We start from the raw sequence: 137,571 nt of genomic DNA on the forward strand, positions 1-137,571 counted from the left end.
GCTGATTTGGCGTGTAGGTCATTTTGAACCAGTCTGTGGGTCCACTTTTGGATATTGTCTCCAGCTCACCTGAGTGGTGTGGTCGTGTAAATATAAGATGGGGTCTCATCCAGGGATGGAACCGTGTCAGAGAAAGGAGACAGCAGCAAGTAAGGGACTTCAAAGTATAAGACAGTGACTCTCTAAAGTGGATGAGGGAGAAGGACACCCTGACAGTTCTATTTTTAAAGTCAGCAATCCCAAGGACTGGAACTCCTGGTTAAAGGAAATGTGGGTAAATGGAAAGATACTTCCAAGTTGCCCTTCAAAATGATGGTGCCAAGCGTTACTGGAGAGAAACACGTAGTTACTTTCCCTCACCCCGAGCTCACGTGGCACATTACTTAACTCTCGCACCTTTGCCGTCTGACCTGATGCTAAAGTGGTTCAGAGATGCATCTATCTCCTCATATGCAAGGGGCCTGGGGATAGCCTCGCATGCCTAAAAGCCATTTGTGTCTTTCAGGGAGTTTTGTGAATGTTCCAGACACCCAATCCCCAAGTTACTTGCCTCCCCCACTTCCCCCCCCCCCGCACCACCCACACTGCCAAAATGGACTGTCCCTCCCACCACCTCTGCCTCCAGGGATTCTAACCTGACCACAGGGTTCTTCCCAGCACCTAAGATGGCCATCTGGGTCGCAGCCTCCCCTCTGTGCACGCTTCCTGGGCCCCCACCACGGCAGGGCGTGGAGGCCTGACCGGCCCCGCCCCAGCAAAGCCCACTGTGTCTGTCAACAGATGGAGGCATGGTTTGCTGTATCGGTCTAGTAATACGAAATTCTAGAGCAGGCATGGTAACCGGAAGGACGGATGTCAGTGGCTCCCTAGGCAATGGGCAGAGACTAGGTCTTCGGCGAAGGGGCACTAGCGAACCTTCTGAGTAATCGGAACGTTTTGGATCTTTATTGTGATGATAGCCCGCCCAGTGGGGGCACATTTTATCAAAAGTCATGGACTTGTACACTGAAAGTGCCTGTTGATGTACGCAGATTATACCTCAATAGAGTAGATATCGAAGACAAAAGCAAACACTGCTCTCCAATGTAGGCTAATTTATACAGCAAATGAGGGATATGCATTCTCTGCAGTCAGCTTCCTCCCTGCTCTAGGCAGCAGGGTCTTTGATGCTTCCCCCTCACTTTTATGATTGCTCCTCTGTACGGTATTATTTTTCTTCTGCCTTCTCCATTTGTACCCTTAACACTTTTCAGCAGGGAGATCAGTGCTCTCACAAAGCCCTTTCACTACCGAGTGGCTAGTCGTCCTACAAATGTAATAAAATTTTGAGGCATAAATAAATAAACAAGTAACCCACTGTCTCTGCCCTCAAGAATCTCATAGTCTGAATTTAAAATTGTGGAAGAAAGAGAAAGAAAAGAAAAGAGAAAAGAAAAGAATGCCTATAGTCACAGCAGCAGACCATGACACATGGGAACATGGAACAGAAAAAAAGGAAGTGAAAGCGATACAGAACAAAGACTTTTCTCTGAGGTCTCAGAATTGCAATTCAGTGAGTACAGACTCCAGAATAACCAAAAACGTGTCCCACTTTTGTGGGGAAAGCAAGAGGTTTTTGTAAGAAAGAAGAGGCTAATTACATGGTTTAGAAAAAGAAAAGAAGTGGGGGCGGGGAAATCTGTTAATTTGGGGTGAACTGGTCGAGCCACTTGGATGACTATCTAACTGATTATTTTGTTGGTGCTATCAAATGAAGCTATTCCTGCTATACATTCGTTAAGGATTCTGTCTTTATAAAGTCAGTGCTGTCACCAAACCCAAGTTCATCTGTCTGAGGGGCAGCAAAGCCAATCACTGAGACATGTTATATGTAGCAAGGAAAGAGTGTATTGGAGAGGCAGCCAAATGAGGACAGGACAGCAAGCCTCAAATGTGCCTCCCCCAAAAGGGAGAGTCAGGGATATTTAAAGGCAAACTAGAAGGAGGAGCCAAGATGGCAGAACAGCATGGAAGCTTTTTGTGTGTCTCACGTCCATGAAATACAGCCAGATCAACACTAAACCATCTTGCACACCTAGAAAGCTGATTTGAGGATTAACGCAACAATCTGCATGACCTGAACCACAGAACTCAGCAGGTACGCAGCGCAGAGAGGTGAACTAGGAGAGAGAGAAGCCACAGAGGGCAGGGAGCTGATTTTGTGTGAGGAGAGGATGGAGATGGGGGTGGGGGGGTATGGGAAAAGCCCCCCCCCCCGCTAAGCAGCTGGAGAGAAAGTAGAAAAGTGGAAACAGCTATAGGGACTGAACTAAAAAGGGACAAAGGAGAAAGGAGAGGGTTTAAATTCCATCAAGACTCTATAAACAGGGGACCACAGAGTCTGAGGCCCCACTGCTCCGTACCTGGAGGTGCTCTGGTGAGAAGGGCGAATCCCCAGGAGCAGAGTGGAGTCCGGGGTCTTGAGGCCACACAGGGAGAGGTGGTTTTCCGGCTGGGAGGACAGCTGGTAGAGGCTGTGTGGGTCCCCCAAAGGCAAAGGCTCCAATGGACCCGGGAGAGCAACCACATTCGCTGGTGCTGGAACGAGGTCATTGGGGGGTGAAGCCTGGTGCCAGATTCATGTTGTAATTTACCATAATCTCAGAAACACTGCTGCTGCAAGATCGCATGAACTTTTTCTGGGGTGGGCTGGCACCCGGCCACAGTATCGGGGCACCGGCAGCAGCCCGGTCTCGCAAACGTTCCTGGGTGAGGCCGGCAACCGGCCATTGCTTGGTGAGACCCTCCTGCAGAGGGGCAGAACGAGTCAAAGCCGCAGTCCCTCAGAAATAAGGGGTCGGAAAACAGCCGCATCTGAAACAAAACTCAGGAGGGAGGTGCTGCCTGAGGCTTGGTCACAGACTGTGTAAAACCGGGGAGTGGGCAGAAGCCAAAGACAAAGGACCTGTGTGCAATTGCTAATCAGGGAGAACAGAGTTCAGATACTAAAGACTGGGTTGCTGGGCGACGCCATTAACACCGCTCCCACGCATGCGCACACGCACCTACAAGTGGCACAACAATCCATCCCAGTAAGCTGAGCAGCGCCATCTAGTGGAGAACGGAGCTGTTACACTAAGCCCCGGCCAACTGGGCCAACGTCGCTCTTTAGGAACACATGTCTCTCTGCCTGCTTAGTTTATGGACTATAAAGTGCTTCATACCTTGACTTCTAAGGGGAAAACAAAGTGATTTCAATCGTATTTCAGTCTGTTCGCTGGTCCATCTGTTCAATTTTCTTTTTTTCCCTTTTTTTCGTTTCTTTTCTTTTCCTTGAATACAGAAAGAGAAAAAAAATATCTTTATTTTCAATTTTTATTAAAAATGTTTTTCTTTATATTTTTACTATATTTTTTACTTTTGTGTAAATTTTTTTACATCGTATTTTACTTCCATCATTTCATTTTATTCTAATTCAGTGTATTCATTTTTTTCAAATTTTCAAACGATTTCCTTATTTTTTTCTTTCTCCTTTTTTCTCTAATCTATCAGGCCCCTTTCAACCCCCAGACCAAAACAAACCTAGGATCTAGCATCATTTATTTGATTTTTTGTGTTTGTTGTTTTTAATGTCTTAATTTTAATTTTTTTATAATTTTAATTTTTTTATAATTTTTTACCTCATTAATTCCTTTTCTTCCTGCAAAATGATGAAATGAAGGAATTCACCACAAAAAGAGCAGGAAGAAACGATAGCCAGGGACTTAACTAACACAGATACAAGCAAGATGTCTGAACCAGAATTTAGAATCACAATAATAAGAATACTAGCTGGAGTTTAAAATAGATTATAATCCCTATCTGCAGAGATAAAAGACGTAAAAAGTAGACAAAATGGAATTTAAAAATGCTATAACTGAGCTGCAATCTCGATGGATGCCATGGTAGCAAGGATGGATGAGGCAGAACAGAGAATCAGCGATATAGAGGACAAACTTATGGAGAATAATGAAGCAGAAAAAAAAAGAGGGAGATTAAGGCAAAAGAGCACGATTTAAGAATTAGAGAAATCAGTGACTCATTAAAAAGGAACAACATCAGAATCATATGGGTCCCAGAAGAGGAAGAGGGAGAAAAAAGGGTAGAAGGGTTATGTAAGCAAATCATAGCAGAAAACTTTCCTAACCTGGGGAAAGACACAGACATCAAAATCTAGGAAGACCAGAGGACTCCCATTAGATGCAACAAAAACGGACCACCAACAAGACATACCATAGTCAAATTCAAAAATACTCAAGGAAGGAAAGAATCATGAAAGCAGCAAGGGAAAAAACAGTCCTTAAACTACAAGGGAAGACAGATCAGGTTTGCAGCAGACCTATCCACAGACACTTGGCACGCCAGAAAGGAGTGGCAGGATATATTCAATGTGCTGAATCAGAAAAATATGGAGCCAAGAATTCTTTATCCAGCGAGGTTGTCATTCAAAATAGGAGAGATAAAAAGTTTCCCAGACAAACAAAAATTAAAGGAGTTTGTGACCACTAAACCAGCCTTGCAAGAAATTTTGAGGGGGACTCTCTGAGGGAAGAAAAGATGGAAAAAATAAATAAATAAAGACCAAAAGCAACAAACATTAGAAAGGACCAGAGAACATCACCAGAATTCCAACTCTACAAGCAACATAATGATAATACATTCATATCTTTCAGTACTCACTCTAAACATCGATGGACTAAATGCTCCAACCAAAAGACATAGGATAACAGAATGGATAAGAAAACAAGATCCATCCATACGCTGTTTACAAGAGACCCACTTTAGACCTAAAGCACCTTCAGATTGAAAGTAAGGTGATGGAGAACCACCTATCATGCTAACGGTCAACAAAAGAAAGCTGGAGTAGCCATACTTGTATCAGACAATCTAGACTTTAAAATAAAGACTGTAACAAGAGATGAAGAAGGGCATTATATCATAATTAAGGGGTCTATCCACCAAGAGGACCTAACAATTATGAACACTTATGTTCCAATGTTGTGGCACCCAAATACATAAATCAATTAATCACAAACATAAAGAAACTCATTGATAATAATACTATAATAGTAGGGGACTTTAACACCCCACTTACAGCAATGGACAGATCATATAATCAGAAAATCAACAAGGAAACAATGGCTTTGAATGACACACTGGACCAGATGGACTTAACAGATATATTCAGAACATTTCATCCTAAAGCAGCAGAATATACATTCTTCTCCAGTGCACATGGAATGTTCTCCAGAATAGACCACATACCAGGACACAAATCATCCCTCAACAAGTACAAAAAGATTGAGATCATACAGTGCATATTTTCAGACCACAATGCTGTGAAACTCGAAATCAATCACAAGAAAAATTTTGGAAAGGTAACAAATACTTGGAGACTAAAGAACATCCTACTAAAGAATGAATGGGCTAACCAAGAAGTTAAAAAGGAAATTAAAAAGTTCATGGAAGCCAATGAAAATGATAACACCACAACCCAAAACTTCTGGGATGCAGGAAAGGTGGTCATAAGAGGAAAGTGTATAGCAATCCAGGCCTTACTAAAGAAGGAAGAAAGATCTCAGATACACAACCTAACCTTACGCTTTGAAGAGCTGGAAAAAGAATAGCAAATAAAATCTAAAACCAGCAGAAGACAGGAAATAATAAAGATTAGAGCAGAAATTAATGCTATCGAAACCAAAACAAACAAACAAACAAACAAACAAACAAACAAAAAAACAGTAGAACAGATCAATGAAACCAGAAACTGGTTCTTTGAAAGAAGTCATAAAATTGATAAGCCACTAGCCAGTTGGACAAAAAAGAAAAAGGAAAGGACCCAAATAAATAAAATCAATAATGAAAAAGGAGAGATCACAACCAACCAGCAGAAATAAAAACAATAAGAGAATATTGTGAGCAATTATACACCAATAAAATGGGCAATCTGGAAGGAATGGACAAATTTCTAGAAACATATACACTACCAAGACTGAAACAGGAATAAACAGAAAATTTGAACAGACCCATAACCAGTAAAGAAATCGAATTAGTAATCAAAAATCTCCCAAAAAACAAGAGTTTCCAAGGGAATTCCACCAAACATTTAAGGAAGACTTAACACCTATTCTCTTGAAGCTGTTCCAAAAAATAGAAATGGAAGGAAAACTTCCAAACTCTTTCTATGAAGCCAGCATTACCTTGATTCCAAAACCAGAGACCCCACTAAAAAGGAGAACTAGAGACCAATTTCCCTGATCAACATTCATGCAAAAATCCTCAACAAGATATTAGCCAATTGGATCCAACAATACATTAAAAAAATTATCCACCACGACCAAGTGGGATTTTTACCTGGGATGCAGGGCTGGTTCCATATCCGCAAAACAATCAGTGTGATTCACCACATCCATAAAAGAAAGGACAAGAACCATATGATCCTCTCAATAGATGCAGAGAAATCATTTGACAAAATACAGCATCCTTTCTTGATAAAAAAAAAAAAAAACCTCAAGAAAGTAGGGATAGAAGGATCATAATTTGAGATCATAAAAGCCATAAACAAAAGACCCAATGCTAATATCATTCTCAATGGGGAAAAATTGAGAGTTTTTCCCCTAAGGTCAGAAACACAACAGGGATGTCCACTCGTGAGAGTGTTATTCAACTGTTATTCAACCTAATATTGGAAGTCCTAGCCTCAGCAATCAGACAACACAAATAAATAAAAGGCATCCAAGTCAGCCAGGAGGACATCAAACTTTCACTCTTCGCAGATGACATGATACTCTATATGGAAAACCCAAAAGATTCCACCAAAAAACTGCTAGAACAGATTCATGAATTCAGCAAAGTTGCAGGATATAAAATCAATGCACAGAAATCAGTTGCATTCCTATACATCAACAATGAAGCAACAGAAAGAGAAATCAAGGAATCGATCTCATTTACAATTGCACCAAAGTCCATAAAACACCTAGGAATAAATCTAACTGAAGAGGTGGAAAATGTATACAATGAAAACTATAGAAAGCTTATGCAAGAAATTGAAGAAGACACAAAAAAGTGGAAAAAGATTCTATGCTCCAGGATAGGAAGAACAAATATTGTTAAAATGTTGATACTACCCAAAGCAATCTACATATTCAATGCAATCCCTATCAAAATAACACCAGCATTCTTCACAAAGCTAGAACAAACAATCCTACAATTTGTATGAAACCAGAAAAGACCCCGAATAGCCAAAGCAATCTTGAAAAAGAAAACCAAAGCAGGAGGCATCATAATCCCAACTTCAGGCTGTACTACAAAGTTGTAATCATCAAGACAGTATGGTACTGGCACAAAAACAGACACCCAGATCAATGGAACAGAAGAGAGAACCCAGAAATGGACTCAGAAACGTATGGCCAACTAATCTTTGACAAAGCAGGAAAGAATATCCAATAGAATAAAGACAATCTCTTCAGCAAGTGGTGCTGGGAAAACTGGACAGCAACACGCAGGAGAATGAACCTAGACCACTTTTTTACACCATACACAAAAATAAACTCAAAATGGAAGAAAGACCTAAATGTAAGTCAGGAAGCCATCCAAATGCTAGAGAAGAAAGCAGGCAACAACCTTTTTGATCTTGGCCGCAGCAACTTCTTACTCAACACATCTCTGGAGGCAAGAGAAACAAAAGCAAAAATGAACTATTGGGACCTCATCAAAATAAAATCTTCTGCACAGCTAAGGAAACAATCAGCAAAACTAAAAGGCAACTGATGGGATGGGAGAAGATATTTGCAAATGGCATATAAATAAGGGTTAGTATCCAAAATCTATAAAGAACTTATCAAACTCAACACCCAAAAAACAAATAATCCAGGAAAGAAATGGGCAAAAGACATGAATAGACACTTCTCCAAAGAAGACATCCTGATGGCCCACTCACACATGGAAAAATGCTCCACATCACTCATCATCAGGGAAACACAAATCAAAACCACAATGAGATACCACCTCACACCTGTCAGAATGGCTAACATTAACAACTCAGGCAACAACAGGTGTTGGCGAGGATGCAGAGAAAGAGGATCTCTTCTGCACTGCTGGTGGAATGCAAACTGGTGCAGCCACTCTGGAAAACAGTGTGGAGGTTCCTCAAAAAATTAAAAATAGAACTACCCTACGACCCAGCAATTGCACTGCTAGGTATTTATCCAAGGGATACAGGTGTGCTGTTTCGAAGGGGCACATGCACCCCAGTGTTTATAGCAGCACTATCAACAACAGCCAAAGTATGGAAAGAGCCCAAATGGATAATGGAGTATTGCTCAGCAATCAAAAAGAATGAAATCTTGCCATTTGCAACTACGTGGATGGAACTAGAGAGTGTTACGCTAAGCGAAATTAGTTAGAGAAATACAGATATCATATGACTTCACTCACATGAGGCCTTTAAGACACAGAACATATGAACACAAGGGAAGGGAAGCAAAAATAATATAAAAACAGGGAGGGGGATAAAACATAAGAGACCCTTAAATATGGAGAACAAACAGAGGGTTGCTGGAGGGGTTGTGGGAAGGGTGATGGGCTTAATAGGTAAGGGGCACTAAGGAATCTACCCCTGAAATCATTGTTGCACTATAAGCTAACTAACTTGGATGTAAATTAAATTAAAAAAAAAGTATATTTAATACTCTTGTTTTCATGGAACCAAAGTATAATCAACACAAATATTCAGCCTTTATGATAAAGTGCATGCCTTTGTTTAGATTTGCATTATGTGTGAGTAACATAGGCTATGTTCAATAATCCATCATAACAAGAAAATCTGTAGGAATAGAGACCTGACTACATGATTCTTCTACTACATGTTTTAAAAGACTGGAGTTCCCGTCCCCTGTGCTGGTGCATTGCCCAGTGTACCACTGTTCCTGTGGTCTGCAGCCCACTGCTTCCTGCCCTAACCCCTCCTGCCCAACCCCCAACGTTTACTGAAGGGCCGTGTGGCGGTGAGACAGGGCACGCCTGCTGGCACTGAGCCCTTAGCCTGCTGTCCTGCCACACAGCCCCTACAATGGAAGCTTTGTACCGGGGAGGGGCGGTCAGCACCGCCACTTAGCCCGAGCCAGGAGAAGAAACTGCAACCATAGAGATCCCCGACGCACAACCCAGGCGCCTGGACTCCCCCACCCAGGCCTCCCTGAGGTCCCAAACCTAAATCCGCTGTCTTGGGGACCACTGCACAGATGCGTTCCTGCCGGCTCCCCCAGCCCTCACCCCACTTAGGGGACTCCCCCATGACCGGGCCCTCAGCCATGGACACCGGTTTTCCAAAGCTCACACTGAGAAGGGGTCATCCCGCAGCTCCAGCTGACCCTGCGATGCCAGACCTCTCACCTGTCTACACCCTTCAGACCCCGGGGCAGAAAGCAGCCAAAGCAGACGCTTCTGGTAGTACCGGGCACCACGGCCAATGGCAAGTGACAGCCGGTCGTTACTAGACAGGATCTTGTCTCTCCATAACGAAGCGACCAGTCATGCGCCCCCGAAGGTGAAAGCAATCTGGACCAGTGGCTGCTTGCGTGGGTGGACTGTGGGCAAATTGCAAAGTATAGAAGTCATTGTCCAGTACGGTAGCTACTGTAGCACTTGAAACGGGGCTAATTTGAATTTAAATATGCTGTGAGTGTCATAGCCAGATTTTGAGACTTCGTATGATAAAAAGAATATACAATATATCATTAATAATTTTATATTAATAACATGTTGAAATAATATTTTGAAGTAGTGAAGTAAATAAAATATACCATGAAAATGCATTTTACTCCTTTAATGTTTCGATGTAGCTTCTGGAAAGTGTGAATTTACACAGGTGGCTGATATTACATTTTTATTTAACAGACATCGCTGTCCTAGGAAAACGATGATGTGAAAAATGCATACATTGTTTGGAAAACCCTGCCCTCCCTAATTTATAAATGTACATGGAGACAGACACAGGAGGAGAGCAAGGAGATTTGAAAGGAATAATGAACAATGGAGGGGGAAAAAAAAGAAGGTGGAAAGATGTTTGACTTACTCATATTTCAATATCGTGTCAATCATTCCCTGTCTCTTCCCTCCATGATTCTGTTTTCACCATAGGATAGAAGACATTTGTGGAATAGACACCACCAAAGAGGCCGAATACTGGATTTTGACTGAGCACTGGGTTTGAAATAGAAAGCAATGGCCTCTCCCAAATGGCTCATTCCAAGGAGAAATTTGGAGAGTTCTAACCCTTTGAGTCAAATATTGTTCAGTGCTGGTCGCCACAAAGGTGGGTCTGTGAGGCCCCTCTGAACAAGAATCCACACCTTCTTGGGAGAAACTGTTCGGTGGCTAAAGTTGTCCCAGCATTTCTTACATTCACCAACTTGGAGGTGCAGACTATTTTGCCTCTCACAAAAGAAAAATAACATGAATCTAGTCCATGTTACAAGTAAGTGGTTGTTGTGCCTGTGTAGTTGTTTTTTATTTAAAAAATTTTTTTAACTTTTTTTTTTTAATTTTTTTTTCAACATTTATTTATTTTTGGGACAGAGAGAGACAGAGCATGAACGGGGGAGGGGCAGAGAGAGAGGGAGACACAGAATCGGAAACGGGCTCCAGGCTCTGAGCCGTCAGCTCAGAGCCTGACGCGGGGCTCGAACTCCCGGACCGCGAGATCGTGACCTGGCTGAAGTCGGACGCTTACCCGACTGCGCCACCCAGGCTCCCCTTTTTTTTTTAAATTTTTTTTTCAACGTTTATTTATTTTTGGGACAGAGAGAGACAGAGCATGAACGGGGGAGGGGCAGAGTAACGTTTATTTATTTTTGAGACAGAGAGAGACAGAGCATGAATGGGGGGAGGGTCAGAGAGAGAGGGAGACACAGCATCAGAAGCAGGCTCCAGGCTCCGAGCTGTCAGCACAGAGCCCGACCCGGGGCTCGAACTCGTGAACCACGAGATCATGACCTGAGCTGAAGCCAGACACTTAACCGACTGAGCCACCCAGGCGCCCCTGTGCCTGTGTAGTTGTATAAAGACTCTTTTATAGGAGACATGGAAAGGGGCTGGGGAAGTTTATTTTATTCAGGGAGTCTTTTTCATCCATAGCTGTCATTATTTATTTTTTACATTCAAACTGTCCAAGATGTAGCCAGTGGGATCCCCTTCAGGCTGCCTTGTCCTTTTGACAGGTCCCCCTAGTTCTCTGAGCGTGTCCTACTTTCCAACATGTTCCAGGATCATCTAGAACATCGCTTGCCCCCAGCCTTCCATTTCCCCCAGGTTCCCTGGTATCTTTCGGTGGGGGAAGGGTATGCTTCCTGCTCCCAGGATGCCATTGCTTTTAGGAACTTTTGAGGAACTAGTTAGGGCACTAGGTGTGCGTGTGTGCCTGTAAAATCATAGGTTTATACTAATCCTCCAATTTAAATCAAACACCAGCAGGTTCCTCTCTATTTTTCCCCATTCCCGGTTTGTATTCCCTTTCTCCCATGGGGACAGCCCTGGTTACCCCACAACATTAGGAAATGTATGCATTTCCTCAATCCTATAACCTCCCAAAATAGTTTCAGTGCTCCCATGCCTGTTGTAACATCAAAAACAAAACTGTCAAGCAAAGTTGAAGATTTCCTTATTGATCTTTTGGTTCTTAGAGTACATCCCACTAGGGAAGAGTATATATTCGAAGTGTTGTTTTTGAAAGCCACTTGAATTATTTATTTATTATTTATCATTTTATTATTTATTTTTAACGTGCTCAGTTGTGGTATCAATTTGCTGCACAGGTTTGTGTTCTCCTGTTTGTATTTGATTTTTGTATTTTGTTTTTTATGCAACTTTATATTTAGCTTTATTTCCAACTTGGTAAAATGTTGACACTGTTAGAAAGTCAAAATTATATTTTTGAAAGTGTACCCGGAGAAATTGCCTTCCAATCCCTATCCTGTCCATACTATTCATCTAACCCTGAGAGGAAAGCATTTTCATTAATTTCTTGTTTATTCCTCTTGGGTTTCTTTTTGAAAGAAGAAACAAATACATATGCATCTATATCTATATATTCTTACTCTCCTTCTTTCTTCAAAATGCACATACACTTTGTAAACTGCTTTTTTCACTTAGCAGTATATCCTTGAAATCACTCCATAGCAGTTAAGCAGATGGCTTTCATTAGTTTTCACAGATGCATGTTTTGCAATTTGTTTTAGATGTAGCGTATTTTATTCAACAAGGCTTCTCAGCATGGACGTTTAGGCTGTTTCAATATTTTGCTGTTGCAAACAATACAGCCATCAACAAGCTTATGTGCACTGGTTTTGTGTTTTGTTGGGGGAGGCTGGTTATCCTTTGAGGTGTAGTTTCAAGCTTTCTCCTAGAAGTGCAGTTGCTGGGTCAAAAGGTCAATGCATTTGTGGTTTTGTTAGATAGATAGTGTCAAATTTCCCCCCACGGCTGCTACACTGTATCCATACCCCACACTTACAGAGGGTGTAGTTGAGGTCTGGGAATTTTTGCCAATCTGAGAGGTGAGAAGTGAGATTTTATATAGTTTTTCTTTTGCATTTGTATAATAAGTGAATTAAAAATCTTTAGTGTATCATATGATCCATTTTCATTCACTGTTCTTTTTTTCTGTCAATTTTAAGAGCTCTTTTCCATTAAGTAGATTAACCTTTTGGAACGACATGTTGTAAATATTCTTTCAATTTTATTTGTATATTGGCTTAGCTTATGGTGCTTTCTGCCCATGCAAGAGTTTTTTTTTTTTTCTTAGCACTTACGCATTAACCTATCAGTCTGTTCTTTTATTGAATCAGAATTTTTGGAGCGTAGTTATGAAAGCCTTTTCCACGCACAGGTGACAATGGAATTACCCAGATTGTTTCTTCCAGTTCTTAAATGGTCTCAGTGTCTCCATTTATATCTCTGGTCAATATGCAGTGTATTCTTGCGTAAGGAGCAAGACACAGACCCGACTTCACTGGGGTCTGTGAGCAGGGGCTGCTCACACCCACCCTGAGGGGGAAGAAATCACGTTTCCCACCGAACCACTGGAAACACAGTCTTCACTTTGCCCCCTCCCTTGCTCCCACGTCTGCAGTGACTCCCTACTGTCTGCAGAGACATGTTATTTGGGGCCTCACTGTGAGCTGACGTGGAACCCCTAGGACCCTGCTGAGCCAGGCCACGCACTGTCGCACATACTTAAAGCACTCCTGCCTTCTATCCACTGTCCCTGTCTTCCAGAATTCCACTTGCCCAGACCTCTCTTCATGATCCTCAGAGATCAGTTTCCTCCTTCTCTGCCTCCTTCCTGCTCCAGCAGCCGGGATTTAACTCATTTCCTCCTCTAAATCCTCCTGGAATAAGTTTCTATAAACAGAGTTTAATTTGGTCCTTAGACCCTAGATGAATTTTCTTTCCTGGGTCACGGACTGAGCTACATTCCCCCGGATCCCCTCCGGCTGATGTCCCAGTAAAGTCTCGGCTTCCTGAGTCAAACTTCAGGGCTGGTGGCTGCACGGTTCTAACCACCAGTCAGTGCTCAGTTCAGGGCTGGGGTGGGAGGAGTATCTAGGTGGAAAGAAGGTTCCAAGACATAGATGCGGCCAGGGAGGGAAGGAACCTTCTGGAGAGGTGGTCAGGACTAGCCACTTAGTCCTGTGGCAGCGGTGAAATGTGAGGAATCCAAGGATTCACCCCCTGTGAGAGTGAGGAGTGAGGAGGAAAAGCCCAAGGACCAGAAGGGAGAGTGAGGAAGGCATTGCCCGCACTTCTCCTTCCCTGGAAATCTATCTGTTGGTTCGACACCCTCCCTGGAGCCTCCGACATGAAATCTGAATCTGGCACCTATATTCAGAGGGCAGGGAGAGGCTGACGGAAAAGGCAGGCCACTCCAGATCGGTAGGTGGCAATTGTAATCACAGCAAAGGGAACTTACATACGAGGCTTGTCTTGGGCAGCAGAAAGATGAAGCATCCCTGCCCCCACCCTCCAGCTATTAAAAGGTTTGCAGAGAGGCGCTAACTGGGCTCAGTCACATACATAAAGCGTGCAGGCGTTTTCAACACCACGTCACCATCTCAAGACTCTGTCCTTGATCACATTCCCTAACATCACCCCTCCCTTCACTCCTGAAATTCCATTTCTGCAACCTCAGCGCACACACCGTCTCCCCCAGGAGGCCACCCCCTAAGCTGTATGGTTGGCACTCTGTCGCCCTACCGTGACCCAGTGTAACACATTGCTCTTGTCCCTGCGGTCTTCCCCGCTGCTAGTGGGCGGTGGCTGGTGGCGTGCTTCATGCGATGAGCCGTGACGCCATTAGGCGGGTTGCCTGACTCCATTAGGACAGTGTCTTTTTCAAGTTTGAATTGCCATGCCTCTCATGCACATGGAAGGTCATTTTGTGGACCCTGAAGAATTTTCTAAGTGTGTGGGAGGGCCTGGGAGGCTGAGAACTGCTCCAATAGGCTGGGAGGCCAGGCAGAGAGACCCTGGTCCAATCGATCATCCTAGAATGTTGAGGGTTCCTTATACATTCCAATACCAGCCCTTGGTTGGCTATATGGTTGGCAAATATTTCCCCCCATCTGTATTTTGTCAGCCCCTCCTCCTTTAAGGGTGTTACACAGAGCACAAGCTCTTAATTTTGCGGAATTCTAATTTATCCAATTCTTTCTAGGGACCACGCTTTTGGTGTCAATCTAAAATCTCTTTGCCTAGCCTTAGATCATAAATTCTTCCGGAATTCCCCCCGCCAAAGCGTGTTCTAGTTTTATGTTTTACATGGAAGTATGAGTTCATGTTTGTATGAGCTGTGAAGTGTGGCTGTTTAGGTTAAGAAATGTTTGTGTGCTGGCTTCCGTGTTTTGCCTGGGGATGTCCAATTGCCCCGCTCCTCTTTGATGGAGAGGCCACATCTTTCCTCCCTTCAATGGCTTTTGCACATCTGCCAAAAATCAGTTGAGCTTGGGCATATTTGTTTGAGTCTCTGTTCCATCCCATTGATCAACATGTCTCTCCACCTGCCAACATCACCCAGCCTCTGTCAGCTCTGTAACAAGTGTTAAATTAGGGGCAACTTTATTCTTGGTTTTCCAAATTTCTGTAGTCCTAGTTTCTTTGCCTATTTGTAGAAATATTTTTAAGGTAAATGTGTACATTTTGTAACACCAAAGACATTTCTACAACTTGTTTTTTTTTTTTTTTCATTTGACTGTTCATCATGAACATTTACTTAAGTCTTAAAAACCCCACAAATTTATAGTATTGCATTTATGGATATGCTGGAATTTATTTAACCCCTCCCCTCTTAATGAGTGGCTATTGTTTTCCTCGTTTTTTTGTTTTAATATAAGTAATGCTAAAATCAATATTCTTATCACACATGTATTTGCGCAAATGTCCCCATACCTGTTTTCAGAATCCACATTCTTTTTTTTTTTTTTTTTTTTTTTAATTTTTATTTTTGGGACAGAGAGAGACAGAGCATGAACGGGGGAGGGGCAGAGAGAGAGGGAGACACAGAATCGGAAACAGGCTCCAGGCTCCGAGCCATCAGCCCCGAGCCCGACGCGGGGCTCGAACTCCCGGACCGCGAGATCGTGACCTGGCTGAAGTCGGACGCTTAACCGACTGCGCCACCCAGGCGCCCCTCAGAATCCACATTCTTAAAAGATGGGGCCACATGGAGGCAGGGCTAGACTTCTGAGGAGGGGCCACCCCCTGGCCATGGAGATACCTCTGGGGCGGGCAGGCAGAGCACTATTCTGAGCTGGGACCCAGACCTCCGGAAGAAGGTCTTGCTGAAAAGTAGAACAATCAACTTTCTAGAAGACATAGGAGCGTGTCTTCTTTATGTTGTGGTATTTATGAATTTGGTATAAGAAGTGCTTTCTTAAATGGGACCCCTAAAACGCAATAGCCATAAAAGAAAAGTTTGTTAGGGATGCCTGGCTGGCTCAGTCAGTAGAGCATCTGGCTCTTGATCTCAGGGTTGTGAGTTCCAGCCCCACGTTGGGTATAGATTTACTTAAAAACAAAACAAAACAAAACAAGTAAAGAATCTTTAAAAAAAATAAAAATAAAAGATTGTTAAATCGGACTTCATTAAGATTAAGAACTTTGAGTAAAAAACAACAGCCAAGGGGTGTGTGGGTGGCTCAATCAGTTAAGGGCCCAACTCGTGATTTCAGCTCAGGTCATGATCCCAGGGTCGTGGGATTGAGCCCCAAGTTGAGCTCTCTGCTGAGCGTGGAGCCTGCTTAAGTTTCTCTCCCTCTCTCTCTCTCTCTCTCTCTCTCTCTCTGTCACCCCCTCCCCTGCTCACACACACTCTCTCTTTAAAAAAAAAAAAAAGACAGGGGCGCCTGGGTGGCGCAGTCGGTTAAGCGTCCGGCTTCAGCCAGGTCACGATCTCGCGGTCCGGGAGTTCGAGCCCCGCATCGGGCTCTGGGCTGATGGCTCAGAGCCTGGAGCCTGTTTCCGGTTCTGTGTCTCCCTCTCTCTCTGCCCCTCCCCCGTTCATGCTCTGTCTCTCTCTGTCCCAAAAATAAATAAACGTTGAAAAAAAAAAAAAAAAGACTAAGTCAAAAATTTACAAGACTAGCAAAACAAGTGTTGCTGATGGGAGTGTAAATTAGTTCAACAACTTTGGAAGATCTCTTGGCAGTATCTATAAATCTAAACATACATAACACACCTCCTATGACACAGCCTGACAGTGGTTATTGCTAATGCCCACCGAAAGATGCAGAAGTAGGCAAAAGCTAGAAAAGTCAGACACAAAGCAATTTTACATCAATCATAGAGGAGATACGCATATTTTGATATATTTGAACAACAGTAGTGCATAGCAATGAGGAAATCAACTATCGCTACATGAAATAATATGGATGAAGTTCACAGACATGACCTTGAGTGAACAAGCTAGAATAAGAAAAGTGCCTAATGTGTGTTTTCATCACTGTTCTAGCTTTCATTGCTCCTGTTTGTTTCCTAACTTTGCTTTCACCAATACTCCAGCACAATAGCAAATAACATGGATGGAAACAGACATTGTTGCCCCTTAGCTAATTTTAAAGGACATACTTCTGCTTTGTAATTTCCCGGTTTAAAGGAAAACACCCTCTTACATATGGGTCAATCTATTCCTACTTATTCTGGAGTCTTAAAATTTTAAAGATGTATTTATAACTATCTCAAATTATATTTGAGATGACAGTTTTATTTTTGCACGTTAAATGCTGATAAATAGATGTCCAATTGTTGCCAGCAGTTGGATGAAGAAGCCATGTTCCTGGTGGCATTGTCATTGTAACTACTTCAGGCACATTTGATCGCTTATCTTCCAAACATCATTCTCTCTGAACACAGTATTTTTTTTTTGAGTACAGAATTTAGTAAATAGTGCCATATTAAGGAAAAAGAATAAGTTTAAAATTGGAAATCTCAGTAAGGTATTCATTCTGTATTCTTTTTTTAATGTTTATTTATTTATTTGAGAGAGAGAGAGAGAAAGTGGGAGAGGGGCATAGAGAGAGGGAGAGAGGATCCCAAGCAGGCTCCCACCTGCCAGCGCAGAGCTGGACACGGGGCTCCATCCCAGGAAGCATGAGATCATGACCTGAGCCTAAATCAAAATTCGGACGTTTAACCGATTGAGCGACCTGGGCACCCCTCATTCTGTATTCTTATTTATACTATTCAATCTGACTTCACTGGATCTTTCATGAAATCAGTTTTGAGTGGATTATGTTTCCACACAAATGCGCAAGAACGAAAGAGGAAAGAGTACCTGACGTTTCCTATCCCCAGACCTAGTGACTGGTCTTTTGCTGCCCTCTGCTGGTTCCAGTTGGAAGCCCTTGTTTAGATACATTCCAAGAAAACAGCTCTATGGTAGAATTTTTATAGAAGTTTACCTACACACAAAACCAACAAAAATAAAATAAATAAAAAATGAAATCCTTGATGTATATACACTTAGTCAAATATTTAAAAAGGCAAAAGTACTCTGATCCCAAAGAATATTTCAAATCTACATTATTTGGCTCTTGGTGCCATTTGAACTTAATCAAAACTCTGCAACATTTTACCCAGAACGTGAGATTCTCAGTTAATAGTAGAGGTCAATAGCGACTCCTTTCGTGGGAGTGGTTTCCCCAGGCCATTTGCTGAACAGACTGTCTCAGCTGCAAATCCTAATAGACTAACTTTTCTCAAAGACAGGAAGAAAAAAAAAAAAAGCCATGTGTGACACATCTAAACATAAGTCAAGCTGACAAAGTCTTAATATTCCAAATGCTTTTTATGTGATCTTATTCATGTAGGCACCAAGATTTTCACCACTGGAACCAGAGAACTTCCACCTGGTTCAAGCAAACACACACACACAGGGGGACATGCACAAGAGCACACACACATACACACACACTCACAAGATGATACAGAAGCTCCTCATAGGTAACCCAGGTAGCCCAAACTCTCTCAGGACTCACACATGGCCCAAACAGAGTTTCTTGTTTTCACCTGAACAATCAAGGTGACCTTGACTCTGTGTTCCCCACTGTCTCTCAGCAAGTCAGGACTTGCTTTCATGCATTCTTTACTCGTCTGTCCCCTGACTGCTTGTCTGTCCCGTGCCTCTGTCTGCCTGCCTCTATGTCTGCTGATGAGCTGTCTATCTTGTTCTCTATCTACCTTCCTCTCTTTACGTCTGTCTGTCAACCTGTTGCTCAATTAGTTTCTCTATTTGCCGTTCTGTCTGCCTGAATTTTTGTCTGCATATCTGTCACTGTGTCATTCTAGCTCTGTGCATGTCTGTCTGCCTTTCTGTCTTTCTGATAACTTTCTCTGACTGTCTTTATATTCATCTGGCCATCTCTTTGCCTGTCTGCCAATCTTTCTGTCAGTTATCTATTTGACCATCTTTCTACCTGTCTGAATGCCTATATAATATCCGTTTGTCTGCCTTTCTGTTGATCTATCTATATTATAAATCTACTTGTCTCTCGAACAGCCTTTCTGTTTGTCTGTCTCTTTGGGTTTTTATGTATCTTTCTATATGTATATTTGTCTATCCTTCTACCGGTCTATCTGTATAACTACTTACCTCTAGAGATATGTGTACATCTATTTGCATGTCTACCCTTGTGTCTGTATGCCTTTCTATCTCTTAATTAGTGATCTACTTCTCTATCCAGCTCTCTGTCTATCCATTTGTTCATCTATCTGTCTATATGCCTGTCTGCTGCTCTTTCTGTATATTTGACTGTCCATTTTCCATCAGTCTGTTTCTCTTTCTCTCTCTCTACCTGTCTGTAGACAGATAGTGTCTTTCAGTCTGTCTCACTCTCTGTCTATCCATGTGTCTTTCTATAAATATTTGTCTGTATGCCTGTCAATCTTTCAATCTATCTCTCTTTTTTTTAATTTTTTTAATGTTTTTATTTATTTTTGAGACAGGGAGAGACAGAGCACGAGCAGGGGAGGGGCAGAGAGAGAGGGAGACACAGAATCCCAAGCAGGCCCCAGGCTCCGAGCTGTCAGCACAGAGCCCGACGCGGGGCTCGAACTCACAGACCGCGAGATCATGACCCGAGCCGAAGCCAGACGCCCAACCGACTGAGCCACCCAGGCGCCCCAATCTATCTCTTTTTATATATTTGTCCACATGTTGTCCATCTGTCTCTCAAGCTATCTTTTTACCTATCCATTTGTCAGTCTATCTGCCTATCTTTCTATCTCCCTGTTCATCTGTCCATCCATCCATCCATCCATCCACTTGCCTGTCTATTTTTCACCTCCTTTCTGTTTTTCCTTCTATATTTCTGATTGTATCTTTATCTGCCCATCTACCAATCTATCTCCCAGTCTGTTTCTCTGACCCTCTTCCTGTAAATCTATCTACCTCTGTCTACCTACCTAGCTGTATGACTCCCAGTCTGTCTTTCCATCTGTCCATCTGAATCTTTGTCTGTATGTCCCCTTATGTTTCTATTTGTCAGTCTGCCTCTCTATCCATATATCTATATGTCTGGTTATCTCCCTCTGTCCAGATAGATAGGCAGATAGTAGACATCTGTCATCTTGAATGGCTGTGCATCAGTCTCTTTCTATTTTCTACCTCTGTCTGTCTGAGTCTTATGTGCATATGTGTGTCTGTATGTCTACCGATTTCTCTGTCTCTGTAGTTGTCTGTCTACATGTATCTCTCTATTCGTGTTCCTGTCGTTCTATGTATTGTCCATCTGTGTCTGTCTGTTAACGTGTCCGTCTTTCTGACTGCATCTATTTGTCCACCTATCAGGCTATGTCTTTCAGGCCATCTGTCACACTCTCTATCTTGTCTCTGTGTCTGTTTTTATTATTTTTTATTTTTTTAATGTTTATTTGTTTTTGAAAGAGAGTGATAGAGTGTGAGCAGAGGAGGGGCAGAGAGGGAGACACGGAATCCGAAGCAGGCTCCGGGCCCTGAGCTGTCAGCACAGAGCCTGACGCGGGGCTCGAACTCACGGACCGCGAGATCATGACCTGAGCCGAAGTCGGCCGCTCAACCGACTGAGCCCCCCAGGCGCCCCTCTGTCTGTTCTGTCTCTCTGACTATATTTTTTCTCAGTATATCTCTGTGTATACATACATATAAAATTTGACTGTCGGCCTTTTTGTCTCTGAATATCTGTCTGTCTTCTGTAGATATGTGTACCTATCTCTCCAAACGTCTTTTGGTTTATCAGCTTAACATTGTGTCTGTGAGGAGCTATGTCTCGTGATGTATTTGCTTGAGATGCCACGTTTACTGGTGCCAGTGTGTGTATGAGACAGAGAGACAGAGTTGGGTCACCGGTGTGAGTGTGGCGAACTGTGTTCACTGACATGCGTGTGGCACTGCGTTCAGTGATGCGTGTGAGAGACTCAAGCGTGTGAGATGCCGTGTGCAGAGGTACGTGTGTCAGCACCTCACCTGGGTGCATGTGGCCTGTAGGTGACGACACCTTAAAAAGTCTTCCTTTTGAAACCTCAAGCCTGTGGGGGCCTCTGGGCTCTTTGATCCAACAACCCCATCTGTAGACGGACCACCGAGGCTGGGCCAAGCCCTGAGCGCAGGTGATGTGAATCGCCTCTCCCTTTATGCTCGTGTCCCGGTCTCTTGAGGGTGAGAGGGTGGGGGTGTCCGCGCGCCCCAGCGGACGATGTGGCAGGAGGAGATGGCGTCATTCTGATGCCTCATCTGCACAGCAGAAGCCCCAGTCATCCTCGGTGCCTCCCTCCCTCCCTCCCACCACGTCCTGCTGCATCACCTGTGTCTCCACCATCTCGCGACCGTTCGGTTCCATCCACACGCCAGTGAGTCCCCGGTCTTGACCTTCAGCCTGATCTCTTCTCCAAAACCCAGCACATTGATGTCTCTGCACACGGGTTTTGTTGGCAACTGCTTCTTCTTCCCCTTTATTTTGTTCAATAAAGTATAACTGACCTACATTTATCCTTCGTTGTGTGGAGTCCTGCGAGTCTTGACAAATTGCACCTAGCTGTGTGACCGTCATTACAGTCGGGATATACAGCATTTTTCATAGCCCTCCCTCCCATCCCTTGGTAACCCTGCCTCCCTGACCGACCCCCACCCCACCCCCCACCCCCCACCCAGGCCCTGTTGACCACGGATGTGTTCTCCATCCATATCATTTGGGATCTTCCAGAATGTCACATAAATAGGAGACTCCTGAGTCTGGCTTCTGTCACTCGGCCTCATGCCTTTGGGACGCATCCTGTCACACCATGCATCAACATCCGTTCCTTCTCCCTGCTCAGGGGGATTCCGTTGTGGGGACAGGCCACAGTCTGCTCACCCACTTACAGGTGAGAGACACCTGGGTCTCTTCCTGGTGTTGGCGATTACAAATAAATCTGTTACAAACATCCGCTTACAGGTTTTTGTGTGAAAATGAGTTTTCATTTCTCTTGAGCAGCATACAGAAGGGGAATGGCTGGATCGTCCACCGAGTGTATGTTTAATTTCGTAAGAAACTGCCAGACTGCCTTCCAAAGTGGCTGTGTCGTTTGGTGGCATCTTAAAATGCCCAGAGATGCCATCCCTCTGGGTGAAGCTCGCTCCTCCCCACCCACCTGGCGGCCCACATCAAAATCAATAGGGCCAGCCAGATGCCTCAGTGGCCCCATGAGCCCCCCTCAGCCCAGCGGCCATGCAGACTCCTAAACGCGGCCCCGGCTCCTCCTCTCTTCCCAGACAGCACACTGGCCTCACTGCCCACTTCCTGCACGGCAGCTGGTGTGATCTTCTTAAGACGCCAACCATCTCACAGGCTTTCTTGCTCCCACCGTGGACACCTTGGACCCGGTCAGCAGACCCCATCCCCAGCCCATCCGTCCTCTTGTCCAAGCTCTGTCCCTGGCTCTATCTACTCCAGCCACCCTTGCCTTCCTTCTGCTCCCCCAGCCCATGGAGCACCAGCCCAAGGTTGCCCCCACCTTGGGTGCACATCCCCAGATCATGGCGATGAGAGACAGTGCCCATACTTACACGGCCTCTTTGTGTGTTGCTATTTCTTATTCATTTAATCCCCATGCTTCTTCGTGATTATCAGCCCCATTGTACAGAGGTGAGAACTGAGGCACAAAGAAACTAGCTCACTGGGCTGGGGGCACAGAATCAGGGAGAGGCGAAGATAGGTTCACAGCCAGGGTGTTGGAGTTGAGAGCACGTTCACACTCTCCCGGTGGTTTCAGGGCCACTGTGAAGGTCACCTTTCCAAGGGTCCTTCCGACTGCCCTTTTCCTCTGCCAACCAATTAGTTTGAGCATCATTGGCATTTATCACATCCTAGGCCAGGCATGGAAGGAGTACCCATCTACTGAATGAATGAAAGTCACACTTCACTGTCTCCACCGCTGAGCGGGTCCTGGGGAGACGTCACAGCCGCCTGAACTTTCCTAGTGCTCCCCCTTTGGGGCCACCTTGCTGGGCGGACGGAGGGATGCTCTGTCTCTGAAGTAGCAGAAGGCTCAAGAAATGACCCCAGCCCAGTCCACCCTCTATGATCGGAACCCCAGGACCTGGGGCCTCATGGTCACTTGGGGGGGTTCCTCGTCTCAGAACTGGGACCCAGGGGCTCCTCCCTGGGAGGAGCTGGGGCTCACGACTCCCCACCCCAAACAAGGCTGTTTAGCAGAGTTCACTAACGCACCTTCTATCACCTGCCCTTCTGGCCCCAGCAGCGGAGCCCCGCTGTTCTTCCGAGGGGACAGGGCGAGTGGGGCCTGATTCTGAGGGGCTGGGGTGGGGGTGGGGGTCCTTGTTTGTGCTGAGCCATTCCTGGGAGGGCCAGAGCCCGTGTCAAGCAGCCTGTTGGTGTCTCTGAGCAGTGAGGGTGTTGAATGTCATGTGCCCCTCGGCTGACACCCGCCTCAGTGAGGGGCTCACCGCCCACCACGTCCCTCCCAACTCGCCCTCTGACCGCCAGCTCACCTTCCTTCACCCTCAGGCGGCACAGCCCACCCCACCCGTCAGCCCCCTGGCCTCTGTCTGCCTGTCCCTTGCAGGCTCTGCCTCCAGGATGACTGCTGTCAGCGGTGGCCGGCTGAGAGGGCAGCACAGTGCAACCTTGGGTATAAGTCACCTCCGACCTTCAGCTGTGAAACCCACTCTCTGCTGGGCAGGCCGTATGGACACAGGACCTCCCCTTGTCAGGCCCTTCCTCTCGATCCAGGCACTGCCTGTCCTCTGAGCCCAAACCCAGCCCCCTGCTCCAACAGGAACCACCTGTTCCCATAGGCGACCACTGCCCCGATGTCTACCACCACAGATTAATGTCTATTCTAGAATTTCATGTGGATGGACCTCACCACCGTGTGCCCTCTTGTGTCTGGATCCTTTCATTCAACATTGTGTCTGTGAGGTTTGGCCGCGTTGTTCCCCGCAGCGGGAGGCTATCTTCTCCGTGGCCACGTAACTAATATTCACACACGCTTATATGCGTGTGTGCTCAGTGTGTGCGTGTAGCTGTGTGTATGTTGGGGGTGTGTGCATGTGTCGGTGTGTGGGTGTTTGTGTGTGTGTCTGTGTGTTGGCATTGAGGCTGCACCACCTTTCAAACATTTTCTAGCTAGTCAGTGAGTTCACAAAACAACTTATAAAAGCTGATTACAAAAGCAGCCCCCATCTCTGCCCCCCATCCCTGCCGTCCCATGCCACATGTTCCACGTGTGCTGTGGGTCCCCCACCCCTGCTACATTGAATCCAGGGCAGTTCCTCTCTGGAGCCCTGAGGCAGCGAGGACAGGAAAAAGGCCTCAGAGATTGCATGTTTGTATAGGCTGTGAACGGCACCCCTGGGTTTGTGTAATACACCATCTGGGCAACTGCACCGCTCCAGAGCCCGGCCTGCAGCCCTGCCGTGGTCCAACGCTGTGGTCTCAGAGTTCCAGCTCAACCTCTATCCCAAGCCTCAGCTGGGAACCGCCAGGGTGCCTGGTGGCTCAGTTGGTTAAGTGTCCGACTTTGGCAACCTCGCGGTTCGTGAGTTCGAGCCCCGCGTCGGGCTCTGTGCTGACAGCTCAGAGCCTGAAGCCTGCTTGGGAGTCTGTGTCTCCCTCTCTCTCTGCCCCTCCCCCACTTGTGTTGTCTCTGTCTCTCCCAAAATAAATAAACTTTAAAAAATAATAATAATAGGGGCACCTGGGTGGCTCAGCCAGTTAAGGATCCCACTTGGCTCAGGTCATGATCTCACAGTTCATGGGTCCGAGCCCCGCGTCGGGCTCTGTGCTGACAGCTGGGAGCCCGGAGCCTGTTTCGAATTCTGTGTGTGTGTGTGTGTCTCTCTCTCTCTCTGCCCCTCCCCCGCTCACTCTCTGTCTTTCTCTCAAAAATAAATAAACATTTTTTTAAAATGGTCCCAGGCCTCAGCAATGACCCCAGCATTGATCCAGGAAGGGAAGAAGATCTCTAGCACCTGGGCCCACAGAGCTGGCCCAGCACTCAGGGCCATGAGAAAGCACCGTTCCTGGTAGGTCAGATTGAAGATGGGGAAACTGAGGCCCAGAGAGGAGCTACAGCTGGCAGAGTCGGGGAGGCTGGAACCAGGCACAGGTTTGTTCAGCTAAACTCTCTGCCAGGACACCATCCCTGCCAGTGCCTCAGTGGATTCATGGGGGTCAGAGAGCCCAGATCCCCCAGTCCCAAAGCCAGGGGGCCCCAAAGACTTGCCCAGGTCAAGAAGAGAGCAAGAAAGCCCCAGTGGGCCAGAGAGGGGCTAGTGGCCGTCATCTGAGAAGCAACGATGGCGGCCTGGACCAGCGGCAGTGGCATGGAGAAATCCAGTCAGGCTCCAAACGAATTTTAGAGATTAAAAGGGTCAGCATGTTGCGCCAGAGGGGGGGCGTGAGGAGAGAAAAGGGGCATCAGAAATCCGGCTTGAGCCACAAGACAGGCTGCTGGCCCATTCCTCTGCTCCTTGAGCCTCACTTTCCTCATCCATAGAACTCTTTCGAGGCGCTGTGTAAGCATCCATTGGAATTACTCATGCCTGACTTCTCCCTGTGTATGTGCCAAGCTCGGGCTAATAAATGTATTCTCTTGTTATCTGTCTTTTGTCCATCTAATTCGCAGGGCACCAGGTGGAGAACCTAAGAGGAGAGAAGGAAGAATGTTCTCTCTCCTACACCAGAGAGGGGCTGCGCGGCCTGGCACCTCCGTGGGGGATGCCAGGTCACCCGGAATTTGATGAGAGCCTCGGCTAGAGGGTTAAGTCATACCTCTGGGGCTCCGTCCTGCCTGGCGTTACAGGACATGTCCCTGGACAAGCAGCAGCAGCTCTGCAAGTGAAGCCCCCACCGCAGCATAGCCTCCTCGGGGAGCTTGTCGGAAATGCACGTTTCGGGGGCGCCTGGCTGGCTCAGTCGGTTAAGCTTCCGACTTCGGCTCCGGTCAGGATCTCACGGTTCATGGGTTCGAGCCCCGCGTCGGGCTCTGGGCGGACAGCTCGGAGCCTGGAGCCTGCTTCGGATTCCGTGTCTCCCTCGCTCTCTGCCCCTCCCCTCCCCGTGCTCTCTCTCTCTCTCTGTCTTTCAAAAATAAGTAAATGTTTAAAGAAGAAGAAGAAGAAATAAAAAAGAAATACACGCTTCAGGCCTGACTCCAGACCTGCTGAGTCTCAAAGTGAGGCCCAGCCATGGGAGTTGGAAGACGCTCTCTGGGTGTTTCTGACGCAGCCCGCAGCCTGCTTCTGTATGGCCTTCCAGCTAAGAAGCGTTGTTGCATTTCTTTTTTTTTTTTTTTTTAATTTTTTTTTTCAACGCTTATTTATTTTTGGGACAGAGAGAGACAGAGCATGAACGGGGGAGGGGCAGAGAGAGAGGGAGACAGAATCGGAAACAGGCTCCAGGCTCTGAGCCATCAGCCCAGAGCCCGACGCGGGGCTCGAACTCCCGGACCGCGAGATCGTGACCTGGCTGAAGTCGGACGCTTAACCGACTGCGCCACCCAGGCGCCCCTAAGAAGCGTTGTTGCATTTCTTAACGATGGGGGGAGGAATCAAAAGAAGAGTTTTTCATGTAATGTGAAAATTACATGAAATTCAAATTTCAGTGTCCATAAATGAGGTTTCATTGGAACACGGCCCCTATAACAACTAACGGACTTGATTGGAACCCATTAGTGGATATACTGTCCACGGCTGCTTTTGTATGACAACAGCTGGCAGCTTCCACAGAGGCCTCACGACTGCAAAGTCTAAAATATTTACCATCAGGTCCTTTGCAGACAAAGTTTGCCTGCCCTGCCTCCCAGCAGCAAGCCAGTCCCCTAGCCACTGAAACCACAGGGGCCTGAGCCCGGACCCACAGCCCTTCAAGGGCCCCCATTTAAAGGGACACACATGGGGCGCCTGGGTGGCTCAGTCGGTTGAGCGTCCGACTTCGGCTCAGGTCACGATCTCGCCATTCACGAGTTTGAGCCCCGCATCGGGCTCTGTGCTGACAGCTCGGAGCCTGGAACCTGCTTCGGATGCTGTGTCTCCCTCTCTCTCTGCCCCTCCCCCGCTCAATGCTCTGTCTCTCTCAAAAATCAATAAACGTTAAAAAAATTTATAAAATGAAGGACACATGCATCTGGGTGCGAAGACTATATCTCCACGTTGTTTCACCACTAACACAAATTAAGTATTCTCATCCTTTTATAATGGAGGCGACCGTGGGGGTCATGACCCCGCCCCTCAGTTTTGTGGGACCCCCTGGCAGCGAGGCTGTGCTCCTCACTGGGGAGATGACAGCAGCGGAGCCACCGCCGGGGGGCGCTCGCCCATCGGTGGTTAGCGAGGAAACACAGCCGCTAGCATGCCACAAGTTAATTCGTTCCCGTTTTGATGACGGCATTCCGGTGAAATGGGTCTCCTATGCAACCCTGTGTGTTTTACGTGGTACATTTCAAATTTTTATTTTATCAAATTCGACTCCCCAGCACAGGAAACCGTCAAAGCCTCTGGGCAGCGGCTCCCTACGACCCGAGGCTGGAGATTTGCTCGTGCGCGGAGAATGCCAACAGGCAGCTCCACTGGCCTTTTTCTTCGGTGGCTCTTCCACAGCTTGAGAGCAGCCAGATGGAGCACCTACTCAACTGACTGAGCACCTAGCGGGTGCCGGGTCTTGCGTCTCTGGGCGCTGGGCACAGTCGTGAAGCAGGTGGAACAGGGCTTCCCCGGCCCTGCAGAGGCTGACCTTCCGGGAGGTCGAGGCCGTGAGGCTGTGGCACAGGCCTGAGAGGCCGAGTGCCGGGAATGGGGACCCTTCACGGTCTTCCCTGCCCCTCCCCCAACGGAGTCGGTTCCTTCTGCTTCTCCTTGTGCTCTCTCCCCACTCAGGGCCTGGGAACTCCTCCTCACATACTCGGCAAAGCCTGACTCATCCCTCAGATCTCAGAGGAAGTGTCACTTCCTTGGGGGACCCACCCTGGTCCCTCTCCAGGCCTCCCTTTGCTTTTCTTCCCACGGCACCTTGCGTCCGTCCCATTACCGCTCAGGCATCACTCCGTATTGTTACTGCTTGGGGCGGTAGGCTCCGTCCAAGCTGGGGCGATGGGAAGAGGTGGAGATTGTAGGCTGGTGAGACCTGCGGACCCCTTTCGGGGTGGGAGGCCCAAGGGACCCGCCCCCCCTCCACTCAACCATCCATTAGGCAAACTCACACGAGGCACATACTGTGCCGTGCACCGGAGACCCGGCAGTGAATGAAAGAGAGGACAATCCCTGCCTTCATGGAGCTCTCTGACACTGGGTCAGGGAAGGCCTAGACGGGAAGGAGGAGGTAGATCTGAGGGGAAAGTGTTCCGGACAGAGGGAGTGTCATGTGCAAAGGTCCTGGGGTGAAGATGAAAATATAGTGTTCTCAAAACAGTAGAAGGAGGCGGGTGCCTGGAGCAGAGGGGCACAGGGAAAGGGGGAGATGAGCTGGCTGAAGTCAGGGCAAGGTGGAATGGGGCTTCAGGGGCGGAGAAGTAGTTGGAATTCTATTTTCAGTGTAGCAGGAAGCCAGGGAGGGCTGCAGGAAGTGGGGTTACAAGGCCTGATTCTGTCACTCTGGTGCTGGATGGCTGGTGGGCCGTAGTGGGATAGGGTATGTCCTCTGAAGCCCCCACTATCCCCGAGGGGCAAATAGACAGCAATGATCTCGACCATCCACACTGAAGGGAAACCCACTTGTGAGTCCTTCCTGAGCCAGTGGGGCCCTTCACTGCAGGAGACAGATGATTGGAAGGATAAACGGAGTCCAGGGCAGGCCCCCTGGCTGGGACGTCAGCCCTCCACCGGCCGAGAATCTAACCCCAGCACGGGCCACTGGTAGACAGAGGAAAGGTCCTGGGTGGTCTGGTGCCTGGGAGGGTAGTGGCGTCTGGGTGAAATGAAGGCCGCAGGAGGGCTTGGGGACCCAAGGCCTGGATCAGATCCCAGCTCAGATAACCTCCCTTGAAAGTCCCTTAATGTCCCTGGACTGATTACCTCTAAAGCAGGTAAACCCGGCACCTTAGAGGCCTCAAACTTCAAGTTCGTGAGCGCTCACTAAACACTCATCACCCCACCACCCACGCCGTTCTACCTTTTAAAAAGCAGATTCTGAGTTGGGCTCATCTCATCCTTGGGAGGCAGGTAAGTGCAGGGGAGCCTGTGGTCTCAGCCACACACAGACCTGGTGTTGCTGCAACCTCGAGCCTCGGGCTCCTTCCACGTGCACCGGCCCCACCTCGTGGGCTTGTATATGCAGCATGTGTGCAAGGCATCTGCTAATTAAAGGTCCTCTTTCTCCTTCTCGTTCTTTCTGACAAGTGTGAGAGCTAGCAACGATTATGGACACCCCTTCTTTAGAGACCAGGAGGCCGAGGCCACAGGAGAAAAGGAATTCAATATAGGTCACCAAGCAAAGGAGTGGCCTGGGGTCTGCCCGAGAGTCACAGCCAGGACAGGGGGTATCTCAAGGCTCCTGAGCTTCAGTGCTACGAAGTTTGAACAATAAATATTTATCAAACGCTGACTGGGGCCCCATACCCGTCTGTGGGAACTAGCACTCAGGGGGCTGGGGGAGGCCATCGCTCCCTGGCCTCAACTGGCTTAGATTCAGGTACTGCGGTGCCAAGGAGGGCTCCAGGGTTAGGAGAGGATGAGCTCCAACCCCGCCCCCAGATTTAGCCGTAACCACCCTCAGCTCTCCCTGTCTCCAGGTTCAACCCCAGGGAACAACAACCTCCAAGAAGCCTTCATGACCTGCCCCCAACACCTCCCAACCTCCGGTCCTTCATCAGTGCATATATCACCACTACCCAGGCTTCCTACCTTGTGGTCTGGAATCATCATCTGAATCCTACAGAATGAAGGTCCCCTGGGGTCCTTCACTGATGCAGAGGGGTTCTCCGGCCACGGAACTAGTTTGGGCAAAGGAAAGAATTCTCTCCCTGTGGGCCCTCTGCTAGAAAGCCACTGAAATCCCAGAGACTGAGCCCTCCTACAGATAAAATTCTCCCTTCCCCAGAATGGGACTTGCTGGCCTTCCTGCTCCCCCTTCTGGCCGCACTTGTCTCTTCCCTCTGTCCTGCATCGGCCCAGCCTCCCTAGGGGGGACACCACTCCAGGTCCTCCCCGTCACCTCACGGCGCCAGGCTGCAGTAGGGGTTCCTCTCCCCTACGGTGGTGAGAACCGGGGCTGCTGTCCAGCCAGGGCTCCTCCGCACCCGAGTCCCAGGAAAGAGCTACTGTTTCCCTGCAGTCGGCACACGCGTGCGTGTGGACGCGCTCCTCAAATCTCTGCAGAAGGAGCGCAAAGCGGGGAGGTGTGGGCCCAGGGAGGACAAAGCGGTGGCCCAAGGTCACGTGGCTGGGGAAGTGTGACAACCGGTCCGAGTGGGTGGTGTGCCCCCGGGGGTCTGTGTGGGACAGGGTGTGCGGTCACAGGAGAATGAGGGTCTATGTGCCAGTTGGAAGAGCCCGCTGGGGCCTGCGAGCAGGTTGTGTTCTGTCCTCTCTCCCAGAGCTCCTACCGTGACCCACCCACCCCCGCCCCCACGGCCCCTGGGGAGCCCCGTCGCCCCAGGACACAGGGGGCTGAGGGAGCATCGGAATGCCAGGCAGGGATTTTCAAACACATATCTCCACACGGTGGCACTCAAAGAGATCAAAATGCATTTAATGTGGTCTAGTCTCGTGGCCTATGTCTTTAGATACTGCTATGTATTGAAAATAACATGAAAATTCTCCAGTTTCACCATTTAAAATAGATTTGACATTCTATGACCTCACGCAGGGCAGACACCCCTGTGCAGGGGCCTCCTTCCCATCAGGCCCCCGCTCCCGCCCCCCCGGCCCCCACCGGGACCCTCAGCAGGCGGGGACGGGGCGGCACAGCACCAGCAGGGCACGGGGGGGCGGCCAGCATGTTCCTAGCAGCACGCACGAGCGTGCACAGACACACCATTTCCACTGACATCCGTGTGCACACACCCCTGGGACCTGCACATGCTCACACGTGCCCATACACGCTGCCCCCAGCAGGCAGGCGCCAGCCCTGCTCACAGAGCCTGGCCCAGCTGCCACGCAAATGCTCCACACGTGCATACGTGTTCACTGGGACAAATGCACACATGCATAGGCCATCCTTGGATGCCATGTACTCACGCACACACGAAGACACTGCCTCGGAGCCTCCGGCACGCACATTCCACACATTCCCCTCCGGACACGATCAGGGCAGGGGGTCAGCAGGACTACTGCGTTCAGCTGTGTGCCCACGTCCGGAGCCGGCATCCGTCCTGGGCGGCGCGTCCCCTGCCTTCCAGCCTGGCTAACAGTTAAACCAATGCCCATGTATGGAACGCACACCCACAACCACGCCTACGGGTAAACGCACACACGAGTCTCTGCGTGTATCTGCGTACGCACGCGTACACATCCCGCATGGATGCCATCAGCCCGGATTCACACACGTGTGGAGATCGCCGTGCGCACACACCTGTACGGCGCTCCCATGACGGGGTGAATCCGCACACCCGGGCACTCAGGCAAAGCTGTGACTGCACACATCTGCTTGAACAGAGATGAGATGGGATGATTGTCCACGTCAGTTCCCACACTCGGGGCTCGCACACTCACGCTCCTGAGCACACTGCCAGCACGGCCCCTTTCCCACACAAGCGGCTCGGTGTCTCAGGCGGGAGGGCGTCAGAGGCCACATTCTGGGCCAACTGCAACCCCCACACCTCCTAGTTCAGGCCGTCAAGAAACCCCTTGGAGATCTCAGTGCCGGGGAAGGCAAGGGAGGGACCGGATTGGTACGCACACCTGCACGGCACACAGACCACACACACGGGCACAAACGCTCCCCACTCACCTGTGCTCAGCACACACACCACGCACGGCATGTGGCACACTCAGAGGACTGACGTGCTCGCCACACGCCACACACACGTGCACAAACATGGGTGCGCACGCACGCGCGCACGCGCACACGCACACACACACACGCGGCACACACTCCCAGGGACCACGTAATCCTTGCTCTGCACACACACGGCTCCTCCCATCCACCCTCCCGTTTCAAGTGCACTAAAGAGGGAGACTATTTTGGTCTTTAGCACAAGCAATAAATAAATAAATAAATACAGGGGAGGAAAAAAAAAAGAGGGCAGAAGAGTTTGAAAACGCAGCATCTGCCTTTGGCAAGAGATGAAAGGCAGATCAGGGCTGCTCTCCCGCAGGGTCTGGGGCTGAACCATCCGGTGTGGGCCCAGGAGGGGGACAGGCCTGAGAGGAGGCGCACCAAGCCGAGGTGGCTGGGGCCTGGGGGGAACCCAGAGTCCCTCGCCCCTGCTCCGGAGGGTGGGAGCGGAAGCCGGACACACCCGGCCCTGGAAAGATCTCCAGCTGCTGGGCACAGCAGAATGCAGGCTCCTATGCCAGCCCCAAGTGACCAGGACCACCTCGTCCCTCCCTGGCTCCCTGACAACATGGGCGGGGGTGGGCAGGTAAGCCCTCCCACATCAACTCCACCCTCGAGCCCCAGGGCTCAAATGGAGAAAGCCAGCTCTGGAAGCCAGGCCCTGGGCTGAGAAGGAGCTGAGGTCCCTCCAGCAGATCCTGAGAGGAAAGAGCTGCCTCCGAGGCCTGAATCATCCCAGCCAGAAATGAGGGTGGGGCCTGAGGCTAGGGCAGGATGCTGGGAGTCAGGCACACCTGAGGGCACGGGCCCAGGGTGTCTATGGGTGGGAACTGACAGCTCGTGCACAGACCCTCCATGGCCTCTGACTGCAGGCCAGGTCTCCGGCTTCCCTGGGGGCTGGAGAAGGAGAGAAAAGGCAAGGGCCCCCAGCCCAGGCACCCCCCCCCCCGGCCTCTCCCTGCCTCCCAGGACCCACCCACTCACTGGGTGACCTTGCACCCTACCTGTTTCCCCACTTGGGCCAGAGTCCTTGGTGCCTGGCTGTCTTGGGGGACGTGGATTGGAGTGGCCTAGACAGGCAGGCTGGGGAGACACACATGGGCTTTCTAATTAAGGACTTCCTTCCAGGCCTGGTTATTTGGGAGGACAACATTCTCAGCTGTCCTGGAAAGGGCCCCAGCTCCATCTCTGCCATCTGTGTCCTCCACCAAGAGCAAGCCCACACTGGGCAGCTCCTGGTCCAGGGGCCTGCTCTGGGCCAACAGAGCCCAGTGCCCCAAACCCCTTCCTGACGAGGGTGCCTGGTTGCATGTGCCACCCCCAGTCGTCTCTGCTGACGATGCCACACCTTTTCTAAGATGATTCCTCTGCCGTTCAGCAGCAGAGTACAGCCCGTGCTGCCCCAGGCGTGCAGAGAGCACCAGGACGGCCCAGCCTCTGCAGACAGGCTGGTGGGGACTTCACGGTGGAGTCAGGGGCGGCTGGGAGGAGAGGCGAGTCCGATAAGAACAGAAACAACCGGAGCTGGCCCACCCGGGTCTCTAAGGCACGACTCACTGGGGTCCCGTGGGAACGGGGCTGATCTGCTTCCTTGTAGTCTGGGAACCCGGCCCCCCTTCCCACGGGGCCATCTCCTCCAACGTTTTCCAAGTATCCCTCACTGTGGAAGGGGTGGGGGCTACTGGGCAGAAAAGGAGAGAAAAGTAAAACGGGAAAATCTGGCGGGTGGGGGGAGAGCGGGCCCTCCACGGCAGGCAGATCCCATATCCAGCCCTGAGACGCACCTCTAAGGTACAAAAGTCAAACTCAAAAAGCTCAGACTGGTTTTTTCCCAGCCCCTACCCCCACCTCTACCGGAAAGCTTTTATTACGATCATTCACATGGTCTTGGTTTTCTATCGCAAACGTCATCTACCGCGCCCGTGAGCACGAAGAACCACGGGTGAGCACCGCGCTCGCCCTTGCGGATGCGCCGCCCGGCACACACCCGCCTTCGCAGAGGAGAGGCCCGTTCGGCCTCAGGGAACCTCGTGGAGCCTCCATCTGACTGCTTCCATCTCAGCAGACTAGTGGGATTCTAACTGTCCTTTCTTATAACCCCCACAAAGTAAAGTGTTTTCAATCACGTGTTATTATTTTTTTTTTTTTGTAAACAGTCTTACTCAAGCTAAGGTTGAGAAAGCCAAAACTGGTGTTTCTCCCCAAGTTAAAAACCAGCGAGGCGCACTGCAGCCTGCCAGCCTTCGCCCACAGAGGCTGGGTGGCTGTGGAGCCGTTTCCAGGCAGGCTGCAGTTCTAGCCTCAGGCAGAAGCCCCCGGCTCCTGGCCCGGACCCCGAGAGGCCACCTCCCTGTCCCTGCACCTGCTCTGGCCCCTGAGGCCAGGGGCAGCCCACTGGCCGCCCACTCTCCCGCCAACCTTGCCAGGCCACTGTGAAGAAACATAAAACATCTAAAACGCTACTGAGTCTGCAACCGGGGCACCTGGCCCGTTCTGCTCAAACCCGGGGCCCTTGCGGGACGCCGGGCCTCTCCCTGGCGGGGCGGATGCTGCACGTTGGCCGATGGCGGCTCAGATCTCTGACTCCCGTCTGTAGGGCCGCTGCTCGAGGCCGCCGCCGCCGCCGCCGCCGCCGCCGCCACCGGCCTGGGGTCTATCAAAGTCATGCCGGGCCTGGGGGCTGCGGCCATCCTGGTCTCCATCTGCCTCGTCCTCCTCATCACGGCTCAGAAAGGCCAGCTCGTTCTCGTAACAGAAGGAGTTGGCACTGGGAAGCAGGAATTTGTTCTCCACCAGGTCCTTGGCGCTGCAGCGGGGTGTGGAGGGCACCTCGTAGGTCTTGTGGAAGTGGGAGTAGTCGATCTTGTACTGGTTCTTCTCCTCAAAGAGGACAGGCTCAAAGCGGTGGCCCCACAGGATCTCGTTGGCCAGGTAGGAGCTGCGGGCCTGCGTGGTCATGGCCGTGGCCTCCACCATGCCCTCCAGGATGACCACGATCTCGAAGTCATCCGTCTCCAGGTCCTGCCGGCTGATGCCAAACAGCGGGCTGGCCTCGTCGATCTCATGCAGGATGGTGATGGGTGACACGAGGAAGATGCGGTCGAGGCCCTTGTCAAAGCCGACATCGATGTCGATCTGGTCCAGCGGGATGTACTCGCCCTCCTCGGTGACCCTCGGCTTGATGAGCTGGGCCCGCACGTGGGCCTCCACGATGTGGCTCTTACGCAGGTTGCCCACGCGCCACATGAGGCAGAGCTTGCCGTCGCGCAGGGCCACCACGGCGTTGTGACTGAACAGCAGCGTCTGTGCCCGCTTCTTGGGCCGAGCCATCTTGGCCATGATGGCGCCGATCATGAAGGAGTCGATGATGCAGCCCACGATGGACTGCGCCACCACCATGAAGACGGCCACGGGGCACTCCTCCGTCACACAGCGCAGCCCGTAGCCGATGGTGGTCTGCGTCTCGATGGAGAAGAGGAAGGCCGCCATGAAGCCGTGGACCTGCATCACGCAGGGCGTGCGGCCGCGGCCCTCTGCCGGCTCCAGGTCGCCGTGGGCCACGGCGATGACCCAGAAGATGACACCGAACAGCAGCCAGGAGGCGAGGAAGGCCAGCGAGAAGATGAGCAGCATGTAGCGCCAGCGGATGTCCACGCACGTGGTGAACATGTCGGCCAGGTAGCGCTGCGACTTCTCATCCATGTTGGCGAACTCAATGTTGCACTGGCCGTTCTTCTTGACGAAGCGGTTTCGGCACCTGCGCCGCGTGTGCACCTTGCCGTTGCCGAAGCCGTTGGCGCCCGACATGGTGACCAGGTGCAGCCCGTCCTCCTCTGATGACACGATACTGTAGGGGTTGGCCCTGCCGGCCGAGGTCATCCCGGGGGTGGGGGGGCCCTGGCGCGCCCCCAGGCCGGCTCCGGGTGGGGCGTCTCCTGTAATGGAGAAGACGGCATGGCTGGCGGAGCAGGCCACTCCGGCCCGTGCTTCCGCCCCCACCCAGCCCTCGGACGTGGCGGGCGGACATTTCGCCCTAACTCACCCATCACCGGACTCTCCATTTCCCCTCCTAAGCCGGCTCCTCATCCTCCCTCTCGGCTTGGAAAAGTGACACTCCATCCTCCCAGTAGCTCCGGTCAAAAACCTTGGATTCGTCCTCAACTCCTCTTGGTCCCACCCCCAAGGCTCTGACTTCAAAATCTATTTGGGATCCTGCCTCTTCTCCCGCCTCCGCGGCCCGAGTCCCCATCATCACCCACCCGGACCAGTATGGCGGCCACCTCGCCAACCCCGATGCTCCTGCCCCGACCCCAGTCCAGAGGCAGCCGCGGTGGGGGCGCCTGTCCGTCCTCCGCTCAAAGCCAGAGTCCCTGCTGGCACTTGCAAGGCCTGCGTGAGCGGAGCCCGGGACCCCTCGGAACCCACCTCCCGCCTCCGCCTCGCTCACTCGGCTACAGCCCACCGCCTCCACGTTGTTCCTCAAGCCTGTCCTGGACGTTCCTCCCAGACATCCTCCTGACACCTCACCTCCTTCGGTCCTTGGCTTCAATGCCACAGGAGCATCTCCAGAGGTCTTCCTGCACCCTCGGGAGACCGCACCACCTCACCCAGGTCCTCACTGTAACCCCAAAGCACCGACCGGTGACCTGATAATGGTGGTAATAACAGCAATGACATGCACGGGGTTGGCTTGGCTGCCGTTCCCACTACGAGATCCCTGGCCACCAGAACACGGGGGGTGTGCTGTTTCGTTCGCTGCTGTCTCATGCCCAGGGTCTGGGACACAGCCTGGCCCCGAGGACACCCTCCTGACGCTCACGGGCTCTGCCCCAGGGCACCCACTCCCAATACCCCTTCTCCACGTCCTCTGAGTCCCCAGCAGTAGCTAGGAGGGGGTCCACGAGTTCAGTGCCCAGAGAGGTCCCTGACTGACCCCGGCCCAGGGGCCTTCCCTATCCCTGCCTTTCTCAGCTCCAAGTGACAGCACATAGGGAGCGCTCAGAAGCATCACTGTCCTGGGCCCACGCAGGGGAGCACGTGGTTGACTTGCCACAGACACGCACACATACACTCAAGCACACCAACAAGTCTCAGGGCGTGCCCCGCTGCACAGCACCCGTGGCCGGACAAACACTGCTCTCATGGCCGGTAGCACGCGTTCAGCCCCCAGACACACAGGCTGGCGGCCGCCCCTCCCCCAGTGCCCCGTTGGCTCCGGGCTGGCCTGTTGGTGCCAGGCTGAGGCATCTGCGGGCCGGAGGCCACGGTGCCGCCCGGCCCTGCGGGCACTGAGGCCATCTGGCCATTAGCATCGGGGCTGCAAGTGCTCAGGCCCCCAGCCTGGCTCAGCGGGGCTGGGCTGGAAGGAGGGGGAGAACCCTGGCCGGCCGGCCTGGCCGAGGCACTGAGGAGTCAGGTGTATTCCTCTCCACTCACCCCTGATCCCCTCCTCTGGTCACGCTAGAAGGTCAGTGCTAGACAAGGCTGGGAGCCCTCGAATGCCCAGAAGACAATGAGGCCCCAGATAAGAAGGCCCCCACGGTAGCCGGGCCAGAAGCAGAGGCAGGTGGCTGGGCACCCCCCAGAGACCGGGAAACAGGAAGTGACACAGCCAGGGGGAGGCGACACTGGCATTCAGCCCGGGTCTGTGTGACCAGGGGCAGCCAGAGCCTCCGGGGGAGCGTGACATCTGACCTCTGCTTCAAACCCCTGGGAGACAGGTGTGGGAGAAGCTCACATGACCACCCAGGCTGCAAACCCGTCCCAGGGTGTGTCTCAGCTGCCAGGTGCTTCTGGATCCCCGGGGCTGTGGCACATGTGTGACACTCTCGTTTCTCATTGCCTCAAACTGCAGAGAAAGCAGGCCAGACTCATCAGCATTTGCTGGTCTTAGGTCATCCTCTCAGAGACCCAAGAAGGTGGCCACTAGCATTACTTCTCCTCTGACTGGAGATTCAGAGAGGCTAAGCGACTTCTCCACAGCCACACAGCCGCAAGGCAGGAGAGGTGAAATTCAAACCACTCTGTCTAATGCAAGGTCTCATGCCATGGGGGACTCTAGGCTCCACGGGGGCCTCTTCTCGCACTTCCCTCCTCCCCCCGCAGCTTCTCCAGCTGACCACCTCACCATGGGTCTGAGGAGCTGAGGCCTGAGGCTGTAATGGTGGATGCTGCTTCTGCCCAGCCCAGGAGGCAGGGAGCCGGCGATTGTGGGGACCCCGGAGACTGCGCCGAGAAGATGGCTCAGCCCCGGGTTCCCGGACCCTCCAGGCAGAGGTGGCCAGGCTCGGGGTACTTAGATGCCGGCGGGAGGCCACCGGATCGCAGGGGGCAGGTTTATGTGGCCTGGAGGCCTGGAGGGATGTCCAGCGGGTCATGGCTGCTCCAACTGGGGCTCTGAGCGGCTCGAGGCCTGCAAGGGACAGAATCGGAAGAATCAAAGGCCGGAGAGCCCAGCCTGGCGCGCTGCTCCCACCAGCCAGGCAGCCTCGCACCTGGCCAGCAGCACCCAGACAGGGAAGGCTGCTGCAGTGACTCCTGGTGTCTGTGCCCGGGCTGGGCACTTGGGACCCACCCAGTGTGTCACACAGGCTGGGGAACCCCTCTTCTGTTGGTGTTCCTCCTAAAACCACACAGAGAAAATCAACAAGGTCACGTTCGCACCCTGCTCCCCTGTTTCTCAGGTAGAAACTGAGACTATGAGCAAAGTCACCCAGAAAGTAAGGATCAGAGATAGAGTCAGAGCTTCAGGCATCAGTCCGGTCCTCAGCTTCCCATGGCCACCCTCTGCTGGGTGTATATGCCTGCCAGTACATGCACGTGTGTGTGTGTGTGTGTGTGTGTGTGTGTGTGTGTATGTGATTCTAGGGGGGTGGGGAGCCCCTCTCAGGCTCTTGGTGAATACAGCACCGCAAAGAAAGACCCAGAAGAGGACCCATGAGTAGAAAACCCAGCACCACAAACTTGCCAAACGTCCCAAGGACACTCCACGCAGACAAACACAGGTGTGGCAAGAAGGTTACGCAGCTCTGTGGTCTTTAAAGACTTGATTTAAGAAATGTGGGACAATATCCTCAACCAAGGATACGCAGGCCTGTTTGGCTCTTGCTCAATGGATGCATATAGTTAGATCAGATAAGAAATGGAATTAGATTTGTTTTGCTGGAAGAGGCCTTAGCAAGTAAAGAGGCCGGCTCCCCATTTCCCAGATTCAAGAGCTAAGGCTGAGACTCGTCCCAGGTCACAAAGCCACTCGTGGGTTTGGAAGAGACAGTAAAGACAACAGTTGGGACCGCTGTGGGCAGATGCCCAGGTTGGCCAGTGGGGATCCCAGGCATTGCCTGGAGGGGAGCAGGAGAGAGGCAAGGGCTGTGCTACCTGAGCGAGCCAAGGTGACTTCAACGCCGCAGGCAGGGAGCGAGGCAAGTCCAGCAGGCAGAGAAGGAGCAGTGGGCAGCACAGACCCAGACACCTCTGAGAGACGGGGAAGCTGTCCCAGCCCCGTTGTCTCTTGAGCCCACTTCCTTGCCGGGCACAGCGTCTGCAGACTCAAGACTCCTGGCCCCCAGTGTGTTCAGAAGGCGACAGGGCCCGGGCTGGGAGCTTTTAGAGAGGCAGCTACCACATGACCCAAAGGTGGGGCCCAAAAGTCACCGGGAGGTGCCTCCGGATGCAGCAGGACACCCCATGCCCAGTCCCCTGAGGCTCTGGGCACCTCAGGTTTCGGTGACATCCGGGAGGGGAAGAGGACAGGGCCTGGGCCCACATTCTCAGATATTGAGAAAGCGCTAACTAACTACAACAGCCAGTGGAGGGAGCCCGGAGTGGGAGGGGCTCAAGGTCCTGCCTCTCGGGCTTTCAGCTGGCCAGAGCACCTTCCGAGGTGGGAGCACACTGATCAATGCATCCTGAGTGCTCACTATATGCCAGGGCGGGTTCTAAGAGCTCAAATTATCTCACTTAATCCCTCCACAACGTTATAACTATTATCCCCATTTTCCAGATGAAGAAACGGAAGCTCAGAAAGACTAAATCACTCGCCCAGGGTCACACTGCCTTTAAGCAGCAAGTTCCCAGTCTACAGGGTTAGGAGAGAAGCCAACACCCCATCCTACCAGGCCCTGAGGCCAGACTCCAGGCATGACACTGAATTCCTGTCTCAGTTCTCAAGGCCTTTGTCACGCCGTGCGCTGAGAAGACATACAAATCCCAAATCTTGGCACCAAAAGCAGAGGTAAGCCCCGTACCAGCACCCCTGACCCATGGCCACTTAGCCCTTGCTTGGACCATCTAGGGATGGGGCACTCATTACCTCGTGACCAAAGCCTACAATTAAGAAATCCTTGGAGATCACTTGGTTCAGGGAAAGCCAGTGTGTGGCCTACACGCAGCTGGCACCCCCTCCTCTACCCCATACCCATGGCAGACATCACTAATCCATCAGAGAACTATTTCTCACGTGTCCTGGCACAGCCCCAGAATCTTTCTCAATCTAGTAACTATCCATCAGGCTTAGAAAGAGGGTTTGAATGGGGCGCCTGGGTGGCTCAGTCGGTTGAGCGTCCGACTTTGGCTCAGGTCATGATCTCATGGTTCGTGAGTTCGAGCCCCGTGTCAGGCTCTGTGCTGACAGCTCGGAGCCTGGACCCTGCTTCAGATTCTGTGTCTCCCTCTCTCTCTGCCCCTCCTCCACTCATGCTCTCTATCAAAAGATGAATAAATGTTAAAAAAAAATAAAGAGGGTTTGAAGAATCCAGTCTCTGATTTGTAGGCTCCAAGAGGGGCTCCCCTGCTCAGTCACACAGGAAGTGAGAGGCAGGGCCGGGCCTGGAGGGTGCACCCCAGCCAGGCAGAGCACCTCAGCAGCGAAACGCACCCAGGGCTGGGAGTGCACAGGCAGGGGGCGGGGCACTGCTGGCAGGGGGTCGGGGGCACCGTGGAGCAAGAGGGAGAACATGCTGGCACACTCAGGGGCCAGGGAGGAGGCCGAGGTCACCTTGGAGGGGGCCAAGAATTTGCATGGAGGGGAGATGGAGGGTTGGGGGCACCCTTTCCATTCTCACAACGGGGAAGAAGAAGACAGTGTCCTTTGACCTTTCCAGGCCAAACTCCCCTCCCCTCCGCCAAAGCACAGACAGCCGTTGCCCCCAGTGCACACCATGGCCTGCAAACATTCAGGGTCAACACAGTGCAGGTGTTCTGTGGCAAGCCCATGCCAGGCCCAAGGAGAGAAACAGTGATGACACCCCAGTACGATGCTGGAGATGACTGGTGCCCTGTCCATCCCCTAGGCCTCACCACTGCAGGGCCCACCTGCTCAATTTCCAATCGCTAATGCTAGTCTTTTTGCCCGAGCTCTCTCTGGCCACAGGCACGCGCTCTGCTCACGCATCGGGCAGGCTAGGGAACTAATGCCCCCAGGGCAGCCTTCCTTGAGGGGCAGCTCCCTGCCCCTCACAAGCCTCCTCTGGTGCCAGCTCTCTGCTGCCTTCTCAGACCCGAGCCTCCCCTCCTGGATGCTCCACAGGACCATGTGGCCAACTACGGCTCCCCCTCTTCTCCCAAAGCTCCTCCCTCCTCCTGTGCCCTTCCCCCCTCCTCCCCCTCCTCCTTGCTTTTCTCGCCCATCCTCCCCTCCCCCACATCCACTCCTCCCCCTCCTCTTGTCCCTCCTCACCCTCCTCTTCATCCTCATCCTCTTCCTCTTTACTTCCTTCTCCCTCCTTCCCTCCCCCTCCTCCTGACCCTCCTGACCCTCACCCTCTCCCCCTTCCTCCTTACCTCCTCCTCACCATCCCCCTCCTCCTGTCCCTCCTCATAGGGTCATTTGGTAACCTGACCACTTCCCCAATTGCCTGGCCTCCTCTCTCTCCTTCAGCCCCTATATCCACTGCCTCACCAGGTCCTGTGTAGTTTTCCCTCCTGAATTCTCAAAGTTGTCCACCATTTCCTCACCCACATCTTCCTTCCGGTCCAGGCCACTCCTGTTTGGACACACCAACAAGCATCTAATGGCTTGTGCTGTGGCAACCTTCCCCCCCATGTGGTCGGACCCCCAGATCACAGCTAAAGTGAATGTTTAAAATCCTCCCATCTGTCAGGGATCAGCTAAAGGCCCCCACTTCCGGGGAGCACTTTTGGATTCTCTGGCCCCGGGCTTCTCCTCTTGTGGCCAGAAGCTACCTTCTTCGTTGTGTGAGTTGCCCTTCCCCAGGCCCCATCTCTGACCAACCTCAGAGGTCCAGAGAGGATGGTGCAGGCCTGGCACAGAGGGGACACCCAGGAAACGCCCACTGACCAAACAAAAGGATGAGGGGATATGCAGCAGGTAGCAGACGGATGAGGAACTGGATGGATCAATTAATGAGGTGACAGATACACGCACAGGTGGGTAGTCGAGCACAAGCATCAATAAATGGGACGGATGGACGGATGGACAGACGGACGGACGGATGGGTGGTAACCAGAAAGATGGATGGGTTAGGTGGATAGGAAATGATTCAGTGGGTTGGGTGGATGGATTAGTGGGTCGATGAAGAGACGGATGGATGGATGGATGGATGGATGGATGGATGGATTTGTGGGCAGGCAGATAAACAGATAGATGAATGACTAGATGGATGAATGGGTGGATGGAAAAACAGATGGGATTTTGGGTGCATGGATGAATGGCTGGGATGGTGGGTGAATGATTGGGAAATGGGTGAATATATGGATGGAAAGATGGCTGGATGGGCTGGGTAGGTGAGTGGATAGGTAGATGGAAAGAAAGCAAATGGGTGGAAGGATGTGTGGAGCTGGTGGATGGATAATGGGTTAATGAGAGGTCAAACAAGTGGTTGCATAGGGGAGTAAACAGATAAACAGACGAGTATTTGGTTGAGTGGATGACTAGATGGATAGATGCACATTGCTGACCTTAATCTTACCTCTTGAATCCTATCTTCTAAGTAACGGTGCTGAGGGGGCAAGTGGCTGTCTTCAAGTCTGTGTTAGCAGCAGTTGCCATTTCCCAGGCACCAGCTGGAGAGGAATCAGTTGCTAGAAGACCCTAAAGTTAATAGGACAAAGCCAAGTTACTGTCGGTGGTTCTGCTCTCCTCACAAGTGCTCAAAAGTCTGAAATTTCTACATGAACCCACATTGCTGCTGCTTCTCTTGGGGCCCCACAGGAGGTGGAAGAGGCCTCCAGCCCACACCTCTGTTACCTCACACCTTCGCAGAATGTGAGTCTATCTATCAAACCTTTCGGAACCAAATAAGGGCAGAACACAATGGGTCCCCAGAGAAAATAACAACTGATAATTATAGAGGGCCTACCACATGCCAGACACTGTGGTAGGTGCTTTACAGAGATCAGCTCATGTAATCCTCACAACTACCCCACAAGGTTGAAACCATTGCTGTTCTCATTCCAGAGATGTAGCTAATGTGGTAATTTTCCTAAGTTCACGGAGGAACTCAGATCCCTAACCTATGCTCCTAGCCACCACCTACAGAGCCTTCCCAGTGCCAACCACAGGATTCAAGTGTAGATGGGTAGAAGGACGGATGGAGGGATGGATGGATGGATGGATGATGAATAAATGGATGAATTATGGATATGTAGGTGGGTGTGTGAGTGGATGGATGGATAGATGGATGGATTATGGATGGGTAGATGGGTATGTGAATGGATGGATGGATGGATGGATGGATAGCTGTATGTATGGATGGATGGATGGATAGATGGATGGATAAATGGATGGATTATGGATGGGTAGATGGATATGTGGATGAATGGATGGATGGATGGATGGATGGTGGATGAATGGGTGGGTGGATTATGGGTGGGTGAGTGGGTGTATGGATGGGTGAGTAGGTAGATTATGAAGGGGTGGATGGGTGTATGGGTGGATTATGGATGGATGGATAATTAGATGAATGGCTAGTTAGATGGAGGGATAGTTGGATTGATGGATGAATGGGTGGGTGGGTGGGTAATGGATAGATGGATGAATGGGTGGGTGGGTGGGTGATGGATAGATGGATGAATGGGTGGGGAGATGAGCAGGTGAATGAATGCCTGGATGGATGAAGTGGTTGGGTGAGTGGGATAGATGAACAGACAGATGAGTGGATGGGTGGATAAATGGCTACATGGATGGGTACGCATCAGTAACTTGTCAGAGACTTGTATTAGGCATACACATATCCTACGTGGTCCCAGCATTCCATAAGCCTCAATTTTCTCACTGTCAAAGGAGGCCTCTGCTTTTCTTTCCGGCACACCGTGTGGATCGGGGGAGAGTGTGGCGGGAAGGGGCTCTGTGAATTTCCAGAGGCAAACTGACTTGAGAGGCCCTTCTCACCTTTCCCCACCTCCCAGCCACTGAGCCCGTGGAGCCCCACCCTTTCGCGGCTGAGGCTGGCTGCAATCCACTGTCACACTGGCTTTTCTGGCTGGGATTAAGGGAACTGTGGGTGAGTCACCCCCACATCATAAGCCTCCTGGGGCAGGTGACAGCAGTGGGTTTAGAGGCTCACAGGCCTGGGTTCAAGTCGCAGCTCTGCCCATCACAAGCTGTGTGACCTTGGGTGACTCACTTCCCCCTTCTGGGCCTCTGCTCACTCCATAAGGGAATGTCTTGCTCGTCCCTCTTCACCTTCCAGGCTTTCACCTCAAGACTTCCAGTCCTCAGCACCCTGCTTTCTTGTCCCTCATCATTCCCTGAGCAGCTGCCATGGGTCTACAGGGTGCCTCCCTTAGCCCTTACACTCTCAAAACTGATGGGGAAATTGGGACTCAGGGAGAGTCCATCACAGACCGTATCACACAGCTGGGAGACTCCATGGCAAGGACTTGTGTCCAAGTCCCTGATCTTATGTCCTTCCCCTTGAAGGGGCCTACACTTTGTCTGGCCCTGAGTGTTCAGCTCTTGGCTTCAGTTATTCCAAACTTCACAGCCCCACCTTGAGGGAGAGATAGTTCTCCCAGCTGGACAGACTGGGAAATTGGGGCTGGGAGAGGCTAAGTCACTTGCTCCGGGGTCACCTGGAGCTGGAACTCTGAAAGAGGAGGTGTCACAGGGCAATGGGAGCCAAAGTTTAGGGAGAAGGGTGCGAGACAGCCTGCCCCTCCCCGCTTCCTGTTGGTCACTTGGCCTGCCCCAGGCTCTCTCAACCTTGTTCCTGGTGCCCTAGTTCCTGGAAGGGGCTTTCTTCAGACCCACAAACCCAGACACATTTTTTCTCACAAATGGGCAAAATTAGCTCCATTCTACGGGTAACTGAGGCTCAGAGCAGAGAAGTGACTCGCCCAAGGTCAGAAAGCCACTGAATGAGAGGCAGCTTGGAGACAAGAACCCAGGTCTCTGGACACCCTGTCCAGTGGTCCCCCTGCCACCCTGTGGTGGCCACAGCAGCCCATGATGTGAACTCAAAACTTCTGAAGTCCTCCAAATGCTTCTACGGGTCACGGTCACAGTCCTAGCTGGGACAGGCTGGGTGGGGGGGCATGGCTTGCACATAACCCTGGAGTGGCCCGAGCCCACACAGGCCAGACCGGCCCTCAGTCTCCCAGCAAGTGAAGGCAGCACCTGGATGGACACTGAGGCTTCCCTACTCCTCTCCGTCAGTGCCAACCTGTCAGCCAACACTGGGCTGACATCGCCAGGGACGTGGGGCAAGGCACTTCCCCTTCCTGAGGCCCAGCTTCCTCCTCCACAAAATGGGCTGATGACGCCTGCCCAGCGGATGTGCCTTGCAATTCAGTGTGGTGAGGGAGGTATGCTCTGGGCACAGGGCCTGGGACAGCAGGGCTCTGGGAGGAGGCAGCTGTCACCAACGTGCACAACAGTCCTCCCGGGCGGGGTGCGGCCGAGGGGGCCGGTGATCCCCGATTCCCTAATTCAAGCCTGGCTGACCCCAGCTCATGAAGGGCCCTTTCTGGGCCTCAGCCTCCTCATTTGCAAAACAGGTACACCCCGCCTATCTCAGGAGACTGTCGAGGGAGTAAACTGAGGCCCTGTCCCGGTGCAGACCCACGACAAGTGCCAAGTCCCTTCCGTGTTCTCCGAGAGCGGGTTTCCGGCTCTGACCGGCACCGGCAGCTGACAGCAGAAGTGGGGACTCCCCACAGGACTGAAAGGTGGCATATGTATCCCTGACCCTCCCACACAGCCCCGCGTGATCCTCTCCGAGTGCATCCCAACAGGCAACAAAGCAGGAGAGCCATGACCTTGCACAGACAGAATCCTGGCTGCCTCCTTCCCCTGTGCCTGGACGGTGCTGGCTGGCACGCAACCCTCAGGCCCCTCGTGTTCCACAGCCCATGACAGGGGCTGGACACATCGATCCCAGGGACAGGCTGCGCCAAGTGGCCAGGAGAAGCGGACATCTGCCTTCTGAGCCCCAAGGTGAAGCCAGGGCAGGAGGTTCTGGCCCCCAGGATGGACGGCGGGTCATGCCAGACACTAAGGAATGTTTCTGAGGGTATTTTTATCTTGAGAACATCCTTCTACGGGGGGGCGGGGCCAGGAGGGAGACAGGGTGTCCTTGGCCCCAGGCCCCTGGGAGCAGCAGAGGACAGAGGCCCCTGGGAACCCTCCACTAGAGTGGCCATTACAGACACTGTGCCGTCCCCAAGCTTCACTGAGTCCCAGGAGCAGATGACACCTAGAGGGTCTTGGGGGTTTCAGGGGCTTGCTGCTCTGCTCCGACTCACTGTGCGACCTGGGGCAGGTCTCTGTCCCTCTCTGGGCCTCCCTCTTGCAGTCAACCTTTCCTGAGGGCCTGCTCCTGCCGGGCTCAGCTGGGCACCAGTGACTTGGATGGGCCAGCAAATAAATGCCTGTCTGCATGGGGCACCCTGCCAAGCAAGGGAGATAGTGAGTTTACCAGCAATCACAACAAGGCTGGATCAGAGCCACGGTCAGAGCCCTCGGAGCCCAGGGGAGATGTCTAACCCGGTCAGGGTGCAGGGGGACTTCCTGGAGGGAGCAGCAGGAGGAAGCCCAGCCCAAGACTGACCGCAGTGCAGTGAGGGGCGCTGACAGCCTCACGAATCAGGGTCCCCACCTGGCTCTGCTCCTCACACACCGAGCCTTGGGCAAGGCTCTCCCCACCTCGGAGCCTCCCTGTTCCTATCCCAGGGGCTGGCCCTTCCAAGCCCAACATTCCAGAATCCTAAGGGATCTGGGGCCGAGGAGGGTGTAGAGCGACAGGCGGGGACATACTTTATCACTCTAATAACAGAGAAGTGCCTGCATGCACAGGTGCTGGGGCCAAGGCATTACATTAACAGATGGAGAAACCAAGAACCTGAGAGGCGCCAGATAACATATTAAGGAGGTTGGACTTGATCCTAAGGGCTATGAGACGTCAGAAGGAAATCTGAAAGTACGAGCTCTGGGGCAATATGACCTGGGTTCAAGTCCCATCTCTGTCCCTTCCTCTGTGTCCTTAGGCAAGTCATATCATCTCTCTGAGCCCCTCTTCTCATCTGTAAAATGGGATTAATAATGGTATCTATCTCGTGGGGTTTCAGCAAGTTAATACATGGAGGTTGCCTAGCTGGAAATTTCCTGGTCCCCCACCCGTTCCCATCATCATATATCTGAGGCCCTGATTCACTCTAGAAGAGGGGCATAGGCCCCTGGAGGGCCTGGACTGGACCTGACTCCAAGTAGGAAGGAATGAACAGATGGGAAGAGTGGGAAGGAACTCCAGCAAGAGGAATACAGTGAGCAAAGGCACCATGGCCTCTATATTTCTTACAGCTGTAATGCTTCAAGCTTCAACTTAATTGGAGTCTCAGACATTTCCTAAGCATCCAGCATGTGCACAGGAGAGCAAAGACCTGAAATAAAGTTACAAGAACCAACCTGGGACAAGGAGGACCGTGAAAGAAAAGATAGGAAAATTTACCAACATAAAAATATTTACGATGTTGTTGATCACAGTCCATCATAAGCAAAAAAGGTAAATGAAAATGTTATAGAAAGGACTGGAATGCTTAAATATATAAAGAGTTCTTATGAATCAACAACAGAAAAAGACAGAGTAGAAATGAACCCAGTGCTAGAGCTGGGCTCCCCACTGAGTATCATGTGATCCCCAGCAAGTGATGACTCAGGAATGTGCACACCTCAGAGCCCAGCATGAGATGGCCCCTGACAGTGGAATGCCTTGCTCTGCCTTCCAGAACTCAATGCATTCTTCAGGCTCAAAGGATGCCTCCTCCATAAAGCCTTCCAAGATTTCCCTGGGTCCCCTGTTACTCCTTGCTGAGTCCCCACAACATGTCGCGGGCCCCTTGAACTGAGTGCCTGGCTTCAGCTGAGTGCCTGGCATTGCATCAGAGAATGTTCCAGGTGGAATAGCACGAGCATTTTTGACAGAGGAATAAATAAGGCAGAGAAAGGATCATGGCCATGTCCAAGGTTACCAGACTGCGAGCTGAGTCTATCACCCAGGTATCCTGCCTCCGGTCCCTCTGTGCTCCAGCCACCTCCTCCCTAGTGAGTCCTCCAGACCTGCCTTGCCCCCATCGGGGAAAAGGCCCCCTCTTGGAAGCTGCATTTCTTCGTATCAGGCTGGGCCCAATGTGGGGCCTGTCTGGGACAAGGCAGGGCAGGATCGGGGCCTGAACCCCTGGCCTCAGTCCCCCAATGACCCCGATGCTCTGCAGGGGGAAACACAGGGATGGTTGTTTCCTTAGCTTCCCTTTTTTTTGTCCTCATTTGGCAAATTTGTTTTTATTTGGAGAACAGAAAATGCACTGGGAGAGCCTGCCAGACCTCTCTGAGGGGCCCGGGGTTCCTTCTGGCATGGACAGGAGGCTGAGCTCTAAGATCAGGAGTCCAGGAAAATAGAGGGGGCTTTCTAGAAGGCTCATCACTCCACCCCAGGACTCCTCTTTACAGTTCAGGTCTGGGGGCACCGCCAAGGGCTTGGGCCTTCACCTCCTCACCAGAATCACACTTAATACTCACTAACTCACTCAACAGGTATCTACTGAGAGTACAACGTACAGATACAGTGCTTGGGGCCAACATTCAAGTGGAGCAAGACGGACAATGAACATGTTAGAGGGGAAAAAAAAGAAGCAATTCCAGAGGCAACGTGGGCACTGTTCCAGAGGTCTTTCAGAAAACTTGAGACCTACGGGAGAAAATGTGGGAACAGTGTTCCTGGAAGTAGGAACAGCAGGAACGAAGACCCTGAGGCCAGAAGGTTGCTCCATGTGTTTAAGGAACTGGAGGGAGGGCAGCAGGGCTGGAGCTGCGTACACCAGGGAGAGGAGGGGAGGTGAGAGGGGACAGAAACAGCTCAGAGAGAGGACTTGGCTGGGGACACACCGCCAGCTGGGTAGATGGGAGCACCTGAGCTGCTTCTTGCTCACCTGCCAGTGGCAGTAATGACCCAGGTCCCAAAAATGGTGCTCCGAGGAAATGCTTCCCACCGCCTTGCCTTGCCACATGCCGGACCCTCTGCCCAAGGCCCTTTCTTCCTCTTTCTCCCTCAAACTCTTATGCATCCTTCCAAGCCCCTACCGCTTGTGCTTCACTCTGTCTTTGAGCAGACCGTGCTGGGTGGCACTTACCTATCCCTCCAAGTTTTCCCTACCAGGCCAGGGGCCCCCTAAGGCCAGGGCCTGGGTCTGACTGCCCTGAGCACGGTCCAGGTTCTAGAAGAGGCTAAGGAGGGCAATGGAGACTAAGCCTCAGAAGGCCCCTCATGATTCTGCCACTATGACCCAGGAGTACCCTCGAGGCATGCACTGCAAAGCAGCGGGCATGGCTGCCGTCCATCCCAAGACCACTTCAGTCTCAACTTGCCACGGGACCTTGCTCTCTCTGGGCCTCAGTCTCCCCATCTGTCAAACGAGAAGCTCTTCTGGGTTTGTTCATGTTGCCTCAGGGAGAAGGCTGTGGCCCGGGGAACGGGAGTCTCCCACCCCCTTCCCCTATTAACGGCTCACAGCAGAGCAGCCCTGCAGGGTGCAGGGGCAAGGCTGTCATCATCAGAGTCCCCTCTGAGCTCTGGGCAAGCCCACGGAGCAGGAAATGTCAGCTTTCTGCCAGGTCAGTGGGGGGGGGTGGGGGGGGGGGTCCAGGCCGAGCCTCAGGGTGTTGGAGGGTCCTCCCACCCCTAATAAGACCCTGCTGGGAAACATCCCAGTGCCTGCCTACCCAGAACAGCCATGTAGGTGGCACTGAGGGTGCAGCTAAACTTTTCTCCCTGCCATGGCCTGTGTTGGTCCCCAAACCCTCACGAGGGCTGCTCAAGGACACCAAAGCGAGGGAGCCTGAGTGAGGGGAGAGGGGTGCAGGGAGGTCCGGAGGACCACGTGGGGCAGAGGCAGGGCTGTGTGGTCCCTGCCACTCAGTAGCATGTTCCAGGGGGTCCTACCCTGGGGCCCCAAAATGGAATCCAGGGCTCTCTGAACTTGATGGGGAAAACACCCGAACTTCGCCTTTTCTCTCTGTAAAAGGTACCATCCCTCTGCGACAAATGGAGGCAGCAGAGCCCAGCAGCCTGGCGCTCAGTGCGGCTGGTCCCGGGGCCTGTTGTAGGTGCTGCCAGCAAAGGCATTCTGAAGCAACAGCGTGCTAATTACCGTATCACACATTCTAAAATAACGTTTTGATAAACAGTTCACGTTTCTGGTTTCCTTTGTGGTCCTATGTGGGTTCTCTCACGCGTTCAAGAACATTATCCTGAGCAAGTGCACATCAAAGGCAACCACGGCCAGGCAGGTCGGGACTGGGGCATCATCGTGAAATGGTGGAGTCACCTGGGCCGTCTCGTTCGTTCATTCGTTCATTCATTCATTCACGCGTTCACTCATCCATCCGTCCGTCCATCCCACAAGCATGTCTTCATCGAGCACCAACTCCATCTCTGGAATTGGTGTAGTGGGAACAGGGTGAAAAGCCCGTGCCCCTTGGTGTTTCTAACAGGTAGGGGAAGAGACAGACACTTCAGAAGGAAGTGAATGAATGGAGAAGACTCACGCTGCACCGGAGGCTGTACGACCACGGGGGGAGGCGCGGTCCGGCTGCCTGGAGGGAAGCCAGGGCTTGCAAGAGGACACAGGGCTCAAGCAGGGAGGGCAAACGCACAGGCCAAAGGCAAGGAGTTGCTCTCTGAAGGAAGAAGGTTGGCAAGAGGGAGGCGGGCAAGATGAGGTCTGAGCGGGCATGGGCGGGTGCTCGGCCTGTGACCCACCTGTGATGCCCCCTGGCCTGGTCCCAAAGTCACTCGGGAGCCCTTCTGGGGCCCAGGCCAGGAACATGAGCCTGAGGAATTCTCTGGAACACAGGGATGAGTATTGACAGCATCGTCTTCCAGGCATTGCTTCGTCTAGTCCTCGGTGAGGTACAGGATCTTCTTGGCCCAATGTCACAATGAGCTGAAGCTCAGGGTGGGAAGGGACCCACAGCCAGAGGGCAGTGATGCTGTGACCTCACAGCTGTCTCACCCCGACTCCCCCCACCGCACACGCTTCTCCAACCCCAGCAAACCAGAGCTGCGCACCAACCGTGCACCAGGCACACCCAACACCGTGACATATGCTGCTTCAGTTCACAGCATCGTTCCTCTTGATAAAGGCCAGAGATGGGCTCAGAGAGGGTGAGCACCTTGCCCAGAGCCACACAGCTGGTCCACAGCAGAGGGGATGGGAATCCAAGACTTCCAGGGCCATGGGAAGAGAGACCCTGGACAGGACTACGCCAGCCTGGCCCTAATGTCTCCAGGAGAACCCAGTCTCTCCAGATGTCTCAGGACCACCTCCTGCAGTGAGCCTCCCTGTGCGCTGCTGTCTGCCTCTTCCTGAAAGCTAACTGATGCTGGGGCAGGACAGCGCGGGGAGGGGGGGGAGGGGGAGGGGGGGCGGGGGCGGGGGCACTGCTGACAGCCCAAGGCTGGCGGGGCAAGGGCCTGGGGGTGTGACCAGCAGGTCTCTGCCCCAAGAGCAGGTGGGGCAGCCACTGAGAACCCCAGGAAAAGCTTTCTCATGCCTGAAGCTTTCATTTAGCACCTCTTCTATATTCCTCTGAACAACCCTACGAGACGCTGCCTGATGTCCTCCCCCAAGAGGAAGAAACAGGCTCAGAGAGGGAATCGAGCACCTCAAAGCTACAAGCCAGTCAGTGCGCAGAGGGCCGTCTCCTCCTCAGGCGAGGCCTGGAGGCCTGGAGAGTTCGTGTGTGTTAGTGGCTGGGGTGAATGGCCAGAGCTCAGAGGACAAATGAGGCTGCTTCCTGACCCCATTCTCACACCAGCATCTGCCGGCAGGAGGAAGATGTTAGGGGCCCGGGGATTCTTCCCACACTTGGTCCCAGCCCTTGCCTGCTCCAGCTTGCCCTGCCTCCGCCTTTAAGACACAATTACAGGATTAACCCTTGCCTCAATTTCCACATCGGTTACGCGGGCCAATTATATTGCCTGCCTGGTACTGCTGTTTAGGGAATTAGTGGAGTTAGTTTATGCAAAGTGCCCAGATCAGGGGCCAGCACACAATAGGTGCTCATGTGTGGGCACATCCTTGCATGGACCTACAGCCTGAGGTATGGGTGCATGTTTTTCTAGGAGTGTCAGGGAAGTGTAGACACTTGGCCCCACTTTGCATTTCCCCAGAAAAGACCTTGAGTGAAGGATGCGGGAGCAGGAAGTTTATTTGGGAGGTGATCCTGGGAGCGGGAAACAGAAACAGGGGAAGGACGGCAGCAAGTCACTGCCAAGGGCACGTAGGCTCCGGCCCGCTGGTGCCCAGAACTCGAGCCTCGGTTATCCCCCCAAGGGGCAAGGGGCGAGTGGTGCTGGGGGAGGCGGGGGTTGCGGGGGGCCTGACGTCCACTCCACTGATGGGTACAGGGCCCTGGGTGGGGGTGGGCGTGGGGGCGGTGCGGGAAGGACATGTTCATCCCCCCCCCCCCCCCCCCGCCGGCCACACGTGCAGGCAGCTCCGGTGACCAGAGGAGGCGCTTGTGCAGAGAGTTAGGGTGTGGTCAGAAGCGAAGTGGGAGGTATGAAGCGGGCAGCCCCGAGAGCTGGTGTCTCACACTCGGGGGTACACGTACGGCTGGGGCTATGTGCGCTCCTGCTCTTCGGCAGGAACACATGGGTGCCTGTGCAATCTGCGGTGTGTGCACACAGACACAGACCTGTGCCTTCACGAGGACAGATCTGTGCCTACATTTGTGCTGGGGCTGGACACCATGGGGTGGGTCTCTACGTGTCTGCCCTTGCACACATGTAGGTATACGTTTAAGCTTTACAAGGCGCGGCACACACATGCATGTGTGCTCAGCCTGGGTGCATGTGCATGCACTGTAGTCCCTCGCCCAACCCTGGCAGCGGCCACAGGATGGCAGAGATGGTCTGGTCACCTTGGCAACGGGGCAGGAGCTGGCTAAGCTGGGACAGCCTTGGTTCAAAGGGAAAAAAAAAAAAAAAACCAAACCACTGAACACAAAGAGGCTGGGAAAAGAAAAGGAGGTGGAGGGCCCGGATGGGGCGAGGCTCAGCCCCCAGCCCCCAGCTTCTGCTCACAGATCTCCTACCCCCACTGGATCTGAGGCCCAGTCCCTGCCCTGGCTGCCGGCTGCCAGGAGCCAAGACACGGGTCCAAGGACCCATATCAGGCCCAGTTTTCTGAGCATCCCCTGTGTAAGATCCCTTTAGAGTCCTGGGAGCTCACCTAGGAGGAAAGCAAGAAGGGACGAGGTGGGTGCCACAGACCCCGACTGCCAAACACCCCGGGAGAGCCCTCTCCCAGATTCGCTGCACCCCAGAAGAGGGCGCCCCAGACACGAGGCACTTTGCAAACCAGGGGACCCTGGGCCGAGCCCACACAGAAGTCACCCTCTCTGGACAATTAACGCACAAATTGCGTGCACCGCCCCACAGCCGGGCCATTAGCCCAGATCCTGCGATGATTTATTCACGAGCTCCTATCTCCTTCTCATCCCCACGGCCAGCTCATCGGCCTCACTGCCTAGGCCGGGAGGGACGACCCACAGACGCTTTCCTGGCCTCGCTCGAAAACATTGCATGCTATTTATATTTCATCAGACGAGTGCACGGGATGAAACCGCTGGTGATCTGCTCCCGCAGGCAGCCGGGAGCTGAAAGCCCCACATGGGTGGCCTCTGGGAAGGGAACTCTGGCTCTCAGACAGGAGAAGTCCAGATTTCTCTCACTCTTTCACGGTGGGCCCATGCTGAGAGCCTGTGGCACAGGACCTCGGCTCACATTGACAGGGGCTTTACCTTGACTGCCTCACTGTGTCCTGACAAGGCCCCACCGGAAAGATTCTGCCATTATCCTCATTTAACAGATGAAGAACGAAGGTTCGGAGAGATGAAGTCACTAACCTGAACCACACTGCCTGTAAGAGGCAGAGCTGGGAAGTAAACCGCAGGCAGCCCCAGAGCCTGTACCTTTACATCCCAGCATCTGGCCTCCCGGAGCCCCAGGGCAGCGCTACGAGGTCGTAGGTATCCTGTCTTACAGATAAGGACACCAAGGCTCAGAGAAGTACAATGACTTGCTCAGGGTCACACAGCCAGGAATGGAAGCCAGGCAGGTGACCTTGACTGATAATGTGCTCTAATCCTTGCCCCGGGAGACGCCACTGATGTGCCCAGGGAGCAGCCCCAGGAGAAGGAGAATGGCTCGGGGCAGCCAGTCTCCACTGCTACCTGAAGCCACAGCCATGCAGGGTCCCCTCACCTGCCAGGGGGTGGCCCTACCTCAGTGCTCAGCCCCGCCTCCCAGAAGCCAAGTGGAGGCGCAGGGTGGGTGGCTCTGGTATAGCTCCAGCTGTCAACACAATGACAAGCGTGAAGGGCACTCAAATCACAGCGCTACCCTCTTGTCATCGCCCTCACAGAGAAGGGACCCTCACACAGTCGGACGGGTCAGGCCTCACCAACATCGGGCTGGGGAGCTCTGGATAACCCAGAGCTCCCATAACCCCTGGATTTTCCTGAGACCCCTGGGAGCGGAGTTGGCTAGAATCCCAAATCCTGCCAGACAGACTGCCCCCTCTTTGAGCCTCAGTGTCCTCATCTATAAGATGGGAACTGACAGTGCCTCCGAGGGCTGGGGTGGACATGTGAGAACTTGGTAGCCAGCATGAGGCCGGTATGCAGTGGTCACCCAGCAAGTGGCCACTGTGCATTCACGTTATTTGCAAAGCCCGAGGTACCGCACCTGCTTGAATACAGACTGCACGAGCTTTGCAGTGGGCCAGCTCTGGGTTCAAATTCTGACTCTGTGACTCCCTGGTTGTGTACCTCGGGCACCTGGCTTCCCCACTCTGAGCCTCCGTTTCCCTGCCTGTCAGCTGAGGATGTCACTCCTTCCCTATGAGACTGTGGGAACAAACTACATCCAGGCGTGTACAGCACTGATCTCCGACCTCAGCAAGCACTTGAGAGCCAACCAGCCCCTCACTCGCATTTCAACGCCAAGGTCAGGGTGGCAGGCACCTCTGAGCAACCCCCGGCCAGTATCTGCCTTCTAGAGACCCTGAGAGGTCGCCATGCCAGGCCTGGCAGGGACCCAGGGACGAGAGGACTGTGGCCCAGCTGGGGAGCAGAAGGTGTCGCAGACTGGCTGCAGGGGCTCAGGGCCCAGAGAAGGGCAGGCTGTACCTGGACCACACAACGGGACAGGGTGGGGGACTGGGGGGACCCAGCCAGGAGAGCCCCTCTCCCCGACTCACCCTGCCTAAGCCAAAACCAAAACACCCTTCTCCTCTCCCTGAACCAGTCCACAATCCTTGCCTGAGCACCAACCGTGTTCAAGCACTCTGGGCCTCGGTTTCCCCATCTGTAACATAGGGGTGAGACGACGTGATCGCTGTGATGATGAATGAGTTCATAAAAAAAGAACCGTGCCTGGCATAGAGAAATATTATTAACACGTCAACATGATCAGCAGCAGGTGCATTTGTGTGCCAGGCCCCGGGGATACGGAGGGAAGAGGCCCGCGGATCCCAGCGCCGACCACACTGTGTGTTCGTGGTCTCTGTCCAGGCCTGCCAGCTCCGGGACTCCTCAAGCACTTTCAGGCACCCCTTTTCTATGACCCCAGCAGGGCCAGGAAAGAGTTTTTGGAAAGAAAATGAATTGACAGTTTATCTGACAGTTTATCTCTGGCCACACTCAACTCCCAGCAGGCCGTACCCCTACATGCCTTGGCCCAGGCTGTCCCCCTAACCCGCAGGGTGTCCACCTCCTGGCTGACCTCTGGCTTCTTCTTCAGGCTCCCAGGCTGGGTTTGGAGCCGCCCCTAACCCTCTGCAGCCCCCTGGGTTTTTCTCTGTCACAGCCCTGACCACACCAGGCACCCCTACCACCCCTGCCTCAAGCCGACCTTCTGGTCACCCAGCACGGGGCCGGGCACAGTACAAGGGCTCCGTGTCTGCGTTCAGAACAACAATCTACAATTTAAGCTTTTATGTTTACTAAGCATGCACTATATACCACACCTTGTCCCCAAGGACAAAGATTTCCTTGTTTAAGCTATACAAGAGTCCTACGAGGTAGATATTGTAATTTTACAGGGGAGAAACTGAGGCTTGGGGAGGTGGCCTGAGAACACTGGAGACTTCATGTGAGTCACAGCCCAGATCTGGACTCCTCTCTCTGCTCCAGCCCGTGGGGCGGCAAGAGAGGCCCGCACTGGTGACCATTAGCGCCCTCAGTGCCCCAGCCCCAGCTTGAAGAAGGATCCTTCTGCCAAAGAAGGGCCCTCAGTGTGGGGGCAGGACAGAAGGGGCACAAGGGCTGGCTTCACACTTGGGGGGCTGAACTGTGCATTCCAGGCCTCTGGGGCCTCATCTGTAAAGTGGGGACACTGAGACAAGCCTGGCGCCTGACACAGACCGGGCACTCGGCAATCAGTTGTTGAAGAAAAGTCTGGAGGGGCCCTCATAGCCTGGGATCCCCTGGCCTCCCTCTGCATAGGCCTCTGCCTAGTGGTGGCCACAGCTCAGTCCAGACAGGGGCCCCAGGCCCCCAGAAGGACATTAGAGGCCCCCAACACCAGATCGATGGCCTGCAGAGAGTGCTGGCCCTGTGAGCAAGAAAGCAAAAACACCCGAGGCCTTGCACAAGGGCAAGATGCTGCACGGGCTCTGTGTGCACAGGGAAGGGCAGCAGGGGGCGGGGCCAGCCCCGGGAACAGCCAGTGACATAAGGACAGACTGTGTGGGACCCTGAAGCTGGGCTTCGGAGGGCTGCTCCGTCAGCCAGAGCCAGACCCCTGGACCTGGGCTCAGAGGAGCACCTGGGGGCCCAGAAAATCCCTCAAACCTCTCTGCGCCTCACGTCCTCCTTTGTAACTGGGGATACCAAGAGGACAGCATTTCCACGGTTATCTTGTGAAAGTACCCATAAAACTCTGAAGCAGCAGAAGCCTCCAGTAAACATCCTTTCCAGAGACCCAGGAGCCTGCACTTTCCCTCCAGCTGTGGGTGGAGGGCAGGTGACAGGTGAGCCAGAGAACCTGGGAACTGGGGAGACACGGGCACCGGGGTGCAGGGAACGGGGTGTTAGAGTGATGTCAAGGGACACAATAATGACTTACAAATCCAGCCCCGGCCTAGAAGCAGCCTCAGCCCCTCCCCAGAGAGAGGTGGGCTGGGCAAGAGGGGCAGAAGGTACCGAGGGTCAGGGAAAGGGGAGGCGGGGGGACCAACCCATGTATACTCCCCACGCCCACCCGCGCCGCCCTCCCCACCTGTGCCGTCGGGCCACATCCACTTCACTGGCCAGGACACACACATCTCTCCCACCCGCTCACAGAACTCAGGCGCACGCCCTCTCCACGGTCAGGGCCCCTGCACGACCACCACACACACGGAGCCACGCACCCCCATCTCCAATGGCTTTCCACCTGTCTCTACAGTCCACGTCCGTCTACACTGTCCCCAAACGGGACTCATCACCACGGGCCTGGCGCTGTGAACACGGCTGGTTCACACTGACCCCATGTGCCTGGACTCCTGGGTTGTGAGGACGGGAAACAGAGAGGAGGGCAGGGGACCGTGAAACCCTCCACTCGCAACAGTACCAGCATCCCCAGGCCAAGGGGAGCCAGGTGGCTTGGACGCCCTCCAAATCCAGCCGCCAGGCACAGCCCCGGTGGGGGGCTCCTGCCGGATCCTCGGTGCTGACAGGCTGATGAGGGGGTGGGGGATCAGCTGGGTCTGTGCCTCCGCCTCAAGCAGCTGCAGTCTCGGGGGAGGGAGGGGTAGAGGGGGGTCCTATCAGGAGGTGGCATCTGTCCCCTTCCTGCCTTTCCATCCCCACTGTAGCAGGCAGGGCCCCCCTTCCCTGAGGAGCCCTGCCTGCCAGGCTGGGCACTGCTGAGCACACTCGTCCGTGACCCCCAAGCAGGCACAGGTTGAGAGCCCACTGTGTGCCGAACTTGTGGGAACTCCTAGACACAGAGCCCTGCTAGGACCTCTAGTGGGTAGCTTATTATTCCCACTTTACACATGGGGAAACTGAGGGTCAACAAAGCTCTGTGGCATGCCTGGACCGCTTCCTGTAGAAGTTGCTGCAGCTCAGGAAGAAAGACAGGATAGGAAGCCGCTTCAGAAAGCCCACCCCACCCCCATGCAGGCCACACACTGGGCACCCTCCACTGATTGTCTTGCTTCACCGTAAGGACGGTCCTTGGAGGTGGACAGCTGGATGCCTGCATCCACCGTTCCGATGAGGAGTCCAGGCCACAGCGGCGGAGCCAGGAAGCAGTCCTGCCGGAAGGCCAAGCCGTGGCTCAGTTCCCCCAACCCGCTGGCCACCTGAAGCCCTGCTGGGAGTCGTGGGAGGTCGCCTGCCGCCCGGGGAGGGGGCAGAGGATCAGGGGAAGGTAAGAGCTCGCAGGGGAGATGCTGCTGGGCAGGGAGGGGGCTGAGCCTGGAAGTGGAGGGCAGGCCTGGATGAGAGATGAGACCGAGAGCTGGCTGAGGACACGGCTGAGGCCCGGGGTTGGCGGGGAGGAGAGGGCACCCCAGTGAGCGCACCTCAAGGCGCTGGGGCGGATGTCGAGCCACGCAGACCTTCCCAGGGGGAGCCAGGGCCCTGGGCCCAGACGGTGCTGACAGTGAGCCAGACGAACTCTGGAGGTGACCAAGGGGGACCCAGGTGACCTGGACCTGAGCAGTTTGTACTGCCACCATAGGTACAAAGATCAGGGGCAAAGGCCAAGAGGAGAAATTGGGGAAAGCGACTGGGGACACACGCAGTGAGGAGTTCTGTAGTTACAGGGAGCAGAGAAATGAGCAGAAGCCAAAGGGGAGGGGGCGGTCAAGAGAGCGTGCTTTCAGTGGCGGAAGATAATATATCCTCAGAAGCTTAAACACAGGGTTGCCATATGACCCAGCAGTTCGCTCCTAAGTATGGACCCAAGAGAACTGAAAACCAGTGTTCACACATGACCACGTACATGACTGTTCCCAGCAGCACGACTCACACCAGCCAAAGGCGGAAACTGCCCCGACACCCGTCAACTGCCCAAGGATGACCAAAATGTGGTACGTTCACCCATGGACTATCATTCGGCCCTAAAAACCATCAAGTACTGAGCCACACTGAAGTCTGGACGAGCCTCAGAAACACTCTGCCAAGCGAAAGCAGCCAGACACAAAAGGCCACAAGTTGGATGATTCCACGTATATGAATGTCCAGAATCGGCAAATACACAGACGCAGAAAGCAGTGGCTGCCAGGGGATGGGGGCATGGAGAGTGCGGGTTGGAGGGTGGGGGGTGATTATTTAATGCGCACAGGGTTTTGTCCTGCGATGAAAACGTTTTGGAACAGGATGAGAGGTACATTTGCACACCCTTGTGAATGTATTAGATGCCACCGAATGGCTCGCTCTCAATGGTTAATTTTATGTCATGTGAATTTCGCCTCAAAAAATATTTTTTTTGAGGAGTCACATGAAAGGGATTTGAACCCAACTAAAGCCTGACAGATGCAAGGCTAACTCCTCACACCCACTCAGCGGGGCCACGGCCACGGCCCAGAGAGTGGGAAAGAAACGCTTGCTGTTGCAAGAAAGAAGGAAACAATAGCAGAGCACTGCATGGCCTCCGGGCCACCTGCAAGGCCCCCTCCTTACTCACACTGCTCCAGCCATGATGTCTGTTCTCCACACCAGTCCCTGACCCCGACGGGGGAACACCACCTACCTTTGGCCTCTCCCCGGGCCCGCTTCCCTCCGATATGCTCCTGGCTCCTCCCTGACTCCATGAAGGTCTCCGATCAGATGTCCCCTTCCCTCCCGTGTATTCTACGGTCACTTATTCAGAAATCTATGCTCAGTTGCCCCTTGACATGTGAGGGCAGGGGGTTGGCATCCAAGACTACTCGTTTTCCAAGACTATTTTGTAGAGGTGTTCTAGGTTCACACCAAAATTGAGGGGAAGGTACAGAGATTTCTCATATACCCCCTGAGTCTACACATGCACAGCCTCCCCCACTGTCAACATCACTCACTAAAGTGGTACATTTGTTACAATTGGTGAACTTAAACTGACACATCATAATCACCCAAAGTCCACAGTTTACCTTAAGGCTAACCTCTGGCGTTGTACTTTCTATGGTTTTGGACAAATGTGTAATGACTTGTATCCATCATTATGGCATCATACAGAATAGTCTCACTGTCTAAAAATCCTCTGTGCTCTACCTATTCATCTCCCCTTCTCCACGCCCGGCAACCACTGACCTTTTTATTGTATCCATGGTTTTGCCTTTTCCAGAATGTTACATAGTTGGAATCCTACAGCATATAGCTTTTCCAGACTGGCCTCTTTCACTTAGTAAATCTGCACTTAAAGTCCTCCGTGTCTTTTCACGGCTTGATCTCTCTCTCTCTCTCTCTCTTTTTTTTTTTTTTTTTTTTTTTTGCTGAATAAGGTTCCATTGTCTGGATGCACCATTTATCCATTCACCTATTGAAGAACATCTTGGTTGCTTCCAAGTTTGGGCAATTGTGACTAAAGCTGCTATAAACATCTGCGTGCAGTTTCTGTGTGGATGTAAGTTCTCGACTTTGTTAGGTAAATACCAAGAAGTATGACTCCTGGATCATACGGTAATAGGATGTTCAGTTTTTAAGAACCAAACGTCTTCCAAAGAGGCTGCACCATTTTGCATTCCCACCAGCAATTACAGTTCCTCTTGCTCTGTGTCCTCGCCTACACTTGGTGTCAACAGTATCCTGGATTCGGGCCATTCTAATAGGTGTGCAGTGGCATCTCGTTGTTTTAATTTGCATTTCCCCGATGACATATAACGTGGAGTGTCTTTTCCTATGTTGCCTGCCATCCGTGTATCTTCTTTGCTGACACGTCCATTCAGGTCTTTGACCCATTTTCCAATTAGGTTGCTTGCTTCCTATTGTTGAGTTGTAAGACTTCTTTGTATATTTTGGATAACAGCCTTTTATCAAATGTGTCTTTTGCAAATGTTTTCCCCAAGCCCATGGCTTGTCTTCTAATTGTCTTAATACTGCCTTTCCCAGAGCAGAAGTTCTTAATTTTAATGAAGTCCGGCTTGTCAATCATTTCATTCACGGATCGTGTCTTTGGTGTGGCTAAAAAGGCATCACCAGATCCAAGGCCATCTAGGTTTTCTTCTATGTTATCTGCCAGGAGTTTAATACTTCTGCATTTTACATTTAGATCTATGATCCAATATGAGTTAACTTTTATGAAGGATGCAACGTCTATGTCTAGGTTTTTTTTTTTTTCTTATGAATGTCCAGCTCTTCCAGCCCCTTTTGTTGAAAAGACTATCTTTGCTCCATTGTCAGAGCTGGTTGACAATACTTATAGGGGTCCATTTCTGGGTTCTCCACTCTGTTCCTTTGATCCATTTGTCTATTCCTGTGTCAATACCACACTGTCTTGATACCTGTAGCTTTACAGCAAGTCTTGAAGTCACGTGGTGTCAGTCCTCTGACTTTGTTCTTCTTCAATAGTATGTTGGGCTCATCTGAGTCTTGCCTCTCCATATGACTTTAATCAGTTTGTTGATATTCATAAATTAACTCATATTTTGATCGGAATTCCATTGAGTCTATAGATCAGACAGGGAAGAACTAACATCTCGGCAATATTGAGTCTTCCTATCCATAAACATGGAATATCTCTCCATTTATTTAGTCCTTCTTTGATTTCCTTCATCAGAGTGTTGGAGTTTCCCTCTTAAAGATCTTGCATATATCTTGTTAGACTTGAACCTAAGCACTTCATTCCAGGGAGTGCTAACATCAACGGTATTGTTTTTAATCTCAAATTCCACTTGTTCGTTGCTGGTATATAAGAAAGCAATTGACTTTTGTATATTAACCTTGTATCCTGCAACATTGCTAAATTGCTTATTTGCTCCAGGGCTTATTTGTTTTTTGTCAATTCTTTCAGACGTTCCTACATAGACAATCATGTCATCTGTGAACAAAGACACTTTTATCTTTCTTCCCAGTTTGTATGTCTTTTATTTCCTTTTCTCGCCTAATTGCATTAGCAAGGACTTCCAGTATAATGCTAAGAAGGAGTGGTGAGAGGGGACATCCTTGCCTTGTACCTGATCTAAGTGGGAAAGCTTAAAGTCTCCCGTCATTAAATATGATGTTAGCTATAGGGTTTTTTGTAGATAGTCTTTATCAAGGCAGGAAAGTTCCCCTCTAGTCCTAGTTTGCTGGGAGTTTTGACAATGAATGGGTGTTGTCAGGGCTTTGTTTTGTTCCCTGGAGAGTCCTGGTACTTGCAGAAAGTGCTGGCCTACGGTGAACCCTTAATGCCCACCTTTGGAAGAAACAGGTGCAGAGTGTAGAGAAGTGTCTAGCAGAGAGAGGGAGACTCACCACAGTGATGATCTTGGGTAGGTGCAAGGGATGGGGGCCCAGTGGGCAAGGCAGGAGATCATTCCATCCGCAGGAAAGAGAAGAAGGCACGCTGAGGGGCACAGGTGCCAGGACATGAGTGGCTGTGGTGGGAGCAAGTAGAAGTTCTCTTCTTTGATTTTCTCAGTGAAAGAGGAGGCCACACTGTCAGCTAAGGGTCCAGGACCTTGAAGTGAAGGGCAGGGCCCCAGAACTGAGGGAAAAGGTTCCGGAACAGGCAGGAAGGAGACAGGCCTGGGATCAGCAGTGTAAGCCGAGAAGCAGCACCTGGAGTGAGGTGGGGCTAACTGGCCACCCCAGGCAACAGACTCAGGGGTTCGTGTCCCTTACGTCTTTCTCCCTGGTGTCTAGGAGGGTCAGGGTGTGCCCAAGAGGCAGGTGGCAAGAAACCTCTCTGCCCCAGGCCCTGCCCAGGGCCCCAGGGATGGCCTCTCTGAAGGAGAGTCTGAAGGACTCTCTAAGGTCTCCACTGGCTGGAAACTCACCCTGGGAGGCACTGGTGTAGAGACACCTCCTTAGGGTGCCTTCTCTGCTCTGCCATCCCCCCGTCCTCTGCAGAAACTTCTCCTCAGGCCATGGGTTAATTTAAGTCCATAATTAAAGGAATCAGTGAGTGAAGGAAGAAGTGATCAACGGCTCCTCTGTCTGCACAGGCACCAGAGCGGCTGCCATCACATCCCAGGGCATCAAATAACATTCGTGGCCAGGTCTATAGGCAGCGTGCTGTGCCCCCACCCCATATCCACAGACCCACAGAACTCAGCTGTGGGTGGGGTTGGGGCTCTAGGGACGTGGGACCAATAAACAGACGTGAGAAATGGATGAAGGGGAGGAACCCCGACCCTGAGAGCTTTAGCAAGACCTCGACCTAAATCTTTCCCCTGCATGAGCCTCCCAACACACAGTAGGTGCTCAAGCGATGACCTTTCTGCTCTAGTCCTGTGGGGGTAAGAATGAGGGAGATTGGACGGACGCCGTGTTCGGTGGCCGAGGTCTCAGGGGACAGAGGACAGCAGGTCATTCAATGTGGGCATCAGCTCTGCCGGTCCCTCCCTCTTGGGGCTTCAATTTCTCCCCCTGCAAAATGGACAGAACTCTGGGAGACCTCCATCGTCTAGAGCTCTGTAATAGTGCTAACACTTGGCACACACGATCGCAGTTTAAACGGGGTGTAGACTTAGCCCCATTTCTCAGAGTAAGGGAGTGAGGCTCAGAGAGGTGAAGCTGCTTGCCTCAAGACACACAGCTAGCAGAGGGCGACAGCCCCATTGGAATCCAGGCCAACCTGGCTCCTGCCCAACATCGCATTTCCCGGATCCTTGGCCAGGGCATCTCTGCCCCCTCGGGGGCTTTCGTGCCTTTGGATAGAAACTGAGGCCCGCTCATAGGGCCTGTCAATCTGGGTTCAAACGCTGTTTTGGCCACCTGTGTCCCTCAGTGGCTCCTCTCTCAAGCCCTACGCCCCGCCTGGCCAGGACGTTTTGAGAATTAAATGAGATAATGTTCGGGAAAGCACTGAGCACAGCACCTGGCACCAGAAGACACTGGGTAAACAGTCATTTTCATTATTATTTTTGGGTGCCAAGTCTCAGCGAAACGTCACGTCACTTCCTGAGAAATAAAGGCACCCAGTACCACCACGGGCTGCTGATTTCACCACCAGGGCATGCATTTTGCTAAAGCCCCCAAAACGTCCTGACGGCCACCGGAAGCCAAGGGAGGGGCTGAGGACACCCAGGCTCTCCTGGCCACGTGGCATCAGGCCAGGGCATCGCAGCGGCTCATCCGTGGTGGCCCGAAGCGGGGGCGACGGCGGGAATAAAACCCAGCCCCCTCCCTCTGGCAACTTCGAGCTCTCAGGGAAACCCAGACCCCTGAGGAGCCCACCCCTCGGGCTCCGGGCGCAGACTGGGCTGTTGAGAGACACGATGGGCTGCGCGCGGCCTCTCTGAGACTCCGTTTGGGCATCCGCAAGACGAGGCAGCCGCTTCCTGTCCCTGGCGTTAGTCACGAAGACCCACTGCGATGAGAAAGGGCAGGGGCATGCCACCTGACTCCCAGTGACCTGAGCCTGGGGGAAGGATGAAGGTCAGGAAAACAAGGTCCTTGCAGGAGCTGGCTGCGGCCAGAAAAGCTATGGGAAGGTGTCTGGATGTAAAGAGCTGCCCCACCTGACTCCAGAACAAGCAACGGAAGTGCAAGGGCCACCGTCACAGCCAGGACTGGCAGGGGCTGGGTGGCCAGCGACACTGGCGGCCGTGGGTGCGAGGGCGCAGGCTCGCTCGGCTCTGCCGAGAGGTGAGGACGCCGGGATGACCCGGAGGAGGGCACGGCAGTGACGGCTCTCGACGTCACAGAGGCACAGGCCCTCTGACCCCACAGGGCCATTTCTGGAACGTTTGGCTTGGGCAACCCAGGCATGGGGACCTAAGTCCGGGCAGGAACAGCCCAGGGGTGGGCGGAGACACAGAAGCGTAGCAGGATGAGGCGGGCTGACTAAATGGAAACTCAGCCTCGCATGGGAAACGCCAGCTAGACTTTAAAACCATTTCACTGGTTGGTATACTAACAAGAGGTGTCACACACACCCCATCCCAGGGCTACGTGTTTCATCTGACTGCTCCCAACAGCCTAATGGACAAAGGACCCTAATAGCTCCATTTTGCCAATGAGAAAACTGAGACACAGAACAGCTGAATAATTTGTCCAAGGACACACAACTGGCACAGTAGCAAAGATCAGGCATGTAACCCCAATGCTGTATGTCTCCAAAATACATCGCTAAAATAGAATACGTTTCTTTTTTTTTTTTTTTTTTTTCAACGTTTTATTTATTTTTGGGACAGAGAGAGACAGAGCATGAACGGGGGAGGGGCAGAGAGAGAGGGAGACACAGAATCGGAAACAGGCTCCAGGCTCCGAGCCATCAGCCCAGAGCCCGACGCGGGGCTCGAACTCACGGACCGCGAGATCGTGACCTGGCTGAAGTCGGACGCTTAACCGACTGCGCCACCCAGGCGCCCCTAGAATACGTTTCTTAAAAAAGAAAGGACAGCGTATCCAGGTTGACCATGTGTAGTGGGTTGAATGAAAGCCCCCCCCCCCCGCAAAAGATATGTCCACCCAGAACCTGTGAAAGTGACATTATTTAGATAAAAGGTATTTGCAAATAAAATTAACCCAAGGATCTGGAGATGAGATCATTCTAGATTAGGATGGGCCCTCCATCCAATGACAATTGTCTTTAGAAGAGAAGAAAAGAGAAGACCAGACAGGACACGACAAGACACAGACAGAAGAAGGCTGGGTGAAGAAACGGGCAGAGATTGGAGGGATGTGTCTATACGGCAAGGAACACCAAGTTTTGGTGTCAGCTACAGAAGCTGGGAGAGAGGCATGGAATGATTCTCCCTCAGAGCCTCAGCAGGAAGCAAGTCTGCCGACCTCTTGATTTCAGACTTCTGGCCCCCAGAATTGGGATATGATAAATCTGTGTCGTTCTAAGCCACTCTGTTTGTGGTAATTTGTTATGGCAGCCACGGGAAACTAATACAGGGTGCGGTTTGCTCCCCACTGTCCCTGCGTCTGTTTTCCTTTCTGGGACCTGGCTGATTGTCCCCCCTGGACTGCTGCCTCCGTGCTCCTTCCACCACCCGGACACAGTTTCAAGTGTATGTGTTCATTCAACCCATTTTCCCTAGTGTTCCCATTTCACAGATGAAGAAACTGATACCACTGGCTCGGATCGCTGGTCCAGAGGACCCCTGGAGCCTGCCCAACCACGGCTGGTCCTGCGACCACCAGGAAGGTAGCTGGGTCGGGACAGGGCCCAAAGCCTGGTCACCTGGCCCTGGAGCTTCAGAACTAGGGCATCTGCTGCAGGATGAGGGCCAGGCCCCAGGGGTGCCTGTGAGGCTGCGGCTGGCAGGGTCCACAGAGGAAAGGAGGAAGGCAGCCAGGGGCTCCTCATTATGCAGCCCCCAGGGAGGGGCTGGACCATTCTGTAGCTGCCCCAAGGTCTGCTGGGGGCACCCCTTCCAGTGGTCCTGAAGGCTCCCCAGGGCCCAGGAGGGGGCCTGGCCGCCCCAGCCAGGCAGGTGCTGCCGACAGCTTGAAGCTCAGCAGGCCAAGAATATGGGCACGGTTGAGCCTCCGGCCCGAATGGCAGAGGGCGGGGGAGCAGAGAGAGAGAGGAAACTGCCCTGCCCTGCCCTGCCCTGCCTTGACCGCAGAGCCAAAGCCAAGAGGGATGAAAAAGTGGGTGCCCAGATGTGGGCCTGGTGTCCACACCCATTTCGTAAATGGGGAAACTGAGACTGGGGGTCCAGGAGCAGTGGGGGTGACTCACACCCCTCTCGGACTTAGGCTAGCAGATCCTCTCCACCAGGGGCCCTCAGTGGACCGAGGCGGGCAGTGTCTTTCAGATTCAGGCTCAAACCAGGTTATGGGAATGATGGGCTCGCCAAGCAGGTGGTAGACATCTGAGATGGAGAAGCTCAGAGATGAATCAGGGGTGACCGGTTCCCCAGAGGCCCTTCCCCCCACCGTAGCTCTGAAGACCATGAAGAAGTAAACGATGGCAGTGAGCACCTTCCCCGTGGTGCATGAGCTGTGGGTCACTAAAGCCCAGAGGGGGTGGGATCTGCCCCGGGGCAGGGAGTTCGCAGTGGCATGGGGACCGAAGGGGGCTGGGCTGGGGGCTCCGAGGATCGGAAGATTGAAAAGTGCAAGTTCCCAGGCTCTACCCCAGACCCTCCGAACCAGAATCTCTGGGGATGGAGCATGCTCCCAGAGAGGTCTGAGGAAGGAGGTACCCCGTCCAGGATTCGGCACCTCTCCCACGGCTAAGATGCGCCAATTCTGCAACTCTGTAATCTCGGTCTCAAAGAGGTTACAACTTCCCAACTCAAAGAATCCATGACCCGTACGCTTGGGTGGCTCTGGATATTCAAAGACTCCACAGCTAAGACTCTATGATCTGGACTCTGTGACTCAGCCCTCAAGCCAATGCCCATCAAAGGAGAAAGGATGAAGTCCCTGGGTCTGGAGCCCTGGGGCATCAGCAGGGACAGTGCGTATGGAATGATCCCACGGGGGAAAAAAAAAACAGAAAGCAAGAAAGGAAGAAAGGGGAAAGGGAACTATAGATGTTGGCATGTTTATATAACTACATTCACATGTTTGCGTAAGCACTCAGACAATCCAGAAAGTTCTCTAATAATGGTCACCTCAAGAACATAAAGCTTTGGGCTGGGGTGAGGCGGAAGACAGAGTCTGAGAAGGAGAGATTCACTTTCTGTCCCTACACTTGTTTAATACTTTACCATGAGCATGTAACACTCTAATAATTAAAAACGATAATGATTCATGGGGAAAAAAAGGCATGACAAAGTCTATGCTTCCTTATGTGTTTGTTCGCTTGTTTCTTTTATCCTCTTCCACCCACCAAGACATCAGCCGCGATCCCAAGGCACAGGGCACAGCTCACCGTCCTCGCTCAAGAGCTAATCGTGGAAAGCATGAATGGCGCCAAAATCCTGACATCCCCAGAGCCTGCACACTAATACTTGACCGGAGAGACCTCTCCGAGAAGGGAAGGGAGGGGCCTGGGAGAAAAGAGATGCCAGGGGCTGGTCCTGAGGATGGGGTGGCACCGGGATTCCCAGGTCCTGTCACACCCTGCTTCCATGAGGCCACAGTCAAGGCCGCTAGGAAACCCCACTTTTGAGCTCCCTACCTGCCCCCAGATCCCCACGCCCTGCATCCACCTCTGCCCTCCACGTGACCCAGACAGGCCTCACACTCTCTGGGCCTTACCAAGCTCTAGTCCCCTGAAGGAATGGGGCGTGAAGGGATGGGGCCAGCTCCCCCCGGCCATCCCCAGTCCTCCTCAGGCCCCCACAGGCCCGAGTGGAAGCCTGGCCTGGCCTTGGCCCGGAACCAAGAGCCCAGAGGCATAGGGTCGGGGGCAGGAGGCAGGCGGCTGCTACCACCCAGAACGCCAGCTGCTGGCAGTGATTTATTTTTGCTTTAAGTGCTGGAGAATTGCAGGGCTGCAGCCGCCAGCTCAGGGGGCTCAGGCTGCAGCTGGAAGGAGAGGGAGGTGGGCAGGAGGTGGGGGCCGCACAGCCCCTCCCTGACCTCTCTTGCCCTCAGCCTCTCAGAGTCTCCATCACACACACACACACACACACGCTCACGCTCACACACACACACACACACGCACACACACACACACACAGAGCTCAGGACCTCCCTATCTCCACAGGCTCCCTCCTCCCCGCCCCAGCTCTCCTAAGTAAGTCTCAGAACAGCTGCAAGGAGGCTCTAGGGGGCAGAGTCTCCACCACGACCCCCCACCTTGCTTCTGAGACATTTCACCACCTCTGGCTGGGGCTGTCCCTCTCTGGCCCACTCCCACCTTGGGATGTCATATTCACCCTTCCCCCAGGACACCCACTCACAGGTCAGAGGCTAATGACACTCACAGGCAATCTGGAGATAGCTCTGGTTTTCATTATGACCTGATCCCTTTTCTGCCCGGAGGGTGGGCCTCAGGAGACAGTGCCCTGCCCTGGGGCACATCTGGCTAAACGGCCGCTGGGCACCTGGGGTTGCTGAACAGCCCTGGCCGAGGCCCGGCCCCTCGGGAACCTATCTGCACATCCACAGAAGGAGTGTAAGCCTTAGGTTGGCAGAGGCGATGGGGTGATCTGGGGGAGCCAAGGGGCTGTGCTTTGCCAGCTAGAAGGCTTATAGGTTCTTTTTACAGCTGGAAAGCTGCTAAAGTTGGTAATGGCCAATCTTGAAACATAAAATGTTTCAACCTGGGTGTGGTGCTCAAAAACAGAGACTGTGCAGAGGAGGTAAAACACACCGAGGAGGTAAAACACACCGACACAAAACAAAAGGCCGATGGGCATGTGAAAGTGCTTAATTGGGCAAGAAATGGAGACACTGTCCCCTCTGCCACCCCCAGCCCCTGCAGCCGGCCTCCACACATTCTACTGAAGGCCCAAAGATTTATAAACGTGAAGAGAAGCGCTGAGGACCGAGCGGCCCTGACCCTCTGCACCTCAGTTTGCTTAGATCTGCAATGGGAATGTGGTTTCTGCCCCTCACAGGGTGGGGATGGGGGACGCCCTAAGCTGCAAGCAAGCCAAAGGCCAGGAAACACGGCAAGGTTCAGAGCTTGAAGCTGATAAGGTCACAGACAGAAAGAGCTCAACGCAGAGTTGGGGCCTGAAATAAATGCCACTTCTCTCCCCCTCACAGACAGACGGCAGGCCAAGGGCTCAGAGGAGAGGTCTGAAAGCTGGTTCTGCCCCCGACAAGCTCCTCAGTTTGGGGACAGTGATGTCACTTCTCCGAAGCTCGGTTTTCTGATCTGCAGAATGGGATGATAATTGTGGCTACCACTGCTACTGAGCACACTCACTATCTATCAAGCACCGCACATGGAGGAACCAACCCATTCATTCCCCACATGTTTATCGAGCATCTACTACACACAGGGTAGTGCTGTAGGTGCTGGGGACGTAGCTGGGAACAAATAAGACCCAAACCTCTGCACTTAAGGCACTTATATCCCAGTGGGGGAGACAGACAATAAACAAGATAAGCAAATAAAACATAACATGGTGGATGGCATTAAATTTGACGCGTCGAAAAAAGCAAGAGAGGGAATGTGGGCAAAGGGAGCCCATGGTGTCATCCAGGAGAGGCGTCATGGAGGAGGTGGTCTTTGGACAAGACCTGAAGGTGGTGAAGGAGGAGGCTTTGTGGGGATCTGGGGAAGAGTGTTTCAAGCAGAGGGAGCAGCAAGTGCAAATGGCCTGGGGCAGGAGCAGGCCTCAGGTGTTGGAGGCACAGCAAGGAGAAAGGCAGGGCGGCCTGAGGAGAGGGAGACAGTGGGGGGCAGAGAGGGTAGTACCAGACTGTGCAGGGCCCTGTGGACCACAGTGAGGAGTGTGGCTTTTATTCTGAGTTGAGGGCAAAAGGGGGGGGGGGGGCGGGACACGGGAGGATCCTGAGCCCAAGACCAAGACGACAGCACCCAGAGTGTGTCAAGTACACAGTAGGTGCTCAAGCAAGCACGGCCACTCTGAAGGCTTTATCTTTGTTCCCTGGCCCTTCCCCAAGCCCGAGTCCCCCAAAGAGACCCAGACCACAGATGATGGAAGGAGGGGGAGGCTTCAGTTGCCCAAGTGGTGGGAGTGCTCAGTCCAGGCTGGTTGAAGGGGGACGGGTCCCTGGCAGGATCCAGGAGGCTGCTCCCACCGACTCTGGGGCAGCACCAATGCACAGCCGGGGTAGACCTGCTCCCCGGGATCACTGAGAAAGGGGCCCCCGCTCCTGTCTGGCCGTGCAAATGGGACTCTGTCTGATGTTACAGGGCCGAAGGCCAATTAGGGGGCTGGACCAGGGGTCCCCAAGGTCCCCTCAGCCTCACGCTGCCTCTGCAGCTGCCACTTCAGCAGCTGGGCAGGAAGACCTGCGCTATGGAACGTCGGGGGGGTGGGTGGAGAGAAGGGGTGAAGAAGGGGAGGGGGCACAAGACACACAGCAGGAGCAGGAGGCCTGTGTCTGAGGCCCTCTCCCGCTGCAGCAAACCACTTAGCCTCTCTGGGCCTCAGTTTCCCCACATGTCCAAGGACAGGCTGCACTGGAATGACAGATTCTCAAGGCTCTGGTGCCACATTCCCCTCCTTCGTGCAGCTCCCTTTCCACACCCCCACTTCTGCTCAGATCCCCCCTGCCCAGAAGCACACACGGAAGCTCACGTTTCTACTCCCCCCCTCCCAGGTGTTCTCAGGGGTCCCCCCAGCTGCGACTTTGATCCCACTTCACAGATGATAAACTGAAGACCATGAGGAGAAGTGACTCAGCCCCGCTCACCTTGGCTGTGTGCCCTGAAGCCTCCTCCCAAACAGTGAGATTCTCGAGGGAAGGGGCTGGGTCTCCATTCATTCACCACCAGTTTATTAAGCATCTCCTGTGTGCCGGGCACTACACCGGGACCACGGCTGAGGGTGCCAGGGTCTCCACCACTAGAGCTCACGGCCCGCCACAGCTCCCATCATCACAGCGAGGCCTCTGTGGCCAGAGAAAGCAGCCTAGACACAGACCCACCAAACATTTACAGGGCACGCCCGGCCTTCCCTGGGTCCCAGGGATACCACCACCTGGGCACTGGGATGCCGAGCAGGCACCCTGCAGCCAGCCTGGCACACAAACGCAGCCGGGCAGGGTGTCTGGGGAACAGAGGAGGGTGCAACTCTGTCCCCGGGAGAGCGCCAGGGCTCTGGACCAGAGGGACACAGGTTCCAGTCCCTCCCGGTGCCTCCTTGGGCCTCAGATCTCCTGTCTGTACAATGGAGCTAATGCCACCCTAGGTACTGGCAGACCATTAGGAAATTAAATCAGGTGGCAGAGTGCTGGGCCCTCGGCCAGTGCCCGGGCGAGGGCTCCAGTCCCGCCTGCCGCCCGGCTCCTCTGGAAAATCCGCCTGCCTCAGTCCAGCCCCGCCCCCACCCCACCCCCAAGGCTCCTCTGAAGCCTCCAACCTCCCTGCCCCGCCTGCGGCCCAGTTTCAAGCCGGCTTTCTTTCTTTTATCTTCGGCCTTTGCTGTCTTCCTATCACGCAGCCAATTCCCCTGGTACAGCCAGCCTGTGGGCCCGAGCCCACACCCACCACACCTTGGAGTGGCCGGCCCAGCCTCCACCCTCCCGCTGCCCACGAGCTGCCTCCCTCTCAGCCTCTTCTCTGTGCCAGCCTATGGCAGCGCTCCAGCTGCAGGCCCCAGGGGAGGGGCAGGTGTGCCCATGTGTCACTCACAGCAAAGCCCTGGCGGGGGCCCAGCACCGCACACCAGGTGCACCTGTCGGAAGGATGGCCCAGCCCAGAGCCAAGAGGCAGCGAGACCAAGAGTGGCCATCGGGTGGGCTCTGAGGGAGCACCAGCAGCCTTCAGCCTGGGGCTGGGCGAGGGCCGCAGGGGTTGCCGGGAGTGACGACGCAGTTGCTTCTGCCCCAGACGTGTGCCAAGGCCGCCGGGTGCCATGCCCGGTGCTGCCAACTGTGGCCCAGGGCACCAGAGGGAACTGTTCACAAGCAGAACCCGTCCCAGTACCGCATAACTGCAGGGAACTGCTGCCATTGTTACTGTTATTACTATCTTCATTGTTGTCACTATTATTTCACTGCTGCAGGGCCACCAATGTTACCTCGTTCTGCTTCAGGAAGACTTGAGGGGAGGGACACTGTGGCCCTGGGACAAGAAGCTTGACAGGGGCAGCACCCTGGCCTGGGAAGAGCTAGATGATTCTGCTCAAACCCCTGACTCGCTGTGTGGCTTTGGGCAAGACCTTGCCCCTCTCTGGGCATATCTTTCTCGCAGCACAGCACAGCTCACTGAACATCCCTGGATCGGGCAGCAGCCTCCACCACATCCCTTCCTGAGCAGCCTGGAAGCCCTACGGGGGCCTAACGGGGCAGGTGGCCATGATGGGGACAGAGGTCCAGGGGCAGGCCAATAAACCCAGAGCTGCACCAACACCCAGCATTTACAGAGCACCCCCTACCTATATGCATTCAGCAGCGCACCAGTGGAGAAGAGGGGACCCCTGGCATCTGGCACACTGGAGCGCCCGTTCTTGTCCCCGGGAATGCTCAAGCAAGTCCCTCCTCCTTGCACCCTATTGCCCCTAAGGAGTCTTGACCCCACCTGAAGGGATCCCGTCCAACGTCTCCTTCTTAGAGCTGCCAACCTCCAGTCCCCTGGCCGGAGAGAAGGGACCCCCAGAAAGCTGATGGCAGACTTTACTGAAGATTCTCTTTGGGCTCTGAGCACGAGGAGTGGGGTGATTTTCTGAGAACAGAGGAGCGGGGACTTCACAAAAAAAAAGACCATAAGCCTCCAGTGGGCCCAAGACTGGGACCTCCTCCCTAACCCTCCGGCCATATGGCAGCGGCCTAGGGAGGAAGTCCCCGGTGAGGGGCCACAAAGGAACAACCTAGCAGAAAGTGAGCCTGGGGTCACGGCGAGGCAGCGGGACTGGCCTTACTCGGCACCTAAGGGAGGGGGTCAGGGATAAGGCCGGAGGCTAACGCCTTGTAGGTTCTACCTTCCAGACGTGGCTACTGATTTCAGCGGCATATGGGCACCTCCGTGCTCCTGGAAGACAGAGCCTGTGAACCTGGGTTCCGGGAGGTGGGTATGGGGGCAGGGGCAGGAGGTCCCCAGCACTTTACCCCAGGGCTCCAACCTGGGCACAGGGAGCAAAGAATAAAGTAGAACGGATCACAGGCAGTGCAGCACTCCCAGATGGGTACGCCCCCTACGAAATGGGCAGCAGGGTGAGGGGCCAGGAGAACCTCCCAAAAGAGAAGACCATCTCTAAAGAAACACTTTCCTGTGGCCTCCCATTCTAAACACAGGTTTTAAAATATTCACATGACCAGTGCACACTCAATCAGGACCGGCAGCAGAGACATGCGCTGGGGCCTCAACTCCCATGTGAAGCACCCCCCCACACACACAGGAGCTCCCCACCCCAGGTGCCACTCCAGTGAGCCCCCTGGTTCCCCACGCCGCTTCCCCATAGGGCATCGGGAGCAGAGGTGAGCACCTAGGAGCCACTTCTGCCATGAAACCCTGGGGGCTTCTCAGCTGAGGGGTCATCGCCTCTGCGATCAAGGCCGACTTCTAAAAGCAAAAAGGTGCGGCTGGAGTTGGCAGCTGGCTAGCGGAAAACACCATTTCCAGAATATTTTTACTCCATTAGAGCACGGGAGGTGGGAGAGAGAAAGGACTCCGAGGACCCGCAGATCTAGGGCCTGGAGGCATTTTCGGGCCGCTGGTAGACTGCGCCCCCTCTGCACCCCCACTTTAATCCCGGGGTCTCCGGGAAGGTCACGCATAGGATTGATGCCGCGCGCGAAAGTGCCTCCCCACGCTCCCTCCCGAGCCCCCATGTGCGAGTTGGCCAGAGGGGGGCCGAGGGCGCCTCAAAGTTTCCCGGAGCGCCCCCAGGACGAAGGTTAGCAAGGAGCAAAGTTCCCTGGTGGCAGTAGCCGGAGACATGGCAGGGGAAGAAAAGCTCGCAGTCAGCATTTCCTCCGATGGCTCACCAAGGGAGGAAAAAAAACAGAAACGAGAGGAAGAAAAAAACCTCCCGCCCCACCTTCCCTGTTGCAGCACCACCTCGTGCTCGCTCCGGGCCGGGGAGGGGGCCTTCGGGGTGCCGGAGTCGGGCCCCCGGGGGGCCGGGCGCCGGGCGGCCGCGCACTTACCTCGGTCAGTGCCCCGGGCGCGGCGCGCTCCGCGTCCTCCGAGCTCCGGGCGGCCGTTCCTGGCCCCGGCAGCCGCCGCGCTGGCTGCATCGCCGCCGCCGCCTCAGGGCAGCCCCCGGGGGCGCTCCATGCCAAGGGGCGCGTCAGTGTGGGGCGCCGATCTCCCCGGTTCAGCCACGGGTCGGGGGCGCGCGCCTGGACGGCGCCCCCGGCCGCGGGGCGCTCGCTCTGGCCGGCGCGGCTGGCGTCCGTCCCTCCGTCCGGCTGGGAGCGCGGCCGGCCCACCCCCTCCCCCGCCGGCTGTTATCTGATCCCGGGCAGGGCCGGGCGCGCTCGCCTCTACGCCCCGGCGCCCCGCGCCTCCCCGCCCGCTCCGGCCGCGCCAGCCCCTCGCCCCCGGCTACCGTTCCCAGGGAGGCGATGGCAGCGGCAAGGCCCGGGGAAGGCGGGGAGAGCGGAATGGAGGGCGAGGAGGCGGCGGGAGGCAGAGGCTCGGCGCGCACCCAGCTCCGCGCCCCGCTGCCACCAGAACCGGGCTCGGCAACTCCTCTAACTCTCCGCCGAGAGCACGCCCGCCCCGCGCCGCGCCGCCGCTGCCCCCGCCCACCCGGGCCCTAGCCTGGCCCAGAGCGCCCCCAGCCCCGGGCCGCCCCCCACACACACACCGCCAGCCACTTGCGCAATGGGGCGCGCGCGCGCACACACAGACACACACACACACAGAGGCATGTCCTCCAGGGACACGCGCACACACAGGTGCATGGCCAGCGCACAGACAGGCAAGGGAATCTTGCACACACGCGTCCACACAGCCTGGTACACAGCTCAGGTGGCAGCATACAAGCATGCAAAATGCATGTCCTGACATGCATGATGGTTCCAAGTGCACAGGTGCATACACACTCACACGTGTGCATGCAGGGGGGGTATCTGCACGTGTGCATACGTGCACACAGATCCTAGCTTGTACATCATTCCCATGGAATCCTTTCTTTTTGCACACCAGGCATACACTCTATGCACACTCATATACATACATCATTTCCCCCTCTTTAATAGCATCTCTCTCCTCCCCATCTTGTGCTCTGTTTGGCTTCTCCCATCTCCTTCTTTTTCCTCCGTGCTCCTCCCCCCTACTCTCTCTCTCTCTCTCTCTCTCTCTCTCTCTCTCTCTGCTGACTTGACCCCCATGTGACCCTCTTCTCTTGCCACCCCAGCAAGGCTCAGGCTCTCTTCCCAGCCTGTCCCCACTCGCCCTACCCTCCCAGCCTCCTGGGGCCTATTGTCTGGGCCTCAGATCTCTCAGCCTCCCGCCGGGCCCAGGCCTTTCATCCTGGCAGACAGACCTGCCCGACTGGGCCTTGGCCCAGGAAGACCCCATTTTATCACCAGTCTGACCCCTTGTTCAGCCTTGGGGCCACAGAATTGGGCCAAGGAGGCAGGTCTGTGCCCGGAGCACAAGCCTCAAAGGGCTTCCTGGCCCCCTTGGCTTCCAGCTTCCCCTTTAATGTGAAATATAATTATGTGTCTGCACAGCAGGGAGACTGGCTGCAGGATTCTAACCAAGGAGGATGGCTCTCTGGCCACCGCCCAGATTGCTGGTAGCTGAGACAGAGCGGTCTGCAGGCCCCACCAGCCCCAGGCTCCCAGCCCCAGGCTCCAGGCCGCTGGCAGCTGGTAGGTGCCACCTGGCCCAACCCACCCAGAGAACTCACCGACCTCAGGCTGTCCAGGGTTTGGATTCCGCCAACTCTATTGACCAGCTGTGGAGGCAAGTCATTTCATCTCTCCGTGCCTCACTATCCCTGTCATCAAGTGGGGAGAGTAACCATTCCTGCCTCACGGAGCCGCAGTGAGGATTAAATGCGTGTAAAATATACCTCAACAGTTGATACGGCTCCTGGCTGGGTGAAACAGCTAACACTGAGTGAGCACTCAAGACGTGTGAGGCTCTGTGCTAAAGACCTGGCTGGAATTATTTTGCTGTCGCTGCAACAGGGTAAATACACTCACTGGCCCTATTTTACAAGTAAAGGAGTCGAGGCACGGGGAGGCCCATTGTCTGTCACAGGGCTGTTGAAGGTAGTACCAGGACTCAGGGCCCGATCTGTCCCCAGAACAAGAGCCCCTGCCCCCTTGCCTTGACAGCTGCTAAGGGCTGCAGTGGAGAGAAGGGCCACCCCAAGAGACTCCAGCCCCATGCCCCACTCTGCCCCTAACTGGTACACCGTGTCCTGGTTTTCTCCTCCTCCTCGGAGACCAGCCTCCCAGAGGACCAAAAGCTCTCAGGAAACTTTTCCTCCTTCTCCCTCCAAGCGACCCAGGAGGGAATTGATTCAGCTCCCCACCGTCCCCCGCCCAGTTTCCCGGAAGACAGAGAGGCCACAGTCCCGCCCCAGGAGGAACCGGCCCCAAGGCACTCCTCCCAGGCTCCGCCGCGGGTCCCCAGAGGACCCCGGATGCCCCTCAGCCGGGAGATAGTTCCATCCAAAGGTCATAGCTGGGGAATGGACAGGAACACCTTGGGGCACCTCTGTGCCTAGGATTCTGACAGTTCCTGGGACAAGGGTAACTCCCAAGGTATCTGCAACCCTAGAATGTTCCCTACACAGAGTGCCCACCTAGATCCTCACCAAGCCAGGTCTTATCCCTGGGCCCCAGGCCTCCCCCAGAGCCATTATCAGACCCATTTCACAGAGACAGCAGGTGTCTTTTGCCCCAGGACTTCCGGCAAGGCAAAGAATATCCGGCAAAGGTGAAAGCCCGACTCCCCGGGCCACTGCTTTTAGGCTCCCCTATCCCACCCCCCTACCTGCTGGAATGGAATTCAGTTCTTAATCATATCCTAGAAGCGGCTGTTAGCACCCTGACACCCAGGCATTTGCTGGGCAATTTGGGGCACCAGCCTCCCTTTGGTGAACACAACCATGTTCCAGATGCAGGGACCAAGGTACAGAGGGACAGGGACATGTGGGGGTCTTGCTCTAACCAGCTCACATACCTGGCTCCAAGGCTTCCTGGTGTGTAGGCAGAGCGTCCCATGGCCCTATAAGGGCACTGCCCGTAGGGGGTGGGGATCATGCCTCCCTCTAGGGTTGAAGGGGGCCAAGCAGGGCTGCATAGAGATGTGGACACAGCCCTTGCTGAGGTCTCTGTAAAATAAGCCCCTGTCACACGGCCGTGAGAGCAGCCAACGAGATGAACGGGAGTTCAGTGCCCTGCACACAGTAGGAGTTTTAGCAACATAGGTAACACGCTTTGAGTGTTCCCGGCTTTCCCTCAATCTGAAGTGCTTTCTTTCTGAGGAGTGGGGCAGTCCCTCCCCACCTGGGGCGTGGCACGTAATAGCTGTTCAACTAATATTTGCTCATCTCAGCATCCTCAGAGCCACAGCCAGGAGGCCAAAGAGCCCCCTGGCCCACCTGGAATCACTCCTTAATTTGAGGAAAGTGAGACCCAGAGAGGTGAGGTCGATTCCAAGGCCAAAAAGCCATGGAAGGGGGTGACGAGAGCGGGAGGCACCCCCCCCAGGCTGGGGTTTGCTGGTCGGGGTGGGCAGCAGGCGCAGAACTGCCATTTCTTTTAATATTCACGTCTTCATATCCCAACGCCGATGCATTTGCGTCAGGCATAAATTGATCATTGGTTGAGATGTGAACAACAGACTGTCCCTCACCAGTACAGCTGCACCAGGGCTCCCCAGAATCCTCCTGGGGGCTGCCTCCTCCCAGGAGCCTGCCCAGCTTTCTCCTGCCACACCTAGACCTCGGCCCAGCCCCAAGCCCCACGTCAGGAGACCCTTGAAACATAAAATGGGCTCACGGCCTGCCTCGTTTAGCCCTGCCCAGGGCAGGTGTGAGAACCAAAGCCCCAGAGGCCCACGACCTGCCACCCGCACCTCACCTACGCTCCGCGGCTTCCCGGTTCCAGACACACCAGCCAGCCAGCCGGGCTCTTGGATGCCACCCACCAGCTTGATTCTGTCCCTAGGCTCCCTTCCCCAAGCCACTCTTCCTTCAGAGGCAGCTCGGGGGAGGCCCACCAGAGTCTCCCATCTCCTGTTTACCACCATCCCCCGTTTCACCTTCCTCGTGTCTGGCCACTCTCTGAGACTTCTTGTTTACTACTGGTCTCCTCCGAGGCTTGTCAGTTCACGAGGGCAGGGACTATGTCTGCCCGGAGCGTTCACGGCCCAGGGCCTGGCACACGGTGGGTGTACAGTAAGTGCCTGCAAAATGAGGATGAATGCACGCAGGATGGAAAGACCCAGACAATCACAGGTTGGCTCTCAGCAGAAGCCTTGCCTCCTCCTCCAGGCAGGTGGCCAGGGTCCAGGGCTCACCCTGCCTCTCACCGCAACCCCTGAGAAAGGAGAGAGACCTGTGCCTAGCTGATCCAGGATATGCATTTCTTGTGGGATGCATAAAGCCCTTGACTGGAAGTCAAGAGGCACAGGATTGCATTCTGCTGGGGCCAAGGGAGGAGAGAGCCCCGACCACCTGGGCAGTGAGCAGCAGAGCAGAGCCTGGACCTGGGAGTCCTACCTTCAGCTCAGTCTCCTCCCTCAGCGCCTTTAGTCCCCAAGACAAAATGACAATAACAATGATGGTAACAATGGCTGCCACTGACTATACATTTGGCCTGTGCTACGCTTTGGGTTAAATGCCCACCTGCGTGTACTTATTACGAAGGACCACGGTGTTACTACTCCAGTTTCTAAGCAGATAGATGCCACTCCAGTTGGCAGAGGAAGACATGATGCCCAGACAGGTCAAAGGAAGGGATCGCCTGGGGTGGTTGTGAGCTGCTCGTGTGCAGAGGTGTGCAAGCCAAGACAGGTGGCCCTTCCTCTGGGGCGCGAGGGAGGGGTGGTGATGCCTGCCAGGGAGGTCAAGGAAGTGACTACCCTGCGCCCTCGCAGCCACACGCCGGTCGGGCCCCGGGCTGACCCTGCAGCATTGATTTGAGGAAAGCAGAACTTCAGCAACGGGCGGCGGCCCTGCAAACAGGACACTGAGTCCCTCCCACCCGTCAGGAAGCAGGCATTGATCCGCTCAGCCTGGCTGACTTATTCCCCTCTTGCACAGGCTCTGACACTCGCCCTGGTCACCCCGGCCCCTCCTCTCTGCCTTCCATGGAGCTGCAGCCGGCAGGAGAACGCGCTAATGGAGGCCAGGGAGGTAGAGCCCGTGACTCTGGGCCACGCTCATCCGGCGTCTTCTGGGCATCGGGCCGTTTCTGTCCCGGCTACCAGACTTTAGAGGCATCGGTGGTCCACGTCCTCCCGTGGTTGGGGCCCCTCTTCTGGGGACCTTTCTCTTGGGGGACCCGCCCACCCAAACCCCCACCTCTCCGCCACGTGCTTCTTCTCGGAGGCTGGGACCATCCCCAGGGCCCGAGGTGAGCAAGCCACCCAGGCCTGGCTGTGAGCTTTACTGTGATTGGTTGAGGAGAGACATGTGATTGAAGTCAGCCAATGAGAACTGACCCTAGGACTTTGGCTGGATAAGCTGCAAAAGGAGCTCTAGCTGCCTGGGGCCCCTGGGGACCCCTTTGCCCCTATGTGGCTGAGCCACCTGAGAGGGGACCCACCCGGAGGAAACCAGAGCTGATCTATTGAGCGAAAAAAGATTCCAGACAGGCTTCTTTGAGGCTCTTAGATCCACCCCTGGATTTTTGAGTTCTGAATAATCCCTCTTCTGATTTAAGAGATTTTTGAGATGGAGCCTAATACTCCTCTCCTTGCCCTGGAGGGGCTGTCTGTGGACATGGTGGGTGAAAGACCGGCAAGGCCTCCAAAATGTCCCTCAAACTTTCTGAAGCTCTTTCCTCCTCTCTAACATGGGGTCCTTCAGAGAGCCACAGCTCTGCCACATGGGCCATAAACCCTGAGGTGCAGGCCAGGGTGTTTTCTCTCTCCCCTAAAGGGACAGAAGGTGGACAAGGCCTGCAGGCCCCAGTATGACAAGAATAAAGGGCAATAAAGGGAGGGAGGGAAGTCGCTTCAGCCTCTCAGAGTTAAAAATAGCTTCCCCCAAGGAGGCCTCCCTGCTGGGATAATCCGGCCAATTACCCAGGCCCCCTCCACCCTGGTGGGCACTGCCAGCCTCCTCTCTGTGCACCCCCCCCCCATTGCGGTCACCACGTGGGGCCATCTCTCCCTGCCCCCATGACCAGCCCCCCTTGCCCTCAGCAAGGGAGCCCGGCTTGAGGCCTCCGACTCAGTTTCCTCTTCTCTGAATTGGGCCTGACTCTGAAACAGAAAGAGATCTGTAAGGCCTGACAATGGAGAGTTTATTGGCCAAGTGTCCCCTCCCACCCTGCCACAAAAAGAACCAAGAGGCAGAATAGGGTCTATTACATGATCCTATTTATGTTAAGAAAAACTACAGATATTTTTGCATCTGCAAAGCAAAAAAAAAAAAAAAAAAAAAAAAAAAAAAATCTGAAACCTTGGAAATGAAACTGCTGCTGGTGTGTCCTAGGAGGGGGGCCTTTTTCCGCATTCACTTTTGTGGGGAGGCAAATGTCTACACCGGCTTCCTGAGTGCTCTGGACTCAGACCCACCTGGGTGGGGGGGAGGGGGTCCCTCCCCACAGCAGGAGCTCAGCCTCTGTTCTGAGGAAAGACAGTAGTTTACAAGTGTGGGACACAAGGGCTCATGGTACCTCGTCAGGGCTGTTTTGTTGGAATTTTGTATAGAAAGCATTTATTGCTTCAACAATTTTTTCTTAAGTTAAATTATCTTGTCAGTGTAATAAAGCCTGACAACCCAGCAACAGGATGGACAAGGCTTCCCGGGATCCTGAGGTCCAGTCCCAGGAGTCAACCGGGGCCAGAAGTTCCTATTTAAAGAGCACCCACATCCTGGGCCGTTCTCAGGGGTGGGGGGAGGGGTGGGGAGACTGGATTCCTGGAGCCTCAGCTCTTGGCTTCTCCCTCCAAGCCTTGGTTTCCTCAGCTGCACAATGGGCATGACACTCGCCTAGTAACGTGCCAGCGCCTAGGAGGCCCCCAGTTATCATTGGATAAGTGATGGACGATGCAGATCTCCAGGGGGACAGCTCCCCAAAAGCATCCAGCACAGCAACAGACACACAGCAGATGCTCATGAAGAGACCTGCTCCCTGGATGCCCCACCCTCTTAAACCAGGTCCCACACCTCCTCCAGGCATCCACCGCCTCCTGGGCTCCCCCCCCACACCTCTCCTGAGCCATTGTGCCTCTCCAGTCCTGCCTCTCCCTCAGATCGGGGGCTCCTCGGGGGCAGAAGGGGCTTCTCTCCTCTCTCTCCCCCGGCGAGTCCCACTTCTGACCCCCGAGTCTCCCTCTCGATCCACATCAGCACCACTTCCCTGGCTGCAACCTAAACCCTGACATTTCAACCACAGTCTGGTGACAGCTGGCCAAGTTCAGCGGATACACCCCTTTATCCCAGGAATTCCACATCTTGGAATTTATCCCACTGATATGCTTGCACGCGGGTGCCCAAATGTACTTCCAAAGTTACTCACCTTGCGATAGCAACAGGCTGCACGGTATCCCCAGGGAAGGAAAACACAAGGTAGCACATCAGTGGCGGGGGGTTGGGGGGGCAGTGCACAGCTATGGGAGAGCAAGGACCCAGACTCCATGAGGACAGAGGTCTGAAAGCACTTAGAAGACGCTCAAGAAATATTTGTCGAATGAATCTAACGGGAAAAGTTCTTTAAGACAGAATGGAAAAGCATGATGCAGAAGAGAGGGGATGGATGTCATCATTGGAATTTTTATTTTTAAGCAGGAGACACATACGTGCACACACGTACACACACACACACACACACACACACACACAGGTGTTTCGTAGAATGTTCTGGAAAGAGACATCAGGAAGGAGGTGAACTGTTCTCCGTAAGTCTGTTGTATCTTTATACCATGCTCAAAGAGTCCATGTGCCTCCCCAGATTAATCAATTTTTAAAATAGCCCAAAGCTGAGGCAAAAGGGAGGCTTCCCCCTTCTGGGGCTCCCCGTTGCCCTGCGAGACTGGTCCAGAAAGCTGTCCTGAACAACTCCCTTCAATTTTTCCATGCTGATGAGCTCCTTCCTGCTCCGGACTCCCCGTGGAGCTGCCCGACCCCATCCTGTCTGTGGTGATTAATAAACACTCTGTGATGACCTGAATCTCACAGAAGCTCCTCGGGGACAGCCTTGCCCGGTGCTCATGGACCAGGAGGACTTTTGCTGGGATGGGAGGCATGCCTGGTTCCCCTGGCATGCATGTGTAGGGTCCCACTGCCACGCCTTCGCCCACGCTGTCACCTTGGCCCTGAGCACTCCTTGCTTCCATTTCGGCCTATTTAAACCCTCACCCTAGGTTTGCTGATGTTCTATGTGAAGGAATTTGGTCCTAGAGCTGTGGAGGAACCTCTCCCCCCAGGCCGGCCCATCCACAGCACGGGGGCAATTAGTATCGACTCCATTTAAAATCCATTAACCTGCTTAGGGACGGGGATGATAAATATAGAACCAATTGTAAATCCAGGGAGCCCAGCCCAGCCCCAGGGAATCCTCCTGATCACAGAGGGTTCAACAACAGCCCCTTCAACGAGCCAAACATCTGTTAGACCCCAGGTGTACCCCAGGCATTCTACTGGGTAGGGGGTGAACGGCACAAGCTCTGGGGTCAGAAAGACCTAGGTTCAAGTCCCGACACCAACACTCACGAGCTGTGTGACTTTGTGCAAACGACTTGACTTCTCTGTGCCTCAGTTTACTCCTCCACACAATGGGAATTTGACAAGGGTCAGACGTGGGGAAAGTTCTCAGCCCGTGTCCCACACAATGCAAGGCCTCCATAAAGAGCAGTGGCCATCATTTGTCACCGTTGCTCACTGAATGTGGCATCATAATGCTTCTGCTCCTCTTCCTGGCAGGGAACACAGGAGCAGAAGAAATGAGGTTGCAACTCTAAGTCCATGTATTTGAATGGGAAAGGATCACTATTTTTATCAACCTCCAGCTGAAATTTAGTGTTTCCTTCAACTTTGCATTGAGACAGCAAACCCTGGTATCATCAGCAGTGCCTAAGACTTTGTCACCAAGGCAAGTCGCAGATGTGTTCAAATCCCTTTCCTGGGGCTGCAGAGCTTTCTAAATATCATTGACGCTCACGTCTGGCCTAATATTGTGGTTGGGATGAAACCTGCCATTCAACTTGATCATCGATGTGTTCACAAAGAAGCACGTCCTTAACCATCACAAAAGCGCTTTTTAACTATCGTGATAACTGGCTCCTTAGGAATTCTGGGTGTTATTTGATACACGTGAGACCAGAATTCTAAGGAAGGGTCCAAGGCACAGAAAAGGGTCAGAGGCCCCCAAGCGGACGACATCACGGCGGTGCTAGACCCACTGACCTGCGACCCCATCTTGACCTATGACCCCATGACCCCAGGCCTGGACCTAGCACCTGCTGGGGCCCCACACCAGCTCCTCCTCGCTCTGGGTCCCGCACCTCCGTTTGCACGAGCCCCAGGGTCTCACAGCGCTTCAGGTGGATCAGACCAAGAAGGGGATGTCTGAGCCCTGGGCCAGGGGTCTGAGAGAGGGTGCTGACGGTGTATTTGGGCCTTCCCACACCCACCTTGGGCTCTGAGAGGCCTCCCGCATTCACCCCCGGAGCCTCGACTTCCAAATCTGCCCGAGGGCCCCGTCACTGCCACCTGCAGGTTTCCATCCCTCCCCAGAAACCCCCTGTCTACGTCTTCCAATGCCTCTGGCCGCCTCCAGAAGCCCCTGGAAACCCACAGTTTCCGGCCTCTGAAACTGGCACTTAGAAGACAGGGGAAAGTGACAAGAAGAGCTGGCAGGGGTAAGACCCCTCCCAAAGGGAGGCTGGAAGGCAGGGCAGGGGCGGCGGGAGGGCCGAGGAGTTGTGTCCACAACAGGGGGCTCTCACACGGGGGAGGGAGGGAGGCCTGATGGAGAAAGCAGCCATTCCTCACATCCCGGAAGCTGGCAGCCGGCTGACCTGGTGGCGCAGAACCCCCAGGCTCTTGGGCGGGAGACCTCAGGGTGTTTCAGCTCGTGCCCGGCATCAGCGCAGTGCCGTCTCCAGGCATCCTCTCTCTACCCACATCTCCATAGCCATTAGAGCATTTTTCCCATTTTACAGATGAAGGAAACTGAGGCACAGAACTGTTTAGCCCAAGGTCGCATAGCCGTGAAGCTGCTGACTCCGGAGCGGATGCTCGTACCCGCTGCCCTGTGTCCCTTTGCTGGGGGTGAGTAGCTTCTGGGCTCAAGTTCCTCCTGTAGTTCTCTGGTGTCTACAGGCCCAGGATTGTGGGAACAATGGGAGCAGGAAGGGCATCCAGGCCAGGGAGAACAGGAAGAGCGAAGGGCTGGCGGTAGGAACCAGGTGTGGCCAGTGGAACCGAGGTCCCTTGGAGGCCAAACCTCAGCCTCTTTCTGCACTGATGCAGAAGAAAAAATAACTTTTCCTACCATTCCAGCAGCTCAAAGGCAAACACAGCTGCCCTGGGACGTAGTGAGCACCATGTCACAAGAGGTGTCCGAGGACCAGAACACTTCTGTCCCTGGGTAGCGGGCCTGGGGTGTCTGGGCAGGGGTGCCGGTCAGCTCGTCCTGTGTGTGTGAGGTTGGTTGGGGGGGGGGGTGCCAGAGATCAGGCCCATCCAGGCATGGCCCCGAGGTCAGTGCCCGGAGCTGGGGCACCATTGTCCCGGGATCCCTCCTGGGCCTTCGGCCTAGCCAGGGCTTAGGCACAAAATGGGTGCAGTGAGGGAAGCAAGATGGGGAATTCGGGGCTTTGTGTCAGCACATAGCTCCCGCTGGGTGAGGCGGGCACTGCCCCTCCCACCCAGGCCCCCCATCCCAGGACGGGGCCCCTTTCAGCCTCTCCAGTCTCAGGGGCTCTGAAGGTTAGACACACTGCTCCCCCAGCATTATTTGAGGAGCACAGTGGGAGGCTGAGAAAGGATTCTTATCATCTTGCTTTCTAAACAATTTCGGTTTATGCCAAGCCAAGCTGTGCATGTCCTTAGGGGTTTCTGCCTCGGGAAAAATTTGGACCACAAACTGCTTCCAAATGGAGAAGATAAAGTTTCTAAAGGTGACGGTGGCAGTGCTGCGGGCTTGGTGCAGTTGTATAACCACTTCCTGGCACCTGCCTTCGTGCCCATCCTCAGTTTCCCCCTTGCTTTTGGACCCGGGAGCCCAGGTTTGGGGTCTCAGGTCTCAGGCCGGGTGCGGACGGAGGGGATGTCTCCCAGCTTGAGCGTCACGTGCTCTTGGTCTCCTGATGCCACAGCTCTTGCCTGGGGCCTGGGAGGGAGACGTCACCGGCTCTCTGCAGCCTCCACAGGGGCCACCAGGGGTGGGAGGGAGTGGAGCTGGCGGCGGAGGCGGGAAGCCGGGCTCAGCTACTAAAGGGCCGAGGAGACTGCTCTGCTGGGGACAAAAACATATGTGCACCTTCCCCATACATCACAGTTTGGGGGGCCCATTAAAACCCTCTGCTCTAAACCGTCCCATGCCCCCCAGCTCAGCCACGGCCTCAAGGCCCCCCATTGCCTCTCATCTTACCTCCTGTCCCTCTCCTCCACCTCCTTGCTATTCCTCAAACACACCAGGTTGTGCCCACCCCAGGTTGTTTGCACTTGCCTCTCCAGAGCCAGAATGCTCTTCCCCCAGATCTCTGCAAGGCTCACTTTTGTCACTAACCTCAGGTCTTTGTTCAAACATCCCTTTTCATGGATATGCTTTCCTGGACACCTTATTTTAAAATTTTTTTTAACGTTTATTTATTTTTGAGACAGAGAGATACAGAGCATGAACGGGGGAGGTTCAGAGAGAGGGAGACACAGAATCAGAAGCAGGCTCCAAGCTCTGAGCCGTCAGCACAGAGCCCGACGTGGGGCTTGAACTCACGGACCGCAAGATCATGACCTGAGCCAAAGTCGGCCGCTTAACCGACTGAGCCACCCAGGCGCCCCTGGACACCTTATTTTAAATTGTACCCCTCTTGGGGCACGTGATGACTCAGTTGGTTAAAAGTCAGACTTCAGCTCAGGGCGTGATCTCATGGTTCACGAGTTCTAGCCCCACATCAGACTCTCTCCCATTTCGGATCCTCTGTCCCCCACCCCCCTCTCTCTCTGCTCCTCCCCTTCTCACTGTCTCAAAAATAAATAAACATTAAAAAACTTGTACTCCTCTGTAGTCCATTCTCCCTTTCCCAGATTTACTTTTCTCCATATCACTTATCCTCACTTGATATGGTCTGTAATTTACTTATTTGTTATGTTAACTGTCTTTCCCTGAAGATAGGAATGCTTGTTTTCCTCACTGCTCTCTCCGTGCACATAGAATGGTCCCTGGGAAGGGGCGCCTGGGTGACTCAGTCGGGTAAGCGGCCGACTTTGGTTCAGGTCTCGATCTCGCGGCCCGTGAGTCCGAGCCCCGCTTCGGGCTCTGTGCTGACAGCTCAGGGCCTGGAGCCTGCTTCAGATTCTGTGTCTCCCTCTCTCTCTGCTCCTCCCCTGCTCACATTCTGTCTCTCTCTCAAAAGTAAATACAGATTTAAAAATTAAAAAAAAAAAAGAGTGGTGCCTGGGAAAATAAATCTTTGTTTAAAGAATAGAATCTTCCTAACAAAGCTGCAAGGCTGGCATCTGCATTCCTATTTTAAAGAAAAGGGAACTGAGGCTCAGAGTAGTGACCTGACCAGGGTCCCCTACAAGGATGTGACAGAGCTGGTTGGGATCGTCATCAGTTGAAGCCGAGCACCTACCATGTGCCAAATACTCGACATCCATCACCTCGCTGGGGATGATGCTGCCCAGTTTCACCTGTTAGGCACTAAGGCTTGGAACAGCGAGGCCGGGGCACAGGCCATGGGGTTCATGGTGCCGGCTGGACCGGGCTCCCTTTGTGATGAGTCATGGAGCCCGCCTCCCACCCACACCCCCTGCCCCATAGCGGGGCTGCTGGGTACCAGTGGGGCATGGAGGACTGTGGGTGAGCTGCTCTTGTCCTCACTTCTCTGGGGCCAGATGTATCTGTAAACATCAGATTGGACCCAACAGATCTTTGCAGCAACTTCCTTCTCCAGAGGTCAGCCAATGGGATCTTCAGAGATGCCCAGATGGGCGGGGTGCTCACTCATGTGGTGGGAACCTCGTCCTGAACAAGGCAGCCCTGGAGCCTAAGCTGATCTGGGTACAAGCCTGGCTTCAACCTCTCCTCAGCCCTGAGGCCTTAGTAAGTCATTTCATGTCCCTGGGACCCAGTTTTTCCATCTGCAAAATGGGGACATAAAAGCCTCCCCTCTTAGGTTGTAATAGGAATTAAATGAGATTGATCATGTGATGTGCAGGCAGAGCACACGAGAAGCACTCAGTAAATAATGGCTGATGGTTAGCAGCAGCACCATCATCCTAGCCGTCTGTCTACCCATCTGACCACCCATTGATTCATCCATCCATCCATTCATTTACCCATCTATCCACTCATCCATCAACTTGTTTGCCCATCTGCTCATCCATCCGTCCACCCATCCCTCCATCCACTCATCCATCCATTCATCCATCCATCCATCCATCCATCATCCTTCCATCCATCTGCCTCCTCATTCACCCATCTATCCAACAGTTTCCTTTCTTCATTACTTATAGCATCAACATTCTCACCCATCTCTCACCTCCAGAGATTTCTCTAGCATCTGACCCCAACCTTCCCAGGATAAACCCTCTCTCTACCTCCCACTGCTGACAGAGTCAGACCCAAACTTCAAACTTAGCTGGGGCCTCACCCTCCACACTGGACCCAGCAGAGTCCTTGGGGCTCGTGTGGTGGAAGAGGACGGCAGCTGGCCATCCTGACCCCTTCCCACTCTTCTCCAGCCGAATCTAGACGGGCAACATTGGAGCAGGGTGTCCTGCAGGCAGCCAATCAATCATTCATTCATTCATTCAGATAATATTTGCTGGGCACCCACTGTGTGCCAGTGACGGCATCAGCTGCGGAGACAGAGCAGTAAACAAAACAGACAGAAACCTTGCCCTTGTGCAGCTGGAGCCCTAGTGCAGGAGACAGAATAAATAAACTAAGTGAGGAATCAGAGTATTATATGTTACGGAGAAAAATAAATCAGGGTGAGGGGGTCGGGTGAGGGGTGCAATATTTGGATGAGCCACAAATGTTTTACTGAGAAAGACCTGAAGGAGGTGAAGAAGGAGCCATGAGGATGACTGGAGAAGGATTGGTTCAGGCAGCAAGAACAGCATGTGCAAAGGTCCCGAGGTAGGACTTATCTAGTGAGTTCCAGGAGAAGCCCATGTAGCTGAGCAGAGAGAGCAAAGACAAGAGGCGTGGAGACTCATGTCAGGGGCTCGTGGGGAGCCTTGAGGTCTTTGGAAGACTTTGCCTTTTTCTCCTAGAGAGGGGGAGTCATGGGAAGGTTTTGAGCAGGGGGGTGATCTGAGCTGACTTGGGTTTCAAAAGGGAGTCAGGTGAGGCCTCTGGAGCAAATAAGTGAGCCTGACCAGCAAGCCCCCTTGACTCCACCCCCAAGACCCTGGGGTGGCAAGTGGCTGTAACTGTGGATTCTCCTGCACAGGTCCTGGAAGGTGTCTACCTCCCTGACCTGACTGAAGGGGCCTAAGGGCAGAGCCTGTGTCTGTCCCATTGTCCCACTCAGCATGAGGTCTGGTGCTCAGTAGGAGCTGGGGAAACATTTACTGAAATCAAGAAGGGAGGGAGGGTGGGTGGGGTGATGTGAACAAGAATAAATGAACAAAGGAGTGAATGAATGAGGGAGGGAGTGAATGAGTGAATGAATGAATGAGGACAGAGGCTGGGGTCTTTGCTCCTCTTCTTCCTCTCCTTCTCCTTTTCCCTGACCTCTGAGGCCGCCACTGCCCACCTATAAAACGGGACAATGCCCTTGACCCAGGCCTCCAGGCTGTGGGGCCCCTGGCAGCCTCAAGCTGGAGCCCTTGGCTTTCACGGTCCTGTGAGGACAGCCCTCCCCTTCCTCCACAGATTCCTGTTGCTGCTCCTTTCCTGCCACTCCAGCGGCTGCCTCCAGACTCCTGATCCCAGACCAGGGAGGGATGTTGGGAGGACCTCCAAGAAGCCCACCTCTGCCTATGACAAGCTGGGCTATACACACGCACGTGCGCGCGCACACACACACACACACACACACCCCTCCACTGGCTCTTACAGACACCCTCAGTACCACTGAGCCTCTGTAATGGGAGCTCGGCTCCCTGGAGGCCTCATCTTGGCCCCAGGACCACAAGGACAATTAGCGTGTCCATTTCACAGATGGGAAAGTAGAGGTCCCTGGGGCCAGCCCTTGAGAGCCCTCAGCAATGATTCTATATCAGATTCCCACTTCCCAGCCCCTGTTCCATTCCCAGACATACTTGTGAAAGCAAAATGTTCTTTTAAATTAGTTTGCAATTTAAAAAAATTTCAGGTAAAATGGAAATAATAATATCTGCTACATCTCATTTGCCCCGACCGCCTGCCAAGGGCCAGGCATTGCTGGGGGTGGAGCCCCTTGGGGCGGGGGGTCTGATCTGTGGCCAATCACTGTGGAAGGAAAGACCTTCTCTGGGTCTGTGGTTCCTCTCTGTACACTGGAGATCCTGGTCCCTATAGCTCAAGCATTCCAGAATTCCGAAATTTCAGTCCAACACCCCCCATCGGGTAGATGAGTTAACTGAGGCCCCGGCAGGGGCTGATGTGCCCAAGGACGTAACAGAGACTTCGTGCCGGCAGGGCAGATAAAATACACAAGATGATCACAGAGGAGAAAATGGTTTAAGATGGCATAGGTTTTTCGTATATGAACAAAAAGGGCAGGGAACCAGCCAGCGGGAACAGCAAAAGCAAAGGCCCAGAGGCAGAAACGCCCCAGGCCCGGGTTAGACGAGAGCCGCTGACGAGGCCAGAGGAGGCGTCTGGGGAAGCCCAAGAGGACAAGTCACGGGGGAGCAGCAAAGCTGGGGCTTTCTCGGGACGGCGATGGGGAGCCACGGAGGGAGGCCTGGACGGAGACAGATGTGGGCCTGTCCTTCCCAGGGCTCCCGTCTTTCCCTGTCCACAACAGCCCGAATCTCTGAGTCCGTGCCCTTTTCTCGCCCCGGCAGAGGCAAGGAAGGCTCTGGATGCTCATCCGATGTCCCCACGCCGCCTGAAATACCCCCACCGGTGGTTCATCCGTGGAGCGGACGGTGGGGCCGGAGGACCTCGCTGCTGCTGAATCGTCGCCACCGGGAGAAAGAACCTCCATGCCTCCCGCCCCCAGCAGCACCACACACACACTGCAGCTTTGCAAATGTTTGTGGCTCGCTCCTCACACTGGCGGGCTCATTATACAATAATTGAGCACTTGTAACAGTTTTTCTCCTCGAGGATCCCAATTAAGACATCACTTTACGCTCTTCCTCCCTTGAAGACCGTCTTCGATTCCCCTCCCCTCGCAGGCAGGGCAGGCAGCCGGCTAAAAATACTGTGCCAGGCGCTGTTCTCTCTGCCCACTTTTCCCACCGCTCCTCTCCCGCCCGACCGCCCCGACTTGGGCCCCGAGGGGCCACAGGATCCCTGGCTGAACCTCAGTTTCTTCATCCACGAAATGGGAACAACAATGGCATGCATCTCATCACATCCTCGTGAGAAGCAAATAAAGCAGTACTGTGAAGGGCTCGACACCGGACAGGCTGGGTCACGCGTCCCCTCCCCACCCCCTCGACCCGCTTGGAGGGACACCGGGTGATGCTTTCAGCAGCTTGCCCTTTATGGCCACCAATACATTTGATGCAATACATCTGGGGCAGGGATGGGGTGGCAAGAGCAGGATAGTTTTCAGGGCAGCTGAGCTCAGACTGTCAAAGCTGGAGCACAGAGAGGGGCTGTTTCAGTCAGGGGCTGGGACGGGACCCGGGGGACTGAGGCTACACAGAGGATCAGGTCCCCCAAGCTTCCTGCCAGCTTCTAATGCCAAGATTCCGTGAGGCTCCTAATTCTAGTTCTAATTAGGAGAGTCTAATTCTAAGATTCATGAGGCTTCTAATTCCTGGTGACTCAGACTGCAAGCAGATCGGAGTCCATCCCTCCCCTCCACTGTCCCCGCCCGCCCTGTGTGCGCCAGCGAGGGCCCAGTCATAGCTCACCAGGACGCGGGCAGTCGTCACTTGGCGGGCCTTCCAGCCACCCCTTCTGCCCCACACAGCCAGAGGGACCCTCTGAAATTCAAGCCAGATCACATCCTGCCCTGCTCTGAGCCCTCCAACAGCTGTCCTTTGCATGCCAAGTAGAACCCCATATTACCTCCCCTTGCTATCCCACCTCTGTCCTCCAGCCCCTCCGGCTTCCTCTTCCTCACCACAGGGACTTTACACGTGCTGTTCCTGCTGCCTGTAACATTCTTCCCCTCGCTCTCCACTTACCATGCCCCTTCTCGCCACCCAGAGCCCAGCTCCGAGGCCCTTTCCTCAGGGAGGCCCCCCAGATGCTTGGACCACAGTGGCCACTCCCACCCTGCCTCAGTGACACTATATTTGGTTTCCTACGTGGCCCTTTCCTTCTGGAAGTTTTGCCGTCCGTTCCTTCACAAGCCCGTTTTCCATCCCCCTCACTGGGATGTTTGTCTCTTTCACTGCTGTGTCTCAGGGCCTGGCATACAGTGGGTGCTCAATAAGTGTTTGTTGGTGAGTGAATGAATTCTGTAATTAGGAGAGTCTAAGTCTTTGCCCTCCCACCCAAGGTCTGATGCTTTGTGAGCTCAGTCAATGTTTGTTGATTGACTCACCGACCTGACACGGTCCTTCTGGGTAAAAGTCACTTCACATAGGCTGGGCGGGAGAAAGCTGGAAACAGCACACAACTCCGATTTGGCGAAGAGGCAGAGGCGACTTCATGCTAAGTGGCTGGTCCCAATGCCCACACCTCTAACCAGCCATCACCACCTGCTCGGTGGGTCCAGCCACCAACTCGCACCTGCCGGGCTCTCCCTTGCCTCTGACCGCCCCCAGCTCTGCAAGGGTCAGCCACAACCTTGCACGGGCTGACCAGGCCTTGACCGTGGATGGGGGCCTCTGAGACCCATTGGTGTGAGTGAGGGGCCAGAAGCTCTGCCAGGAAGCACAAGGCAAGTTCTGAGGCTGGAGTTGGGGGTTTGGGGGTGAGGGGAGAATGAGCTAATGGGCTGCTAATGGCCTCACAGCTGTGACCTGGTGACCTCTGGCTCCCCAGGGGCTATTAGCAGTGCTAATGGGGCTGAGGTGCTCCCTCCTGCAGCAGTCACTCCCCTCCTGGTCCAAGGGCATCAGGGCTGTTAAGTGCCTAAGTGGCGGAGAGGAAAGGGAAAAGCAAGCACCCCTCCTCCACCCTGGCCCTCAGGCCACTTAGGGAGCCTAGAAAGCAGCTTAGAATGCGGGGGAGGACATTACAGGTGGGCAAACTGAGGCCCAGACATGAATGCGCTCCCATTCCTCCCCCCACTGCTTCAGCCCCTGTGATCATGGCTCACCTTTCTTCTCTGGGCTGCCGAACCCCAGCCACAGACCCTTGGAAACAGCTTCCAACCCACGGCCTAGGGGGATGGCTGGGGACAGTTCACCCACTGGGCACAACAGCCACAGTTCCCAGGGTCCCCAAACCTCTAGGATCAATGGCAGGAGCAGGGAGTGGAGAGACATGACAGACTGGCAGGGCCTTGAAGCTCAGCTAAGTTTGAAGTTTGGGTCAGATCCGTCATCAGTGAGAGGTGAAGAGGTGACTTGTGTTGGGACTTGGAGTCAGATGCTAGAAAAATCTCTGGAGAAAAGATGAATGCAGAGACTGATGTCATAACGAAGAAAGAAAACAGACAGACCCGTCCGTAGACAGACGGACAGGGCATGTCAGTTAGTTGTGGCGAGCAGGGGGTCTGAGTGGGCAGGCTGGCCGGCTGGGGGAGTGTGTGGACGGACAGCTGGGTGGATGGATGGATGGATGGATGGACGAATAGAGGGGTGGCTAGGTGAACAGATGGACTCGGATGGATAGAGGGACAAGCGGATGAATGGGTGAGCAGGTAAGGAACAGATTAATATTCATCTTTATACCAATGCAGTCAGAATATAATTGATTATTTTTTGTGGCGGAAGGAGCTCATGGAGGCAAAGGTACCATGGGGGCTTGAAAGTCATAATGTGGCCCCGGGGAAGGCCTGACAACCTGCTCGGGGCCCTGTGTTCCCACTTTCCTCCCTCAAGCAGGACTCAGCCTCTAGGAGGCCTCGCTTTCCCCCACCGCCAGGTCCGTGCTCGGGCTGTTTCTTCTGCGGGGAGACCCCAGAACCCACACTACCCACGTTCTCCTCCTCCAGGAAGTCCTCCAGGGCTGGCTTAGGGCCTCATCTGGAATCCGGCAGGCCTTTGGTCTTGTGTTTGAAACAGTTTTCACCCAGACATGAGCTCTGGGCCCCATCAATCTTCCCACATGGACTGGAGCTCTAGGGAACTAGGGAAATAGCCCCAGTTACCCTGATGTTTGCCAGACCTTGACCATGTGCCAGGCCCCTCCCTCGCTGTGGCCTCTTACCAGCCTTGGGAGGAAGACTGACACTGTCCCCACTTTCCCAGCGAGGAGACTGAGGCATAGCCAGATGACCAGCTCCAGCTCAGTAAGTGGCTGGGTCCTTACCCTGCCTCTGGATCTGGGCTCAGGGGGAGTGGGCCTGAGGCCCCGGGGAGAAGAGGGGCAGAGGCTAAAGGATCTTGAAGGCAGAGCCCAGGGAGAGCAATACAAGGCTAACATCAGAAAGAAAAATGCAGCTTCCACAATCACATCGGCTCGGCCCCTTCCTCACTCTGTGACCTGGGAGACCTTTGTAACCTCTCTGAGCCTCAGTTTTTTCACCTGGAAAATAATCCCCAGAGGGCCAGGGGGATCATGATTAATGGATGTCCGAGGGTGCATGGGAACATTCATAATTGTCATCACCGTGTCCCCTGGGCTGGCTTCTTGGCTGCTTCCAAATCTGGGCAGCAGAGTTCGTGGGAGCAGTCAAGGTTGAAACTACCTAGCGTGGCTCTCGGCTGCAGCACTCAGCGGCCACGTGGCCTCGGGCAGGCGGAGGGACCTGTTTGTCGTGAGTGTGGGAGTGGGCGTAGGGAAGGGGTTCAGGGTGGGGACAGTGGAGAGATGGGCCAGCTGGGGCCGGGGAAAGGCCTTGAACGTCACGCCAAATGGTGCGGCCTTCACTCAGGAGGGCAGGCAGGGCAGGACTACACCACTCGTTCATCAAATGCAGAACCAGTGGGATTCAGCAGGCGGCTCACTGGAGGTGTTGGAGGCAGGGCAGGAAGGCAGGGGGACTGACATTCCTTCCTTCCTTCCTCTGCCAGGCACCCAGTGGGGGCCAGGCCCTCTCCTGGGCACCGGAGACCTAACAGTGACCCAAAGAGACAAGATTCCCCGGCCTTGTGGACCTGACGTTCTCGTGCAGGAAACACAATAAAAATGGAAATGCACAGACTTCAGGGCGATGTTTTTCGGCAGTGTTAGGGCCATGAAGAACCGAGATGGCAGATGGAAAACGATGGCCACTACCGATCTACTTTCCGTCTGTGAATTTGCCTATGCTGGATGTTCTGTGTAAATGGAATTATATGATACGTGATCTTTTGCGTCTGGCTGTTTTGGCTCAGCATAATGGCTTCGAGATCCATCCGCGTAGCAGCGTGTCTCATTCCTTTTCATGTTCATTCCTTGTTGTGGCTAAACAACGTTCCGTCAGATGGCTAGACCACATCTTGTCTGTCCACGCACCCGCTGATGGACATCGGCCTCGTTTCCACCTCTTGGCGACTGTGAGTTGCGCTGTACGAACGTGCGATTCTCTACTTGTTTGAGTGGCCTTCTCATTTCTCTTGGGAGTGTACCCGGGGTGGTCACAGAGGAGCTCTGCGTCCACCCGCCAAACTCTTTCCGTGGGACATCTGCAAGGAGAGTCTGTTTCGTGCTCTCGACTGTCTTCCAGCTGCCGTGGGAATAGGAGGTTAGGTGCGCAAGCGGCAGCCTCTGCACGAGTCCAGTGAGCGATGACGGTGGCCGTGGAGGCGGCAGAAGTGGCTGGATTTGGAAGTGAGCAGGTGTACCTGCAGGGTTTACCGAGGGGCTGGGCGTGGGCGTGACAGGAACAGAGGCAATGCCATCTCCTGAGTCAAAAATTCCAGGAAGGGTCCCACCTCGGAGCCTTTGCTCTGACAGTTGCCTCTGCCAGAAATGCTCTTCCCCAAATGGTCTCTTGTTTTGTTTTGTTTAATTTTTTTAATGTTTATTTATTTTTGAGGGAGAGAGAGAGAGAGACAGAGCTCAAGAGGGAGGGAGACACAGAATCTGAAGCAGGCTCCAGGCTCCGAGCTGTCAGCACAGAGCCCAACGTGGGGCTCGAACCCACGAACCGTGGGATCGTGACCTGAGCCGAAGTCAGACACCCAACTGACTGAGCCACCCAGGCGCCCCTTAATGGTGTCTTGTTTAATCCTTCACCTGCGTCAAGCCTCTGTGCAACTATGGACTTGTCACGGAGGCCTTCCTGGACCAGCGGCTCTAAAATGGCAGTCCTCCCCACCCTGGCAGTAGGGCCCCTCTCCCCTGCCTTACTCTTCCAAGGCATTGCCAACCGATACGTATCAATCCCCAAACTCCAATGTCAGCTCCACAAGGGCAGAAGCATCGCTCGTCACCGCTGAGTCCCTTGCACACGGTAGGTACCCAGTAAGTGTCATAGAATAGGAACAACTGACAGGGGATATGGATTTGGGGGAGGGAGCGGGTGGGTGGCGGGACCAACCACACCTCGGGGTCTAGATATACTCTTCACCTTTCCAGGCCTCCCTGGCACGGGGCTAGTTGTGACCAAAGGGCTTAGACAGAGCTCGGCCCCCACACGTGGGACTTGTCTTCTTTGCGGCAGTGGGTTCCCCACCAGCAGAGGTGTGCAAGCAGAGACGTGACGGCACCCCGCTGGGGGGCCCAAAGGGATTCAAGCATCCCACGGGGGCAGGATTCGGCCCTTCCACATCCAGTCTCGGAGATGGGTCTAGGGGATCAGACGGTGCCCGAAAACCCAGGAGGATCCGCACAGAAGGTGGCAGGGGCCCAGGCTGTTCCAGTGATGGGGTGGGGACCGGGTCACTGGCCAAGGCAGTTCCAGCAGCAAGTGTGCAGCAGGAATCAGAGAACAGAAGGCGGGATGGCAAGAAACGTGAGCCTTCCTGAGCAGCGCGGGGCCCTGGCAGATGGCACCTGGAAGGGGGACTCGTGTGCCCAGCATAGCCACTCACACCACTCAGTGCCCTGGCCCCACTTTAAAGACGAGGAAACTGAGGTTTAATGAGGTCATCCAGCTGCTACCAGGTGGCAGAAAGAAAACAATGAGCCAGACCTGATACCTAAGCCCTGGCTGGCTGGCTGGTTCATCACCTTCTGGAACAGCAGGTGCGTGGGGCCCCTTTCTGCTCCCTCCGCCCCTGAGGGCCAGGCCAGAGGCAGTACAGCACAAAGCAGAGGGGGTCTGATGGGGGACACGGAGGCAGGGACATCCCCTGAGATCCTTCCCCCAGGACCTTCAGAGAGGGTTTTCACGGCTGGAGCAGAGAGGAAGTTGCAGCCCATTCTCCCACGCACACCCTGGGTCTCCTCCAAAGTTCTGGGACTGAAGGTAGGAAGGAGTCCCCCGGGTACTTCGGTGCTATTTCCCCAAATGAAACAGTGACTCATCCTCGTAGAATAAGTTCAGAGGTCATGAAGTCCAAGTCCCCAGCCCGCTCCGACCACCTCTCAGCCAGCATGACCGTGGAGACCAGTGTAGGATAGACTAGACCCTGCCTGCCCTCAGCCTGGGATCACGCAGAAGCTTGTGTACGAGGGCGGGGGAGGCGGCTGGCGACAAGACCCTCCCAATCTGGCCCCAAGCCCTGTGGCTACTTCACACTCGTGGCTCCTCCTCTACTCGGCTCTAGCCACTCTGGGCTCCTGGAGCGCCCAGATGAGACGCGGCTCCCGGGGCTGCCGTCTCCCTGAGACCGTGCCCTGGAGGGCCCACCGTGGAGCCCCACAGCCCGAGCCTCCGGCTTTGCCTCAGAGACGGGGGGATGCGATGGGCCCCCACCGGGTGCATAGTCAGCACTCCAGCCACCCTGGGAGCCTAGGGGAACCCTGCTTCGAGAAGCCTCCAGGCCCCAGCGACGCAGCGGCTCCACAGGCTCCGCCGCTCATTTCACCTCCCAGCGTCAGACGGGGACGGGCACCAAGGGACACGGCGTTTGTCTCCTTTTTTCCGGCTCCCTTCACCCCCAGGCTGGGGGGCCCCGCTCTTGGGGAAGGAGCCGTAGGGAAGTTGTTCACTGCTACAGGGCGGGGGGGGGGGGGGGTTGCTGCTCGGCTCATCACTGAGACCTCGGGCATGAGCAGAGGTGCAGCACAGGCAGCCCGACCCCCACAGGCACGGAGTTAGACACGGAGAGAGTAGTAAGTGCTCCTCCCCTTCGCCCCCTCCCCTCCCCGTTGGAGGCCTTGCCCTGTGACCTTGGGTGGACTTCCTCTCTGAGCTCGGGGCTTCTACTGGGTCCTCCGAGGGAGCTCTGCCAGGATCTCTGAGGTCCTGGGATCTGGGGGCTCCCCTCTGTCTCTGCAGGGGGCCGTACTGTGCTGACTGGTGAGCAGAGAGGGAGGAGAGGGATGCTCTCAGTCCCCGCAGCGCCCGCTCGGGGTGCCCTCTCCTTGGCCTAGTGGCTGACGTGGGACTGCTACGGGGGAGACCGTCGGGGTGTTTGTGGAGCGAATGGGCGCTGGAGTTGGGCTCGGTGAGGGGCAGGTTTCCCAGAAGCAGGCTGGCAGCCGCGAAGAGCCTGGGAAAAGTGATGACAGGTGAAAACATCTCCAGCCTTGGCTTGGTGTTGAACTACCGCTACCTGGTACTCCACTTCCCTCGTGTCAGATGGGAATAATAACCCTCCCCTACCTGCCTCAAGGGCGACACGGGGGAAAGGAAAGCCCCGGTCCTCCTCCTGATAGCGCCATTGCGCCCCTCCGAGCCTCAGTTTACCCAAATGCTGAGCGAGAATGGACCTGTGGCTTCTGGCCTCTCATTTGGGGCCTGGAAAGCGCCCCCCACCCCAGGCGGGGAGAGGGGCCTGAATGATGGGGGAGGCGAGGCCAAGCCCCAGCCCAAGCCCAAGCCCAAAATAGCCTGGGATGGCAGGATGATGGAGGCGGTGCCGGGCTGGGTGGCAGGAGCTGATAATTGATGGTTCCGCGCTGGTCGTGAATAAAACATCAGCCTCCGCTCTGTTCTGGGTTCATTATTTGCTATAAGGGGGACAGGCCTCATTTGTTAGGGTCGCCCCTTCTCTCCTCCCCCCCGGGTCCTCCCTTCTCCCTCTCCTGACTTGGCTCCCCAGTGCCCAGAGGACAAGCTGAGGCGCTGTGACACGGCCTGTCCTTATCCCCTGCAGCGCAGACAACAACACTCCCTGCTTCTTGAATCCACCCTGACTTCCACCCCTGCCTGCCTTTGCCGGTGTTCCTCACCCGCCCGGCTGCCGTGCCCTCTCTGTCGCACCTAAGGGAATCCTTCATGCATCATAAGGCCCTGCTAAAGCAAATCTTTCAGGAAGTTTCGTCTGTCCTTGACATGCACCCTGGACATGTGCGGGAGCCCTTCCCCACCCTGAGCATGGTCAGTGCTGTCCTACCCGTGTGACGGCCGACTGCCTGGCCAACGGTCCCTCCCCCCAGCCCCCTACCCTCTACTCGGCCAGCTCTAAACAGGACAAACGAAATACAATCTACCCTGAGGGGCCATTTTCACCCTCAGGTTGTCAAAGACCTCAACACGGCGGAGGGAGGTGGGTCCCACATTCATCGCTGGTCAGATGGCCGCCAGGGAGGGCCATTTAGGCAAACTTGCCAGAAACCGCTGGCCCCAGGCCCACTGAAGACAGCCCACGGATATCATGCTCACTACAACCTGTTCGCGAGAGCCGAAGGCCACACACCGGGATGCCCACCACGGGGGGCGGATGTGACAAAAGTAGGTGACGTCGTACCACAGAGTGTTATAGGGCAGAGAAAAAGAACGACGTGGCTTGATCATTCTGACGTGAGTCACCGCTCAGATATCTCACGTTCAAAGGAAAGCAAGACGCAGGGTGGCACTCACACATGCTACACCCTCTGTTAAAAATAAGAACCACAGGGGCGCCCAGGCGGCTCAGTCGGTTAAGCGTCCAACTCTTGATATCTGCTCAGGTCATGATCTCACGATCGTGAGATTGAGCCCCACGATGCTCTCTCTCTGTCCCTCCCCCACTCGTGCTCTCGCTCGCGCACTCTCTCTCTCCCCCAAAATAAATAAATAAACATTAAAAAATTTAAGAACCACAGGAAATACTTCGTATCAATCCTGTGTCTGTGTGGAAGCCTCTGGAAAGCCACACAAGAAATCCAGGGGTTGCCTCTAGGGAGGAGAAGTGAGAGGATGGGGGACAGGGAAGGGCAGGTGACACCCACACCGCACCCTAGTGCTCTGGGCACCATGTGTTCAGTACAAATTTCCTATCAGTGCGCAACCCACGGACCCGTTGACCCAGGGATTTTACAACGACGCACGAACCTGCTGGAAGTAATCGGGGCACGCGGGAGTTCTCAGGGCGCTTCAGCAGCATCGTTTCCACGGCAAGTGGTGGAAAGGGCCCGACGCCCGGCAGGAAGGGCCAGTGTGCAGCATGTGTGAGGCCGAACCTGCAGCAGCCAGGACAGCCATCCACGCAGAAGGGGCTGACGGTCCAGAAGGCACCTCCAGAGCCAGCGACCCGCAAAGCAGACGGCAGATGGCACGAGGAATAACAAGGCCTGTGTAATGCCAAGAGAAGTATCTGGAGGCAACATCCGATGGTAGCGAAGCCTGTCCCAGGTTTTTGACCTCTTCTTTTTGCTGGTGGGGTACAGGGACCTACCCTAGGCTCACTGCCCCCGCACAGGCCGAGGCAGGGACCCCATAGCACCCCTGAGCCTACCCTGACACAGCCTGGGCTTCATGGGGGCGTGGTTAGCAATATCTATGCGCTGTGTCCTGTGTGCCCGCACGTGCGTGTCCTCCCTGCTGGCTCCTCCGGGACAAGGCCACATCTGATCATCACTGTCCCCGCCACGGGGCTGGGCATCAGGGAAGGAGCCAGCTCAGGCCACCTACTAGCCCATCCTTCAGGCTGCCACCCCTGGAGCCAGCCACTGGGTTCACATTAGCTGAGACAGCCCCCCCCACCCCTACCCCTGCACAGCTGAACCGGCCCCCTGACCTGTGGTGACAACGGCCATCATGCCTCCTGGCCTCACACCCACACCGAGAAATCCATGAAGGAGAGAACCAGGGCTCACGAGGAACTTTGAAAGGCTGGTCACCCCCTCACGCTGCACCGTACCCCCTGCATCCACAGACAGGGCCCCACACGGTGCCGTCTGAGGACTCGGCCCAGCGGAGGCTCGAGTTCCCACCTGCTGCTGATTGCTGTGTGGCCTCGCACAAGGTCTGGCGTGACCATGGGCAGAACGGGCACTTTCAGTCTGAGCACTCAGGCCTCATTGTGCCCCACATCCTGAGCTTCTGGGGAAAGAAGAGAAATGGGAAGGAGTGAGAGCCTGGGAGGCATCCGGAGACCACGCACGGTGAGGGCAGAGGCTACGTGACCGCAGCAAAGTGGCTCAGCTTCTGCGGGCAGCCCCTCTCTGAGCGTGTGACAGGACCCCATGAGCTCACACGCCAGGGCTTTTCGAGATTCCCGGAGCTGCCTGTGCGAGAAGGCCCTGCCAGATTCAACCACGGGCCCTGGGATGCCGAGACGAGGCCGTAAAACACACCCTCTGAGCTCCCCAAATACCTGGAGCTGAGAACAGACGGGGTTTAAGGAGTAAGTCAGGCCTGAGAGGTATGAGGGTTTTCAGCCTATAGGAACAAGAACGCAAAGGAATCCTGGGTCTGAGGCTTGGAGCCCCTCCCATCTGCAACTGAGGGAGGCAGGAGGTGAAGTCAGGCCCTGGTGGCTCGGCCAGTCCTCTCTGCCCCAGACACTGGAGGCCAGGGGTCTCCCACCCAGCCTCCTTCGTTACTAGGTGAGCACATGCTCCCGTCCCAGACACTGGGACCCGAGGGCATGTCTGCTGGAGCTGTGGCAAAGGGAGCCCTGTCTTCTCAGGCAGGATGCGCCCAGAAGACGTGAGGCACCACTCATTCCTCGGTACTCGCTGAGCACCTGCTGTATACCAGGGCCACTGGGTCAGGCACTGTGGTGAACAAGGGGGCCTGGTCCCTGCCACTTGGCACTGGGTAAGGACGTAGGAAGGTGATCCCAGTTGCTGATAAGAAGACCGCTGGTAAGCCCTCAGGTGCGAGCGGATTGGGATAGCCTCCCCGGGGAGATGACATTTATCCTGAAACTTGAAGCCTGAGTAGGAGAGGGGTGTTCCCTCTCCCAAGCTCGGGGTGGGGGGGGGAAGGGGGGGGAAGAGTGGGGCAAAAAGCCCGTTGCTGGAAAGAGGTCGGGATATTCAAGGAGAGAGGGTCACACTGGAGCAAGGGCCGAGGGAATCCGGGCGGGGGAGTCCTGGCGGAGGCCAGCTGTCTGAGGGAGAAGGATCCTTTATCTCTGGGACAGAGACAAATAAGTCCCTTCTAGCAGGTGGGTGGAGAGAAGGCAGAGACGCCGGCCCTTGTCTCAGCCCTGTCACCACGATGCTCATGCCCATCCCTGGTCCTCAGCTGCCCAGGGTGGGAGCTGGGGGGACAAACCCGGAGCCCATAGGTCCCGGCTCAGTTCTCCGGCTGTTGTTTCATGTCTCTGTTCCAAGCCAAAGTCTCCGGCTGAAAATGGGCCGCACAGGGGGCTCTGCCCATGGATTAGGGGCCAGACCATGGTGGGCAAATCCCCAGCAGGCCAGGGACCCAAGCCTGGCTGCCACCCCCCGCCCCAAACACTCACAGAGACCTGCTTCTCTCATTCGTTCACTCATTCATTCACTCATCCTTGCAAGAAAGCCCGTCTGACACCTCCTCCAGGTCCAGCTGTGCAAGCGAGCCCAGGTCCACGGCCACCATGTAGTAGCCGTGCAGCCCCCGGCAAAGTGTTCGTCCTCCTTGTGCCTCAGCTTACCTACCTATTAAAACACGGTGAGGGCTTAGAGTGCCTCATGGGATAATTGCAAAAGGGAAATGATTTAAAGGTGTGTTACCCCATGTGATTTCTAGACGCTAGTTGCTTCCAAATCTGGAAAAGAGAAAAGAGACTCCAGAAACAGAAGCCCCTCTAAGGTCTCCCGGACAGAGACCCTTGCTCCTAGAGTAATGAATCCGTGGGGGACAAAGTCTCTGAGAAGCTGAACGGGACACGGGACAAACACCAGCTACTTGCAACAGCAAAGCTGCCCCACTCCGAGACCGGAGGCGAGAGGAGAGAGAGAAAGTGACCAAGTGCAGGGTGCGTTCACACAGCAGGAGCTGGAGCCACAGAAGAGGTGCGGCTTCCAGAGATGCGGGCAGAGAGGCAGGGAGGGAAGCACCCTCTAAGCTCCAGGGGGCAAGGGCAGGGGGCCACAGCAAGGCCCTGACACACAACAGGTGCGCAAGGATAGGGGTTGAACAATGAAGCGGAGATAAGGGCAGGTAGGAAAGGAAGGAGGAAGGGAAGCAGAGAGAGTGCATTAGATCCCAGATCCTGGGGCCCTGAGTGCTGGCGTGGGTTTGTTCTAGAAGCTGGCATGCCCCCAAATCTTCTCTTTTTGACCCTAACTTGCAAATGACTAAGACTTTTAGCCCCAAAGCATCATGGTCCCTGACTGCTCCCATTTCTGTCCTGAGCTAGATTCATCAGTGTTTGTTTACTCCCATTTTCCGGACAGGGGCACCGAGGCACAGAGGTAGAGTAACTCAGCTGAGTGACAAGGCAACCTGCCCGAGACTTTGTGGTTACAGGGGCAGCACGGGCACAGGAAGGAGCCCCCCACACCCTTTCCAGGGGTAGAAAAACTGCCGTAAACTGCCGGGGACCGGGGAGACCTACGGAAACAACACGGCATAACCTTTCAGTCCTGCCCCGTGTGGTAGAAACGGGGCTTCTATCCTTCAACCACCAACTCCTCTCCAGACGGGATGAGAGACACAAGACCTGTGATGAAGCCCGAGCCTTGTGAGCCCCGGGCCCCCAGCACCCGGCGGTGACCCTGGCCAGGGGCCGCAAATGGGAATCCTACGGACTCAGCGCATGAGGACAGAGCAGGTGAGCAGCCACGGGGGTCAGAGGGCTGGACGCTGTTGGCTCCAGCCTTCCAAACCCAGGGCTCAGGATCGTCAACACTTTCGTTTCTTAGGAGAGGCTGGAAATCTGGAATTTTAAAAAATTGTTTTAATATTTATTTATTTTTGAGAGAGAGAGAGAGAGAACGAGTGGGTTAGGGGCAGAGAGAGAGGGAGACACAGAATCCGACGCAGGCTCCAGGCTCTGAGAGGTCAGCACAGAGCCCGACGCGGGGCTCGAACTCACAAGAAGCGAGATCATGACCTGAGCTGAAGTCGGCCGTTCCACTGACTGAGCCACCCAGGGCTCAGTCCCCAATCTGGATTTTTGATGGGGAAAAAAAAATCTCAGATTTTAAAATGTTGGCCATGTGGGGCCCAGGGGGCCCAGTCGGTTAAGCGTCCGGCTTCAGCTCAGATCATGATCTTGGAGTTCGTGAGTTTGAGCTCTACGTCGGGCTCTCGCTGTCAGCGCAGAGCCTGGAGCCTGCTTCGGATCCTCTGTCACCTTCTCTCTTTGCCCCTCTCCCTGCTCGCACTCTCTCAAAAATAAATAAAACATTGAAATAAATAAATAAAATGTTGGCCGTGAATTCAAATTTTTAAAAGCATCATGAGAGCTAACTCTCTGCAGGCCAAACGGAATGTGCCGGAAGGCTGGACCAAGTCTGTGGTCTCTGCCAGTTCTTAGGTAACTTCCTCAAACGTGTCAAGCGCTCGCCAACCTCTGGGCCTTTGCACGTACTGCTCCCCTGCCTGGAAAGTTCTTCAGAAGTCTCATGGCTCACTTCCTCACTTGGTTCATGTGTCTGTTCAAATGTTATCTTCTCCAAGAGGCCTTCCCTGACTTTTTCCATCCCATCTCTCTGCACCATTTGTCTTCATAGCCCTTAAGTCCACCTGGCATTTTAGAATTATCTCTTTTCCTGATGAGAACATCATCTCCACGAGGTCAGAGCCCCTGTGTCAGGCATACCCTGGATACAGAAGGGCTACCTTACACGGGGTAGATACTCAGTCAACAATTGTCGAGCGAGTGGCTCGTCTCCTCCCCAGAATCCTGAGGCACTCATGAGGCACTAACACAGGGGCTGGTGTTCATGGCCAATGGGACACCAACGATCCAGGATTCAGCAACATGGCAGCACTGGGCCCATGGCCTAGTCAAAGGAGGCCGACTAACGTCTGGGGCGGGAGCCAGATGAGCTGGTTCCCAACCCATCCCCACCCCCACAGCCTTGGTGGGTAACCTTGGAAAAGCCCAAGCCCACTGGAGGCCTCAGTTTCCTCACCGGCACAGCGAGGCAGTGGCAAATACCCCCATCTTGGGGGCCACTCATGGAATCCCAAGATGGCTGCCATTACCAGCTACCTCGGCCAGGCCAGAGGGACAGATCCATTGATCAGTTCGATATTTATGGAGTGTCCACATGCTGCTCAGAGGGGGACAGGAGGGACAGGGAGAGCAGCCAGGGCCCCTGGAGGAAGGAAATAAAGCCGCCGCCCCAATCCATTCCAAAGCCGATGGCAAGGAGGGCCATGCTGTGCACAGGTGGGTCTCTTTCCTTGCCACCTTAGGACTTCAGAGAGTCTCGAGTGAGCTTGGGGCAGCCGGGCAGAGGCGGGAGTTGGCCACCTCTCTTTGGAAGAGGAAGGGGAGGGCGAAGATACCAGCGAAGTGCACACCCCAAGGAGGCCGCCTGAGGGTTTTGTTCCAATTTTAGTATATGTGCTGCTGAAGCGAGCACCGTCCGGGAGTTCCGATCACATCCCTGACACTGAGCAACGGGGGACTGCAGGGGATGGGTCCCTGGCGTGTCTCAGGCCATCAAAGCCAGGACATTTCTTGGATGCCTGTGACTAGGGATGAAAAATTCTTGTGAGGTTGGCAGTGTGCTGCAGAATCCAGCTGGGGTTTGTTTTCGCATAGAAGTTTCACATCCTGCCTCAGATCTTCGAGGAGAGCCGATGTCCCAGGAAGGTGGGATGTGAGTGTTCTGTGGCTCGGCTTTCTCCAGGGGTACTGTCCCCACGTGCAGGGACACGCAGTAACGGTGAGAGCCGGGACTCGGGGGTCCCACTGGCCTGGGGTCAAAGCCCAGCTCGTGTCCCTCTCACTGGGCCAGACCCCTTTCCTCTGCAGGCCGTGAACTTCCCGTCTGCGACCTGGTCCCTCAGAGCCCTGGGCTCCTGGCCAGAGCCCCAGTGATAAGGAAGGGAAGTAGCCAAGCGCAGCCTTGCTCGTTAGCAAGCAAACACTGGCTTGTGCGCATAAGGAGGACACATGCAGGGTCAGGTCCGCAAGGGGAACAGGAGGGACACGATGGGTGTTGGGCACAAGGCTTGTTGTCAAGTCCTCAGCCAGCAGGTCCTTGAAACAGCAGGCCCATGACCCAGTCACTCCCCCGTGAGGTCTCTGCCCCCCAAAACTGAAACCGGTGTTCACACAAAACGGGCACGTGAATGTTGCTAACGGCACTCTTCACGATGGCCAAAAGGCGGAAACGACCCAAATGTCCATCCACACATGGATGGACGGATAAACAAAATGTGGACTATCCGTGCCACGGAATATTGTTTGGCCCTAAAAAAGGAATAAAGTCTGACACCTGCTACAATGTGGCTGAAGCTTGAAGACATCAGGCCAAGTGAAATCAGCCAGACCCACAAAGCCACGTGTGGCATCCGGGTCCCTCTGTCCAGGTTCAAGTTTCGGCCCAGCTGCTCGCCAGCTGTGGAACTTTGTCTCCCCTCAGATGGAGAGGGAGTCAGGCTCGTGCACCGGGCCGACGGCAGTGATGAAGCGGCAGGTGAGGATTTGGATCCCAGCTGCACCACTTCCCAGCCCTCCACCCCTCGGGCCCCGGTTGCCCCAGTCAGCCGGCCTCTCTGTGCCTCAGTCTCCCCGTCCATAAAATTCGAATAATAATCGCAACTACTTTGCAGGGTGTTGCGAGCATTCAGTGAGTCTGTGAGAGCAGTGCCTGGCCCTCCAGGTGCAGATTCTTGCGGTGTCTGCCTCCGACAACAACCCGTCCTTCAGGTGAGGAACAGGGGGTCATGAAGGGAGCTGGCTGCAGGGGCGAGGATTGAGAGCCCGGGCCATGCCCCTTCTGTCCTAAGCAGACTGTGCTAAGCCGGCGTCCCCCCAGGACTGGAAATGCAGGCTGGCAGGTAAGGAAGGAAGGGGGCTGAGGGAGGGAAGCCGGTAGGGAGCTGCCCCCCCACCACACAGGAAGCCCGGAGTGGGGAGTGGGGAGGGGGGCGGCGTGGCCTGTGCGGAGCGCAGATTCGGCCCTACCAGCCACACTCTATAAATTTTGCATCATCTGGGCTATGAATAGCTTCCTCCGCAGCAAGACAGACAGTTCAAAGGGAAAAGAAGGGCCTGAGGCAGGGAGGGGGAGGGGTGAGATGCACCCCAAATCCCTAACTCAGGTCCGGAGAATTGGAGGGACAGGGAGGCCGAGACGAGCGCGTCAGAGGTAGGGAAGACCTCCCACCACGCCCCACAGGGGCCACGTGAGTTTCCAAGTCCAGGAGGGGACGTGGCACAGGGGTCCCCACGGAGCCCAGGCAGCCCCCCGAAGGCTTCCAAGCCTGGGCCCGGGAGGAGGCAGCAGGGGGGCAGGGAGGAGCCCCAGAGCCCGGAGTGGCACAGGAGCCCATCCCGAGATCCCCACCCCCTCCCAGCCCTGTGAGGCCGCAAGGCCATTTCTCAGACAGGAACAATGAGGCCCGGGAGGCCATCCTCCACCAGAGGTCACACACGCTGGCCTGGGCCTGAGGTGAACGCACGAAGTGGCCGATTGAACTGAAAGGGAGGGGTGAGTAGAGCAACTAGACGGGGTAGCTGGGCCCTGGGGAGTGAGGTCCAGTGGGGTGAAGAGAGAGGACTTGGGGAGACCATGGCGAGGCTAATGTGTGACAGTGACTTCCACAGCCTCTGTGGCCAGAGAGCCCAGGTTCAAATATCAGCTTCAGCCCTTCCCGGCTGGGTGGCCCTGAGTACGACACGCAAACGCACGCAAACTGCTCTGTGCCTCAGTTTCCCCAATAATAAACACAATAAAATAATAAAAGTACCCACTCAGTAGGGTGGGAATTAAGGTGCGGCCTCTGGGCCCCTCCGCGTGGATTCAAGCCCAGCTCTGCTGCCAACCAACCGTAGAAGTTTTGTCTCCCAGCTCAGTTTTCCCATCTGCAGAATGGGCTGACTCTGCTCCCTTCCTTGTATGGCTGTGAGAGGATTCGGCGAGTATGTCCAGCATTTCGAACAGGCCTGGTAAGACCTAAGGGCCATGTGAGCACTTACCACCATTGTTAATTTTTGATCAGTGAAACATGAAAGGACCGTCCCTGGAAAAGACAAAGTCACTAGTGGGCAGTTTTCTCTTGCCACCAGGGGGCGCCCCGAAGCGTCAGAGGCTCAAGTTCAGTCCCCACCAGGTCCCAGTAAAAGGATGCTCACGTGCTGGCAACTGGCCCCAGTGGGTGAGCACCAGGCAGGCAGGCAGTCCCCTCTGACGGAGGGGGAGGGGGCGACGGGGCCCTGTCCTCCTGGGGCTCAGCGGGGCACCCACTGCGCATGTCCCGACTCAGGGCGCTCAGACCACCCCCTTAACCCTGTGCCTGGGTGCTGGTCTGCACACTGGAGAGGGTGTGCTGCCACGTCATCGGACTGCGGTGACGAACGTGCCCAGTATCACCTCCACGCCAGTTATCAATGTCACTGTGACAGCCAGCTCTACTGAGCACTTACCACGGGCTGGACAGGCACCGTTCTAAATACTTTAGATGTGTTAACGCGATCCGCAAAATGAGCCTCTGAGACAGGTGCATCCCCTTTTACAGATAGGGAAACTGAGGGCGGGGAGGTGAGGGAGCTTGCCCAAGATGTGGGGCCTCACCCTTGTCTCTCCATCATCGTCGCCGCCTGGCATTTTGGTCCTGTGTCTTCCATTCAAGCGTCCGAAGACCAGGAAGACGTCTTGCGCCTTCTTGACAATGTCCAGGAGTGCCGCGTCTGAGGTAAAGGGAGCAAGATCCTCGTGCGATGCCTGGCCTTCCCCTAGTAGCTGGAGGCGAGTCCTTAACACTCTCTGTGCCTCTGTTTCCCTCTCTGTAAAATGGGAGCATAGCAGCTCCCACTCCCAACACTAAATGAGGCAAACGCACCAAGTTCTCAGGGCGGCGCCTGGCCCTCGGGACGTGCTCCGGAAACGAGGGTCTCGCTCTTCTTGTCGTAACGTTGCTGTGAACTGAGGGGTCTCCAAGACCCCAGACCAGGGAGGACAGGGAAGCTCCAGGCCGCCAGGACCCCTCAGAACAGACAGGTCTGGAGTCAGGTCAAGCTTCCCTCCGTTCTTCCCACGGCCTCCCGCCCGCCAGAGCCCCACCTCACACGAGCTTTTCTCTTCCCTCCGGCCCAGTCGGAGGGGACCCCGAGGAAGTAAAAGTTAAGGCGTGAACCTTCCCCAACAGGAAAGGTGGCCTCACCGGTCCCTTGGAGCTCCACTCCCCAAGCGGCAGCTGGCCACATGCCCTGAAGCCTGGACCACATGCTTCACATCCGGGACTCTTCAGAGCTCCAACTACTTGGGTCTGATTCCTGGCTCTGCACCTTATCCGCTGTGTGACCTTGGCGGGTGGGGTAACCTCTGAGACCGCAGGGGATGGCAGCCCCGCCCCACAGAAGGCTGTGGAAGCCCCGCACCGGGACACAGACAGAGCAGCTGGCTGGGCCCCATGGGGCCCCACATCCAGGCTCCTGAGACCAGTCAGCTTAAGTGGGAAGGAGCAGGGCCCCGGAGGGTCGACGTTCCCCGGTCCACGCCTTGACTCATCGCGTGACCTTGGGCAAGCCACTTCACCCTTCTGTGCCTTGGTTTCCTCATCTGCAAAGCAGACTTAATGATACTTACCCCGGGATGCTGTCAGGACAGTGAAATGAGGTGAGCCCGGGACCGACTCGGCAAACAGCGAAACAGCGCCTGTGGCTAATATGGCTGCTCTGCTCCCGTGCTCCCCACCGCCCAGGAGATGCCGGCCGCCCACCCAAGTCTTCCTCTGGGCAGGCCCCAGCCTGGGAAACACAGGACCTTGCCATTCGCCTCAGACTGAGCCTTTCTCCTCAGGTAACAAGGACCGGCCGGCGGACGCATCTCCCCCTTTCCCAACTGACACGTGACAAACACATCAGAGAAGAAAAGAAGGTCACACGGGACAGCCGTGAGAGCTTGGTGGCAGCATAGGACAGAGTAGGGGCGAGCGAGCCGGTGGCTCCCACGATGTAGGGCTTGTCTGGGGTCCCAGGGTGTGCATCCCGGAGACCTTCCTACCGCCTCTATTTTGGAGGCTCCAAATGGGTTCGGCCTGGCCTCTGTGCCCAAGTCCCCAGCCTCCCCGCCCACACCTGTACACACACCTGCGTGTTGGGGCCCAAGCATCACTCGCTTTCCTGGGAATTCTCACCTACTGAATCATTGGGTCAAACAAAGTCAGGTGGCCTGGGACAAGTGCAAAAAGCCAGACACCCTTAGGTTCCAATCCTAGACCTGCCTCAGGCTGTGTGACCTCACCTGCTCTGGGCCTCAGCTAATAACCCAAAGCCAAATAACCTGAAGATAGTCATGAACACCCCTGGTAAATAATAAATGCAAAATCAATGGCCGCTCTCATCCCCTAGAGCCGTAGGCACTTTATAGTTTAGAAAGGCCATTAGAGTTTATTCCCCACGTCCCACCTCCATGACCTCATTTCTGTGTTAGGCCAAACCTTCCCCTTCTAGCACCTTGGATGTCCCCCCCATCTGACTATGTATACCTCCTCCGTCAAACCAGAGGCTTCTGGAAAGCAGAAACTGAGCCTGATTTCCTTCTGTGGCCCCAGCAACACCCAGCATAAGACATGGGAGCTCAGAACATCTTTACTGATGGACTGCATGACTCCTATCAGCCGTGTGTAAATTGCAAACACAGCCCCAAATTCTTTGCAGCAACTTCCATCAAGAGCTAGAATTCAGGGGCACCTGGGTGGTTCAGTTGGTTAAGTGTCCGATTCTTGATTTCAGCTCAGGTCACGACCTCACGGTTTGTGAGTTCAAGCCCTGTGTCGGGCTCTACACTGATAGCACGGAGCCTGCTTGGGATTCTGTTTCCCTCTCTCTCTCTGTCCCTCCCCTGCTTCCTCTCTATCACTCTCAAAGATAAATTTAAAAAATAAACTTAAAAAAAAGAGAGAGAGAGATAGGACGCCTGGGTGGCTCAGTCGGTTAAGCGGCCAACTTCGGCTCAGGTCATGATCTCACAGCTCGTGAGTTCGAGCCCCCCGTCGGGCTCTGTGCTGACAGCTCAGAGCCTGGAGCCTGCTTCAGATTCTGTGTCTCTCACTCACTTTACCCTTCCCCTGCTCATGCTCTGTCTCTCTCTCTCTGTCTCTCAAAACGGAATAAATGTTTAAAAAATTGAAAACAAAAAAAGAGAGAGATCCTGTCCCCTTGAATCATGGGATTTGCAGGCCGGTAACATGAGAGGCAGGTGTCAGACGAGGCCAGGCCAGGGGTCAGACGAGGTTTCAGGAGGCCTTGCGGCTCCCACTGCCGTACTGGAGACCCTTCTGCCACATGGTCTAGCCCGGCTGGCCTGCCGGAGGGTGAGAGGCCTCTTGGGGAGGGGGGCCCAGCCGTCCCAGCCGAGACTGCACGTGGTGAGCAATCCCGGCGGAGAACAGCTGAGCCCAACCCAAATCGCCAATCCACAGAATTGTCAGCTAAATGAAATTGTTGTTTTGTACCCCTGCGCTTAGGGGCTGTTTGTTACGGTGCGGTAGCTATTGACATCCCCCATGTCCCCACTTGATAGTGAGGAGATCAAGGTTTCCATGGGCCGAAGCTCAAGGCCTCCTCTCCCTCTGAAGAGGGACATCCGACCTCCCCTCCCATCCAGAGGAAACCAAGGATGCAGCCCATGAGAAGTGCCCACCAGGGGATGGGTGGCCGTGACAGGTTCTGCCAGCAGCTTCGGTGGCATCATTAAAAGCCTCGTTCATACAGATGTATTGCGGACGATAAGGCTCATGCCTTCTAATTGGCCCTGACATTTCTGCACTGGCTGCTCATTGATTGAGTGGCAGCCGAGCCCCTGCCAGAGAGACTGAAAGGGCCGGCATCAGCCTCCTCCCTCTCACCTTCGGGGCCACGAGGAGGGGGCTCCTTCTCTAGCTGCAAAGTCAGCTGTGCCCTGAATGGTGGCCAAAGAGAGGAGAGGAGAAGGACTCTGGCTGGCTTGGCTTCCGGCCGGCTGGCAACCATCCCCCTCCCGCCTGCTCCACCCCCCTCCCACCCCGTGCCTGCCGCCCCGGGGGCAAGTTCAACATTTTCTGCACAGGCCACACACCTTTGCAACTGCTGTTCCTTCTGCCCGGTGCACCCTTTTCTTCTTCCTCGCCAAACCACGGCCCCACGCGTATGCGATCCTCAAGGCCCAGACCAGCTTCGCTTTTTTGGCCCTGCTTGCTCTCCTCTGATCTCAGGTAGGACTTATCTCTCTGTGACCCCTTGGTCCCCAGCGCTGAGCTAAAACGATCACTTCAGCCCCGCCTCTCCTACTACCACGAGAGTCTTCGGAGGGCAGGAACCACGCAGGGAAACCGAAGCCAGGCACCATCTCTGACTGCAGTTCTCCAGGAAAATGCATTTCTGAGGTGCTGCGTCTGTTCCCACCGAGTCAAACCCAGTCGTGGGTCTGAGTCACTGGGTGGGGACCGGGGGATGAGCGTTGTAAAACATCATGGGTCATGGGGCCCCGCCTCAGACTGCAAATCAAACCCCGCAGGGATAGGGCTCCAGAATTTGTATCTTAACAAGCCTTGCCCTCTCCCCACGCCCGTGACTCCCACACGCGGCCAGGGCTGGGACTGGCTGGACTCGAACAAGGAGGGGGGGGCCCGCCAGCCTGGGTTCCCCAGCAGCCAGCAGACTGCTCGCTCAGCCACCCTGGTCTCTCTCCTTTCCTCCAGTAGACCTGGCTTGTACCTCACCGCAGGCCCTGTGCACGTGCCCCTGCCGGGACCACTGTCCCCTAGCTCCCTGCATGGCCAGTTCCTTCTCATTACTGAAGCTTCGACTCTTTGTCACCTCCTCTGACAGATTCCCGCACAGCTCAGCCAAATGCTGGACAGCCGCCCCTACCCTCTTCCCTCTCTCCATGAGCACCTCTTAGGCCTGTAATTATGATTATTTATTTCTTTGATGTCTGTTAGCTCCACAGGGGCAGGCTGTGTTCGGTGCTGTGTCCGCAGACTGTCTGCTCACAGCGGGGCCGGAGGAAACGTGTGGAAGGAGTAAGCGAATAAGTAAATGAGTAAATGAATACATGAACGGATGGCCAAACCAAGAAGCTCCTGAGGTTGCAAGCAGGAATGGAGGTTTCCAAGGAGCAGAGGCAGCGATCAGCAGGATGAGGGAGTGGGGGCCTGAGGCCTGCGCAGGGAGTGGGGGTCGTGGATGCGCCGGGATCCGGAGATGAGGGAAACCAGCGCCGCCAGTAAGCGCTCAACAGCCAGCCTCTCCTGGAGGGTAACCGTTAGGAGCCCGGGCCAGGAAGCAAAAGCACCGGCGTTCCAGCGTGTGTGGCCTCGCGCCCGTGTCTTACCTCCTGAGAGCGGCTGCCCACGCGGTCGCTGTGGACATGCCCTGCGGGCTGGTAGGGAGAGAGCAGAGCCAGCCACACCAACGTAGGAATTGTTTCTGAGGGTTTGCCATGGGCGGTGGCAAGGCCCACGCCCACCCCCCGAGGTAGTGCTCTGTATGATACCATTTGGTGGAGGAGGAAACTGAGCCCAAGGATGTATCACTGATCAGAGGTGGAGCTAGGCTTCTAGACAAGTCTTCACTCCAGAGCCCAAGCGCTTCCCCCACCGCGGCAATAGGGCACCGGCGTCTGGTGGCTTTTCAACTCTCAACTCTGCCCCACCCCCCCCCCAGCACACCCTCCCACATACATACTATGTGACCTTGTCCACGTCAATGCCTTCTGAGCCTCGATTTTCCATCATCAAGTCATGGCTCATTGCCCCGCCCAACTCCCTGGGAAGGCCTGGTCAGCCAGATGCCTCTGCCCACCACCTCGCCCATTTATCCTCACTGATGGCGCAGAGCAGCGCTGGGCTCTCAGCTCGCAGCCAGCGAGGTTAAAAATACACCCAAACGATGTTTCCATTGACTTGCCCCTGAGTTATGGGCTGAGGCCTGCGGCTGCCTCCAGCTCTGACTCCAGAGGCCTCATAGGAGACCATACGTGCTCTGGGTGAGCCAGACCAGGTGCACATCCCAGCTTCCAGCCCGGTGGGACAGCCTCGCCTTTCTCGCCTGTGAAATGGGCTGGCGATGCCCCTCCCTGAGGGCGGCTCACATTCACATTTCTCCAGACGACGCATCTGCAATTGGCTCCTCCTGTCCTCAGTGGTCCAGCAGGCCGGAGCAAGTTAAAGAGTGTGACTCAGGACAAGATAAAGCACATTCAGAATTATGCCGCTGTGTCAGTTTCTCTGTATTCTTCAGGCCCTCAGCCCGAGAGACCCTACGCGGGGCTGGAACGTTTAATAGAGGCAGGAAATCAGAGCTAGAGGGGCTTCGGAGATACTGGAGAGGAAATGGGTTTCTATAGCGCTCAGGACGGGGCTGGAGGTCTTGGACGTGGTGAGGCCACACCCTCGGTTACTACCCACTCACCAGCTGCCTCCCTTCACCCCAGATAAACCTACCCAGACCTTACTTAGCCAAAGGCGAATTGCCCAGACCCTAGCGCTGTGCTGTCCATTACAGCGGGCTCTAACCACGTGGAGCTATGTACATTCAAATTAATCAAGGAGCACCTGGGTGGCTCAGCGGGTTAAGCATCCAACCCTCAATTTCCACTCAGGTCATGATCTCACAGTCGTGACATCGAGCCCCGCATCGGGCTCCATGGTGAGGGCGCAGCCTGCTTGGGATTCTCTCTCCCTCCCTCTCTCAAAATAAATTAAAAAACATTTAAGTGATTAATCACAATTCAATTCAATAAAAATTCAATTCCCCAGTCTCCCTAGCTACGTACAGTTCAAGTGTTCAATAACCACTCGTGGCTAGTGGCTACCATATTGGACAGCCCAACTCTAGAGGATGAATCCTGTTGGGTCTAAGCCAGTCACGAATCTCATCCCGCATTGCCAGGAGTTGGTCTATGGTTGTCGTGGGACTCGTTCCGATCAGTGAGACCGAAGGGAAGGCTGGGAAAGATGGCACTCCTGGAACAAAGAGAGAGATGCCGGAGGAGCGGACTCTACACATCGGCTACCCCGTTGCCTCCAGCCTCTGCAGTGAAAGGATGTGATGGATGAATCTGAGGCGCCCATCTTGCAGCTGTAGCACAATAAGCCTGTGATGGAAGGCAACACACTGACGGGGGGCAAAACTGAAGGATGGAAGGAGGTGGGGCTCCATCGAGCTAAGGAACCAGCTGCCTCTGAACTTTATATGATCATTCAAGCCACTGTGGCTGGGGACCTCTGTCACCTGCAGCTAAATGCTTTCTAACCGACCAGGCAGGAAATGATAGCTGCATTAGACTTTCAGGCCTGTGGCTTGGTTGTTCTCTCAATGTCTCTCTTCTTAGCTCTTTACAAGCTCCATTCAGGTGTTAGGGCCCAGATCAGGGCCACCTTCTCTCAGAAGCCTTCTCTCCACATCCCTCACAAGCTGGAAGTGACCACTCTGTCCTCAGTCACGGGCAGAGTGAGGGCAGGGTCTACGTCCGTCTTCACGGAGCTGCACCCCCAGGCCCTAAAGAGTTCCTGGCAAGTAGCAGGTACTCGATTAATACTTGACGAATGAAAGATGAAATGCTTTCTTTTAGCATCTCTACACGGTGTACGTTTACACTAAAGCTTGTAAAATGAAGGAGTGGATTTCTCACAGTTCTCAGAAGTGGAGAAACTCAGAGTAGGCTGCCCGCCCCTACCTCACACCACACACCCAGATGCATTCCTAGTAAATTATAGAGTCAAATGCAGAAGCAGAGAGTTGACATTTTTATTTATTTAGTTTTTAATTCCATGTGGAGTCCATGAACGGATAAACGGATAAATAAAATGTGGTGTATTGATACAATAGAATATTATTTAGCCTTAGAAAGGAAGCAAATTCTGATGCATGCTACGACATGGGTGAACCTTGAGGACATTATACTAAATGAAATAAACCAGTCACAGAATACAAATCTTGTATGATTCCTCTTATATAAAGTACCTAGGGTAGTCAAATTCATAGAGACGGAAAGTAGAATGGCTATTGCCAGCGGCGGGGTGGGGACAGGAGGGAGTGGGGAGTTGTCGTTTAATGGGGGATGGAGTTTTAGTTCTGTAGGACGAAAGAAGTTCTGGAGATTGGTTGCGTAACAATGTGAATATACTAGTGAACTGTATACTTAACTTTTATGGTAAATTTTATGTTCTGTGTATTTCACCACCATTAAAAAAGCGTTTAAATGTTACGTGGAATATACATGCCAAAGGACATATAAAATGACTGTGTCCACTTTAAACCAGAATGCTAAGATGAACCCCAGTGGGCCCACCACCCATCTGAAGATGAGAGAGCATCCGTTACCTTTGAAGCTCTGAGAGTCCCTGCCTGGTTCCACCCCACCCTCCCCTGTAGAAGGAATGGCCCCTCAGAATGCCGTTCATTTCCTTGCCTTTCTTAGAGTTTCGCTTAAATAATACATAGTTCAGTTTTGCTCAGTTTTAATCTCTGCATAAATGAAACGAAGAAAGCAAATGCCGTGTCCTTCCTGTGACTTGTTTTTCTTCTGATTATTTTTGGGGTGTGCACTTTTATTGCTATGATTTGTCAAACTTGCATATGTGTTGTGGACTCTTTGGTGTGCCTCATAAATGTCACGGTTACAAAATAAATACACAAAGTGCTAAATGTAAAGATTGAAGTTCTTTAAAACATAAAGGAATCTAGGTGACTATTTTTATAATCTTCAGATGAGGAAGGCCTCTCCAAGCATAACACCAAAGACAGCAATCACAAAAGAATCGGTTGACATGATGGATGACAAAACAGTTTAAAATGTCTGTGGATGAGGGGCGCCTGGGTGGCTCAGTCCGTTGAGTGTCCAACTTCAGCTCATGGTTCATGAGTTCTAGCCCCGCACCAGGCTCGCTGCTGTCAGCATGGAGCCCACTTTGGATCCTCTGTCTCCCTCTCTCTCTGCCCCTCCCCTGCTCATGCTCACTCTCTCTCTCAAAAATGAATAAACATTTTAAATAAATAAATAAGTAAATAAATAAATATGTCTGTGGATGAAAACACCCTGAGCAGAGTTAAAAGGACAAAAAAAAAAAACCCACAAAACAAAAACTGGGAAAACTGTTAACGATGCATAAGACACAGAAAAGACTGATATCCCCTTTATACGAAGGGGGTCTGTCAAATTACATGAGAAATTTCAAATTACATGAACATGCTACCATACTGTTGGTGCCCTTATGAGTCGGTACAATGGTTTAAGAAGGCAATAGATGTCAATATATCTCCAAAGTCTAAAGCAAAGTCTGTACCCTTTAACCTGGAATAACTTCAGGAACTTCACCTTAGATAATGAGCGGAGACGTGCACTGCAATTCACGTACGAGGTGTCCTTCACAATCACGCCTACCATCGGGGAGATAGACAAGTGACCTAAATGTTAAACAACGGGATGGTTTGAACTATCAAAGCCATTGAAGTCGTGTCTCGGAAAAATGTCTCCCTTCAGCAGGGCAATACTAGTTAAGTTGGAAAGCAGGTTACACTCTGATAGACTGGAATCCAAAACGGTACAGCCACGTTGGGAGATGGTTTCTTCTAAAGTCAAACACACATGGACCATACAACCCAGAGATGACACTCTTAGAAATGGAGCCGAGAGAGATGAAAATGTGACCACAAAAACTTGGGCGCAAATGGTAATAAGTTTTATTTGCAGTAGTCAAAAACTGGAAATAACCCAAATGTCCATCGGGTGATGCGGCCATGCTGTGGCCTTCTAGTTGACAATAAAGAGGAACAAACTTTTGGATGAATCTCAGAGACGTTGTGTTAAATGAATGAATCTAGACACCAAAGGCTAGTTGCAGTGTGATTCCGTCTATGTAGCAGTCTGGAACAGGCAAAGCTACAGTGACAGAAAACGATTCAGTGTGGGTCAGGAGCTGGGGTGAGAACAGAGTTCGAGTGCAAATCAGCAAGAGGGACTTTGGGGGGAGGGGGGTGAAGGAAGTGTTCTCTATCTTGTGGTTACACAGCTGGGTACACTTACTAAAATCATCAAAATGACACTTAACATTGGGGGATTCTATTGTCTGTAAACGATTTGATTTATAGACAAATATTTTAATTTTTTTAATGCCTATTATTTTTGGGAGAGAGAGAGAGAGAGAGACATACAGACAGAGCATGAACAGGGGAGGGGCAGAGACAGAGGGAGACGCAGAATCCGAGGCAGACTCCAGGCTCTGAGCTGTCAGCACAGAACCTAACGTGGGGCTCGAACCCACGAACCGTGAGATCATGACCTGAGCCGAAGTCGGACACTTAACCTGACTCAGCCACCCAGGTGCCCCTACAGACAAACATTTTGTTATCTGTAAATTGTACCTCAGTGAAGCTGATTTTTTACAGTTTTTTTTTTTTTTTGAAAGACAGAGAGCAGGGGAGGGGGGAGAGAGAAAGGGAGAGAGAGAATCTTGAGCAGGCTCCACGCTCAGCACGGAGCCCAATGCAGAGCTCGATCCCACAACCCTGGGATTGTGACCTGAGCCAAAATCAAGAGTCACTGACTGAGTCACCCAGGCGCCCCTTAACAGTTTTTTAAAAGCATGCTATAAATAACATGGCTGGAAGGCTCGATTTTGTGTGAAAAAAGTTTACTACTTATCTCTGTTGGCCAAGAAGACTAAAGATGTGCTATGGTAACAAACCCCCACAATGTTGGTGGCTTGACCGAAGTAAGGTTTTTGTCTCATCCCCATGTCCCAGTCTCAGATAAGTTGGATGACTGTCCAGGGTAGCTCTCTCCTCCACGTGGTGTCCCAGGCGTCCAGGCAGCCTCCATTTTGTGGCTCCACCATCTCCACACGTGACTTCCACAGTTACCACCACCAACGGACAAACGTTGGGGGAGAGTTCCAGTTCTTATCTGGGTCAACTTGAAATTGACCCAGGTCGGGGTGCCTGGGTGGCTCAGTGGGTTGAGCGTCCAGCTTCAGCTCGGGTCATGATCTCGAGGTTCGTGAGTTCGAGCCCCGCGTCAGGCTCTGGGCTGACAGCTTGGAGGCCGGAGCCTGCTTTGGATTCTGTGTCTCCCTCTCTCTCTGCCCCTTCCCTGCTTGAGCTCTGTCTCCCCCCTCTCTCTTGAAGATAAATAAACATTTTTTAAAAAGATCTTTTTTTTTTTAATAGAAATTAATCCAGGTCACATCTGGGATTAGTCCGTGGCCAGAATGAGTCATATGACTCCACCCCCATGGCAAGGAAGACTGGAAACACGGATCTTCAGCAAGTGCTGGTTGTCTCTGCCATAACACTTCAAATACGCCCTGCCCCGTCCTTCCTACACAGAGAATACACCCCTCCCTTAAGGGAGAACACCTAGGTCCCACCCAGTCACTGCCTCCCGCTGAGAGTGCAGGGTCCATGGGCAACCTGCAGTGGTCCCTCCTCTTTGTCCAGAGCCTTCTGAACTAAAACCACAAGTCACATACCCCTTTAAACACACACCCGATGTATTCCAGTGGAATAGGGATCCGATAACCACAATCTGCATTCCTGTTTGGAATCCATCAAGACATTTCAAAAATTCATCTATAATTTTTAAAAATTTTTTAGTGGGGGCGCCTGGGTGGCTCAGTCGGTTAAGCGTCCGACTTCAGCTCAGGTCACGATCTCACGTTCCGTGAGTTCGAGCCCCACGTCGGGCTCTGGGCTGATGGCCCAGAGCCTGGAGCCTGCTTCCGATTCTGTGTCTCCCTCTCTCTCTGCCCCTCCCCCATTCATGCTCTGTCTCTCTCTGTCTCAAAATAAATAAACGTTAAAAAAAATTTTTTTTTAATTTTTAATGTTTATTCTATTTTTGAGAGAAAGAGAGAGACAAAGCATGAGTGGGGGAGGGGCAGAGAGAGAGGGAGACAGAATGTGAAGCAGGCTCCAGGCTCTGAGCTGTCAGCACAAAACCCGATGTGGGGCTTGAACCCACGAACCGTGAGATCATGACCTGAGTCAAAGTCAGATGTTCAACCGACTGAGCCACCCAGGTGCCCTCATCGATCATTTCTTTTTTATTTATTTATTTTTTTTTAATTTTTTTTCAACGTTTATTTATTTTTGACAGAGAGAGACAGAGCATGAACGGGGGAGGGGCAGAGAGAGAGGGAGACACAGAATCGGAAACAGGCTCCAGGCTCCGAGCCATCAGCCCAGAGCCCGACGCGGGGCTCGAACTCACGGACCGCGAGATCGTGACCTGGCTGAAGTCGGACGCTTAACCGACTGCACCACCCAGGCGCCCCCCTCATCCATCATTTCTAATAAAAAAAACTTCTGGAATTTGAGAAATCGCGGCAATGTTGAGAACTCACCAGGGATACTTTGTGCAGCCCCCACCTTGAGGGTGAGAAGTTTCCTGACTGCAGCCCTGACTCCTCCCTCTGAGAGAATCTCCAAGTCCAATGTCCTCCACGGTGACTTTTGGGACTCTTCTCTGCCCCCTGGGTTTTATTTGCCTTCTTGACCATTTCTGGAGTGAGTTTTCTCACGTTCTCAGTCTGCTTCCTGTCTCCTAGGAAGGGTGAAGGCTCACACATCATTTCATTCCATTTGAAGTCTCGAATTATCAAAGGCTTTTGCAGGCCAGGCATGGGATCTCATCGGAATTACAGTCCCTTTAAAAATCTAGTAGGCATCTGACTGATTTGACTCAGGTCTGTTCTACGTGCACGTTCTCACCTATGTGTCTTTGCTTGATCACCTCTGGGCCCTTTCTCACAATTTAATGGCTGAATCCACCTGAAACGACAGGTGAGAAGGCCACGCCCTACTCTCATATTTACCCTCAATCACCTTGATCAACTGACAGATGTTGCTGGGTTTTAGGCCCAAAGCGTCTTAAATACCACCTCAGACTGTTGGGAATCCAGAAGGCCTGAGTGTGTCCGCCCTACTCGGTCCTGACCTTCTGATTGATCCCAGCTCCTTTCCATTCCTTTTGAGCTGATGTCTTCCTCATAATCCTCACCAGATGCAGCCAACAGCAGTGAAGAAACTTTATGTGCATCTTCTTTTCCAACCTCTTTCTCTAGAACTATAAATCCAGGAGGTACTCGTACTTTCCAAATGGTCACAGGAGACGGGCTTGTGAAATGTGTAACATGGATCTCTGCCTCTCTGGCCTCTGATACATTTCCTTAGCACCTGCCCCTACGGTGCTAAGCCAATACCACCTAGTTCAGAGCTTTGCAATGCCAGCATTTCTCTTACAAATCAATTTCTGTGGGAGTCACAATTGGACAGGCTGTGTGAATAAGCCCCAAAGTTCAATGGCTTACCATCACTCTTTGCTCACGTTCGGTCTGAGCAAACATAGGGACAGATGAGGGATCCAGGACTCAGAGGGGTCCGGGCCCTTCCATCTTAGATGAAGCTCCGTCTTCCAAGACGACCACAGCAGTGAAAGAAAGAGGAAGAGGGGCAGACCCAGTCTTCGCGGCTTCAGCCAGGAATGGATATATGCTTTGTGGAAACTGGGAGGACTCGGCACACAACTCCCAAGTGTGGGTGAGCACAAGTGGCCCACGGAAAGATCTGAGGAGGCTGCAGCAGAGTGGACCCTGTGAACTCTCGATACTAATGAACTGAAACTCCACTTCAGGGCAGGGCCCCAGATGAGAAGGAGTAGGAGACAAACTGGAAAAAACAGAGACAATAGAAACCCAAAAGTAGACACAAGAGGAAGAGAAAGAAAGAAAGAAGAAAGAAAGAAAGAAGAAAGAAAGAAAGAGAAAAGAAGGAAAGAAGAAAGAAAGGAAGAAAGAAAGAAAGAAAGAAGAAAGAAAGAGAAAGGAAAGAAGGAAAGAAAGAAAAGAAGGAAGGAAGGAAGGAAAAGAAAAGAAAGAAGGAAAGAAAGTAAAGAAGGAAGGAAGGAAGGAAGGAAGAAAGGAAGGAAGGAAAGAAGGAAAGAAGGAAAAAAGAAAGGTCTACGTAGAAAGGAGAAGGGGTTTACAAGACTTTTTTTTTTTAACATTTCATAGACACAACAGAAGAGGGGACTATGGAGCTACAAAGCTGATTCTGACCCATCCCTCCTCTGGAAAGTTCAGAAAATTCTTTCACATAAACATGAGCATCAGAAAATGATTATTGTAAAGTTATCGTAATAAAAATGAGAATAACGGGCAACGTCCCTACAGATAATGAGGGCATCCCAGAAATGTGCGCCCATACAACACATGCCTAAGAACATAAAAAACCGTATCCTGGTATTTAAAAATGAGTCAACAGAAATTTTTTAAGTAATGAAAGATACAGAAGAATATTCAAAATGAAAAGACCTCAGAAAAGTTGTGCTAGAACTGAGATTGAAATTAGAAATAAAAGGAAAACCTCATTAAAGAATAAAGCCTAGGGGTGCCTGGGTAGCTCAGTCAGTTAAGCGGCCTAAGCATTGGACTTCAGCTCAGGTCATGATCTCGAGGTTCGTGGGTTCAAGCCTCATGTCAGGTTCTGTACTGAGAGCTCGGAGCCTGGAGCCTGCTTTGGATTCTGTGTCTCCCTCTCTCTCTGCCCCTGCCCCACTCGCATTCTGTCTCTTGCTGCACAAAAATAAATAAACATTAGAAAAGAAGAAGAAGAAGAAGAAGAAGAAGAAGAAGAAGAAGAAAGCCAAAACTGAACAGAGCATCAGAGCAAATAAACACAAAAGACATGCCGAAGGAAGTCAGAACATAAGTGGTGGGGCATTAAAAAAAAAAAAAAAAAATGGAAGGGACACCTGGGTAGCTCAGTCAGTTAAGTGTTCAGCTTTTTCAATGTTTATTTATTTATTTATTTATTTTTAATTTTTTTTTCAACGTTTATTTATTTTTGGGACAGAGAGAGACAGAGCATGAACGGGGGAGGGGCAGAGAGAGAGGGAGACACAGAATCGGAAACAGGCTCCAGGCTCTGAGCCATCAGCCCAGAGCCCGACGCGGGGCTCGAACCCACGGACCGCGAGATCGTGACCTGGCTGAAGTCGGACGCTTAACCGACTGCGCCACCCAGGCGCCCCAAGTGTTCAGCTTTTGATTTTGGCTCAGGATGATCTCACCGTTTGTGGGATCAAGCCCCGCATCAGGCACTGTGCTGTCAGCACAGATTCTCTCTCTCTCTCTCTCTCTCTCTCTTTCTTCCCCTCCTCAGCTCTCTCTCTCAAAACAAAGAAATAAACTTTTTAAAAAAATGGAGGAGAGAAGCTGGATTTGAGAAAAAGTGTCTATACAGAGAGCAGCCAGAAAGACCTAACGTATGTGTAATAGAAGTCACTGAAGAAGGTAATCAAGGCTAAAGAATCAAACAAAGGCCAAACACTATAATTAAGAAACAAACAAACAAAACACTTTCCTGAAATAACTAACTTGAAACAACGCTGGGTACCTGGAAAAACTGACCCAGAATATCCAACAGGGAGATGTCATATTCTACGACACAGTCTGCAGATGCCTTTGGGAATCCAGGCAAAAAAGACGCAGTCACTTCTCAGGAAAATCGGGTCTTTCTCAGACTTACCCACATCGCCACTTCCTGTCAGAAGCAACAGAAGGCGTATTTGCAATATTAAGGGAGAACAGCCAGAGCCAAGGGTGGCATATCCAGCCAAACCGATTTTCGAGCGTAAAGGTTATGAACAGTTATCAACAACCAAGAACTCTGAGAATATTGTTCCCGTGGGCACCTCGTGAGGACCCTATCAGAAAACCAGTTCAGGGGCGCCTGGGTGGCGCAGTCGGTTAAGCGTCCGACTTCAGCTCAGGTCACGATCTCGCGGTCCGGGAGTTCGAGCCCCGCGTCGGGCTCTGAGCTGATGGCTCAGAGCCTGGAGCCTGTTTCCGATTCTGTGTCTCTTTCTCTCTCTGCCCCTCCCCTGTTCATGCTCTGTCTCTCTCTGTCCCAAAAATAAATAAACGTTGAAAAAAAAATTAAAAAAAAAAAAGAAAACCAGTTCAGACAACTAAAATGACCGGAGACACACAAACAAAGGGGCTGATGGTGAGTGGTGGTCGTAGGGGGCACATAGTTACTTGTACGGTTGAGACCAAAGAGTGGCTGTAACAGACACAGGATAGGGCGCTGCGGTACGACCATCAGATGTTGGAGGGAGCGTCAGAGGAGCGCAGAGAACCTGGAAGAAGCTTACTGACTGGTCAGTGTCTGGGAGCAAACCGGTGTTAATTCGAATCAGAGGCTGAAGAGGATCATAGCAAGTTTCAGTATCGCCCGTGGTAGAGAACCACTAGACAAAAAGAGAGGGAACTGAAACTATTTCCTACGGAGATTAGTGGAAAGGGAGCAACAGTTAGAGCAGAGGCGCCCGAGTGGCTCAGTCGATGAAGCGTCCGACTCTGGATTTCGGCTCAGGTCACGGTCTCACGGTCCGTAAGATCGAGCCCTGCGTCGGGCTCCACACTGAGAATGGAGCCTGCTTGGGATTCTCTTTCTCCCTCTCTCTCTGCCCCTCCCCTGTTCTCTCCCTCTCGCTCAAAATAAATAAATAAATGTTAAAAAAAAAATGTAACAATTGGAACAAACATATGAACCTTTCCTAAGTACCAAAGAGATAAAGTCAAAGAGGGAGAGGAAATAAAAAATATATCGAAAGACAATTTGTTTTAAAAGCTTACATAGGCATAAGTGTAACATAAAACAATATGACAGAACTGAGGCTAAACATATTGATTCTGTGGTCTTAACTCACCTATTAATAGAAAAACGTTTTTAGGTTGTCTAAGAAAGGAAACTTTCTTTAAATCTCTCTGGAGTGATGGCCAGAACATATACTGTGTGGTGAAAAAAACGTGAGGTGGAGGGAAGTGACTATGGTATATTTTATCTATTAAAGGAGGCGGATGCATGTGGATGATATGGCCAGCTTATGTTACAAATCCAAAAGGAAGAATGTTCTGATTATCTATTGTACCATGAACTACCCCAACAGTAGGCTTAGACAGTTATCTTGTTATTAAATTGGTTTCGTGGGTCAGGAATTCAGGGAGGGAGGGCTGGCTGGCTGGGTTTTGCTTTTCCACATGGTGTCGGTGTGGGTCACTCACTGGCATCCAGTTGGAGGTGAGCTGGCCTGGAAGGTCCAGGATGGCTTTACTCACGTGACTGGCATTTGGTGGGGCCAGCTGGCAAGCTGGGCTTCGAGGGGACTGTGCATCGATGCGTGATACCCGTGGCCTCTCCAGCAAAGACCCAGCAAAGGGTCTTGGAGCAGGGAGGGGTCCAAGCATCGGTGTCTTGAGTGAGTCAGGATTAGGTTCTGTGGCCGTGTACAACAGAACTCGGAAGGCCCAGAGAATCACTCCTGCCGCACGCTGCTGGTGGCCGAAGTGGTCACAAGTCACCCAGAACCAAGGGGGGGGACATAGACTGCATCTCTCAGTGGCATGAATGTCCAAAAATGTGTGGCCCTGTTTTACAAGTGCCACCAAGAATAAACCGTATATTTTTTTAATGTTTCTTTATTTATTTTGAGAGAGAGAATGAGCAGGGGAGGGGCAGAGAAAGAGAGAGAGAGAGAGAGAGAGAGAAAGAGAGAGAATCCCAAGCAGGCTCTGCACTCTCAGTGCAGAGCCCAACCCACGGCTCGAACTCACAAACCATGATATCATGACCTGAGCAGAAATCCGGAGTCAGAAGCTCAACCGACTGAGCCACCCAGGGGCCGCTAAACCATATATTTTTTAACGATTACATGCAGGAGAGAAACCCCCAGTAAGGGTGACTCTCACAACCAATTGAAATATATAAAGTATCTTTGAATCCAGGCGTTCAAAATTATTTCTTCAATCCCTGTTTGGTCACCGTTGGACGACGAATGTAACTTAGAAAACTACAGGGACTCCACAAGCAGGCCCTCCACCTTTTCCTTTACAATCTGTATCACCAGGTAGGCAAATAGGAGACGAGGGTGAGTTTCTCTCCGCAGAAACATTTCAGCTAATGAGTGAAGAAGTGACAACAGAATTAGGATGTCACCAGCTTGCAACCACTAACAAATGACCATCAGCAGCTGCTCACGCCGCAGAGACAGCGGGACTCCGTGCCTCCCACAGGACGACCACAGAGCTCTCTACCAAGCGTTCTTGCCAAAGAAAAATTCCAAGCTGAATCTGATCAAGTCTCTAGACCCAGCTCCCGGTTTGCAGGAAGAACGCAAACCACGGGAAGCTGTAGGCCTCTCAAGCCCTGTTTCTTCAACAAGTAAATTAAAAGGAGGAAAACACGGCAGGGTAACCTCAAGACGAAAGACACTTGGGAGATACGTCAGCCAGTGTGACGGGGGGACCTCAGATCCTGATTCAAACTGGTCTTTGCTTCTTTTTGACATTTCGGAGACGTGCTAAGTTTGAACAGAGACTGGATGTTTGCTGATATTAAGGAATGATTGTTACACCTGAAGCATCCAATAATGATCTTGTTACTGTTTTTAAAGGCCTAATCTTTCACAAGCACACTCTGGAATAGTATTTGTGGATGTAATCATACGATGTCTGGAATGAATGGGACGTAGGCCCTAAGAATTTGGGAGGTAAAGAAGTAAAGTGGGCAGGGGTAAAGACAGGACTGGCATGCATTGAGCACTCTGGGTGTTGGGTATGTGGCGGCTCGTTACTTGCTCTCATTTTACATATGTCTGGACTTTTCATACTAAAAGGCTCATGTGTGCAAATGTTTGTACAATAAAAAAAATTATATAGAAAAAGGCTTGTGGGGCACTTGGGTGGCTCAGTCGATCAAGCATCCAGCTTCGGCTCAGGTCATGCGCAGTTCATGGGTTCGAGCCCCGCCTCGGGCTCCGTGCTGACAGCTCGGAGCCCGGAGGCTGCTTCGGATTCTGTGTCTCCCTCTCCCTCTGCCCCTCCTCCGCTCACGCTCTGTCTCCCTCTCCCTCTCAAAAATAAATAAGCATTTAAAAGAAAAAAATTTTTTTAAAAGAGGAAAAGGCTGGAAAGATATACATCACTTAAACTTACACAGTGCTCTATGTCAAGTATGTCTCAATAAAAATAAATTTAAAAAAATGCCAAGCATAAGTCGTTTTGGCAGATGGGATGGATCATAGGCGAGCTTTCTTTTTAAATCATTCAATATCTTCTAAAATGGCTACAATGAACACGCAGCATAATCTGGGGGAGAAAAATGAAACCAAGCTAGCACACCCTTCCTAGGGAGGGAAGGTTTCTCTCAGGCTCTGCAGGTGGACGGCTAACCTGGCACAGCCGGGCCAGGAAGCCATGTGGCTGCGCACACTGTGGCCCTTCCAGGCAAATGTGCTTCCCTTGGCCCCACTTCTGGGAATCGTGCCCAGGGAAATCATCCGAACCCTGAAACGCCAACCAAGCTGCCTGCTCAAGGATGTCCACGCTGGGGTAGTTACCGGAGTAGAAACTTGGAGTCAGAGACCACATCCCACAACAGGGAACTGCCTTGGCGAAGAACGGAACGTGGAATGCTAAGAAGCCATCAAAATGGTGATTGTGGGACAGAGAGCCTCGGACCTAATGCTGCGTGAACCAAGGGTGTGTGTTTGTATGTCTGACACGATTCTAGTTTTGCAAACATATGCGGAAAATGAATAGAACCCAGTTATCAGCCTCACAGAACAGCCCATTAATATCTGCCTCTACCCCTTATAAGACAGATTTGGTTTCCTCAAAGCTCCTCCGGAATCCTCAGGAGGCAGATGGCTCCCTTAAACCCCACCTGTTCCAGTGCCCCGTGTCTCTCGCATTCTCAGCTGGGCTTTGTCTTTTGCGACGAATCCCCCCACTGCCTGCCTGGTGAGGCACCCGAGAGCCCCCGGCTCCTTTCCTCAATCTGCAACTCCCTTCCAGGCTCCTGTGCGTGTCACACTTTAACTGAAAAGTGGAGAAGCTTGGGTTTCACAGTGAAAGTATCCTCACCACAGGCGGCCCCCCACCCCGGCCACTTCTTGTCCCTTCCTCCCCCACTCCTGGCCCCAAGGTGCCCCGGTGCACCGCACATCTCTAAAAAACTTCACAGCATCCCACGGCTCCCCTGTGCCGTGCTGCCCCCACCCCCCGACAGGAGTCCCCTCATCCACAGAATCCTCAGCATATTTTCTTAAAGACCATTCTCAGTGAAAGAAGACTTTTGTTCCAGCTTCAAAGTACCATTTGTGCCCTTATTTGTGGTGGGACTTGTTAGATTTCCCCGTCTCTACTCCGCCTCCTTCTACAGGCATATAGCCCCTGCTGTCTAGGTAGGGCCCTGGCTGCCTACACAAAAACTACATTTCCCAGCCTCCCTTGCAGCTACAGATGAGCATGTGACCGAAGCACGGCCAATGGGATGTGACCCAATGACGTACTACTTCCAGGTTATGCCCATATCCAAAGGATGGGATATGCCCGCCATCCTGCCACTCAGAACATGGGGTTGGGAGCTGAGGAACCATCTGGGTCACAAGGATGAAGGCATCAAACACCCTAGGAACAGCAGAGCAACAAGATGGAAGGAACCTAGGCCCTGACACCATGAAGCGGCCACTGTTGCTGCAGATCACTGTCCCTCAGGCTGTTACGGGAGAGAGAAAAATAACCATCTGTCTGGTTTAAACCATCATCAGTTGGATTTTGCTGTCGGTGTTAATAAGCAGCCAAACCTGGGTCGTAATGATAAACGTGCTCTATTAAAAGGCGCCGTGGCACCCAGCGCCAGCAGGCTCGCTTGTGTCAGGAACAGCCTGGGACCAGGATTCAGGAGCAAGTGCTTCATGAAGGAAGTGCTCCCAGCAGAAACCAGTAAGGGAGTGAGGGAAACAGGAGAAATGGGAGAAACCGAGCAACGGTGCGTTTCTGCCCCCTGGCCGGGGCCTGATCCTGGGGAGCTCTGGAGTGTAGGTTATACTCCGGAGTATTATCCGGAGGGGATCCGGTATGAGACCCCCGATGGGGGTCGGCAGCCTCTGGAGCCTCTGGTCCCCACGCGTGGGGAGCTGAAGCCTTCCAGGCCCTCTGTGATTCCCACCCCATCGACCTCTTTCCCCAGCCTGGGCCTGCCCTCCTCATCCAAACAAGATGAACAAGGACAACCCCAAAGATACCCCCCTGGAACCCTTAGCCAGGAGCGCTGGCAGATGCCATGAGACCCACAATTCGGTTGCCCAGTAAACCACGCCGGCATTTGCCCAGAGAAAGCAACAGGGCCCAGCACACGGAGCTCAGGATGTGGAGAATCAGAGAGGTGCAGCGACTTACCCAAGGCCACACAGCCGAAGCGGAGGGACTGAGGTGGGTGGGTGAAGGGCGGAGCAATGTAACAGAAAAGCCTACGGCTGTGAGAATCTGTGGGGAGCTGGGGGAGCTTCTGGGGGCAGGGTGGCCCCATGTGGGGTAGGGAGAACCCCTGTAAAGACTTCAGGTGGCATTTACTGAGCATTTCCGCGGACTGACAACCTGGCCTCTGTTAGCATCGGCTTTCCCCGGTAATTCACAGAGGCGCCACCTCCTTCGGAGCGCCCGCAGCAGAGGCTGAGAGGAGGATTCGGGAGCAAGGAAATCCTGGGAAAGACCCACAGGGAAGTGAGAGCCGGGCAGAAAGGAGCCGATTTAGGTGCGTTCTCAACACAGTTCCCCGGGGCTCCTGGAGCTCTGTCCAGCTGGGGGAAGCCTGGGACAGCGATAGCCCGTGTCTTGCTCTCTCCAGCAGCACACTGGCCACAGAAAGCTCCTGGGCAGAGCCCTGGAGCCTGAGGCAAAGGACAGGCACAGGAGCCCCTGCGGCGGGTAGGTAATTTCATTCCCCCACATAGAGGGGAGGGGCCGCTCCTGGCCACGCGGGCCACACTGGGAAACACTGTCGGCCCAGGTCCGTTTGACCCAGGACTCCAGAAGTTCCCACTCGTTCCAGCTCTTCCTCCCTCTTACTCCTAAAAATAGCATTTGCCAATGTTTTGAGACCCGTGTGCTTTCTTCATTTTAACAGCTTCAAGACTTGAATGACTCGGAGCTTTTCATTTACACATTGGCATTATATTTACTCGGCTCCATTAACCCACTCTGGGGCGGGGAGGGAGGTCTTCAAACACCTGAGAGGAAAAGAGCAGCTGAGTGGCCAGACCCCTCCCCGAATGGGGCTGGACTCTCCCTCACTCACCAGCCCTTAGAGCCAGGCTACCTGAGTTTAGATCCCAGGCCCGGCCCTCACCACCTCTGTGACCTTGAACAAATCGCCTAGCATCTCTGTGCCTCGGTTTCATCATCTGTAAAATGGGAAAGGCAACAGAACCCACTTCCTAGGGCTGTGGTGAAAATTCAACGCAATAACCCACGCAAAGTGCAGGGAGCAGTGCCTGGCAGAGGGTAAGTGCTTAATAAATGCCAGATCGACCTGTGTTTCAAAGGAGCAGAGTCGGCTGTAGGAAGGGGACTTGGACATAGACGTGGCCACCCGGCGCGATTGGGGCTGGATAGAGGGAAGCGAGGTGTTGCGGGAACCCTGAGAAAGGAGTGACGAAGACAGGAAAACCGCACAAAGGCAGAGCTGGAGGAAGTAGGTTTTGAGGGGTGAGTAGGAGTTCACAGGCAGAAAAGGGAAGGTGTAGTGAATGTGTGTGTTGGGGCGGGGTGGCTGTCCCCCATCTAAACCTCTTCTTAATTGAGAGGAGCTCCTGTGTAGAGTCCCAGGTAGGCAGCATCCTGTCTCCCCCTGCAGAAGCTGAAACGACCAGACTTTGGTTTGGTGCATAGGCCACTCTTGCCTGGGACTTTGAAGCTTACCACTGGGCAAGGGCCATAGTGGAGTCCTGGCCCAGGCTGGCTTGGATGCCCAGGCCCCAGTATCTTCCTCAGTCACTGAAAGTCCTCACATCCACTGGGTAAGCCCTGAGACTGAGCTAAGAAATCCTCCCTTTACCTCGGGTGGACAGTCGCCTTCTGTTGCTTGCAACCAAGAGTTCTGAAGGGAATTCCTGGCAGAAAGACCAGAAAGCCCCCCCCCCCAAGCTTTCCTCATCGACATTCACTGAGATCATACAAGGAGGCAGGCTGGTGGGCGGACGGACCTCTCCACTCCATCACACAGGCAACAAAACTGAGCCCTGAGAAGTAATCATTTGCTGAAAGTTGCCCATAGAGGGGAAGGCCCAAGTAGTCTCTGATGTAGGGTCAGACACCTGGCCAGGCTCTGCACCTCCTGCAGTCAGAGGCGCCAGGACCCTGAATTGGGCACCTGCCATAGAAGCCCTTGGAATCTTACAGTCCCAGGACAGATGCTGAGGCCAAGATATGTGGCCATGGCCACATATCCTGGGGGGACTATGGGGAATGGGGTTTTAGTTTCAAGGCAATTGTGAGACAGAGAATGGATTTGGAGCCTGAGGAACACAGTGCCTGGTGCTCACCATCCACTGAAGTGGCCCGAGAAGGTGCTTAAGAACAAGAACCAGAGGGACAGGTTCATTAACTGAGCACCTACTGTGTGCCAGGCCCAGGATGCCCCTCCGGGGTTTCATGGAATCCACCTACAATCCAAGATCAGTGTCAGCACCCCCAATTTGTAGAGAAGGCAACTGAATCTCGGGAGGTACTGTGACATCTTCAAGGTCACACAGCTTCGACAGAGTCAAAGCAGGGCGATCTGACCCAAGAGCTGGGGACGGGGTAGGAGGGGGTAGATAAACCTTTGCAGGGGCATGGAGCAGGACTTTGATGACAAAAAGGCATTTATGTAGCAGAGACGAGGACATTTCAGAAAAAGTGTTACTGTTCTTAGTGCAAGTCTGACCGTTTCTCTCCTCTGCTTAAAATCCTTCGACCACACCCCTTATGCCCTGAAAGTACAGTCTAGAGTCTTTGCGTGGCCTGCAGGACACCATGTGATCTGTTCCCAGCCCTCGATTCTCTTCAGCGGCACCAAGTCCCCTCCCTCCTCAGGACCTTTGCACAGACTGCTCCTGGAATGCTCTCTCCATTCCTCGCCTCCTTAATTCCTTCTCCAACTGCTGCCCCCTTACATGGAGTCTTCTGAGGCCGAAGGCTGTCTCCCATGGCCGGTACCCAGTAAGGGTCCCACCCTCACGTCTCCCCTTTTCTTTCACGACGCTGACTGCGTGCATACTCATAGCCATACATCTGGCAAAAGTTGGCTCTTGGGGGAGTGACAAAATGCTTAGGTGGTACAATTATTTGTGGCCCCCACATGGCAAAATCTTTATTCCTTCATACTGTGTCTCTCGTTCAGGAGAAATTAAATTTAAATAATTTACCTAATTAATTGAATTTAATTACTTAATTATAATTAAGTTTAACAAAGGTAAATGATTTAATTAATTAATTAATTTAATTTGATGCTTCTCCTTAGGGAGTGATGATGTAAAAGAAGTAGGAAATGCTTCTTTAAGCGTCTGTGAGTTTGCCTTGTGCTGTGTCTGATGCCCTGGCGGAGCTCACTGAGGGCAGGCCCAGGTCGGCCTCAGCCCTGCTGGAGCTCCAGTTCTAGAACACTGCCTGGCACACGGCGGGTGCTCAGACAACACCCTCCGTGCGCCGAGCCCTGCAGCGAACAATCCAGACGAGGCTCTGCTGCAGGGAGTCCCCACTGAGTTCCCTTTGCCTGGACCCTCGGGCAATGGGGAGCCGTGGAAGAGAAGAACTCCCTGAACTGGTGCATCCCAACAGAGGTCACAGCTGCTGCCGCCTCCTAAGCCTCCTTCCACCCAAGTCTCCCCGCGAGGCCAGCCCAGGACGAGAATAGAGCAGCCCACGGCTTCAGCAAGGCTGGCGGGGGCGGATGCAGCTAAACCTGGCTTTGGCAGGTGGCTCCCTTGGGTAGGGCCAAGCTTGGGCCGGGGGTGGGGAGTGGGGCAGGACTCCAGGGTTTCTGGGTTCACCCAGCTCTGCCTCACTGTCCGGGGGGCGCGGGCAGGACCAGACCCTTGCTGAGCCTTCGTAACCTCCGGGAGAACCCGAGTCCCCTGGGTGTGAGGATACACGGGCTACGATAAACATAGCACAGCTGATGTATATATAGACCCTCCCACCTGGTTTCCAAAAGGATTCGAAACGGCTTTCACAAGAGGCGAAGAAATGAACATTTGCAGCGTGCCAGGGTTTACACATGAGGCGCTCACGTCACAGGCCTCAGGGAGTAGAACCAGGACAAGTAGAATCTCTGATCCCTCCAGGAAGCACGTCTAAAGGGGAATGAGCTCCCCATCGGGGAAGGTGTGCAAGCAGAGGCCACAGACCCTAGGTGGGGGGTTTGGCTGGGGAAGGATCGGTACACGGATGAAGGCTGGGCCAGATGCTAAGTCCCTGCTGGGAGAGGAAATGATTCCAGCCCTGCTTGCTCAACCTCCGCCCCTGCCCACGGGCAGCCAGGGATACAGCCCAAGATGAAGCTGGGCGTTGGGAGCCGTTTGCTAGCCCCTTCCCCCTTCCCTGGGCCAGCGTTACCCAAACAGCTTAAAAACTGGAGCAGGGGAGTAAACCTTAATCACGGTTCTTGGGACTGCCCTGCTAAAGTCTGCAGCGTCACTGGGAGTCCTGCCTTCAGACACGGAGCGAGGCAGCTGATGTTTGGGAGACACCAACTGAGCCCTGGGTGCCCAGCTCTCGTTGCTGCTTGCCGTGTGGCCTGGAGCTCTTTGCTTCCCTTCACCGAGGTGCAGGCTCCCCACTCAGTACAATGAGGGGGTTACCTTGCTCCTAGAGAGCCCTCCCAGGACTGATGCCCCAGAATAAATAGAACTACAGCCCCCACCCTCACCCCCCAAACCTCGGCACAGTTCTGGCAGGGCTGGGCTCCCAGGGCCCCACTGCCTTGGTTCTAGGTTCAGCCTTGAGGCCAGAGGGCACCTTCCCCGCACCTGCCCTTTCCTCTGTCATTGCCAGACCCTCCTGGCCCCATTCCAAGCTCTAAACAAGACAGACCCATCCAGGCCCTAGAAGAGCTCATGGTCTAGTGGGAGAGGTGGCCAGTGGACAAAAATGTAAATAAATAAACGTGAAGAATATAAGCTAGGGTGAGGGAACAGAGTGACAGGGTGGTCAGGGAGGCTTCGGTCAGGAAGCCACATGTGAACAGAGATATTTGAGCCAGCCTGGAGGACATCTACGGAGAGTGTTCTGGGCAGAGAGAAGAGCTGGTGCAAAGGCCCTGAGGTGGGTCCAGGTTTGGTGTGTTTGAGCACCGTGTGGCTGAAGCTCAGAGAATAAGTGGGAGCGTGTTGAGAGGGCAGGCCAGCTGGCATGGGCATTGTGGGCCATCAGGAGGTTTGGACTGGGGAGGGGAGGCGGGAGCCACAGCACAGTTCTGAGGAGAGGAGAGACTGGGCCGATATTTAACAAGGGAGGCTGCCTCCCTGGCTTCCAGAAGGGAAGTCACCAAATCTTCCTTCTGGGGCCGCCTTCCCATTCCCAACCAGGCCCAAATGCTGCATTTTAATGCTACCTAATGAGGAGGCTCTCACAACTGTGATTGAAACAGAAAGTCCACGTGCCTCTGCCATCTATCACTCCAGAGAGACTCATTAACTCCAGGGATAGGCACCTCTGAGTCCCTGCTGCCTGGAGGGAAATGGAGACATCCAGCCCTAGCAAAAGGGCCTCTGACCTCCACGTCACAGCCTGGGGACAGGGAAGAGGGGGCGCTGCCACTTTCAGTGAAGAGCAGGCAGGAAGCCTTCACTGAGGTCATGGGTTGTATAAACCGTCCAGGGCCTGGGGACTGAGCAGGTCCTTTGTAAATGTCAAAATTATCTGCATACTGGCTTCCCTTGCTCAGATGCCTGAACACCCTGTAAAAGCTGAAGGATCCCATAAACAGTAATGGAACCTGTAAACAACTGGTGTTTGCACTCATATGCAAACTCTAAAGTGCTTCCCAATGGGGAGAGTGCTTGGTAAACTACCTGGTAAACTACAAAGTGCTTTATAATCCTGTACAGTTTTGCAAATGTAAATTACTCTGTAAACGATTTTGTAAAGAGCCCCCAGGTCCGCACAGCGCGAAGTCCTTTGTACGCTGTATCACTCTCTGTAAACCGTAGAGCGATTTGCCAGCTATGGAGGGGGGTGCACCCATGAGCTTCTGTAGACGAGTCAGGACTGTACCCTGTCACTCTGCATCAGCCCCAGACCTCCCAACAGGGCCCATGCACGCAGGGAGAGGGGTGGGTGAGCACAGGCGGGCCAGACAGCTGATGGTGCAGGGAGGGAGAACTGTGCTGAGAGGGTCGGACGCCGGCGCTGACCCTTGGCCCACCCCGAGACCCCGCCCGGGGCTCCAGAGCCTCGAGTGCGGGTTGGGGTGTGGGGAGTAGAAGGGGCGGGCGGGGCGCTCAGAGGCCGGGCGGGGCTCAGGGGACACAGGGTCAAAGTCAGGGTTCTGCCGCCTCCTGGCGGCGGCAGGAGGAACTACTGGGGCCGCGCCCCTGGGACTCAGGGTCCGACGGATCCCGTGCGCGCACACATGTATACATTCGCGCGCGCGCACACACACACGTGCCCGCGGGCCGATCCGCGCACGCGCAGACGTCCACGCGCGCACCTACACACAGAGCCTCAGAATTCATTCACTCCCTCATCCTTTCCTTCGTGTATTCATTCATTCGCCTTTTCATTCAACAAAGGTTGACAGAATGCTTGATAGATGTCAGCACTGGGGACAGAACAGTGGCAGGTCCAATCTACCCAGATAAAGCTGATAGAGATTAGCTACACTGGCTGGACCAGATGTGGGGAGGCCTCCCTGAGGAAGGGACATGGCCAACCAGGAACGGTGGTGGGGTGGCAGGCAGCCACAGGATGGTGGGTGAAAGGGATTCCAGACCGAGGGCTCAGTCGGTGCAGAGGCCAGAGCGGGGAGAGGGAGGGAGGTGCACAAAAGTGCCTTGAAATGATGAAGTGCTGTGCCAGGGAAGGGCTAATAGGCAGAAACCTATCGCAGACTGGGGACCAACTTGGGGACAAAAACCAGACCTTACTTCCGGCTGAGCCGAAGATGAGAGGCGTGTGCACGAAGGCAGAGTAGAGATGGATCCCAAAGGGATCAGTGCCTCCTTCTGGGAACATGCCCCCATTTCCCATGGAGGACGAGGGAGACCTTGCTCTCAGACCCTGAGATGTGGGGAGGTAGGTGGACTCTCCCGTGTGTTTGTTCCTCCTGGCCCGTGATTGGTTGGAGGATGACCATGTGAGCTCTTCCTAGCTAAAAGATCAGCCCTGAGACGGGGGCTGGAACTTCACTAAGCTGGGGGAGCCACTGAGTCCTGACTTGCCCTCATGAGGGAAGCATGAAGCCGAGACAGAGGAAACAAAGCTAAGCTGGACACAAATTCCTCGCGATATTAACCAGGTTCCTGGATCTAACTGTGCCTGAAGCCAGACACAGTTCTTATACAAGCAAATACATTCCCGTCTGCTAGGGAGGGTGTCAGCCCTAGCCCAGGCCTCAAGGATCACAGGATCACAGAGCCCCACTGGACCCTGGCAAGGAGGCCTTCCTTGAGCTGCCCCCCGCTCTCCTCAGAGCCCTCTCCAGGGGGCCTATACCTGTCCCCAAGCCTCAGTTCCTCCATCTCCCAAGGTGTGTGGCTTTGAGCAAGTCACTTCAGCTTTCTGGGCCTGTTTTCTCCTGTGTGAACCGGGGAGTACAATGTTACCTGCGACAGGAACACAACACCCTCGAGGAGGTGAGTGTGCCAAGG

At 53.7% G+C, this 137,571-nt stretch overlaps 1 protein-coding gene across 8 annotated transcripts; it reads right to left on the reverse strand.

Moving 5' to 3' along the window:
• Positions 1-30,710: 30,710 nt before the first annotated feature.
• KCNJ12 (potassium inwardly rectifying channel subfamily J member 12) lies at positions 30,711-75,346 on the reverse strand. Of its 8 annotated transcripts, none has more exons than XM_047089771.1 (4): positions 75,196-75,346; positions 42,908-43,029; positions 38,107-38,391; positions 30,711-35,914 (listed from the first exon to the last, which is right to left on the reverse strand). In XM_047089771.1, the coding sequence occupies exons 3-4, from the start codon at positions 38,354-38,356 to the stop codon at positions 34,551-34,553; spliced, it is 1,614 nt and encodes a 537-aa protein (XP_046945727.1). In that variant the 5' UTR covers positions 38,357-38,391; positions 42,908-43,029; positions 75,196-75,346; the 3' UTR covers positions 30,711-34,550. The 8 variants fall into 8 exon arrangements, with proteins under 8 accessions (XP_046945727.1, XP_046945729.1, XP_046945732.1 ...); XM_047089773.1 differs by lacking the exon at positions 75,196-75,346 and adding an exon at positions 51,191-51,281; XM_047089776.1 differs by lacking the exon at positions 38,107-38,391.
• Between the last annotated feature and the right edge of the window lie 62,225 nt (positions 75,347-137,571).

Source organism: Lynx rufus, unplaced genomic scaffold (assembly GCF_022079265.1).
Source record: "Lynx rufus isolate CCGP_SWC_20201006 ecotype Redwood Valley unplaced genomic scaffold, mLynRuf1.p SCAF_28, whole genome shotgun sequence".
Taxonomy (NCBI): domain Eukaryota; kingdom Metazoa; phylum Chordata; class Mammalia; order Carnivora; family Felidae; genus Lynx; species Lynx rufus.

Coding starts and splice junctions, on each gene's coding strand:
- KCNJ12 (XM_047089771.1), bottom strand. CDS start 38,356: ATGACCCGCTGGACATCCCTCCAGGCCTCCAGGCCACATAAACCTGCC. Junction 35,915..38,106: donor CTCAGCTCCTCAGACCCATG/GTGAGGTGGTCA, acceptor TCTCCATTACAG/GAGACGCCCCACCCGGAGCC.